Genomic DNA, 134,960 nt, shown 5'->3' with positions numbered 1-134,960 from the left:
TTCATCACATTTCAAGTCTCCGAGGATCCAGGCAGGCAGGTATTAGAACCTCCCCCTTCTTTCAGGAGCTGTTTTTCCAGCTCCAACCCCATGGTTCTGGTAGCCTGCCCCTAATAGCACCTCTTCTCTGGGGCCAGAAAGGCGGAGGGAGCCAGGCTTGGCCAATCACAGGCCCCTTTGTGAGGTTAAGAGTAAATGCAATAAAATGCAGACAGTGTTCAATGGGTTTCTTTTGACATTCACACTGAAATGGAGAACATTGCTGTGTCACAGAAGATTCCCTTGGGCCCCTTGCCAGGGTGCAGCTTTTCTTTTAATTGAAGTATAGTTGACTGACAATGTTGTGTTCGTTTCTGGTGTACAGGAAAATGATCCAGTTTATCTATCTATATACTCACATATATACACACATGTATTCTTTTCTAGATTCTTTTCCATTATAGGTTATTGTCGGTCAGTCGCTAAGTTGTGTCTGACTCTTTGTGACCCCATGGATTGTAGCCCACCAGGGTCCTCTGTCCATGGGGATTCTCCAGGCAAGAATACTGGAGTGGGCTGCCATTTCCTGCTTCCCGGGATCTTCCCAGACCAGGGATTGAACCCGTATCACTGCTTTGGCAGGTGGATGCTTTATCCCCGAGCCATAGTTCCCTGTGCTGGACAGTGGGTCTCCCAGGTGGTAAGAAGCTGCCTGTCAGTGTACGAGACTTAAGACAGCAGGGTTGAATCCCTGGGAAGACCCCTTGGAGGAGGAAATGGCAACCCACTCCAGTGTTCTTGCCCGGAGAATCCCAGGGACAGAGGAGCCCGGTGGGCTACAGTCCGTATGGGGTTGCTAAGAGTTGGACAGGACTGAAGCAATGTGGCACACCCGTAGCATACAGTGGAAAACTGTTGTTTATCTATTTTATATACAGTTGTGTGTTTTTGTTAATCCCAAACTCCTAATTTATTCCTGCCTCCGCCCCGCCCTTCCCATTTGGTAATCATTAAGTTTATTTTCTATGTCTACAGAGTACACTTAAAAAAATGCAAATCAAAAGAAAATGCAAATCAGATTCAGTTACTCTCATACTTAACCCCCAGAATCTTGACCCCCAGGATAAAACCCCAAGTCCCCTCTGCCTTGGCCCACAGCCTGGGCCAGCTCAGCCTCCAACCCCCCTTAGCACCTCCCCACACACACCTCCCCCATCACCCCTCTCCCAACTCCCCTCCACCCACCCTCCCCACAGTTGTGCAGCTCCGCAGCATTCACATCACATTCCTTCTGCCCTGGGCCATTGCACATGCTGTTCTCTGCTTGGAATGGGATGGCTTTTCTTAGTGTAGGAGCTTCCTAGGCAGGTGGAATCTTTCTGGACCAGGGATCGAACTTGTGACTCCTGCATTGGCAGATGGATTCTTTACCACTCAGCCGCCAGGAAAGCCATATTTTCAGCCATTTTAACCTTTTTAAAACTCGTTCCTTTTGGAGGAAAAAATCCATTTGCTCAGGCCTAGTCCACGAGCAGCTTATGTATTGATTTATTAAAGTGTCTCCCTGCCAAGTGGACTTAGCCCCATGTGAGCAATAGCCAGTCCTCTGTAATGGTTTGGGCAGGAGTGGAAAAAACAGAGTTAGGCCTGGGTTGGCCTAAATGTGCCTCTAGCAGTGTGCCTGGTACCTGGAGGGTGGGGAGGCGGATGGCAGAGGTGAATGCGAAAGAACTAAGTTAGATCTTAGTCTATTTCCAGCTTACTTGGGAAAACACAATACACATCTCAGAGATATCTTCTCAGTGTGTTCAGGCATGCAAACATTTATTGGTGATCTGGGGCGAGCCAGACACTGGAAAAAGGTCCAAATGCTTGGCACATGGCAAGGTGAGGTGCTGCTCTACATGGTGGTCTCAGCAGTGATTTAGTGCCTTTCCCTGCTGGTGGCTCCCGAATCCCTGTTCCTCCTCTTTTCCTCAGTAGATAGAACTCTGCTTTTTAGCTGGGCACATGGCTACCAGGAAAAAAGACTAATTTTCCTGCTTCCTTTGCAGTTAGTTGTGGCCATGTGAGAAAGGGATAGAAGTGGAAGTGGAGGGTGCAACTTCTGGGAAGTGTTCTTAGAGGCAGAAAGCATGAGCTGTTTCAGCTCTGTTTTCTGAGGGCAGGAATGCATACATAATGGCTGCAATTCAGGAGCCATATAGGACCATGAGGTGATCTAGGGAATGGAAGCCACCCTTGGCAGAGCAGAAGACGGATAGGACCTGGGTCCACGGCACCATGAAATGTCATTCCTGCATTGGACAGAACATTTCCATGTGTCTGGAAAATTGAAAGAGAAACAAGCTTCTGTCTGAATTGGGACACTGTTATTTTGTCTTTTTTCCTGTTACTCCCAGCTAAGCTAATTCTAATATAGTAAGCATATCTGCCTGTCTCAGGTGGGTAGCTGCTAGAGGAGTCCCAAGGATGAACAGAGAGCACACTGCAATAAGCAAACTGGCTTCCAGCCCTGGCCTGCTTCCTGCCCTTGACTTGCTCTGGGATGTTTGGGAAAGCCCTCCCCTCTCTGGGCCTCAGTTTCCTGTTCTTGAACAAAGAGGGCTGGACTCTAGGGTTGCTATGATATCTTCTAGCTCTGCCATCTTATCTTCTGGACATCTTGGTGAGTCATGGAGACCTGGAATGCTGAACTGAGAAATTTGTGCTTGATCTCAGAAGCACTAAAGTCACTAAAGACTTTTTTTGTGTGTGTGTGGAGAGCAAGGAAATGAATTGATGGGGGCAGTGTTTTAGGAAGATGAACTTGGCAGTTCCCAACAGGGACACGTGACTAAGTGGGACCGGGCACTGTGTGAGGATCAGAAGACCTGGGTGGGCACCCTGGCTTTGCTAATCATGGTGTCTATGACCTTGGGCATACTGCTTCCTCTCTCTGAACCTCAGTTTGCAGTCAGTTTCATGGGACAATCAACACCGCTCAGAGTGGCTGTGAGGCTGGAACTGGTCAGCCATGTGAAAGTGTCCTGTGGACAGTAAATGGAGACGCTTGCTCTTTCCCCATCCTGCTCAGGATGAATGCTCTCTGTCCCTCTGTATCTCCCCCACCCCATGGACTATACTACTCCCCATAGGACCAGGGAGACTCAAGAAGCAGCCTGGGGCTGAGAAGCAGGCAAAGGCATCCCAAGGCATATCTCTGCTCCCCACTCCCTTCCCGCTTTTCTTAGGTTTCTCCTCCTCACTTCTGTGTGTATTTTGCTTTGCAATTTTCAAAGTGGTTTCATTTGGTTTGGGTTTGGTTCACTCGCTCTTCCTCTCTGTGAGGAAGGTTCGAGTCTCACTTTATGTTTTTAAACTACAAATCCTAAATTTTTTAATGATAAAAATATCCATCATTACATGAAGTAATAACTCCAACTCACTATAATAGAACTGTATTGTGCAGGATGCGCCTTTTATTTAATACAGTTGTGAGTCTCTAAACTCAGTCTCCTTCTACGGTGACCCCTTTCATTCAGAAATATACTTGGAATATTGTCAAGTCTCATTTTATAGGTGAAGGACAAGACCTAAGATCAGGGAGGGGAAGACACTTGCTCAGGGTTGCCTGGCTGTTGGGGGGCAAAACTTGGATCAGAACAAGGACCTCAACCTGTTTTTCCCAGATTATTTTATTAATACTTGCCCAGACTCTTTTATCCTAGGGGGAAGTTGCAGGATTACAGGAAAGGACTGAGGAACGGACCACACTGGTGGATGCACCCAGGGTGAGGGGAGAGGTGGTGGTGGTGGTTTAGTCGCCAAGTCGTGTCCGACTCTTGCGACTGTAGCCTGCCAGGCTCCTCTGTCCATGTCCATGGGATTCTCCAGACAAGAATACTGGAGTGGGTTGCCATTTCCTTCTCATGAGGGGGGAGGAGGGCAGTACAACCTCAGGTTGGCGGGCTCCTTAGGTAACTTTACTCAGGCTTCTGGCGCCACCTGGAGAAAGATTTGGGAAGTGCAACCAGACTAGCCTTCCCCACTAGCCTTGCTCCTGGCTTCTGGATGTTTCCTCTAGACCCCCTTTTCCTTCTAGATGATGGTCTATTTTGGGGGCTTATTGGAACAGAGACTGTAGGTAACTTAGAGTTTTGTTTTTTCTTTGGTTTAGGGGGTCAAAATTCAAATGCTTACAGGGGTCAGACCACTAATGTGAAAGAGGAAAGTGGGTCTGGGGTAAGAAACTGGATAGACACCTGCTGTTTACACACAAAAAAACACTGGAATATCCTTCTGCTCACAAAGAATTGTGTTTTACATTATCTTTTTTTGAAACTTGCTGGCCTTTCATTCTCCCACCGGAGACTGAAAGACAGACTCAGGGATGGTTTAATTTCTTTTTATCTCTATTATAAGGTGCTCCAAGTGTAGAAAAGACACCTGCCATTTATTTGGATTCATTGTTGGGACAGTAAGAGGGAAGGGTGGACTTCCATGATGGTTCAGTGGTTCTGGGTCCTGCCAATGCAGAGGACACAGGTTCGATCCCTAGTATAGGAAGATTCCACATGCCACGGGGCAACTCAGTTCAAGTGACAAGTACTGAGCCTGCACTCCAGAACCCCACAATGAAGCTACTGAGCAGAAGTGCCTAGAGCCAGCGCACTGCAACAAGAGAAGCCTGCATGCAGCATCGAAGACCCAGCACAGACCAAAAAAAAAAAATAGGGAATAGCGAGGACTATGCCAACTACAATTACTGATAATCTCTGGGCCAGAGGCATCCCTACTATGGGGCTCTTGTTTTATCAGGCATTGCTCCGTTACCCTCTGGCCGTGACTCTCGACCCTTGGTGAGGAGTCCAAGGGACCAAGGAAGTGCCCACCCAGACAGAGCTGTCTTCCTGTTCCTATCCAGATGGCCTTGAGTGCACTTCCAGGAAGTGGGCATCTTCCTTGGGCTCTGTCTGCTGCTGAACCTCTGGTTCTGACAGTGGCTGTATAGTCCATGGGGTCACAAGAAGTTGGACACGATTGAGTGACTTTCACTTCACTTCACTTATATTTCTTTCTTTTTTTAAGCATTAAAAGATCTATCCATCATTATTCCTTTTTAGCTTTCCTTTATTTATTATTCCCTTTTATTGAAAAGTTTAATTAATGAATGTGAAACAAGGTATATCCCAATGTGAAATTATCATTATCAGACAATCAAATGTTGGCTTTTTTTCATCATTGAGTCAATCTTGAGCATTTGCAAAAAAAGGTCATAATTTTTAAAATGGGCAAAGGGGAGTCAAAGGTAAAAAGAACAAAAATACAGAATCATAAATTAAAAAATAATTTAAAGATGAAATCAAACTGTATTTTTCTTGACTGTCAAAAGCATCAAACTGAAGACAGAGCAAAGTGTGTCTGTGACCACGTAATAGCTTCTTCTGTTTTACGTCAGTGCTGCTTAGCTGGGTGGTTGAGAGGGTATTTTCCCTTGAGAGTGTATTTGGTTCCACGGTTGAAGACAATGTTGGTTGTTAGGTTTCACATTATATTTCTACTGGGCTGGCACAGAGGGCTTTTGGAAGAGTTTTTAGGGTGTTCACAGGTCTGTGCATGAGGGCCTTTCAAATGCAGGGTGAGATTCAGGGTGCAGCTGGGTTAGAAGAACAGGGGGTGGTGGGCCTCTCTCTGTGCCCTGTCCTAGCTCCCCCCAAAATTGGGCCAGGCCCAGGGCAGCCTCTTTCCTCAGCCTCTGCCTGATACAGACACTCAGGGATTCCAGAACTTTCAGTTTTGCAACAAAAATCGGAAATCTGGATTTTTACAGAAACTCTCTTGATTTAAAAATGTTAACAACTGGGATTTCCCTGGTCTTCCAGTGGTTAAGACTTAGTGTTTCCAATGCAGGGGAAGTCGATTCGATCCCTGGTCAGGGGTCTAAGATCCCACATGCTGCACGGGTTACCAAAATTTAAAAAAAAAAAAAAGTTAACAACTAATTCAAATTTTTAGAAAAAACACTGTCCGGGCCAAGACCACACAAGCCTCAGAAAACATATCTCTGGGCTCTGGTTCAAAAGAGGGAGACTGAGGTACTTTCTTGGTGGTCCAGTAGTTAAGATTCTGAGTTTCCAATGAAGCAGGTATGGTAGGATCTCTGGTCAGAAACTAAAATCCAAGGTATGGTTAAAAAAAAAAAATGAGAGGGAGAGAAAGAGAGACAGGCAAAGAAAAAAAAAGTAGGGAGACTGAGGTCAGAGAGACAAAACTTAACTTTGTTTCCAAAGCATAGGAGCCGGAACCAACACAGAAGGAGTGGGCCGGGGGGTGGCTCCCAGTAGCTCAATGGTAAAGAATCCACCTGCCAATGCAGGAGACGTGGGTTCAATCCCTGGGTCCGGAAGATCCCATATGCTGCAGAGCAACTAAGCCCGTGAGCCACAACTATCGAGTCTGTGCTCTAGAGCCTGGGAGACACAACTGCTGATCCCGTGCACACCTGAGCCCGTACTCTACAACAGGAGGGTAGCCTTCGCCTGCTGAACTGGAAAAAGCCCACGCAGCAACAAAGACCCAGCACAGCCAAAAATAGATAGGTAAATAAAATTATATACATATTTTAAAAGGACTGAGGGGAAGCAGATGAAAGGGGCTGTAAAATCTCCATCACCAGCTCCCACCTCAGTCCAGCATCTATTTTATGGGGAACTGAAGTGGTGGAGACCCAAGGGACCCAGAGAGCTCTAAATTTTCCTCTTTCCCTGCAGCCTGTTGCTCAGCCTGTCTGAACCTCCGAAGAATGGGAAGAAAGACTGGGCTGCGCTCAGAGGGAGGTTGTACTTGCGCAAAAAGGAGGTTCATCAGGTGTCCACAGAGGGGCAGCAGAGGAGCAGGGAAGTAGCAGCTCTATGTGCTAGAGCAGAGCTGGCCTGCCTGTGGCATCCTCCCCATTCCAGGAGCCAGAGCTGGGAGGTGGGTTGCAGGCCCCCACAAGCCCTCCTCCCAGGTCCAATCAAGCCCACCACCATGATTTGATTCATGCAGATCAAAGAAAGCTCTTGTCCTCTGGGGTCTTGCAGGGTCTTGCAGTCCCTGGTCAGACTCTTGCTTGCTAAGTGAATGGAGCTGGGGGTGGATTTTGGTCTGCATCCACCTATGTGCTTCCCTGGTGGCTCAGATGGTAAAGAACCTGCCTGCAATGCAAGAAACCTGGATTCGATCCCTGGGTCAGGAAGATCCCCTGGAGAAAGGAATGGCTACCCACTCTAGTATTCTTGCCTGGAGAATTCCATGGACAGAGAGAGGAGCCTGGTGGGCTACAGTCCTTGGGGCTGCAGAGTCACACATGACTGAGTGACTAACACACACACACACAGACCTATGTCCTACACGCCTGGCAACCCAGGGGCCATGGTTGCAGTGGTTGCGGTGTGGTTGTGGCGGTGGAGGAGCTGTGGGCTGAGGGCAGCCCTGTTCTGGTGGATGCGTGTCCTCTCTATTGCTCGAAAACTTTGAGTTCCAGGTGAGAGGTGGCGGGGGTTCCCCAAGAGGGCGCCACACTGCCAGGTGCCAGCTGCTGGCTCCTGCCTCTCCTGGCAGTTGGCAGGCTCCAGGCTCCAAGCTCCATAGGCAAAGCCAGGTGAAGCTGGGGCAGGAGGCTCTGCTGTGGAAGGATCGGGGGCTGGCAGGTGAAGCTGGGGAGGCAGATGAGGTCGGCAGGATCCAGGAGGAGCAGGTATTGGAGGCAGATGGGATTCCTGGCCCTGGAAAAGGGACGCCTGCCCCATCGAATGCAGCTGGTACCTGGCACCACAACCCCACCACCTCCCCCATGAAAAGCAGCCCCCCCCCACCAGCAGCTCAGCTCCTTGCAGGTTTCCAGAGTAAGCGCAGTCTCACACCCCTGCTCTTCGCGTGAGCTTTCCCCTGCGGCAGTGTGCCGACATGGGGCTCCCGTCTTAAGTACTCCTGAGGCTTCTGAATCCTGACTTGTCTGAGGCTGGGCTCCAGGCTCCCCTGCATTCCAACCCATGGCTCTTTTCTTTGCATGGAATTCTGCCCCCCAACCTCTACGCCCCAGCAGATGGTGAGCTTGGTGAGTCTGCCTGGAATGCCTCTCGTATCCCTGTTCCTGGCAGGAAAGCCTGACTACATCCCTTCTCCCTCCTCCCAGCAGCAGCCTCACCATCACAGAAGACCTGCAGGGAGCTGGTCATGTGTGTGCATATGTATGCATGTTTGTGTGTGTGTGCTCATATGTGTGTGTGGTAAGTGCACACACAGAGGGCCTCAGGCAGCAGAGGCCAGACTAATCCACATGGGAGGTACCATGTGCGCAGGCGCAGACAGGCACAGACAGGCCTTTCACATCAACCCAGAAAGACACAGCTCTGTATGCAGTGTATGCAGTGTGGGGTCTACTTTAAAAAAAAATTATTTCATTGACGTGCATTAAAACATACACACAAGAAGCACTCACATCAAAAGATCCCGTGTGCCACAACTGAGGCCTGGTACAGCCAAATAAATAAGATATAATTTTTAGAAATGTACAGCTTGACGGGTTTTCACAAGCTGAACACACTATGCTACCAGCAACAGATGAGGAAAGTTCAGCGCAAGCACTGGAGGCCACGTGGGGCCTTTTTAGAGGCCTGTGCCTTGACTCTGAAGCTGGGATGGGGTCTCCAGAGGGCCGGGGGAGGAGAGAATCTGGGGGGAGGTTCTGACTTTCGCCTGTCTCCCCAAGGGGCCAGACTTGGGAGGGCACAGCTGCTGGGGTGACATCCGCCCCAGACAGGCTTGTCATAGCTCCAGCGTACAGACAGAACAAGAATTAATGAAATCCATTGATTAATGAAATCAATGTCCTAGAACTGCAAACACAAGGAGGGTACAAAGACCTGCCCCCTAAAACCAGCACTTCCAGGATGGAACTGGCTTGATTGTGTCTGGGACAATTATAAATGCCCAGGGACGCTGTACAGGTCTGAGTGACTGGACATGCACAGGGACACCGTTGCCCACTGTGCATATTTTACGGAGACTGCACAGAACCCTGTGTGTGGTGGGGGTTTGCTGGTCTGGTGGTGTTGGGGTACTGGGTATGACAGGCTGGGAGTGGGTGGCTGGGTGGCTGTGCGTGCAGGGCTGTGTATGTGGGGCTGTGAGAAGGGCTGGTTGTGTCTGCATGCTTGGGAGCCTATGGGCACAGATGTCTGTGGGTGAGGGGACAGCGCCGGGAGAGCAGTAACTCTACCCAGAGGTCAATCTGGAGAAGAAGAAGGGACAGCGGGGGGTGGTGGTGGTGGGAGGCTGCCAATGGACTGTTCCATTTCCCGAGGGTCTTGCCAGTGGGCTCCTTCTCCTGGCTCCCAGCTCTAGGGGTCAGTCGCCCTGCCCACCGCCTGCAGTAACAAGCTAGGTGGAACCCAGGCTGTGGCCCAGATGCTGAGGTAGCAGGCAGGCCTGGGAGGAGGGGGTGGGGCCAGCGACATGCCAGAGCGGCAGCCTGCAGCATGGGGCACCCTGCCCTGTGCTGAGCTGGCAGCTGGCGCTGGGAGCAGGCGGGGCCCCACCCAAGCAGGCCAGGGCAGGCAGGGCAGGGTCTGTCTTGGGCCAGGGAGGGGATGGAGCTGATGGGGCAAGCCTGGGCCTTGTCTGGCCAAGAAGGAAGCTTGAGGGGCAGCTGAGAGAATTCCTTTTGTGCTGAGGGCAGGGTGTCCGTGCCTGCTTAGTCTTATGGGTGCCTGTGTGACTGATTTGCTTATGTATCTGTTTTTCTGTCTTTAAAAAAAAATACTTATTTTTAATTGAAGGATCATTGGTTTGCAATATTGCTTTGGCTTCTGCCATACATCAGCATGAATCAGCCATAGGTATACATATGCCCCTCCCTCTTGAACCCCCCTCCCAGCTCCCTTCCTTTCCCACTGCTCTAGGTTGTTACAGAGCCTCAGTTGGAGTTTCCTGATTCAGCAAATTTCTCTCTTGTATGCATGGATCCGCGGGCCTGTGTGAGGGTCACGGGTGGTTCTGTGTGTGTGTGACTGTGTGTGACTGGCATCCAGGCATGTTTGTGTGAGAGTCTTGCACAGATGTATTTATGGGAAGGCTGTGGCCCCTTTTGGAAAGATGCACGTGACTCCTGTAGGTCACGTCTGTGGCAGACAACTGCCTCTGTCAATGCAGGCTTTCTCCAAGGCTACATGTGTGTGCAGGTCTCTGTGTGTGTATGTGAGTAGTTCAGGTCTTGGGTCTGGAGAGCAGAGGGCCAGTGGTTGGTAGCGGCCTGTCCAGGGTAGGTGGTGTGGGGAGGGGAAGGGTCTGGGTTTCCTGAATTGGAGCTTGGCCAGGCTCTGGGATCAATCTGTTCCTGCAACAAATTCAGGTGTTCTTCCCACCCCCATTACTCCTGCTTTAAAGGTTCTGATAGTGTGTGTGTGTGTGTGTAATGACCCACAAACCAGTGCAACTCTGTGTAACCATTCCACTGACCCATTACAATGTGCTCGTGTTTATAACAATCCTAAAGACCATGTGTGCACCATGTGGAACATGCATGTGTAAGACGTCTACACTCCTACGTGTGTCTGTGTTTGTGTGTGTGACGACCTCTCAAGCCTCTGGCTATGTGCCTTGGTGTGTGTGGGTCCCACAGTCACCGTGCACGTGTGGTCTCTCAGCCCTGGGACTGGGCACATACCTCCTGTTGCCTCCTGAAAAGCCCACGTGTGCTGACACTCAGCTTCTTTCTGCTCCTCACCCCACCCCTTCTCAGCCCTTGGGGATCCTCCCTGGAGACGGGAACCCTGGGTGGTGAAGTTGAGAACCGGGCCTCCTGCAGAGTCAACTGTTTGCCTCCCAAGTCTGCTTTAGTGTCATGGGGGCAAACAGACGCCATACCAGCTAGGAGCTCAGGGGGTGGCCACAGCCAGGGCCGGTGGGAAGAGCACATGGTTAGAGCCAGGCAGAGCTGGGTTCAAATTCAGACTCACACCACACCTGTAGGACCTTGGACAAATCATGCTCTATGCCTCTGTTTCTCCTGTTTATTTTTGGAGTTGCTCTGACAAGCAACGGGTGAACAGGATGCTCCCGCAGTAGGTACACAGACACAGGAGTCTCTGGACAAAGGTGGATCCTCTTCAGTGTGAGGGATCACTTTGAGAACACTTGAAGATCACCCTGAGATCTCGCAGGAAAGAGCCACAGGGGTTGGAGAAGGTGTCTGGGGTCTGGTCTCAAGGTAGCATCTGAGATCTGACCGTCAGGGGCCCTGCAGCGTGGAGGTGAGCAAAGCCATGGCTGGAGAACTCTCCAAACATGCAGCCCCTGCCAGGACCCCCAGGGCCCCGCCTGTCTCAGAGAGCCTTGGGCCTTGCACCCCTCTCCGAGACTGGCATAGAGGGGGGCACCCAGAGTGTGTGTGGAGGGGGCTATAGAGATGATCTTGAAATGGTGGTCATGGAGTGATACCCACAAAAAGTCAACTTGCAGGCTCCAAAAGACCACTGTCCATTAGCTGAACCCACAAAGATCCAGGTGAGGAAGACACCCTTAAAAAGAGAGGACACAGCCTCCCATTTCAGAGGGACAGAAATCCCCAGCACCTCAACGACGACCCTTGAAGAACACACACCAGATAATCCTCCCCTCCAGAGGGCCCCCGATTCTTCCAGAAGGGTGGACACGCATTCCCCACCCCCTCACCCCTGGGGAGGACGCACAGAGGGCTGCAGGCAGGCCCCGCTCCCCCTGCTGAGTCAGCCTGTCCCAGCTTAGCCGGCGGGTGTTGGGTGGCAGCTGCTGGGCGCCAGTCCAGCTCCAGGGGTGGGGCAGAGGGTGAGTCACAGAGCGGCCTCCGGAGCCGCCCAGGCCTCCCCTCCCCGCCGCGGCGGCCGTGGGAGCGCGAAGGCCCAGCCAATCGGCGGCTGCCACCCGGCCTAGCGCTCTGGCCCCGCCCCCGCCGTGGGCCGCCGGCCTCTAGGTTCCCAGGGCCCCCTCTCAGATGGCCCGATGGACACCCCCCACGACCTGGCACCCGACCAGAAGGAGCCCGTGGTCGCTGCCTGGGGAACGAGGTGCAGAAGACGGAGCACGGGGCTCCCAGGGAACAGAGCTCCGAGCCAGGAAGTCTCAGTTCCTCCCCTGGGGTCCCCCTCTTTGCCATTTCCACCTGCTGGTTCGGGGCAGGAGTGACCTTGTCAGTGACAGAGATGGGGTGGGAGTTGTTTTTCAGTCGCTCAGTCGTGTTCTTTTTGAGACCCCATGGGGTGGGGATGGGGTGGTGAAATGGCCTCCTTCTGGCTGCCCTGTGAGCTTTCCCTAGATTGTCCCCTCCTCGAAGGGACTAAATTGGCTTTGTGTTCAGGGTCTGGGACTGTGCTGGCCCACATTGGCACAGTCTTGATGGCAAAAGTTCTCTGGCCAGAGTCAGCCACATCACAAGCTCTGTTTTCTGCTTCAGACATGACAGTCACTGTTCTTAGGTTGTCCTTCTTAAGACTCTGATCCCAGCTACTGAGCCCCTCCTGGCCAGGGCCCAGGCTTGATCCAGACACACAGGTATGCAGGTATGCACAGACTCCCCTGGGCAGCCAGAGGTTATGTGGACACACAGACAGACCTGTCCAGATCCTCACATACATGTAACACAGAGACGTTTTCAGTACAATAGGCAAGCATCACAGCTCTGTTCCTTACTACTTTCCTGACTTTGAGTCTGTCATCAGATTTCTCCAACCGTTTATCTGTAAAATGGGGATAGCTAAAATCCCTTCCTTACAGGGAGGATTCAAGGAAAAAAAAAAAAAAACCAACACCTAGAGAGTGCCTGTTGGAGAAGGAAATGGCAGCCCACTCCAGTATTCTTGCCAGGAGAATCCCAGGGACGGGGGAGCCTGGTGGACTACCGTCTATGGGGTCACACAGAGTCGGACACGACTGACGCTACTTAGCAGCAGAGAGTGCCTGATACATTGTAATAACTCAATAAACGTAGCTATAATGATCTCCCAGACCCACAAGAATATATCCTCACAAGCACACTCATAGACCCACACCAATACACACACACACACACACACACACAAACACACATTCCAGACTTCAGACATCAATACATATGCAAGCACCAGGTGTGTTTGCATATAGAAACACAAACAGCCACCCCCTCGCCCCCACTGCCGCCCCCAGAAAAACAGCAGCCTCCGCAACAACCATAAAAGCAAGTTTTACTGCCCAGGGTGTGATGGGAACAGCCAGCCCAGCTGGGCGGGGGGCGGAGGCCTCAGCGTCGGGCGGTGCCCGCCCTGCTCAGGCTCCCACTCAGCCCCAGGGAGAGGACGCTTTCATTCTTCCAACACGCCCCTCTCTGTGCCCTGAGAACAGTCACCCCATCCTCTCTCCACTGTCACCTGAAATCAGGCTCCACCTTCTGGCAACACTCTGAGCCCCAGGGTGGGGGACCCCGAGGATTTGTGGTCCGTGGGGTTGGTGGGTGGGCATGGTGGCCTGGCTCGCTGGGGAGGGGCTGGGGGCCGGCAGGGTGGTCCTGTCCCCACCACTTCTCTGGGCTGGTGGATCCTGGAGGGTAGTGGTTGTGAGCATTTGACTGCTGGGCCCTGGAAGCAGCCAGAAGGGGACCATCTGGAGCTGGGAATACCCCTCTGGGCTTAGATTCCCCTGGACTCTGGACAGCTCTCAGGAAGCTTCTCTCTACTATTTATTTTATTTTTGTTGCGATAAGAATGCTTAACATGAGATCTACCCTCTTACATTTTACCTGTACAACATAGTATTGCTACAGGCTCCATGTTGAAGCATCTAGAACTTACTCGTCTAGAAATTGGACCACCTTCTACTTCGTCTTGTGCTCCGCATCCCCAGCTCTTGCTGGATCCTCAGCTGTCCCCAGAGCTGGGGACATTTGTGAGTGGTTCTTCGGGTCTCCGGGAAAGCTAGAGGGAATGCTGCCTCCAGCTCTTTTCTGAGAAACCATGGCCACAACAAACTGGTCTTCTACTTTAAGCAGGTTCTCATTGCCCTCCAGTCCCCTCCCTCCATTAACACACAAGGATACCGAATACTCCTGGTAGCATAAGCTGTCAGAGCTGAAAGGGCACCCCAAGGTTACTGACACAAGACCCAAGACGGAGGGCCCCAGGTCTGAGGTCACGCTGTGAGTGTGTAGACGCAGCAGTGGGACTGACCCAGGGCTCCTGTCTCCTCGTGCAGAAAGGCCGAGTCTCAATGCTGGCGGTACCCCTCCTCCCCAGTCCCCCTTGTTTTACAGGGCTGTGCCCCTCCTGCAGCATCTGATCCCAGGAGCTGGGAAGGGGACTCAGGCTGTGTCCTCAGGGACTCCAGCCTGATGGGGAGGAGGGTGTCAGATCCAGGGAACAGAGAGGCTCATCCTATACATGGGACCTGAATACACCAGACCAGAAGGTCTCACAGTCTTGGGGAGGTTATCAGGCAGTTGCCTGGAGGAGGGTTTTGAGGGAGAAGAGGAACATGGGCAGGTCCAGCAGGGGTGGCCTCTGGACCGTGGGAGTGGGGGTCTTGAGGAAGGTTGGACAGGCTTGCTCTGTCCCTGCATGGAGTAAACCTCTGCTTCCCACTGTGGGGACTGGTTTGTGGGGGTTGCCATTAGATACCAGCTGACTCTGCTTTAATGTTGCAAATGACCAAAGGGAGGCCAGAAAGTCTTGCAAGGACCGGATGTAGTTGTAATGACCTGTAATGTAACCTCCAGGGTGGGGACACTGGTCACCTTCAGAGACTGGTCTCCCTTGGTGGTGGGGGGTGCTGGGTGGGGAGGGGATGATTTCAGTAATGTCTTGCCAACCTCCACTTGCCCACAGCCCAGCTCAAGCTTCATAGAGACCAGCTGGCCTTCGAGTGTGGCCATGTCCTGCCAATGGGTGCCCAGAGGACTAGGAAGACTTCTCAAATGTCCTGGCCTGCAACAGACCCTTTTCTTTCCTGCTTTCAGATTTCCTGCCCCCTTTTGCCCTCCAGGGCTGGGATGAGCCAGAAGGGTGGGGATCCCAGTTGCCAAGATCCAATTTTGCTGGCTGGGAGTTTTTCAGGTGCTAATTAAAAGGAGCCACCCAGAGAGAATGACTTCACTTGTTCACACACACACCCTGCACCCTGCCCTTTCTTCTGCCCCCATTCACACGCCCAGCCAAGGCCAGGGCGGCTGGCAAGGGAGCCCCACAGGGAAAGCAGGATTGTGAGCCTGTGTGGCTGTCAACAAGCAAACTGCAGGCTCAGAGCATTTTTGACATTTTTTTCCCCCTAGTCAAATGTTGCAGTCTCAGCATTTTCCCTGTTCCCTCCCCAGATGAACTGGATGGGGAGGGGCCCGTGAGGGCCCCACTGTGGGGAAACACTGAGGCCTAGTCTCAGTCCAGCTAGCTGCAGCCCTGGTGGGTGGGGGGCAAGGGGGCTCTTGGTGGGATCACCTTCAGCACAGGCAGGGAGGGCTTCTCCCCACTTCACAGTCCTCTCTGCTCTCTAAATTCTTCCAAAGATAAAACCACGATCCCTTCCATTCTGGGCTGCAGGATGGGAGCGTGATGCCCGAGGTGGGCATTGGCGCAGAAACAGCGGCATCTTAGGAGAGGTGTTGGAGTGTTGCCCAGAACTCCCAAAGGTTCCTGCGTTGGTGCTTGCTACAACCCCCATGGACCCCTTCGTCTCGGCTAGTTGGGAGGAGGCATGCGAGTTTCTGGATTCTGTCAGGATCGGGGTTATGGTGCGGGGGTCTGACCCCGGACTCCAGGTGCCGGGGCAGCGCGGCACATGGGAGGCCAAGGGGCTGGGCGGCCGCGCCCCGCGTGGAGCTGGGCGGAGCCGGCGCAGGCCCGCTCCCTCTCCTGTGTTCTGGGAACGTCCTGCAGGGGTCGCCCTAAGCCAGGCTCCTGGGCGCCGGGGGCGGTGCGGGCTCTCTCCCGAAGCCGGGTCCCAGGTCAGACCCCAGGTCCCAGACTCGGGCTCTCTTCTCCCTTCGGGGTCCTCCAGCCCTCAGGAGTCTGGGAAAAGCCACTTAGGGAGGGACAGAGACAACGTGGGGTCCAATGGCTCTGAAGCGACAGGAGTGACAAGTGTCATTGGCCCGACAGGGCTCATGCAAATGACATGCAAATGAGCCCAGGTAATCCGCCCTGGCCAGAGCCCGACACGTTTTGACTCGGCGGGGAGACCTTGTCTCCGGTTTTCTTCCTATGTCTATGAGCGTTAGGATCCCATCCTTACTCCCCCAAGTAACTGTGCCAGTGCTGTGCTAAATGCTCTGGCTACTTCACTTAGCTGTCAGGATAAGCCACTGGCAGGGACCATCATCCTCATTTATATATGGTTCCCATGGGTTTAGAGTAATGTTTCCCAGTTTTTCCTCTTTTCCCTCAGAAATCACCAGGTATCAAATGAGCTTGAACAGAATATAACAGGACCCATCACCCACTCCCAGCCTCTGGAAAACAGGGTCCTTCTTCGAGGTCCCTGAGAATGGAGATCGTGGTCTGTGATTTGGCACAAAAGGACTCCCTGAAGATTAGGTCAGGACTTTGAAGAAGTCATCTGGAGCATTCCCTGCCTCTGTGGGGCAGCCTTTCCCTGCAGGACCTGGGTCAAGGGGACCTTGAGCATTAGTGACCCACACTGCTCACGTCCTTTGTCCTTTCCTTAATGGTGTCAGAGGTCTGACTCCATCCCCCTCTCTGTAGCACTGGCCCATTCCTCTGGTGATGGGCCAGGCTTCCCAAGGGACTTTTAGAGGGGGTTTCGGTGCAGTTTCTGTACCCCTTTCTTACGAAAGGCCTTCATCGAGCTGGGGGCCTGTGGGTGACACTGATCACTTACCCAGAGTAGAGTCCCAGAGATAGCAGAACTGAAGCCTTCTTCCCCAGGAGGTAGGCACAGTTCTCCTTGGGACTTGGCTGGTCCTGGGGCTGGGGCCAGGGGAGGTGTGCCCCTCCTCTTCCTCCAAGTGCCTGACAGCATCCTGGTCTCAGGATAGAATCTCCCCTCTCTACACCCAATTCCTCCCTGACATCTTCATTTACCCTGCCCTGCTATCTCTCCCACCTCCCACTCCTCCGTGGCCCCCTGCCCATCTTCTCTCTCCTGGATCTTCCGCCAGGCGCCCCTTCTCTGTCGCTGACCATTTGGGAACCTTGGCTGCTCATCCTGGGGACCTCCTGGGTTTCTCTTTCCTGCAGGCCTGGGGCCTTGAGTGCTTCTCCCAGTTGCTGGGAATGAGGTGGTTCGAGGAATGAAGGTCTGGCACATTCCAGAGTTTGGAGGTGCTCAGATGCCCAGCACCTGGGCTGTTTGGAGTCTGAGACCCCTGGCCCTGCAGAAGCCATGAGGCAGATGGCCCAGGTCTCCTTGGGGTAGTGATGGCACAGGGGGACAGGTACTTTGGGGGGCTGAGAAACCAAGCCTCAATTTCTACTATTTCCATTCTCTACTCTGCCACACTGCATGCCACCATGTGCTGCCCTCCCCAGCTGGCTGTCACAGAGGTCTGGGTCCCCCTTCTTATCCCCTTACTCAACAGTCTCTCCCTCTTGCTTCCGGAGGCCCTCCATACTCCCCTCTTCTGCAAGATGCTGCCAACTGCCCCAGCCCACTATTCCTGGAGTTGTTCCATCTGGTCTGAGCAGGTTTCTATCTTTCTTTAGATTCCCCATCTCCTCAGGTAGAGGGGGAAGAACAGAGGTGCTGATTCAGGTTGAGAACAGGTAGATACAGGCACAGACCTGAGAAAGGGTTCAGGTTTTATAGACAGACCTGGTTCAAATATTGACTCCACCACCACTGGTTGTATGAGCTAAGACAAGTGATTTAACTTGACTGACCCTCAGTTCCCCCATTTATACAGTAGGGATAATTAGAAGCACAGTATGGAAAGCACCTGGCATGTAGTAGTTGTGCATTAAATGATAATTCTTCTTCTTTTGACCATGCTGTGTGGCTTGTAGGTCCCAGTTCCCCAAGCAGAGATTGAACCCTGGGCCATGGCAGTGAAAACCCAGAATCCTAACCACTACACCATTAGGAATCCTCTGATTATTCTTGATACATATAATAGTATTAAAAATTGAGACAACTTCCTGGAAGAGAGGTCTTCTCTGGAACCCCTAAATGTAAGGAAGGACCCTTCTTGATGTCGAATCCCTGCCCCCAAGTAGCCTTTCTCTCTGAGACACCCTTCTCATCCAGTTCTTTATTGGGATTTTGTCTTCTTAGGAGAGGCAGGGTGGGGTGGAGTGCCTGCCTCCTGGGAAGGGGTTTGGTTGTGGGCTTGAAGATGATCACTTGCTCTCCTCCAGCCCCAGTTCCCCTCTTCATGAAGTTGCCAGCTGCCCCTGGTTGGGCCTGCCTGGGCAGGTAGGCAGAGTGCTCTCAAAGCCAGCAGAGGGGTTTAAGCGATCTCATCAGTGCCTGGGAGCTGCCCCGGGCACCCTCAGAGGGGCTGGGGAGAGCAGGGAGAGGGTGCGGCCTGAGCAGCCAGTGGGAGGTGGGGGTGCAGGGTGGGGACGGCTAGTGCTGGTTTCCTTCCCGAGTTTCGATCAGTGGGGCGGGTTTAAGGCTGGGCTCTGATGAGCTAGCAGCTTTTCTCTAGGAAACCCGAGAGCTTTGAAGACAGAAAAACAAGTTTGTTCCACATCAAATCGGGGTGCTGGGGAACTTTTTTTTTCTGATGAAGCACCGTCTCCCAGAAATGTGTGCCTTGGGTGGAGCTGGGGACTGAGGACATTCACACACAACCCTCATACACACACATCATCACATACAACCTCACCACACAGTCACACTCCTCTCTCCCCTCTTTGCACACCTTTATACATTGATGTACACAAGTGTCTTCTACCATGTATATTCACAGAAGCTGTGTATTCACACTCTTACCTTATACACACTGCTAGCTTGCACATTCACACCCAAACTCTGCTTGCACAGCTCCCTACACTTTTACTTGTATGCACACACATGTGGCCTTGCATGATCATATCCCATCCCTTTTTACATTCATGCTCACTCCCTCACATTGTATCAGCTCCTGGTGATACACTCCCCACCTGTATTCACATGCTTGTCCTTACTTTCTTTTACTGTGGGAGGTCAGAAGGGCAGTTGTCCTTGGACAGCAGTGAGAGCAGGAGGAATCCCGGGAAAGTCAGTCTTTATTTAGTAGGCTAGGCCTGGTTGGTGAGTGGAGGCTCAGAAAATGATAATAAAAAAAAAAAAAACCTAATAGTTGATGGGTACCACCCTGTGCTAAGTACTGTTGTGAGCATTCCTCATATATCAGTTGTTTGACATAATGCAGCAATCCTAGGATTGGATTGATTGAAATAGGAATGATTATCCTCATATTAGAGTCGGGGATGCAGAGGCACAGAGAGGTTAAGTCGCTTGCCTGAGGTCACACAGCTAGTCAGTAGTGGAGATAGCATCTGAACCCAAGCAGTCTGGGCCAGTTGGGACTTCTTAAAAGTTCAGAAAAATGCCCAGAAATCACCAGGGCTTAGGTCCCCATTAGGGGGCCTGTTTGGGGCCTCTATTTCTTTGCATTGATCGTTGAGGAAGGCTTTCTTATCTCCTTGCTATTCTTTGGAACTCTGCATTCAAATGGGTACATCTTTCCTTTTTCCTTTGCCTTTAGCTTCTCCTTTTCTCAACTATTTGTAAGGCCTCGTCAGACAACCATTTTGCCTTTTTGCATTTCTTTTTCTTTGGGATGGTCTTGATCACTGCAAAGAAATAGAGAACAATAGAATGGGAAAGACTAGAGATCTCTTCAAGAAAATTAGAGATACCAAGGGAACATTTTCTGCAAAGATGAGGACATTAAAGGACAGAAATGGTATGGACCTAACAGAAGCAGAAGATATTAAGAAGAGGTGGCAAGAATACACAGAAGAAATGTACAAAAAAGATCTTCATGACCCAGATAATCATGATGGTGTGATCACTCACCTAGAGCCAGACATCCTGGAATGTGAAGTCAAGTAGGACTTAGGAAGCATCACTACAAACAAAGCTAGTGGAGGTGATGGAATTCAAGCTGAACTATTCCAAATCCTGAAAGATGATGCTGTGAAAGTGCTGCAGTCAATATGCCAGCAAATCTGGAAAACTCAGCAGTGGCCACAGGACTGAAAAAGGTCAGTTCTCATTCCAATCCCAAAGAAAGGCAATGCCAAAGAATGCTCAAACTACCGCACAATTACACTCATCTCACATGCTAGCAAAGTAATGCTCAAAATTCTCCAAGCCAGGCTTCAACAGTACGTGAACCGTGAACTTCCAGATGTTCAAGCTGGATTTAGAAAAGGCAGAGGAACCAGAGATCAAATTGCCAACATCTGCTGGATCATCGAAAAAGGAAGAGAGTTCCAGAATAACATCTACTTTTGCTTTGTTGACTACATCAAAGCCTTTGACTGTGTGGATCACAATAAACTGTGGAAAATTCTGAAAGAGATGGGAATACCAGACCACCTGACCTGCCTCCTGAGAAATCTGTATGCAGGTCAAGAAGCAACAGTTAGAACTGGACATGGAACAACAGACTGGTTCCAAATAGGAAAAGGAGTATGTCAAGGCTGTATATTGTCACCCTACTTATTTAACTTATGTGCAGAGTACATCATGTGAAATCCTGGGCTGGAAGAAGCACAAGCTGGAATCAAGATTGCTGGGAGAAATATCAATAACCTCAGATACGCAGATGACACAACAGTTATGGCAGAAAGTGAAGAACTAAATAGCCTCTTGATGAAAGTGAAAGAGGAGAGTGAAAAAGTTGGCTTAAAACTCAACATTCAGAAAACTAAGATCCTGGCACCTGGTCCCATCACTTCATGGCAAATAGATGGGGAAACAATGGAAACAGTGAGAGACTTTATTTTCTTGGGCTCCAAAATCACTGCAGATGGTGACTGCAGCCATGAAATTAAAAGATGCTTGCTCCTTGGAAGAAAAGTTATGACCAACCTAGACAGCATATTAAAAAGCAGAGACGTTACTTTACCAACAAAGGTCCATCTAGTCAAAGTTATAGTTTTTCCAGTAGTCATGTATGGATGTGAGTTGGACTGTAAAGAAAGCTGAGCACCAAAGAATTGATGCTTTTGAACTGTGGTGTTGGAGAAGACTCTTGAGAGTCCCTTGGACAGCAAGGAGATCAAACCAGGTAATCTTTAAGGAAATCAGTCCTGAATATTCTTTGGAAGGACTGATGGTGAAGCTGAGACTCCAATACTGTGGTCACCTAATGTGAAGAACCGACTCATTGGAAAAGACCCTGATGCTGGGCAAGATTGAAGCAGGAAGAGAAAGGGACAACAGAGGATGAGATGGTTTGATGGCATCACCGACGTGATGGACAGGAGGTTGAGTAAGCTCCGGGAATTGATGATGGACAGGGAAGCTTGGCATGCTGCACTCCATGGGGTTGCAAAGAATCGGACACGACTGAACTGAACTGAACTTGGGGCCTCTGGCCTTCCATCGCCACCAGGCACTAGGGAGGCAGTGGCAGAGAAGGGATTCAGGGAAGTCAGAATCAGCCTCCCCTTCTGTTCTTTCCACTGCTGCAGGACTGGTTCCTGCCTAACTCCCAGGCCTGGCTCCAGGTGTCTAGGTAGCCTGCAGGGGGAGTCAAGACTGGGAAAAGCCGGGCTCCAGCTCCTGCCTGAAAAGGAAAGCTGGGAATGAGTCTGTGCCCTGGAGAATCATGGAAACAGGTCTGGGATCAGGATGAGTTTAGACCTCACAGTCAGTTGAGGAGAGAGCTGTCTTCCACGTCTGCAGTGTGCAGGCGCAGGCTCCTGTATGTGTGTGTGTGTGTGTGCACATGTGTGTGTGTACGCGTGTGTGTGTGTATGCATGTGCGTGTGTAGACTGGGTTTCCAGAGCAAGGTTCAGGTTTCCTGTGGGAAAGAAATCAGATAGTGGACCTGGTGAAAAATCCTGAGACTTCTTGCAAGGGAATATTTCTGAGCCATTCATGATAATCTAAGTGTATATTTACTGACACAGATGGGGCGGGGGTGGGAACTGGCTAGAAATCTGTGTGTGTAATATGATCCCACTTCTGGGAAATACATATTTGCATGAATAAATGGTGCTTACAGTAGATAGAATACAACCCTATACTAGACATATAAATATACATATGAATACACACACATACACATATAATCATCATGAGATGCAAACTCCATAAGGGCTTGGATATTTAAAAAAATATTTATTTTTAATTTCTTTGGCTGCATTGGGTTTTTAGTTGAGGCATGTGAACTCTTAGTTGTAGCATGTGGGATCTAGTTCCCCGACCAGGGAAAGAACCTGGCCCCGTGGCATTGGGAGTGTGGAGTCTCAACCACTGGACCGCCAGGGAAGCTCCCAGGGCATGGGTTTTTATCTGTTTCATTTACTACTTTATCTTTAGCACTAGAAAAATATCTGGCACATAGAAAGTGTCCAATAAACATAGATTGAATGCATAATGAGAGATATCTACATATGGAAAAGTCTAGAAGATTATGCACCAAAATATTAATAGTGACTACTTCTAGGAGGTAGCATAAGAGTTTTATTTTTCCTAATTTTGTGACGTGCTGCTTTGAATTTTTCAACAATAAATTTGTAATGTTTGTATAAAGAAAAGGAAGTGCTACCAGCTCTGAACTCTTCTTCCTTCACATCTTTAAAACAGGAGCCTAGAGTTTAAGAAGCCAGGCAGTGGGTGGGATCTGCCTTTTCTTCCCCTTCCACCTGCCCACCCACCATCTTCCTGCCCTTCCTCTCCTCTTTCTGCCCCTTCTCCACCCACCAGCTTCTGCTGGCAGAGCTACCCAGGCTTTTCTGTCCTGCCTTAGCATAATAAGGTTTAGGTAAAGTCACTGGAACAATGGACAGGCTGACTCAGGAACCAGGAGAGGGCTCTGTGCAGCATCAGCCTTCTCCCTCCCTTCCAGGCCAGGCTAGCAAGCAGGTGCTTCTGGGGCCAAGAGGGACAGGCTGAAGTTGCAGCAGGAAGGAATGAGGTTAGACCCGAGACCTTCCTGACAGTAATAAGACTCTGGAGCAGGTCAGAGAGGTCTTAGAGCCTGTCTCCTTTCCTGGAGGGCAGGAGGGGCACTTCCTTTTTACCTGGAGGAGATTAGTTGGTGTATCTCCACACACCAAGCACAGTGCTTGGTGCTGAGAAGTGCCCAGGAAATCTTATGGGCTGATGATAGTGTGTGTGAGCTTGTTGGGATGGTGGGGCTCGGGGTCCTCTTCTGTGGTCTCTGTCCTAGTCGTATGACTCTCTGTAGTGCAGGATGAAATGAGTCCTGTCCTTGCTGTGTGCCCTGGGCAGGTTGCTTGCCCTCTCTGGACCTCAGTTTCTTGTGCTATGAAAGAAGGGTGTAGGATAAGATGACCTCTCAGATCTCTCTGCTCTGATGTCCTATAATGACAGGCAGGTGTTATGCACGTGTGGGGGGTTTTGCTGTCGGGTCATTCTCCAGTTGTGAGTATTCTGGTCTTAACAAGACTCCACAATCCTCGAGACCTGGTCTGTGTGGCTGCGGCACACACAGCTGGCCTGCCTTGCCTTGCTTTGTTGGCGCTCAGCACGCTGCTGTCTGCACTCCCCAGTTCTGCTAACCTTCCCTCCCCTGGACCCAACCAGAGGTTCCTGTCCTTGTCACTGTTGTGACTCAGAGGTTATGTGGAGCAGGGGGCTATGATTCTTCCTTTTGGAGAGTGGGTGGGCTGCAGCGCAGAGCAGGCATCAATGAGCTGAGGGATTAGATTCGGTTTTAGGAGAATTTCCAAACTTTCAGGATAGATTGAGAGAGGGGTCTTCACTCTCTGAGTCCCTGCTCCCAATCCTGCTTTCATTACTGTCATCCATCTATAAAAGCTTCCCAGACTAAACCTCTCTTTTCCCATCCCCCAGTCCTGACAACTAATGCCACTCCGGGTTCTGGTCTTATTTCTTGGGTTGTGTTTGTCTGCGGGTGGGACCACTTCCTCTATCAGAGGGTTATTCAGCTTTTTGGGACCATGATCCCTGGTAAGAAATGCATTTTATATCACAGTTCTGTATATATTTATACAGACATAATGCACACTGCGGAGAAGGCAATGGCAACCCACTCCAGCATGCTTGCCTGGAAAATCCCATGGACAGAGTTGCCTGGTAGGCTGTAGTCCATGGGGTCTCGAAGAGTCGGACACGACTGAGTGACTTCACTTTCACTCTTCACTTTCATGCATTGGAGAAGGAAATGGCAACCCACTCCAGTGTTCTTGCCTGGAGAATGCCAGGGGCGGTGGAGCCTGGTGGGCTGCCGTCTCTGGGGTCTCACAGAGTCCGACACGACTGAAGTGACTTAGCAGTAGCAATGCACACTGAACACAATTTTATGGTGATACACTCTGATATGCTGGTTGACATCCATTAAATTAATTTCACAACCTACTAGCGAACTGTAACTTGCAGTTGTTTTTTTTTTTTGGTTGCCCTAGGTCTTCATTGGAGTGTGTGGGTTTCTCTAGTTGCAGTTGGTGGGCTTCTCTTGTCATGGGACATGGGCTCCAGAGAGCATGGGCTCAGTAGTTGTGGTGCCCAGGCTTAGTTGCATGTGGGATCTTAGTTCCCTGTTCAGTTCAGTTCAGTTGCTCAGTCATGTCTGACTCTGAGACCCCATGCCCTGCAGCACACCAGGCTTCCCTGTCCATCACCAACTCCCGGATCTTGCTCAAACTCATGTCCATTGAGTGGGTGATGCCATCCAACCATATCATCCTGACCAGGGATTGAATCTGCATCCCCTGCATTGGAAGGTGGATTCTTAATCTCTGGACCACCAGGGAAGTCCTGTAACTTGCAGTTTTGAAAATACTATTCTCTCAGGCTGATGTCTGAAAGCAAGGAGACCAAACCAGTCCATCCTAAAGGAAATCAACCCTGAATATTGATTGGAAGGACTGAGGCTGAAGCTGAAGCTCCAATACTTTGGCCACCTGATGTGAAGAGCTGACCTGTTGGAAGAGGCCCTGATGCTTCGAAAGATTAAGAGCAGGAAGAGAAGGGGGCAACAAAGGATGAGATGGTTGGATGGTATCACCGACTCAATGGACAATGAGTTAGAGCAAATTCGGGGAGATAGTGAAGGCTTCAGTCCATGGGATTGCAAAGAGTTGGACACAACTTAGTGACTGAACAGAAACAGGCTGAAGTTCCTCGGGATGGAGGCAGAAGATTCAACCCCCTCCCTAGGGCTTATTGCTTCAGATGGCCATTAGAGGGATGCTGGTGAGAGGGGCTGAGGAGGGGCAGGGAGCTGGTCCAGGTAAATCCCCACCTTCATCTCCCAGTCTAGGAGTTCCTACTGGGCCCTGGACCTTGTTTTCCCAGGGTTGTAGGAATCCTGGGACCTTTCCCCTAGAAGTTGCCTCATGGGCCTTTCACCCTCGGGTGTTGGGAGGCTGTCCTTAGTAACATGCCTCATAAATATTTGCCAAATCAGGAGCAGTTGCTAGAAGCAGGACACCCAACTGGCTGAACCTGATTGGGTCTGAGTGGCAGGGACTGCGTGCTGGGCCCTGATGGGCAAGTCTGGACTCAACTCGTGTTTTCTGATCTGTACTCTTCCGCTTCCCTCTCTGCCCAGCCCTCTTTTCCTCTCCAGATACCGTCAGCTTGCTCCTAAAGGGGTGTTAGTGGCTCCCACAGTCTGGGACAAGTCGTGCTCCACAGAAGGGCTTCCACCTTCCTCACCCTTGGCCAGTGTCGTGCAGGAGCCAGTTTGTGCAAACTTGAGAGAGCTAATTGTGTTCACTTCTTCCCAGCTCTGCAGTCAGTGACATAACACTGGTAGTTTGAAATCAGCCATGGTGGTGGCGTTTATACCCTAGAAAATGATGGCAAACACTACAAAACAGAGATGTGTTCTCACAACCCTGCACACAGCCAGCTGTAATCCTGCAGCACCCGCTGTTCAGTGGAGCTCAGCCAGTCCCCTCCCCAGCTCCTCTCCCCGGCTCCTGGCAGAGGGGAGGTTCTCTGTTGACTAGGGAAACATGTGCACAGGCCTATTCTCAGTGGAGGCTGTGGCCTTCCTGAGAAGACTACAGGATCCTTAGAAGAGCTGGGTTCTTCTCCTGGCTGGACATATTCCTCTCTTTGGGATCTCTTGGGTAGTTGCTTTTGTTTCTGTGTCTGTGAATAAGAACAATACCCAGTTTTCAGACTGTGGTGAAGACTAGACAAGGTTAAGTTTCTACAGGGCCTGGTACAGCGATTGGCACTCAGAGGGTCTGCAATAAAATTTATTTTGTAATATAATTAATTTTTAAATTAAAGTATAGTTGATTTACAATGTTGTGCTAGTTTCAGATGTAAAACATGGTGATTCAGTTATGCACACACACGTATATATGTATATATATTTATTTTCCTTTATAGATATTACAAAATGTTAATATATTTCCCTGTGTTATACAGTAGGTCCTTGTTGATTATTTTATTTATTCTAATTAATTAATTATAGTTGGAAGATAATAACTTTACACTATCATGATGGTGTTTTGCCATACATCAACATGAATCAGCCACTCTATTTTATATCTAGTAGTGTGGAGAAGGAAATGGCAACCCACTCCAGCATTCTTGCCTAGAGAATCCCGTGGACAGAGGAGCCTCGTGGGCTGCTGTCCATAGGGTCGTAGAGAGTTGGACACGACTGAAGCGACTGAGCATGTGTGCATGCATTGGAGAAGGAAATGGCAACCCATTCCAGTATTCTTGCCTGGAGAATCCCAGGGACGGGGGAGCCTGGTGGGCTGCTGTCTATGGGGTCACACAGAGTCGGACACAACTGAAGCGACTTAGCAGCAGCAGCAGTGTATATCTGTTAATCTCAAACTCCTAATTTATCCCTTCCCCCCCATTCCCCTTTGGTAACCACTGGTTTGTTTTCTATGTCTGTGGGATTCTGTTTTGTAAATAAATTCATTTGTAACTTTTTTTAGAAAAAAGATTCCATGTGTAAGAGATATCTCATGGTATTTTCTTTCTCTGTTTGGCTTACTTCACTGAGTATGACAGTCTCTATGTCCACCCATGTTATTGCAAATTCTTTTTTATGGCTGAGTAATATTCCATTTTACATCTGTATCAGATTTTCTTCATCCATTGCTTTGTCGCTGGACCTTTAGTTTGCTTCCATGTCTTGGCCATTGTAAATAGTGCTGCAAGGAACACTTGGACGCCTCAATGGAATTTTAAAAACATGAGCATGTTATAGTTGGAAAATGGCGATCACTTCAAAGTCAGAGTTTGGTGTTGTCCCTCCTCACTCCCACCCTCAACCAGGAACTTGGAGACACACATTTAAATTCTGAGCTCCCGGGAAAGCTTAGAAAATTGCTCCTTTCCACATTCTTGGGAATGTGCTCCCTGTGGGTTTGGGGGCTCACTACCTGGGCACAGAGGGCCCACAGAGGCAGTAGCTTGGCTCACCTTGGGGGCACCCTTCCCTGTCACAGTAAGCCCACCGCTGGGTGGGCATCCCCTTCCTTCATCAGCAGTGCAGTGAGGAGGGCAGGGGCTACTCACCCCAGCCCAGCAGGCAGGAGGGTGCCAGGGCAGAGCAGGCTGGTGTGAGGGTGCTCTCTCTGGCCTAGGGGAGTGTGAAGGGCAGGCCTTTCATCTCCCTGCTCCCCTCCTGCCCCGACAGGCCAGGAGAGCTCTCAGCTGTCTTGCAGGTGAGATAGAAATCAGCCACTACTGTGGGTGCTGCTCCTCCCTCCCTCACTGGCTTTAGGAAACTTTGAATAGGGTTGAGGTTGACCTGTGTTCTGTGTAAACCACATCAGGCAGAAGAATGTTTTACATTGTAATAGTTAGGTCTTATGTGAATATGAATTAGCAAAAGATTAGAACTAGCACACAAAAGCTACATTTATGGATATTATGGTTTAGGGTCAGGATAAGAAAGAGGTGAATCCATTTAAATTCTATTTTAAGAATATATTAAGGACATACCAGTATGTCTGGCATTACACAATGGCATGATGTTGGAGGTTGAGTGTGAGTGCCTGATGTTTGGGAGACTTGGGAGATTCTGGTTTAGAATTTGGTATGTATTTCTCAGTTGCAAAGGCTGAGCTGAGGGAGGGGTCCATGGTGCCTAGATTGAGGAAGTCATGGGCTGTCTGTTGTCAGGAAAGGGAGACTGACTAAAGGCAGGCACAAGACGTTTGAACCTTTCTGGTCCAGCTCCGCTCAAACAGGATGGGACAGGAAACAACCCCTTTGTTGACTCTCGAAAGCCAGGAAGACCCGAATGGGTGTGGGTAGCCGTGCCTCACCTTGACCCCAGGCGATGACTTCTGTTTTTTGGGGATATGCCCAAAATAAGCACACCTGCTTTTTCAAGAAGATGCCAGAACCACAGAATTGTACCTGCATCTATAGTGGTATCTCCAGCACTTATTGCATTTTCAGTTCAGTTCAGTTCAGTCACTCAGTCGTGTCCGACTCTGTGACCCCATGGACTGCAGCATGCCAGGCCTCCCTGTCCATCACCAACTCCTGGAGTTTACCCAAACTCACGTCCATTGTGTCGGTGATGCCATCCAACCATCTCATCCTCTGTCGTCCCCTTCTCCTCCTGCCCCCAATCTTTCCAGAATCAGGGTCTTTTCAAATGAGTCAGCTCTTCGCACCAGGTGGCCAAAGTATTGGAGTTTCAGCTTCAAAATCAGTTCTTCCAGTGAACACCCAGGACTGATCTCCTTTAGGATGGACTGGTTGGATATCCTTGCAATGCAAGGGACTTTTACTGGTCCTCAAAATATATTCCCCACGTCTTCCCTACTCCCCTTCCAGACTGCAGACACCTTGAAGGCAAGAACTTTCATTAAATTTTGTTTACCTTGGCTGGCATAGTGTCTGGCACCAGCTAGTGTTTCATTAGTGTTGATCAGGGATGAATGTGGAGGACTGAGTTTCACTTTTGGATCTGCTGTGTGATCTTAGGCAAGTCATTCTACCTGTCTGGACTTTAGTTGGTTGAGGTGTCCTTCAACATGGACATTCCTAGGTCTCCTAGAGGAGTGCAGTGAGGTTGTTAATGGCAGATTCTGGAGTCCACCATGTGTGTGCGTGCTCAGTCACTTCGCTCATATCTGACTCTGCAACTATATGGACTGTAGCCCACCAGGTTCCTCTGTTCATGGGATTGTCCAGGCAAGAATACTGGAATGGGTTGCTGTTGCTTCGTCCAAGGGATCTTCCCGACCCAGGGATGGAATCGGAGTCTCCTGCATCTCCTGTATATTGCAGGCAGAGTCTTTACTGCTGAGCCACTGGGGAAGCCCCGGAGTCTGTCTACCTTTGTTCAAATTTTGGCTCCATTCCTACTAGCTGTGTGGCCTTGGGAAAATTATTTTTTCTCTCTGTGCCTCCCTTTATAAGGTGGTGATAATCCTAATACCTACTTCATAGGGTTGGGTTGTTAGGATCGCATGGCTGCTCTATGTAAATGGCTTAGATAAAGGACAGCTGGGTAGATTCCCAAACAGCTGAGCATAGAGCTACAGCTGACTTGTAGCTCTATGGGGATCTGTGAAGGAGCATGCTAGAAGGAGGGAACAGCAAGTGCAAAGGCTCTGAGGCAAGAGTGTTCCTGGCATGTTTCTGAAAAAATTAGGGGATAAACTAGGCTAGGTCTTTTTCATGCCCTGTACTTTCCCCAAAAGACATACACTGAGAGGATGTAAAATGGCAGAGGAAGGGTTTCTAGTGGCATGCCACAAGGCTCTGTCCTTGTTTTCCTTCAAGACAAAAGAAGAATCCCTCACTACCATAACAACACGTCTACTTGCACCCCAGGGCAGTCTCTTTCAGATTTTCCTCCCTCTTTTGCATTCATATGTGTATTCTCCATCGCATTGTATAACTGTACATTCTTTTCAGACGGGAATGGGGCCTTATCCATCTTATGTCTTCTGTATCATTTAGCTCAGTGCTCAGCCCACAGCAGGAGCTCAATAACACACACACACACACACACACACACACCACACTTGTGCAATACACACACTCACACACATGCACACACACGCACACACATGACTATGTTTGCTTGCTCCCAACCTTGTCAGGGAGTGAGGTGCTTTGGAGAACAGAATTGAGAGTTACAAGGATATCCAGAGGTTGAAAGATGAAGGAGATCCACAAGATGAAATTGAATGGGGAGCCATTTATTTAACAAGTGTTTACTGAGCACCTACTGTATTAGGCAGAGTTCTAAGTGCAGAGGATATAGAAGTCAGCAAAGAGACCAAATCCTCGTGTTCATGGAATGGTATTCTAGAGCAGGAAGACTGACAAACAAAATGAGTAAGTGAAATATATGGCATGTTAGAAAGTGCCAAGTGCTGAGCGGAAGCAGATAGAGCTGGGAAGCGGGTAAGAAGTGTCAGTGCATGTTTACAATAGCCAGGACATGGAAGCAACCTAGATGTCCATCAGCAGATGAATGGATAAGAAAGCTGTGGTACATATACACAATGGAGTATTACTCAGCCATTAAAAAGAATACATGTGAATCAGTTCTAATGAGGTGGATGAAACTGGAACCTATTATACAGAGTGAAGTAAGCCAGAAAGAAAAACACCAATACAGTATACTAATGCATATATATGGAATTTAGAAAGATGGTAATGATAACCCTGTATGTGAGACAGCAAAAGAGAGACAGATATATAGAACAGTCTTTTGGACTCTGTGGGAGAGGGAGAGGGGGATGATTTGGGAGAATGGCATTGAAACATGTATAATATCATATATGAAACGAATCGCCAGTCCAAGTTCGATGCAGGATACTGGATGCTTGGGGCTGGTGCACTGGGATGACCCAGAGGGATGGAACGGGGAGGGAGGAGGGAGGAGGGTTTGGGATGGGGAGCACGTGTACACCCATGGCGGATTCATGTTGACGTATGGCAAAACCAATACAATATTGTAAAGTAATTAGCCTCCAATTAAAATAAATAAATTTATATTAAAAAAAGAAAGTAGCAGTGAAAAATAATAAAGAAGAGGCAAACCTTCAAAGTAATATTTCCACCTTGCTTTGCATTTGATTGTCTTAATTGTCATAACTCAATCCTTGAAATGCTACATAAATGACACAATGCTTTTAGCCAAGACTTTTCCTCTTTTTTACAGAATCATTATTACCTTCACCTGAGATCAGGAGATTCTGAATTTCTATGGGATTCACTGTATTTTAAGTTGCCTAAATATAAAAGTAAACAGATTTCCCTCGTTGAATTTTAACTGCATCTTGTATGAACTAAAATGTTGAATTTGTTTGTTCTCTTTTTCTCTTTTTAACAACCTGAAGACAACTTTGTGAATGATAATGCTAGATACTGTTAGAACATCTGAATGAGAATCTCAAAATAACTTTTTTCTAATAAAGTTGTTGCTACTCAGAAAAAAAAAAAAAAAAGTGTCAGTGCAACTCGGTGTTTCAGTTTTGCAGCCAGAGACGGTGACTTGTAGCTCTACGGGGTTCTGTGAAGGAGCATTCTAGAAAGAGGGAACAGCAAGGGCAAAGGCTCTGAGGCAGGGGTGTTCCTGGCATGTTCGAGAAAAAATTAGGGGATAAACTAGGTTAGGACTCTTTCATGCCCTGTACTTTTCTCTTCTTATCATAATTGCAATTAAATACATGTTTAATTGCCTGTTCAATGTCTCTTTCTCTACTGGACTCTAAGTTTTCTTAGTGTGGGGGCCGGGCCTTGTTCTCTGCTAAATTCCTAACTCTCAGCATAGGTCCTGGCACACAGGAGGTGCTTAATCATAATTTGTCGAGTCAATAAGTAAATGTGGGGACTTCCTTGGTGGTCCAGTGGTTAAGAATGCAGGGGTTGCGGGTTCAATCCCTGGTCAGGGAGCAAAGATCCCCCAAGTCTCAGGGCAACTATGCCTGTGGGCCACAACTAGAGAAGCCCAAGCACTGCACTGAGAAGCCCTTGTGCTGCAACAAGGATTCAGCGCAGCCAAGATTAAAAAAATAAGTTCAATGTGAATAAATGGCTATTGGGTAAAAGCCTCCACTGCACAAGCAGAACAGGCTTGAGTGCAATTAAAGGGAAAGAGGTTGAGGAGTTGTAGCTGCAGCCAGAGGTGAACTCAGGGTGTAGCAGTAAGAAAAGGGGCCGCTGGGGAGTGGAGAATACAAGTAGCTGCCCTGGCTGGGTATCCTTGAAGGCAGGACTGGGGTAGGCAGGGATTGTAGAGCTTGAGGTGTGGTTGAGGCTGGTTGACTTGGAGCACGAGATTTAACCCAATGGGTAAAACCCCCTGGAACTGTCGCACGCTGGGTTTAAGGTGAAGTCCACGATTTGAGCCGTTTGCACTTTGCTGCCCTGGAAGTGGCCCTTTGTGTGCCTTTGTGTGTAACTCTTGGGCTTCCCAGGTGGTGCTAGTGGGAAAGAACCCACCTGCCAACGCAGGTTAGACAGAAGACTTGCAGGTTCAGTCCCTGCATCGGGAAGATGCCCTGGAGGAGGGCACGGCAACCCACTCCAGGATTCTTGCCTGCAGAATCCCCATGGACAGAGGAGTCTGGCAGGCTACAGTCCATGGGGTCGCAAAGAGTCGGACATGATTGAAGTGACTTGAGCACGTGTGTACCGCTTAGCCTCTGAGGGGCCTAGTATTCAAATCTCCAAATCATTTTGTCATTCTCTCCATCATGGCATGACTTTTTTTTTAATTGAGGAAAACGTGTTATAGTAGTGTTTGAGAATTTAAGGGGATTCAAGAAGGTCCCTAGGTATAACTGTCACGGGTAAGAAGTCATCTCTTAGGCAAGTGCTTTGAATGACTAGTGTAAGCCAGACCCTGAGCTGGATGGAGGGGTGGACAAGGCAGACACAGTGGAGTCATGATCAAAGGTCTGTTTATGGGCTGTTCCTGGGTCAGTGGTCTGAGCTGGGTGGGGGCTCAGGCTCCAACCTGATCAGCTGTGTGGGTGGCCTTGAGCAAGTTGCTCAAACCAGAGTGATGGGTCAAAGTAGGCTTAGGGGTCATCTGGTGCAATCTCTTAGATTACTCAAGGTTGCACAGTCTCTGCACCTACCCTAAACCCTATGGGGCCTCAGAGTCCTTAAGTGAAAAACAAGGGCATTGGACCAGAGGACCTTGAAGCTCTCTGGCTTTAATACTCTCTCACGTGCTCAGTCGCTTCAGGCATGTCTGACTCTTTGTGACCCCATGGACTATAGCAGGCCAGGCCCCTCTGTCCATGGATTTTCCAGGCAAGTATACAGGAGTCGGTTGCCATGCCCTCTTCCAGGGGATCTTCCCAATGAAGGATCGAACCCTCATCTCCTGAGGTTCCTGCATTGCAGGTGGATTCTGTAGTGCTGAGCCACTGGGGAAGCCCTTCTAATACTCTGAAACATTACAAATATGGGGAAGTTTCAAGTGTGACCTCTGCCCTTCACCCTCAGTACTGGTGGGGAGGGAGTGGTTGAATCCAGCCCGCAGAGATCTTTCTCCAGAATGTTTGTGGGAGGAATGTGCCTCTGTGGAGTGGTCCCAGGGGGCAGGGTTTGGAGGTGGGTCCTCAGTGGGATTCAGTCCATTCCCCAGATTCTCTTTCTAGACTCCGAGTCCAGCCGCACTGCCTGCTCTCTACTCAGTGTGCCTGAATGGCTTCTTGGATCGTTTTCCTTCCTTCTCTTTCTCACCTGAGTCCTCACTCCCTCGATTGCCTTTGTTTTCCCCAGAGGAGGCCCGGCCTCTTCCTCCCCTTGAGGTCATCTGTCATTCAGTTTCCTTCCGGGTTGTCTGCTGGATGGGGCTATAGGGGAAGTAGGAAGGGACTTTTAATCCTCTAGAGGGAGGGGAGACACGCTCACCGTTGTCTGGTACCAGGGGTGGAGCGTCTACGGGATTGTTTGCATTGCTAGGACTGACTTCCTCATAGCACATCTCTTGCCTGTTCGTTATTCTGAGTCTCTGCACTGGCTTTGAGTTGCATTATCAAAGACCCCAGTACCCCAGCTTCAGGGTGCATCAGGCTCTAAGAAATGGTGGGAGGAAGAGGGAGAAATAGTCCGCCCATCATGGAAAGTAGACATTTTGGAAATTTCTGAAAATCAGAGCAGCCAGCCCTCCCTGCCCGCAGTGGGAGGGCAACAGGGGAGGCAGCTGAATGCTGCCTGGTTCCTCCACCAGGTGGGAGAATCACTGAGTGATGAACCCTGGGGCTCCTCCAGTTAGCAGACTCACAGGGCAGGGATTGAATCTATCTGGCGGCTGCCCCAAAGCTCCTATGTTTGTTCCCAGGCCCCAGGGGAAGGCTGTTTCTAAATGTACATTTTATTTTAGAGCCTGGGAGCTCTGATGAGTAACGTGACAAATGCAGTGCGAGACCCAGGTTGCTGGGCCTGGTGCTGTGCGTTTGTGGAAGGGACACGGGCTGGGCTTAGGAATGCTTTATCTGCTGCCATCCCAGGTAGAGAGGCCTGGTTTGAGTAGGGTGGCGCCTTGTCGATGATTACTGGGTTGGGCAAGAGGAGGGACTTGGATACCCTGTTTTTCTGTTTCATTTCCAAATCTTGCAGTGTTTTTGAGCCAACGATGACAGTAACACCTCTATTAACCTCCTGGCTTCTCCTGTGCTGCAAAGAGCCTTCCTTCTCCTACTCTTGTACGTGAATCCTCCTTTGAGAAGCTGTGCTCCCCTGTCCAGCATCTGCAGGGCAGTCAAGTGCTCCATTTGAACCCCCTCCATCTTCTTCTCCCCTTGAACGTGCCTCCCTTCTTACCCGTCTCCTCCTCCAGGAAGCCTTCCTTGAATGACCCTCAGTGACTTTGCTCAGGGCCCTCTCTCCCCATCCTCCAGCACTGAAGTCCCAGTCTCTGGCTGCTTCCTGGTCTTCAGAATGTGCCCACACTTCCTGTAGCCTGGGAGCTCAGAGGGCAGGCTCTGGCTCTCTTCCTTGGGCTCTGCACGTACCAGGCATCTATTCCCAGGCGTGTCAGAAGAGGTCAGCTGGAGCCAGTGACAGACACAGTCAGGCCAAGAGCATCTTGCTCTCCAAGGCCCAGCCCAGGCACGGGAGGGGATAAAAGTCTCGTGCCGGGCCTCAGGGCAGGAACTTGCTCTTGACAATCTTTTGCAGCCCTGAGACCTTCAGTCACTGCCATGTCTCTCTCTCCCTGCCGGGCCCGGAGGGGCTTCAGCGCTCGCTCAGCCTGTTCTGCCCAATCGGTGGGCCGAGGCAGGGCTGGCTTCAGCAGCAGGAGCCTCAGTTCCTTTGGGGGTTGCCGAGGAGGCTCTCGTGGAAGGACCTGGGGTTCGTGGGGAAGGCTAGGGGTGCGGCTTGGGGAGGGGAGTGGTGGGCCTGGGCTTTCCCTGTGCCCTCCGGGAGGCATCCAGCAAGTAACCATCAACCAGAGTCTTCTGATCCCACCGAAGATTGAGATCGACCCCCAGTTCCAGGTGGTTCGGACTCAGGAGACCCAACAGATTAGAGTCCTCAACAACCAGTTTGCTTCTTTCATTGACAAGGTAAGGGTCCGCTCAGCTAAGCCCCTGTCTCTGTGCCTGCCTCCGAGGAACTGTTTTCGATGGACTTGGGAATGGGGCAGTCTAGCCTCCTACTCCTTTTCTGATCACTTCTACAGCAAGGAAGTCCCTCTTGTGGTCTAACTGGAGTCTCTCTGGTTATGCTGAGGCTATGTTTAATTGGTGTTTTGAAATTCCCTTTATAGAAATGTCATTATAATTCATTGAGTGTGTGGGCAAATATTTATCAAAGGCCTCAAAGGCTCCAGGCTGGCCAGAGGGTTGCTCAGGCTGGAGAGTTGTCCCGAGGCTGTGCCCAGGCAGGCAGCCTGGCAGGAGCCTCAGGAACTCTCTGCTTGTGCGGCAGGTGCGGTTCCTGGAGCAGCAGAACAAGGTCCTGGAGACCAAGTGGCACTTGCTGCAGCAGCAGGGGTTGAGTGACAGACCCCAGGGCCTGGAGTCTTTCTTCGAGGCCTATCTGGTCCGGCTCAGGACACAGCTGGAGCAGCTGCAGAGGGAACGAGGGTCTCTGGACGCCGAGCTGAAGTCCTGCCAGGGCCAGGAGGAGGAGTATAAAGCTAAGTATGTGAACCACAGCATCCCCATGGGGCCTGGTGGCAGCTGGGAGGGCTTGAATCAGGCTGTCTGCTGGAAGCTGTCCTTCCTCTGAGCTCCCGGAATCACAGGATAGGCCTCCCCTCTGGGCCCTCTGCATCCCTACTCTCTCTGATTCTCAGGGGGCCCCATCTGCTGCAGGTAAGAGGCCCCCCAGCCCCTGATATCCAGGACTGGAGAGCCTCGATTCTAGCAGGCCCTGACTATGAGGGCCACGTTTCTGGTCAAGGTGGGGAGGGGCTTATTTAAAGAATGTTCCTGTGGGTTTTTTTCTTGAGAAATTCCTGTTGAGCAGGCTGTGGGCTAAAGTGACTCAGATATCCTCTGGTCTCAGAGGGAGAAGGGAATGCACTTAGTGGGACCACCCCTGGGCCTGTGCATGATTCACGGCTGGCTGCAGTCTGGGTTCCCCACGAGGTCACCTGGTGGCACGGGGAGAGCCCTGAAGCCACAGAGGCTCAGGTTTGGTGACTGTGAGCAAGGAAAGCTGTGTGGCCTTGAGCAAAGAATCTCACCTTTCCCAGCTTCAGTTTCCATATCTGTAGATGGGGATAATGCCTTTCTTGTGTTCCAGAGCCACTGGGAGGTTGGCTCCAGGGCCCAGGGGGAGGGTCCTAGAAAGACTGGGGCCAGGAGACCTGGATTTTAGATCTGCATGGGCCACCTAATTATCTATAACCTGGGCACATCTTATAATCTCTCTGATAAAATCCAAAATGCCTGCTTCAGATGATGATTGTGAGTGGTAAGTGAGAAGTGTTTGAAAGTGCCTTCCAGACGTGAAGCTAAGTGACCCGATGTCATAGTGGACCTGGGCCGAGAGAGTGAAGAGGGACATAGGACGTGACAAACCTTCCTGATGGAAGACTAGAGGTGCAGCCTGGTGGAGGGTCCTGCTTTGGAGCATCTAAAGCAGAGTGACCTTCTCTTGGAGACTGTGCTTGGAGAGAGTCCTGGGCTCTGATGCCAGCACCCTGGGCAGCGTCTTTCTGTGCTTACTTGGCAGATATGAGCATGAGGCCAACAGGCGTGCCACGCTGGAGAATGACTTCGTGGTCCTCAAAAAGGTGAGTGGGTTCAACTGCTCTACCTGAATCCTTTTTTTTTTAAATTTATTTATTAAACTGGACTGGGTCTTAATTGCGGCATGGGGATATTTAGCTGTGGCAGGCAAACTCTTAGTTGCGGCATGTGGAATCTAGTTCCCTCATCAGGGATTGAACCCCAGCCCCCCGCTTTGGGAGCATGGAGTCTTAGCCACTGAACCACCAGGGAAGTCCCTCTACTTGAATCCTGAGCCATTCATTGTGCACAGAATCTGGGCTGCGAGAGCCGTGTGTGTGTGTGGGGGGGGGGCGGATTCTCACGCACGACATGCTGACACATGTCTACAGGGACCCTGTGGGGAAGTGGAACATACACACAGATACAGGGACCCTTGGAGAGATCTGATTGAGGGACTATGGGATGAGCTCTGGGAGTCACTGTGGGAGAGGGTGGGGAGGGAGTGGAAGAAGCCGAACTGGTTGGGATGAATTAGGGAAGGCTTCCTGAAGGCGATGTGGGTCAGTGTCAGACAAAAGAGAGAGCAGGGCAAGGCGAGGCTGAAAGAGGAAGGAATGGAAGCCAGAGAGGGCCATGGGGGTGTGTGTGCTGGGCAGTGTGTGAACAAAACTCCTGGGTCAGAGTGGGACCCCCAAAGAGGGAGTGGGGGTACATTGTTTTTGTCTTTCTGTCCCTAGGATGCAGACGGGGTTCTCCTGAGCAAAATGGAGATGGAAAGCAAGGTGGAGGATCTGAAAGAGTACATCTGCTTCCTGAAGCATCTCTATGAAGAAGTGAGGATTCTCCAGGGGCAGAAGTGATGGTCTGCCTAGGGCAGGCAGGATGAGGGAGGGGACAGCACAGGCAGGCTCCCTGTGGCCACAGCATAGTGGGAGTGGCCGGGAGGTGAAGCCTGCTTAGGGTGCCTTAAACACTGGTCATTCAGTCCTGTGACAATTACTGAGAATGTACCAGGTGAATTGCTAGGTATTGAGAATATACCTGTGAATGACAAGACAAAAATCACGAGGCTGGGAGATAATAAACACAATAAGCAGTAGGCCTGGTAAATAAGTAAATTACAAAGCATGTTAGAAAGTGATAAATGCTATGGAAAAAGGAAAACCAGAGCAGGGAGAGGAGGATTGGGAACGTGGAGGGGTAGGGCAGGTGGCAGTTCCAAATAGAGCGGTCAGATGGCCTTATTTAGAAGATGAAATTGGAGTAAAGATCTGACAGAGGTGAGGAAGTTAGCCACATGGTGAGGGTGGTGCGAGGGATTCCAGGCAGAGGGAGCCAGGAGCCTACTGGTCTTTAAGGAAATGCAAGGAGGAAGAGGGAGGGGATGTGATAGGAGGTCAGGGAGTGATGTGGGCCAGGTGATGTGGGGCCCTGAGGACATGTTCCTTTGACGTCCAGGAGTCCTCGGACTGCCCTCACTTCCAGATAAGGGGACAGGGCATGCTCAGTGGCAGCCGGCATGGATGAGGGCTGCCTCTGAAGGAGGGGGCAGGAAGTCAGGCACTCTGCCCACTTTCCCCAGGGCTCCAAGGGGAAGGGGAGCCGGGAAGCCATGGGACACTGAGTCAGTCCTGCCCGCAGGAGCTGGGCCAGCTGCAGACCCAGGCCAGTGACATGTCCGTGGTGTTGTCCATGGACAACAACCGCTGCCTGGACTTCAGAGACCTCATTGCCGAGGTCCGAGCCCGGTACGAGGAGATCACCCGGACCAGCAAAGCTGAAGCCGAGACGCTGTACCAGACCAAGGTGCCGGGACTGGGGGGCTAGCACTGAGCTGGGAAAGACTGGGTCTCCCTGCCTGCCCCCGTGGGGCAGTTGTCCACCTCAGTCTGGCTGAGGCAGTTCTGATAACCTGTCTGGAGCACCAGGGCTGGGTGGGTACCATGTTCCCCCTCTCCGGGAGGGAGGCAATGCAGGGAAACCATGGGAGATGAGCCTGGAGTTCCACAACCTCATCCCACCATGTCCTGGTCTCAGCGTTTCACCTGCATTCCGGATGAGGATGTGAGGAGGCAGAGAGCCGGGGCCATGGTCAAAGGTGAGGGTCAAAGGTCAAAGGTGGGGTGCTGTCCACTGACGGTGCCACCTCTGTACCCCTCCAGTACCGGGAACTTCAGGCATGTGCCCAGCTTCATGGGAACAGCATGAAGGAGACCAAAGTCCAGATCACTCAGCTGCAACAGACAATTAAGAAGCTGCAGAGTCAGATTGAGACCGTCAAGAGTCAGGTAAGGGTCCTGAGCCCCCAAGCCCTCTGTCTTACCACCTTTGTGCAGGCATCACTGTGGGGTTGGTGTGAAACTTTGATAACTTGTTGGAGCTTTGTATAATTTGGGGTTGAGAGCACTTTGAGCCCCATGTCAGAGGTGTTCGGCTCTCCTCCAGGGGATTCTAGATGCACGGGCTCCGCACTGCCAACCCCGGCATAGCCTTCTCACTGCATTCCATGCCCACATGCGCTTGGTGCTTTTGGCTCCTAGGGGAGAGGGTTAATTCATCTCTTTTCTAATCATTTCTTTTGGCACTTACTCCTCAAGTCCAGCAAGGACTCTAAGGCCGTGCACTGAATTTTCTGGTCCCCCTGTTGGGGAGGGAGAGAACCAGGATCTCAGGGAGCAGGGGACATGGGCAGGATGGTGAGGTGCTGAGGCCCCCTTAGGGTTGGGTGATGCTGCGGATGGGAGGAGTGGGGAGAGGTAGGAGGAAGGATGTCAAGGGCAGGGAGGTGGTTTCCTGCCCCTCTTGGAGACCTTACTTCCAGATGTGAGGATTACAGATTCTTAAGTTTTCAAGTGTCTTTGCTCTCACTTTCCCCAAGCCCAAAGAATCGCTCTTTTGGGATCAACAGAGGGTTGAGAGCTGAGACCAGTCAGAGGGTTTCCTCAAGCACTTCAGCCTGATTCCAAAGTCATGTGTGGCCCGTGCACGTGTGAGCAGGGCACAGATCTTGGAGAAAGTTCTTGGAGTACAGATCATTCAAAGGCCATACTCAGTCTCTAGACGTCCTGACCTGCTCTCCTTTGAAGTGCAAGGCAGGACCTGAGGTGAAGGTGACCAGGTCCTATTACTCAATTTGCTGCCCCTTTGTTTTGCCCATCATTTTGGACTTTTTGCTTTAGAAGCTTGGGGATTCTCTGGGGTGTCTGATAAGATACAGATTCCTGGGCCTCCCACTGGCAACAGGGAATCAGAGTCTCTAAGCGTGGAGCCCAGAAACCTGCTTTCTCAACAAAGCTCACCCAGGTAATGATGAAGCGCATGGAGTCTGAGCCCAGTGGCGAGCGCTTAGGAGAGTCACTATGTGCCCAAGTCTGGGAACCACAGTCCTCCCGTACAGAAAGGTGTCTTTCCTGGGAGAATCCCTCTTGGGGACCCACGCCCTATTACTCCTCCCTTTCATGCACAAGCCTGATGAACAGAGACTAAAGTAAGAGCAGTGGACTGGACCTCAGATGTCCTGGGTTAGGTTCCAGCTCCACCTCTCACCTCCTTTTCAGGGCTCAGTTTCTTCATCAGGAGAAGGGAGACATTGTCCCCATCCATGGGGTGCTTTGTGGAAAATGAATAATGAGAGCCTTTAGGGAATGCCTTCCTTCCTGACCCGAATGTGAGGGTAAATCAGCTAGATGGCTGATTAGACAGGGATGCAGTCTTTCCTCTAGGAGTTTTCTATCGGATTGGAGAGGTGAACACAGAGAAAGTGTTTTTCAAATTGAGGCCCATAGTTTGATAGACTCTGACAACATCGGGACAAAGTATTTGAAATGGGGCTGTTCTAAAAAACACATGTATAATGACCCATCCAGGACAGGAGGAGCTGTAAGTACTCTGGGAGAGAGAAACTATTTAAGGGATGGTGCTGAGGATTAAGGCTAGGGGAAGAAATACAGCAAATCACTGGGGAAAGTGGCAAAGGAGATGGATACATTTCCTGTGGCTGCTGTGACAAAGTATTACAAACTTGATAGTTTGAAAGAACAGAAAACTGTTCTGTCTGGTCCAGAGGCTGAAGTCTGAACTCGGGTGTCAGCAGCTGTGCCCTCTGAAGGAGCTGGGGGAATCCTTCTTGGTATCTGGTGGCTCCAGGAATTCCTTGTCTGGTGGCTGCCTCACTCTCATCTCTGCCTCCATCTATTTCAGTGTTTGTATCCCCTCATCTTTTTCTTGGACATTGGTCACTGGATTTAGGGCTCACCCTGAATACAGTATGATAGCATCTTGAGATCCTTAACTCATTACATCTGCAAAGACCGTATCTTTCCAAATAAGGTCATGTTCTGAAGTTCTTGGTGGACATGACATTTTTGAGGACACTACTTAACCCGCTCTAGGACTTAAAGAAGCAGAAGAAGGAACCCTTCCTTTTAGAACGAGAAGAGCTGGGAGTGGCCAAGAATAATTTTGGGCTCATGAAATTATGGTCCATCTCAGCTTTTAAGTTATAGTAGGTACTCTGGGGGCCTGTGCCATGCTGATAGTCACTTTCTCCCTTATCTCCACGCTTTGCTAGAATGCCAGCCTGCAGGTCGCCATTGCTGATGCTGAGCAGCGTGGGGAACTGGCCCTCAAGGATGCTCAGACCAAGCTGGCCGAGCTGGAGGCTGCCCTGAGAACCGCCAAGCAGGACATCGCGCGGCTGCTGCATGACTACCAGGAGCTGATGAGTGTAAAGCTGTCCCTGGATATAGAGATTGCCACCTACCGCCGGCTGCTGGAGGGCGAAGAGTGCAGGTGAGGGGCTGGTGAGGGTCCCGGGGATGTGTGATAGGTGGGGGTGGGGGATACCAGACCAACACAGGATACTGAGAGATTTCTCCACACTCTGAACTGCTGAGGGCCACCCGTTCTGCTGGGAGGGATTTAAAATTGGGGGATTTTATCTGCTCAGAGGGTGCTGCTCCAAGAGGCTGAAAAACACCCCGGGACACATTCTCTGCAGCCTTTCTTAGTGTTTCTTCCTCTTGTCTTTTCTCCCCTAGGATGTCTGGGGAATGCGCCAGCCAGGTCACTATCTGTGAGTATCAGGGGACTTTGGGAGAGGGGTTCCCATGGGGAATTGAGGACTCTGCTGTGACCCTGGCCCTTTTCTCAGCAGCTGTTGGGGGAGGCAGCACCGTCGTGTCTGGAGGAGCAGATGGTGGCCTGGCGGGCACTTGTGGACTTGGAGGTGTGAAAGGCAGCTTTGGGTCTAGGTGCTCCAGCGTCGTGAAGGGAGGCTCCAGCATCATGAAGGGAGGCTCCAGCGTTGTGATCGGTGGCTCCAGCATCATCCTGGGCTCTGAGCAGGGCCCCGCTGTGGGCTCTGGCTCTGTGTCCGGCTCTTCCTCCAGCTCCACCAGCCACACTATTCTGAAGAAGACGGTTGAGTCAAGTCTGAAAACGTCTGTCACATACTGAGAGGCCCAGAGGCCACCTACTCACCCCCGCTTTCCTGAGCCCTCTCAGGCCTTCTCATCCTCATCATTCCTGCTTCTGTGCTGCCGACTCTACGTCCACTGCACACAGCCTGAGCCAGCCACAGGGGACTCTGCAGAAGTCAGCAGGTCCTGCCTGCTTGCTGTTCTGAATGCTCGTCCGGGCTAGCCTTGCTCTGCGTACTAATTTGCATCTTACTTGTCTGCTGCCAGCCCCAACCAAGGAGCACAGTGCCCAGCCTCAGCCCACCAGCCAGCCTCGTCCTCCCCTCTCTCTGCAGCCTTCGACCGAGCTGGAAAAACTCCTGATTGGGCTTGGCCAGATTGCCTCTCCATCCCAAGGGAGAGGCTCGAGGCCCACTGACCAGAACCTGAGGGCTGGAACCACGGGCCACACCTTTGCCCTCTTCACCTGCCTCTGGGCCACCATTTCTGTATTTCTGTCCATTTATTTTCTGTGAAATAAAGCAGCACCCAGTTATCCCTGCAATGGGTCTTCCTTTCTTGCTCCCTCCTGCTTCCCCACTCCTTCTCTCCCATAAATTTTTTTGAGTGTCAGGGCTAGGGTTGCTCTGGTGAGTAAGATCAGCCCTGTCATGCTCTCCTAATGTGTCTCTCTTACCACTTCTGTCTCCAGTATAACCCCTCGCATTCATGAGAGCCAGACCTTCCTTCTTGGAGCCCTTGGTTTCCAGGGACAGAGCGAGGTTTGGTCCATAAGTCATGTTTGACTCTTGCAACCCCATGGACTGTAGCCTGCCAGGCTCCTCTGTCCATGGGATTTTCCAGGCAAGAATACTGGGGTGGGTTGCCATTTCCTTGTAACTGGCCTTTTACAGCTAATTCACATACCTGGGGTTGGGAGATCAGGATTTGTGCTGAGGTTCTTTTGTGTCCTCTTGCTTCTTCCAGCTTCCTCCCAGTGATGTGCTGGTTCTAGCTCTACCCAGAGGGATAAGCTTGGGTCTTGTTATCTCACTTCCATCTCTTACCTCAGAACTTTAACCTGCCACTTCTCCTGGGCAGGTTAATTCAGCACCGATGCTAAGCCACAGCCTTATACATGTGTTCCAAGGGCATTTAGAGGACAGGCTGCAAGGCAGAGACCAAAGTTCCTTTTGGCAATGTGCAGCTTCTCTGCCACTTCTTCCAGCAATTCTGCTCTGCCCCAGGCTTGCATAGCTCACCTCCCACACGCCCACCCCGCAAAACAAAAACTATGCAGGTACTCAGCTCACTCTCCTCAGAAGGCGATTTATGGAGTATCTACATTGTTTGAGTAAGTCCTGTGGGCATCTCACACTTAAGGGATTCCTTCCAAACCTCCACTATGCTCCCTGTATGCCCTGCATCTCCTCCATCCCCACTGATGTTTTAGTAGCTCTCATAGCTTGCTCCCTAGTTAATTGCCTACAGTAGGCTCTATTCCCAACCAAGGACAGCTCCATTCACCCCCGTTCTTCCTTCTTCCCAAGATTGTGCCCATTTTTCTCTCCCTTGGAAACCTTCCCTAATTCTCCATGTCAGAATGCACCAGACACTTCCTGGCACAGCCTGTTGTGATTCTTGACTCTGTTTCTATATGGTTCTGGTCTGGAACCCAGTTTCCATATTAGTCTGAGACCTCTGGGACCTCTGGGTGATCTGCACCCTGGGTGGGGATCAGCAGCTCAGCTTGTGTCTGGGGTTTGTTGGGGACTTGGGACTGAAACTATGCCCATTTCTCCTTCTTCTTGGTGTTCATCCTGTCTCTGGGCCTGTCTGAACATGACATTGGAAACTTCTCCCTCCCTCTTTTTCAGGGAGCTCTGCAGGAAACCGGGAGTGTGGGCATCAGAACCAGGTTCTAGGAGGGTGGGAGAGTCACCTTTTCATCCCCCATCTACCCATAGGCTCCTACACGTCTTCTTTCCTTTTCCTCCTCTCTACCCAGCCAGCTCCCAATTCCATGGCCTGAGCTGCAGGTTCAGTTCAGTTCAGTTCAGTCACTCAGTCATGTCCAGCTCTTTGCGACCCCATGGACTACAGCACACCAGGGCTCCCTGTCTATTACCAACTCTACTCAGTCATGTCCAGCTCTTTTCGACCCCATGGACTACAGCACACCAGGCCTCCCTGTCTATTACCAACTCTCAGAGTTTACCCAAACTCATGTCCATTGAGTCGGTGATGCCATCCAACCATCTCATCCTCTGTTGCCCCTTCTCCTCCTGCCTTCAGTCTTTCCCAGCATCAGGGTCTAGGTCATACCATTGTTCTCTGCTTTAAGGGGAGGTGAGCCCTTTTCTCAGACCCATAGGTTCTCTCCATCAAAAGTATCTAAGAAGGAGCTTTCCAGCCTTTGCCTTCTGTGAGAGAGACATTAGTGGGTGAGCACATAGTCCTAGAGCTAGACTTCTTGGGCTTGAATCCCGGCTCTGCCCTTTGCTGCTGATGTGACCAGTTCCTTGACCTCTCCTCTCCATGCTTTAGTTACCTCACCTGTGAAAAGACATTCGTGACACTAATACTCAGCTCAAAGGGCTACGGGGGCATGGGAACATTTAGGGTCCTAGAGGGAAATCAATGTACTCAAGATGGTTCAGCTAAATGAACTTTAATGAAAGGAATCCTCACAGAGGTGTGGGTGTGGCTAAGGACACAAACATGGGATGGAAAGTCCAGAGGTGGTTAATGGTGGGAAACCATTGCCACTCCCATCACTCCCCACTTGCCCTTCTGGCAGGAGTGGCCAAACTCTGATTTGTCCAGGGCACAGAGGTTTTCTGGGGTGTGGGATTTTCAGTGCTAAAGGAGGATGTTCAAGCATATTAGTTGCTCAGTCATGTTTGGTTCTTTGTGACACCATGGGCTATAGCCCTCCAGGCTTCTCTGTCCATGGAGATTCTCCAGGCAAGAATACTGGAGTGGGTTGCCATTCCCTTCTGCAGGGAAACTTCCCAACCCAGGGGTTGAACTGGGGTCTCCTGCATTGCAGGCAAATTCTTTACCATCTGAGCCACCAGGGAAGGGGCTAAAGTGGGATAGTCCCAGGAAAATCAGGAGGGGATGGTGGCTCTGTATAGAGCTGAAGAGATGAGAGAAAGAGTGGATGACTGACTGGGTGATAGAGATGTAGGAATAGGTGGAAGCTGTAAGCATGGAGGAAGGCAGCCACCCCTAGAGCAGGAAGGAAGTACCTCCCATGTCTCCCAGATCTCCTGCTAATGTCCCCCCTCCTTGGCTAACCCCCACCTCTGGAAGCCAGAGAGCCAGGGAGTGGCCTGCAGGGATCAGGGAGGTCGGGGAATCAATCAGAGCAGAAAGGATGCATATGGAGAATCCCCAGTGTGGGGACTGGATGTTTTTGTTTCGAAGGTGTTTTTGTATCGAAGGTATCTGCCCTGTAGTGAGTGCTTAGTAAATGCTGACTATAATAATTGTTCCTATTAGATGAGAAAACCCTGCCCTGGATGGGGCTCCTCAAGGGCAGTGACTGTTTTCTTCACCTCTGCATCTTTCCTATCGTTCAGCCCATGTTGGGTGCCAGGTTGATGCCATCGGCTGTCTTGCCTCATCCCTTTTATATCAGCAGCAGCATTCTGTCCCCTCTGCTCCTGTGTCCTGTGCAGGGATGGGCCCTGGACAGGAGAGGGTCTCTAAAGATGGAGGCCCTTGGTTCAAGCAGCAGAGGTGGGGAGGGAGCCACGCCTCCTCGGCTATGGATGAAAGGTCTGAATTTGGGTGTCCTGTATAAAGATGAGCGGAGAGCCAGACTGGAGAAGGCGGAGTGGCTCCCACGCTGTCTGGGCTGGGGCTGGTGAGACTGTCTCTGATAGTAACTGTGGGCTTCCTCCGTGGCTGTCACCAGCCCCCGGCACATGCCTTGGCACTGAGTGCCAGGTAAACACAGGAGGGTGTCAGTCCCTGGGGAGGTGGAGGGTGTGTTTGTGGCCAAGTCTGCTCCCACCACCCTGCTGTGCCTGACTCAGATGGCTGACATCACTCCTTTCCCCACTTGCCACTGCCTCCCCCTCCCATGCTCCCTGGGGAAGAGATAAGGGATCTGAAGAAGGGGTTACAGCCTCAGGGACAGGACACAAAGCTCAGCAGGGAGTGATGGTTCAGTCTTGGGATGGAGGGCCAGCGCTTTTGAGAAGACTTTCCTGGCGGGCCCTGGTCATAAGCAGAGGCAGGGGGGCCCAGAGAAGTTGAATGTTGTCTAAGGACACATTGGAGGTGAACCTCAGTGGGGGTTCACCTCCCAGCTCAGCTCCCCCAAATGCCTGGTGTCCTGACTCCAAGCAGGGAGGAAAAACCCCTTCCTGGCCACTGAGGGGCTAGTTCTGGGAGTATCTTCACCCTCATCTGGTGTGGGAAAGTGAAAGTGTGAGTTGCCCTGTCGTGTCTGACTCTTTGCAACCCCATGGAACCTGCCAGGCTCCTCTGTCCATGGAATTCACCAGACAAGAATACTGGAGTGGGTAGCCATTCCCTTCTCCAGGGGATCTTCCTGACCCAGGGTTGAACACGGGTCTTCTGCATTGCAGGCAGATTCTTTACCATCTGAGCCACCAGAGAAGCCCTGGGAGGCTGGATTCAACTCCTTCAGGCAACTGGGAGCCACTACAGCCTCCCAGCTGCCTAGAAACCATCCCACAGCCTCCTCTGGGCCAGGGGACCTGCTCTCTGCCTGTTTCCTGGGACAGTAGGGGTGGTCCCTTGTCCTCTCCCACCCCAACCCTGGCCCTGGCAGCTGTGTGGGGACCCCAGCAAGAGCTGTCCCTGCTCCTTTCTTCGGGCAAGTCTCCTTCTGGGACCACTTCCTTGCTGAGGGTTGAGATGGGCAATCAGTGGCACATCCTCACCACTCCCCTGTCCTAACACCTGGCTAACATTACGTCTCCAGGTCCTTCCTCAGGGATGTGTTTGGTCCCAGCAGCCCGAGGTGGTAGGCACAGACGAGACTCTGTGAAGTGATTTGAGGAGCCCTCCAGCCTTCTGGATCGAGATCCTGGGCTCTGTGGCTGGGAAGATGGGATGTTGGGGGTATCTATAGGCTTCTTGGGGCTTTTGTTGGAGACATCTTATTTTTTTTCAGCTGTATCTTGCAGCATGTAGGATTTTAGTTCCCTGACCAGGGATTGAACCTGTTTCCCCTGTAGTAGAAGCATGGAGTCTTAACTAAGGGCAACCAGGGAACTTCTGACGCTTTTTGAATCTGTACTATGTCCAGCCAGAGTGGGGTGTGTCCACCCACTTTCAGCTCCTTCCCAAATGGCTGGGCCCTTCTGGGGAATGCTGCCAAGGGGGACTCAGGTGGCTGTTGAAACCCCCAGTCTTTGCCTCCTTCATCTCCTGGCTTTGGCCCTTCTTCCTCATTATTTAGTGCCCAGGCCTCTGAGTCAGGCAGGGACCGTCTCTGTCCTGTGTCCCCTCTGCCCAGCATAGGCTCTCTACCGGGCAGACAGTCTGCCAGCGTACAACAAAAGAACTGGCTACCCCCAACCCAGACTGGCACCTGTGTCCCCAGTTTGGACCTGCCAGAAGGCGCTGAGGCTGTGGGCTGTGACAGCGGGACTGGAGCAGGCCTGGGCACCCTCTCCACAGCCCATTGCCCAATGCTTCCGCCCCTACCACCCGCACAGCCTGGGCCCTGGGGCCTTTGCTTACCACAGGGGCCTGGGACCAACCCCAGAACAGAGCCCCACTGACTCAGAGCGGCTACCAGGGCTGGGTGGGAGGAGACCAGTCTGCCACTGGGTGGGGGTGGCCCTGGGAGCCCGTATCATCCTGTTCCAAGTCAGGAGCACCCCAGCGGGGGAGAAGGAGGTGGCATCCGGCCCCAGACAGTCGGCTCAGCCCCAGCTCTGGAGCTCAGGTGATAACTCGGAGCAGCCCCTCCCTCCCGCAGTGGGAAAGGAACACCCCCGGTCCTCAGGGCCCCTCCCTCTCTTCCTGGGGCGATGGGGCAGGAGTGTCTGTGGAATCCAGGAGCCAGCCCAGTTGGGAAAAGATAAAAAGCCCATCAGTGGCCCAGCAGCTCACTGTGCTCCCTCCCAGCTCTCCTGTCTGCTCTGGCCCTGCTGCAGCGATGAGATCCTCCGTGTCTCGGCAGACATACTCCACCAAAGGGGCCTTCAGCTCCAGCTCAGCCAGTGGCGGGGGTGGTTCCCAGGCCCGCACCAGCTTCAGCTCGGTGACTGTGTCCCGGAACAGTGGCAGAGGCGGGGGGCCCCGCTGTGGCCCCAGCATGGGTGGCTTTGGGAGCCAGAGCCTCTATAACTTGGGGGGCAGCAAGAGCATCTCGGTCAGCGTGGCTGGAGGGGCCTCAGCGGGGCGGGTGCTGGGAGGCTTCGGCCTTGGCGGTGGGGCCTACATGGGCCTGGGGGCTTGCAGGCCGATGCTGGGGCCCGTCTGTCCTCCTGGCGGCATCCAGCAGGTCACCGTCAACCAAAGCCTGTTGACCCCCCTCCACGTGGAGATCGACCCGGAGATCCAGCGGGTGCGCACGGAGGAGCGGGAGCAGATCAAGACCCTTAATAACAAGTTCGCCTCCTTCATCGACAAGGTGGGCCCAGGTGGAAGGAGGCAGGAAGGGGTCAGGGAGTGCACCCTGAGAGAGGGTGGGCGGAGGCTGTTGCAACCCATGTGTACTGGGGCGGGGATGGATGGAGTGACTTTTGAAGCCCTTCTGGGATGCTTGGACCCGAGTGGCTGGATGGTCTTTCTTTGCAAGTGATGATGACTCTTGAGTTGCTCTCACGAGGCCTTTTGGCCCAGCCCAGCTTGATGGTGTTGCAGTCATCATTAACGGGGTTACACAGCAGCCTTATAGTACGATTAAATAGTGGATTGTCCTTGTTATTCCTCTTAGTGGGGTGGCCCTTCCTGCTTCCTGTCATTTTTTAACTGGGAAAACTGGCTTGAGTGTCAAGTCCCCAAGAACCCCATGTGTTGCCTGTTCTGTTGGTTTTGGAGGAGTTCTAAGGACAAAAATGTTATCAGGACACAGTGCAGCGGTGGGAGTTCTAGAGGAAGTCTCCTTTTGGCTTCTCCAATTCTTCCTTCCTGTTCCAGCCAAGAAGCTCAGTGTGGGGTGGACATGAGTTTAGTGGTCACAGGTCACCATGACTCAGGGATATGCAGTTTGATCTGCCTCAGATCAGGGGTGTTCTGACTCCTTCTCTGGCCCCCAGGCCAATGAGGCAAGCGTTTCCAGGTCCACTTTGCTGCGCTATCTACCACTACCCCAAGGCCCCCAGCCAGTAGGACCATGATGAGAAGAATCCTGGTGGATGACCATACCCTGGTTCAGTGATCTGTGGGTTTCCAAAGGAGCCTGATGCCCTCTTTCCCATATGATACCCACAGTGTTTCATGAGAAGTCAGTCCAGGTGACAGTGAGTCTATTTTTAAAAAGAGAAAATCGAGGTCTGGAGAGACGAAGTGATTTGCCCAGGATCACCTGGAGGCAGTGGTGGGCCCGGGACTCAAGTTCATGGCTTTAAGAGGTCACTGCTCCTGGCAGGTACACCTGCATGGTGCCTTGGGGCCATGGAACCATGGGCCTGGGGTGCTGTGGAGGTGGGATCCGGAGAGACCGGATGGCAAAGGATGAGGCAAGCTATTTCGCTCAACCCCTCACCGTCTCCCCGACGGACTTTTGGTTCTTCTGTGGGACTGTCCCAGAGGTCAAAGAAGCAAACCCCTCTCAGGCTCTCAGAATCACGGCCTGGGACCTGGGGGCCTGACAGTTTGTCCGTGTCTGGTGTCTTAGAAGCCTGGTTGGGCAGAGACTCCCCCTGGGGGCCCATTAAACTCACACCATGAGCACCCTTCTAAGTCTATAGAGATAGGGCTGGACATCCGTATTTTAAAAACTCAAAACATGTCAAGTTTTCAGAAAAGACTCAATAATAGTACAATATATTCCTATATTTCTTTTCACTCAGATTTACCAGTTTTTGGCATTTTGTCACTTTTGCTTTCTTTTTCCCTCTTTGTAGGTATATTTGTATATGTACATATATATACACACTTAAACTATAGATGTATCTGCATTTGAATTTTTTGATCTTAATGCAGAATTAGGGTTCAGAAACATTGATTTAGTCTGATTTACCCAGGATAATGAGAAGAGGAGATCCAGGGAGAAGTGACTTGACTGTCACCAACCAGTAAATGACCGAACTGGACCTTTTAAGAATCCTTGTCATTGGATCGAACTGTCTTTTTCAGCAAAGATGTTTCCCTCAGGAACTCCTCCCCAAAGCAAGGCATAGACCCTGCACTGCCCCGTGCTGTGTCCTGGTCAGGACGGATGGTGACGATGAGCCTGGTCCTGGTCCCTCCTGGGGCTGGGGGAGGCCCCAGCCCACCCTTCTTGTTCTGGCTCAGGTGCGGTTCCTGGAGCAGCAGAACAAGGTGCTGGAGACCAAGTGGGCGCTGCTGCAGGAGCAGGGTCAGAAATCGGGCGTCACCAGGAACAATCTGGAGCCCCTCTTCGAGCACTTCATCAACAACCTGCGGGGGAAGCTGGACAACCTCCAGAGTGAGCGGGGGAGGCTGGACTCGGAGTTGAGGAATGTGCAGGATCTTGCTGAGGACTTCAAGACCAAGTGAGGAGGGCTGGACCAGCTGTGGCCATATGTGGATGGGGAGGGGCAGCATGGGGAATCTCCCAAGAGAGGGACACCCCGTTCCTGGGTCCTAGGACCCAGTTGGGTGGGTGCTCAGACAGAGCTGTTTCCATGGGGGCTCAGGCTCTGGACCCATGGCCTCCTGGAGGGTTGTCACAGTGTGTAATAATTTTAAAAATTATTATAAGATAGGGAGAAAAGCTTAATGAACCTTTATGGTCTCATTACCCAGCTTTTATAATTACCAACTCACAGCCAGTCTTGTTTTGTCTTTACCCCTACTCACTTCCTTCCCCTCTTCCCTTATTGTCTTGAAGCAAATCTCATTCATCAAGTCATTTCACTCACAAGCATTTTTACTGGATGTATTCATAGAGTTCATTTGTGTAACTTCACTTAATAATATACAAACACAGTGCCATAAGAACACCTAAATCTTTTAAAACAGTAATCCTCAGTATCATCAACTATCTAATCAATGATTAAATTTGCCCTTGTTCCATAAGTGTCATAAATTTTAAAAATACAGTTTATTTGAATCAAGATGCAAGTAATGTACTACGCAAATTCACATATTATGATTGGTTCAGCTGTATATTTATGAGTTTAAGGTATAAACTTTTATAACTTTCCCCACTGCTTGACACTGGCAATTTTAAGATCTTAAAAGTCTCAGCAAAAGCAGCTGGACAGAAGTTGGCATTTTCAATGACATCCTGTTGTAGAAAGTGAATGCAAAGGTTAACCACTGTTGACACATCTTCGCCTGTTCCCATAAAGCCTCCCAAGGGCTCTGATTCAAAGACATGGCTGCTCTCTGTTGCCATATTATTGCACAAATACTGTGTTCACTTTCTCAAAGAGGGTGGGTGGATTATTTAAAGACTGTATCCCAGTTTCTCCATTGGTTGGCTGCAGTACAGAACTTCTCCCCAAAGGTGTTTTTGGCCATCCAAAATCCCTATTAGGGACTCCTTAGAGCCAACTAGGTTCAGTGTCTTAAAAGGTGAACTGGGCTGAGTCTTCCTTGTGTAACAGGTATGAGGATGAAATCAACAAGCGCACTGCCGCAGAGAACGAGTTTGTGGTCCTCAAGAAGGTGAGCAGGGTGGCAGGGAGTGGGGGCAGGTGGTCTTTATCTGCCAGGGTGCTGGGCTGACTTGGAGAGGGGCAAGAATCCTGGGGGCTGAGCCCACTGCCCTTCTCTCTCTCTCCCCCAGGATGTAGATGCCGCATATGTGGGCCGAATGGATCTGCATGGCATGGTGGACCACCTGATGGGGGAGATAGACTTCCTGAGGCATCTCTATGAAGAGGTGAGATAGCCAATGGACAGGGATACTTAGATTCACATACAGTTTTGGGGATTCCTCCTGGAAGTCTGATCAGAATTCAGTAGTGCGACCTCATTGATAGAATATAGCACCTGGACCCTTAATCAATACTAGCATCCATGTCTTATGTGCTTATGATGGGCCAGGAACTGGGCTAAGTTTTTTATATAATCCCCTCAACAACTCCGTAATATAGGTACTGTTATTGTCTCCATTTTATAGTCTTGGACCCTGAGGCTCTGAGTAAGTTGCCCATGCTCTCATAGCTAGCTAGAGGGAGTTATAGAACTAAAACTTCATCCTTGGACTGTTATACTGTTTTCCTTATTGCCCAGTTTATAACAGAGCAAAGGATGGAGGATTTGAGACGGGTAGAGAGTGTGGATTGAAATTTCAAGTTAGAGCAGGAGGTGAGGTGTGTGTAGCAGATAAATCACAGAATTTAGGAGGGATTCCAGGAAACAAAGGGGCTTTGGAGACTAAGGTAAAAGCATTTCCAAAGAGAAGGAAAAAAGATGTCTTCCAAAAAAAAAAAAAAAAGCAAAAGAGTCTTGGTCAAACAGCATTCATGGCATCCTTATTAGTTTGGTAATGCAGGCATAAAGGAGAATCTGTGTGGCTTGATTTTTCCTTAGGGCTGTCTTGTTGGGTCCATGCCTTTCACACACAGTTTAGAGTTCATTCTAGAGGCTCATGGGAGATTTATGTCAAGTTTAACTTGGAAAAGTCTAAATCTCTCCCCTTTGAAAATGAGGACGTTTCCATGTCTCAGGTTCTGGAATCTCTTCTACTGTCCATATTTCTCACGGATCTCAGGGGGTATTTGTTTCCTTAGCCATGGCCATGAGGTCCTAGTATTTGCTCCTCTGGCCTGGACCACTGATGTTGTCAACAAGGCCAAGGCCTTTCTCACTCTCAGTATCTGTCTTGGCTTCCATTTCCTCCCAAGCATCCTGTCCTTTTCAGTTTGATGACTGTTTCCCTTGATAGGAAAGAGCAAACGATGTAGGAGTAGAGTTGTTGGCTTTGCCTGGGTTGTCTGTAGGGTTAGCCCAATGTGCCTTCTTGTTCTTCTTGCCTAGAGCTTATCTAAAGGCTGCTATCCACTGACCTTTGCATTTCCCCAAGGATGAACTCTGCATGTTCATCCTTGGCTGTGCTGCTCTCCTTCAAACATCTCTGTGTGTCCTTCAGGATGAGCTTGTGGGGGAGTGTTCTATGTCATACTGCTGATTTCTTAGGTGTCTCCCTAGCTTTTTCTTTACTGGGATCACTGATGGTCATTCACCATCTGGGATTTACTCATTCTCTTCTCTTAGGATGGTCTCTCTTTTAGAACAGGTCAAGGGGGCCCAGGCCCTTTTCTCTCAATGGGAAGGAATTGGCTTTTCTAGTGTCTCAAAAAGCTTTCCTTTCCTTTGCTGTTTCCTGTCCATTTGCCGCATATTGTTAAGTACCTTCTGCAGAACCATGGAAGGACAGTTTGCCTTTGCAGGTTTCCGTATGATATGTTGAGAGCCATGTTGGGACAGGTGAGGTGCATGGGACAGGCTGCGGCTGACTCTCCCTGGGAGGGCTGGGAGAGTTTCAGAGGAGAAAGCATTTTGGATTTTGAAGGAAGGGTGGGACTTCTAAAGAAGGGGCAAGTAGAATCTGCTTGTGTTTGGGGAGCAGCAGGTGAACCAGGCATCAAGTATGTGGGAGAATGAGGTGAGGAGGTGAACAAGGAAGGTGAGCTGACCAAGTGACCAAGCCAGGGTCACTTCCGGTGCCTCCTTGGGAGGTAAGAGTGAAGACCAGAGCAGTCGTTCCCTTGCTTGCATACCAGCTGCGATGGCTAACACAGCACTCGGTAATCGATTTTATGGTCTGGTTTTGGTCAAGCCAGATCTTAAGGAAATTCAGAAGGCCAACCACCAATCCCTGGCATGTCATACAGGGCAGGAAAGTTAACTTGTGGCTTCCCTCTGGCCTGGGGGGTCCTTGTGGGATCCAGCCCTTGCTTCAATGCCATCACTTCATCTCTCTGGCTCCTTTCCCCATGCATAGATAAAAAGCTCACACCTTAACTCCACAGAGTTCTTCCCTCTCCACTTGCATTAGCTCTTTCTTTGGAAAGCCTGCCCTTTTTATCCTCTAGTCCTAGCAAGAACATCCTTATCCACTTTTGGTGGTGTTTGGTAGATAGTGTTTGCCTCTTGTCTGAAAAATTCCAAGTTAATTTTCCTCAGGACCACACTCTGGCATGGGGCTGTAGAGGGACCCTGAGCCGGGGAGCGTGATGAGTGATGCTGCAAGATGATGCTGGCAATGCACGATTGTGACAATGATTTTATCTGTGGCACATGATTCATGGGCATATGGACTGAACTTTGGAGAAGGCTGGGCAAATAATGCATTTTACTGAGCACCCACCATGGGTCATGTATGAATCTGAATCCTCAGATCAACTACATTTTGAAGGTATTATCATGGCCATTTTACAGAAGAAGAGACTGAGGCCTTGTAAGGCTTAGTGGGGACCTCAGTACCATGGCTTGTGAATGTCAGACTGGCATTCAAACTTAGCTTTGTCTGTCTTCAAAGCTTGTGTCTTTCTGCCTGGCACCCACCTCCAACCCATTCCACCTTTTAAAAGCCAGTCTAATTTGAACATCTAAATCTGTGTCTATACAGATACCAGTTTTGGCTTTGGTAGTCCTTTCTTTCTTATTTTTAAATTGAAATATAGTTGATTTACAATATTGTGTTGGTTTCAGTTATACAGCGAAGTGATTTGATTATACACACACATATATGTATATATATATGGGCTTCCAGGTGGTGCTAGTGGTAAAGAACCCACTGCTAATGCAGACACGCAGGGGATGTGGGTTTGATCCCTGGGTTGGGAAGATACCCTGGAGGAGGAAATGGAAACCCACTCCAGTATTCTTGCCTGGAGAATCCCATGGACAGAGAGGCATGGTGGGCTATAGTCCATGGGGTCGCAAAGAGTTGGACACGACTGAAGAGACTTAGCACAGCACAGCACAACCTTCTGTGGGCCAGCTGTGGCCCTGCCTGCCTCCCAGGGGTTCTGAGGATTAAAGGTGAGCCTGCTGGCTCAGGGCCTGGCAACAGCTAGAGTGTACTCCTTCCTTCTTTAGGCTCTTGGAAGCCTGAAAATCCATACCAAGAAAGAGGTCTATTCAACTGGGACCCCCGTTTCCAGCTGGAAAGACTGAAGCTCTGCTGGCAACCATAGATTCCTTTTAGGGTGGATCCTGGAGGGGCGGGAGCACAGCCTCCTGATGCCAAAATCACTCCCCTACCCCCTGCTCCTCTGGCCTGGTGCTGGAGACAGCTACATCTCTTTCTGCAGGAGCTGAGCCAAGTGCAGACTCACGTGTCTGACACCAGTGTCATCCTCTCCATGGACAACAACCGCAACCTTGACCTGGACAGCATCATCGCTGAGGTGAAGGCCCAATATGAGCAGATTGCCCAGAGGAGCAGGGCTGAGGCTGAGTCCTGGTACCAGACCAAGGTGAGAGAATGGCTGGCTCAGGGGTGTGGGTTGGGCCTGCACCCGGACCTTCCCCCTTGGTGAGAGGCCTGGGCCCCTGGGCTCCTCGGAGGCTGGGGCCAGACACATCCAGCCTACTCATCCAGCCGTGAGGGTGGGTCCAGGGGCCAGCAGTTACCCAGGTGGGCCTGGAACGATTTGACAGCTCACTGCCATTTCTTTGGTCTCCAGTATGAGGAACTGCAGGTGACCGCTGGGAAGCATGGGGACAACCTGAGGGACACCAAGAATGAGATCGCTGAGCTCACCCGCACTGTGCAGAGGCTGCAGGGGGAGGCAGATGCAATCAAGAAGCAGGTGAACCTCTGGTGGGGGGCCTGAGTGTTGGCAGAGGTGTGCTCAGGGGTAAGGCCTGTTCTTCTCCCCATGGATGGGATATGCTTAAATGCTGGACCAATAAGATCAAGAAGCTCCTCTTACAGGAGAGGAAACTGAGGCTCAGAGAGGGACAGGGACTTGCCCAAGATCACACAGCATATTAGTGGTAGAGTAGCCCCCTCGAAGAAGATTGATCCCATCTCCAGAAGGTCAGAGCAGGAGTCTGAGCATTCAAGAGTCCAGGTCACAGTTGCTGACTCCATCTAAGGCATGGGCTCCTCCTAAGAGCATAGTGAAGCATTTGGTTAATGGTGAGCTTGTATGATTTATTTTATCTCTTTTGTGCTGGGGTGAGTTGCAGCAGGAAGGTTTTTGTTTTTTTTTTAAGGATTTCTTTCTTTCTTTTGTTTTTTGACTGTGGTGGGTCTTTGTTGCTGCATTCGGGCTTTCTCTAGTTGTAGTGAGCAGGGACTACTCTTCATTGCGGTGCACAGGCTTCTCATTGCCGTGGCTTCTCTTGTCGTGGAGCATGGATTCTGGAGTGCTTGGACTCGGTAGTTGTGGCACATGGGCTTAGTTGTTGCTCAGCACATGTGATTTTCCTAGACCGGGGATCAAATCCATGTCCTCTGCATTGCAAGGCAGACTCTTAACCACTGAACCACCAGGAAAGCCCCCAGGAGGGTCTTAAGATTAGACTTCAGTAAGAACTTTCCCAGTGGGGCTATATGGTCTTGTTTGTATAGTATCACCTCCTCTCTCAGAGGAATATTTCTCTTTTCCTTCATTCTCAGTTGGTTGGGGCGGCAGTCAGGGGAGCTGGGGATGGTGATGTCTAGTTTAAGGGCAGAGAGATGGATGCAATGACCCTGGAGGGTGTGTCCAATACCTCTCACGCCCTGGGCAGTGCCAGCAGCTGCAGACTGCCATCGCAGATGCGGAACAGCGTGGGGAGCTGGCATTAAAAGATGCTCAGAAGAAACTTGGGGACCTGGATGCTGCCCTGAATCAGGCCAAGGAGGACCTGGCCCGGCTGCTGCGTGACTACCAGGCGCTCATGAACGTCAAGCTGGCCCTGGATGTGGAGATCGCCACCTACCGCAAGCTGCTGGAGAGTGAGGAGAGCAGGTGGGTGCCCCCCACCTTCCCTGTCCTGATTCTGAGGGCTCCCGGCCCTGCCCTGTGGGAGATCCCATGTAGTTGGTTCTTGTGTCAAGGGGAGGAGGGTGAGGGAGCAACCGTGGAACTGGGCTCGTAACTCATCACCTGAGACTCTCCTGCTTCTGTTCAGGGCCTCACTGTGTGTCTCCTTGGCTGGCACTACTGTCAGTAATCCTGACGGTGTCTGGCAGGCCAACAGGGGACAGGGTTTTCTTTTCCAACACCAGATTCTGACCCTGGCAGAAGCTTAGAAAAAAAAGAATTCATCATCTCTGTTCTTGTGGAAGACATGAGATGCAGAGAAAGTCACCTTAGCCAGAAAATGGGCAGCTCTGTTGTGGAGTGGGTTTTGTTTCCCATCCCATAGGAGCAGGGGCTGCTGCTTATGGCCCAAGTGTGGAGGGAGGAGAGGGCAGAAGAAGGATGGAGCTGCCTGGCCTACTGAATCTCTGCTTTCTCTGCTACACTGGCTTTAGGAGCTGGCGGAAGGGTGCCTGGCCCAGGGCAGCCCTGGGCCAAGTTTTGGTTCCTTAGTTTTGTCACGCGGCCCCCGCTCCTGAGAGTCTCAAGGCCCACTGAGTTGATTTATTGTAAAGACAATGAGAGGGAGAGAGAGGGTTTTTACCTGGGCTCCTGGGACCACTGATCCTTCACCTTGCCTGTCTGTTTCCCCCAGGATGTCTGGAGAATGTCCCAGTGCTGTCAGCATTTGTGAGTATTTTGCCGCCCTGGGCCCGGCCCCAGTCCTCTTCTTAGTCTGTTCAATCTGTCCTTGAGCCCTGGAGACAGGTTCAGGGGTCCCAGAGAATGAGCCCCCTGAGCCTGGTTTCCCAGGGCACCACTGTCTGAGTTCATTCCCATCACTCACTGATGTTGGGAAGCCCTGGATCCTCTCCTGACACGGCTGCCCTGCCTCACCCAGACCCTTTCTCTTGCAGCGGTGACGGGCAACTCCACCACTGTGTGCGGAGGCGGCGCGGCTGGCTTCGGGGGTGGCATCTCCCTGGGTGGGGGTGGGGGGGCCAGCAAGGGCAGATTCAGCACAAACGCAGGCTACAGCACTGTCAAGGGAGGGCCTGTCTCTGGGGGCACCTCCATCCTGCGGAAGACCACCACGGTCAAGACGTCCAGCCGGAGGTATTAGCTGCTGTCTTGCAAGCTGGGGCCCCTGCACTTCTCTCCCCACTCCCCATCCTTAGGAGCAGGAATAGCCCCAGGACCACTGACCCAGGGTACAGGCATGCCAGACCGCTCATGGGATCTGCATTTTGGGAAGGGCTCAAATCTACCCAGGTTTCTCCTTGGTTCTGCAACAGGATGGGAGGGGTGGTTAAGGCCACCAGTTTGCGGGATGTGTTTGGATGATTCGGGGATGATATTTTGACCACAGAGAGGAGGTTGGATTTCCCCAGGCCATCTTGGCTTCTCTCACCTCTTCTGCCCGTCTGCTGTGGGCTCAGGTCAGGCTGAGGGAGTATAAAGTCAGAAGTGGTCTCCCATCTCCCACCAGACCACCCCCTCCCTGAATCTACCTACGTCCCCCTCCCCTGTCTGTGCTGTGATGTGTCTCAATAAATGGAAATTGTAACTAGCTGTCTGGGGCTTGTATGTCCTGCCCAGAGAGCAGAAACTGTCAGCTGATTAACTCAGTGATGGTTAGGCAGCAACAACCACATGCTCACAATATCTCAATCTTGCTAAAAGCACATTAGTTTGTACCATCACCACTGTAGGCTTTGGTTCTTACTCTCCTCCTGGAGGAAGTTGGAGGGACTATGTAAGTAGCTCCCAGCAGGACCCAGCTCCCAGCAGCTGTCTGTTGCTCAGCCCCTCCCCTAATGCTACTGTGCCCCCTGCCAGCTCTGTGGGGGCAGGCAGCATGTGTTCAGTGGAGAGGTCTTGGAATTCACAATAGGTTTAAATCCTGACTGTCACTTACTAGCTGACCTTGGGCAAATTACTTAGCCTCTTTGGGCCTCACTTTCCTCCTTTGTAAGGGGACAACAGAGGGTGAGACAGAGGATGGTTGGAGGGCATCACCAACTCGATGGACATGAATTTGAGCAAGCTCTGGGAGTTGGTGATGGACAGGGAAGCCTGGTGTGTTGCAGTCCATGGGGTCTCAGAGTCGGACTGAGCAACTGAAATTCCTCCTTTGTTAAAACGGGTGTGATGGAAACATGTGTAAAGCATTTGGCTTAGAAGAGCCTTGGCAGGAACTACTTCCCTCACCTCTGGCTTCTGGTTCCCAGCTCATCATCTTGGCACTCCAAGATGATGAATTTCTCTTTCCGCCCTCACATCCAGTCATCCATAAAACCCCACATTTTCCTGCCAATAACAGAATATATATTGTTCTTAAGTGCATATGGAGCACTTTCTGGGATAAATCCTGTGTTAGGCCACAAAATAAATCTTGGAAGGCAGCTATGCTCACCACTATATCACCGATGCTGCACGTAAAACAAGTCTTAGCAAATTCAAGAAGAATGGCATTGAAACATGTATAATACCATGTATGAAACGAGTCGCCAGTCCAGATTCGATGCATAATACTGGATGCTTGGGGCTGGTGCACTGGGACGACCCAGAGGGAGGGTATGGGGAGGGAGGAGGGAGGAGGGTTCAGGATGGGGAACACAGGTATACCTGTGGTGGATTCATTTCGATACTTGGCAAAACTAATACAATATTGTAAAGTTTAAAAATAAAATAAAATAAAAAAAAAGAAGACTTAAATAACACAAAGCGTCTTTGCTGACCACAAGAGTATGAAACCAGAAACCAATAACAGAAGGAAAAGTGGAAAATTCATGAATACATGGAAATTAAACAGTACACTCCAAACAACTCCAATAACCAACAGATCAAAGAAGAAATTTAAAAATGGAAATACAAAAGTATCTGGAGACAAATGAAAATGTAACACAAGATACCAAAACTTACGAGATGCAGCAAGAGCAGTTCTAAGAGGGAAATTGATAGCTATAAACACACGTATTGAGAAACTAGAAAGAACCCAAATAAACATTTTAACTTTTACACCTCAGGGAACTAGAAAAAGAACAGAGTAAGTCCAAATTTAGAAGAAGGAAGGAAATAATAAAGATTAGCGCAGAAGTGGATTAAATAGGAAACAGGAAAATAGTGGAGAAGACAAAACCCCCTAAGAGTTGGATCTTTGAAAAGGTAAACAAAATGGAAAACCTTTAGCTAGACTAACCAAGGGAAAAAGAGATGGCCCGAATCAATGAAATTATTCAAGAAAGAGGAGACATTCAACTGATACCACAAAAACACACAGGATCAGACTTCCTGGTGGAGCAGTGTGTAAGAACCTGCCTGCCAATGCAGGGGACACGGGTTCATTCCCTGGTCTGGGTAGATCCCACATGCTGCAGGGCAACTAAGCCTGTGTGCCACAACTCCTGAGCCCACGTGCTGCAACTTTTGAAGCCCATGCGTCTAGAGCCTGTGCTCCACAACAAGAGAAGCCATTGCAATGAGAAGCTCACACACCACAATGACGAGTAGCCCCAGCTTGTCACAACTTGATAAATCCCGTGCAAAGCAGCTCAGTCAAAAATAAATAATTAAATTATAAAAAAATACATAGGATCATAAGAGGTTGTTATGGACAACTATATGCCAATAAACTGGACAACCTAGAAGAAAGGGATAAATTCTTGGATATGTATCACTTACCAAGACTGAATCAGGAACAAACTGGAAATCTGAACCGTTCAATTACCAGTAAGGATATTGAACCAGTAATCAAATGTCTCCCAACAAGGAAAATTCCAGGACCAGATGGCTTCATTGGTAAATTTTTTACTAAATATTAAAGAAGAATTAATGTCAACCCTTCTCAAACTTCTCCAAACCCCAAAGAGAATGGAAAACTCCCAAACTCATTTCATGGGATTAGCATCAAAGCCAGATAAGCACACTACAAGGAAAGAAAACTACAGACCAATATCCCTGATGACTATAGATATAAAAAAATTCCCCCCAAAATACTAGAAAACTAAATTCTGCAGCACATTGAAAGGATAATACACCATGATCAAGTGGGATTCATCCCTGGGATGCAAGGTTGGCTCAACATACACAAATCAATGTGTGGTACATTAACAGAATAAAAAATTAAAAAATCATATGATTATCTTAATGTGCGTGCTTCGTGCTAAGTCTCTTCAGTCATGCCTGACTCTTTGGGACACTATGGACTGTAGCCCACCAGGCTCCTTTGTCCATGGGATTCTCCAGGCAAGAATACTGGAGTGTGCTGCCATGCCCTCCTCCAGGGAATCTTTCTGACCCAGGGATCTGCATCGTCTGAATACATGAAGAAAAAGCATTTGAAGAAATTCAACACCCACTCATATAAGAATTATCAACAAACTAGGTATAGAAGGAACATACCTCAGCATAATAAGGTATAGAAGGAACATACCTCAACATTTATCACAGCCCACAGCTAACATCACACTTCAAGGTAAAAGGTCACAAGCTTTTCCTCCAAAATCAGGAACAAGGCAAGGGTGCTCACTCTCACAATTCCAATTCAGCTAACTGGAAGTGGTAATCAGATAATTTAAAAAAAAGAAGCATAGTTAATTTACAGTGCTGTGTCAGTTTCAAGTGTAAAGCAAAGTGATTCCGTTATACATATACACATATGTATATATCCTAACAGAGAAACAATTTTATTGAAATTATATTTCACTTCAAGTTTAGTTGCTCAGTCGTGTCCAACTCTTTGCGACCCCATGGACTGCAGCACGCCAGGCTTCCCTGTCCATCACCAACTCCCGGATCTTGCTCAAACTCATGTCCATCGAGTCGGTGATGCCATCAAGACATCTTACTCTCTGTTGTCCACTTCTCCTCCTGCCTTCAATCTTTCCCAGCATCAGGGTCTTTTCCAATGAGTCAGTTCTTTGCATCAGGTGACCAAAGTACTGGAGTTTCAGCCTCATTATCAGTCCTTCCAGTGAAAATTCAGGGCTGATTTCCTTTAGGATTGACAGCCTCTACCATCAGGAAGCTTCCATAATAAGCCTCTTATCCTTATCCATCAGAGGGCAGACAGAGTGAAAACCACAATCACAGAAAACTAATCAAACTGATCACATGGATCACAGCCTTGTCTAACTCAATGAAACTAGGAGCCATGCCGTGTAGGCTCGGGTGGGTCATGGTGGAGACTTCTAACAAAACATGGTCCACTGGAGAAGAGAATGGCAAACCACTTCAGTATTCTTGCCTTGAGAACCCCATGAACAATATGAAAAGGCAAAAAGATATGAAATTATAGTTAGGACTTAAGAAATAGAAACAGCTTCATCATATAACAAAACGCAAAGATTATACTATGGGCCAGGAAGATCCACTAAGGACAAATTGTTATGTTACTTAGAAATACTCATGTAAATCTGAGAATGGCCCGGACACAGGGGTTTCCAGGCTGAATTTCTGGAGACTCAGAACCCCAGGGGCTGCTCTCAAGGGGTCTGGGAGAGGCCAGCAGGCAAGAAGTTTCATATTTCCCTCCTCTGCACCAATCAGAGCATCTCCTCTTTTACTTGTTTTACAAATGGGGCTGTGCATTTGTTTTTGATGACAAGAATGGTTTTGCTGCCAGAACATGTTGGGTTACCCCTGCTGACACATGCCTAGGGGGTGGGGGAGACCAGAAATGCTCTCTGCCCCTGGGAAAGGGGGGATTGTGCACAGACCCCACTTCCCGATTCTAAGGGCTCTCCACCCTCTCTCTGCCCTCACTGTCCCCGTTCCGAAATGCTGACTGGTCCTTTCTGTAGAATTTCTGATCCCCAAGTTGGCTCTGGCTCCCCATGGAGTGACTCAGGGGTGGCTGAGGCTGGGTGACTGAACAGGGTGAGGGCACCAACCCAGTCAGGACAGGCGGGGGTGCTTTCCCACACCACACACCAGGTTTGGGGCTAAGAGTAAAAGACTTGGGATCCCCGTAATCCCAGGACTGAATGCCAGGGCTTGTCTCCCTCACCCACAAAGCCCTGGGCAAACACACCCTCCGCTCTCCTCCACACCCCTGTCAACTGCTTATTCCTCTTTGACAAGATGGGGAACGGCTGCCAGTTGAGGAAGGGTCACAAGGACAAGAGTGGAAGCTGTGGAGGTGGGGCAGGGAACCGGATTTTAGCTGCTGCTTCCAGGTAGAGTCACCTGGTCCAGTTTCCTGCCTCTGGCCCAGGGCTGCAGGAGGCAACCTTCCCCTTTTCACGGATGGAAACTCTTCTTTGCCTTTCTCCCTCGGGGGAAAGGGCTCTCTTGTACACTGAGGGCATGCTGCCTTGAGTTTTTCAGGCTACAGTCCAAGGATTTTGTGAACTTCTGGAAATTTTGACTTTATAATGAGCCACAGAATAGGGCTCTAGTCTAGAACTTTCTTTCTGTTTGGTGTGGGTTTATTGTAGGATTTGTCATTTAGCTAATTTGGACTTAGTTGGAGGACACAGAATTGGCCCCCCATGACAGGGTCCTATCTTATTGTTACTTGTAAGGACAGGGCTACATGATCTGATCAACATTCCTTGGCAAAAGCAGGGATAGAACATTTAGCGTGCTGGCGGAGGCCCTGCGGCTGCTCTGGTGGACCACAAGCTACGGGTCAAAATTCCTGTATAATTGTTTTTCCTGCAGATTCTGATATAAACCATTGGGGTGTAGAGATCAAAGTCACAAGCTTTGAAGTTAGATGGACAGGACTGGCCACCTACCTCCACCACTTCCTAGCTGTGTGATCTTAGTCAAATTATATAAGCTCTCTCAACCTTGGTTGTCTGTAGCTTTAAACAGCCTGGCGACCCCCTTTAGCTGGGTTGTTGTGAGGAAGGGAATTCTTATAAGAAAAGCACTCAGCGTCCAGCACATGATGGCAGTTCTGTGGGAGAGTAACTGTTACCTGGAAAGCCAGGCAGCCTTCCCCTCATCTTTCTGTCTGAGGGATGACCTCTGCCTCAACTTAGGGTTTGCATGATGAGAAGTACCTCCATTGAGGATCCATGGTTTTGGTGTCCCACAGGCACAAAATAAGATTGATTATATATTATAGATTATTTCCCTTAAAGTCCCTTCCACCTCTGTTGGCTTTCTGTTTTATACACACCTTAAGGACGCAGGATTCTCTTGTATTGGGGTGTCAGAGCTATAGACTATAAGACACAATGGACACATCACAAGACACCGTGGGGCTACATCTCTGGGGAGGAAAACCCTCCTCCTAGCCTACAAAGGTCCTCGTCAACCCCTAGAGGCAGCCAGGAGGATGGAGCCATGAGTGGGAGGTGAGGCAGGTGAGGGGTCTGAGCCCTGGGTTCTGCCCCTTACCACCCTCAGGGCAGAAAAGCAGACAATCAGACCTCAGCTCCCCTAGAGGGTGGCTCCAGCTGTTCCCTGCTCCTTCAGCTGCAGCCTCAGCCATGCCCACTAGGGTGGAAATCGGTAAACCCTTGCATACTCGCGCCCTCAGAGCTGGTTCAAGGTTTGCTCAGGTGCCCAAATCTGGATTGACCGCTGTACAAATTAGACAAACTGACTTTACATCAGGCAGGATGGTATGGGTGAGAGGCCAGGGAGGGCAGAGCCTTTGGGAATAGACTGATGTCAGTTGGGGTCCTAGCTCCATCACTGTGTGACCCTGGGGGCTACTTCACCGCCCCTGGGTCTTCCAAGTCATCATTTGTAAGCACCGTTGTGATGCTGACTACAGAGAGCTTCTAGGAAGATTCCATGATCACATGTATATAAAGCAGTCAGCACAGAGCCTGGCACAAAGCTGGCACTTCATAAATACTCATTGAGAGAAGGATGTCCAACCCTGACCTTCACAGGAGATGGTCTTGGCTCTAGAATGCTCCCCTACTACAGGTGGATGGACCATGGCTCGGGCTTTCTCCAGTGGACCTTTGACGGAACCCCGGTGGAGGGGGGTGTCTCCTGTCCCACTGCCATAGCCCTTCCAAGCACTCATTTACTTAGAGGCCATCTGGACAGGTGCATAGGGAGCCCAGCAAAGACAGAGGTAGATGGGGACAGAGGGTGAGGTGTGGATGAGAAGTAGAGGAAGAGGAGGGCAGGGAGAGGCAATGAGGGTGGGGGTGGGGAGAGAGGAGCTGGCTGGAGGAGAGAGCTCCCAGCCAGTCCAGTCTTCCTGCAGCCTGGTTCCCATGACCTGGATCCATGCAGCACCTTCTCATCCCACGGGCCTCCTCAGTCTCTGCATGGAAGGGGCTGCTCATCTTTTTTTTTTTTTTTGAATTATTTTTGGCTGTGCTGGGTCTGCGTTCCTGTGAGGGCTTTCTCTAGTTGCAGCAAGTGGGGACTACTCTTCGTTGCAATGTGAGGGTTTCTCATTGCTGTGGCTTCTCTTGTTGCGGAGCCTGGGCTCTAGAGCGCAGGCTCAGTAGCTGTGGCACATGGGCTTAGTTGCTCCGTGGCATGCGGGATTGTCTTGGACCAGGGATCGAACCCTTGTCCTCTGCACTGGCAGGCAGATTCTTAGCCTCTGGACCTCCAGGGAAGTCTAGGGCTGCTTGTTTTTGCAGTGGCCAGTTTTCAATTGGTCAGGATCAGCTTGGGCCTGTGGGAATCACGAACGCCCTCTTCACTGCCGTTCCCCAGATTCGGGATAGCAGTCTCATTAGAGATTGAGAAGAGAGATAAAGATTCATCTGATTTCTCCTCAAAAGTGGCAACACCAAAGCCTGGGCAGGATGTAAGAATGAATGTCTCCAGACCTAGTGTGTACCAGGCACTGTAGGTACATCATCTCATGATCTATGAGATCATCTAAGATCTATGGGTTCTGAGACATTAGGTGACCTGCCCAAGACTGCACAGCCAGTTAGTAGCAACAGGTGGGATTTGAATACAGATCCACTGCACTCAGGGGGAAAGACTTTAAGTTCAAGCTTAAAACTAGGGTATTGTATTTGAAAACATTGCTCTGAGAAGGGGCTCATAGGTTTCATTATTCTGCCAAAGGTGTCCCCATCACCCCATTGTTCCAGCTCCTGCCCCAAATGCTGAGACTGTTATGGGAAAACAGACATGGCCTGTCCTAGTGGGCCAAGCAAACGACTGGGCAGCAAATGGAGTAGCGTGGCACACAGTCAGGACCCAGGCTGGAGAGTGCTGACCTAGAATCTGGTAAATGCAGGCTGGAGTCCCAAGAAGGAATGGAAGTCCTGAGAGCCCGAGGCAGAGTCACCTGTATTTCGCCTCCAGCTCCATGCCTGGCAGATAGTAGGTTTTCAATAATTGTGTATCAAGCCAAGCTGAGTCTTTTAAAAAACTATTTATTTATTTTTGGCTGCCCTGGGTCTTTGTTGCTGTGCACGAGCTTTCACTAATTACAGAGAGCTGGGGCTACTCTTTGTTGGGGTGCATGGGCTTCTCATTGCAGCGGCTTCTCTTGTTGCAGAGCATGGGCTCTAGGGCATGTGGGCTTCAGTAGTTGCGGTGCATGAACTCTAGAGCTCGGGCTCAGTAATTGTGGCGCACAGGCTTGTAGTCTGTTGGCGTGTGGAATCTCCCTGGACCAGGGATCGAACCCATGTACCCTGCATTGGCAGGTGGATTCTTAACCACTGTACTACCAAGGAAGTCCCAAGCTGAGTCCTGATCTACAGGTTTGGAAGTCTAGCAGGCTGGACTATGGATTTCCCCTTTTGTATATATGTGTGTGTGCTTGTTAGTTGCTTAGTCGTGTCTGACTCTGTGTGACCCCATGGACTGTAGCCCACCAGGCTTCTCTATCCATGGGATTCTTCAAGCAAGAATACTGGATGGATTTCCAGGCCCTCCTCCAGGGGATCTTCCTGACCCAGGGGTTGAACCTGGGTTTCCTGCATTGCAGGCGGACTCTTTTCCATCTGAGACACTGGGGACACACTTTTCGGGGCCAAGTGCACACAGAGGAATAGAAATGCTGGTGACAAATATACGTGCAGTCTCTGACAGGTTACAGAGCCCTCGTTCCTTGTAATCTCAGGATCTTGACAGAAGGTGAAGGCAAATATTTGTATTATTTCCAATTTATGGGTGAAGCAACTGAGCACCAGAGAATGACTAGCTGCAGGTTTGCAAAGCGTGCATTTGAAGTCAGCCTCTCAGGTTCCAAATTCTGTGGAGTGAGCGACAGAGCAACGGTTGTCTTGTCTGGAGCAGGGAGGCCCCTGGAGGCTGGTGAGATTAGAGTGCAGTGTCGGGTGGGGGGGCGGTGGTGACCCAGGAGGCCCTGGGACACTGGTTCAGCTTCTCGGGGAAGAGAGTGTGCCCTCCGAATGACTTCTGTAGGTGTGTTTGTGACATGTTCAGCAGGTGCAAGAAGGATGGGCCAGTGCCAAAGGCCAAGCCCAGAGATGTTTCAGATTTTTCCCTTTATGCCCCTGCAACCAAGCCCTGCTTTCCAGCACATATAAGAGACCCAGACTGGTGCTGCTGCAGTCAGTGACCTGGCCCCTCTTGCTTCTCCCTGACAACTCTGAGCTTGCTCGTCTCTCTCCAGTCATGATCGCCAGACAGCAGTATGTGCGAGGCGGGCCCCGTGGCTTTAGCTGCGGCTCGGCCATCGTAGGTGGGGTCAAGAAGGCTGCTTTCAGCTCGGCCTCCATGTCCGGGGGTGCAGGCCGCTGCTCCTCTGGGGGCTTCGGCAGCAGAAGCCTCTACAACCTTGGGGGGAACAAGAGCATCTCCATCAGCATGGCCGGGTGCCGGCAGGGTGCCGGCTTCGGGGCTGCAGGTGGCTTTGGGGCTGCTGGAGGTTTTGGCTCTGGTTTCGGCGCTGGTGGCTTTGGCAGTGGATTCGGGGGCTCCTTCGGTGGACGAGGTGGTGCTGGCTTCCCGGTCTGCCCTGCTGGAGGGATTCAGGAAGTCACCATCAACCAGAGCCTGCTGACCCCACTCCACGTGGAGATTGACCCTGAGATCCAGAAGGTCCGGACTGAGGAGCGTGAGCAGATCAAGCTCCTTAACAACAAGTTTGCCTCCTTCATCGACAAGGTGAGCGGCCCCTTGGTCAGATAAGGTGGTAGAAGCCAGGGCTTCTGAGTCCCAGCATCTCATACCTAATCCTGCTGCAGACTTAGGAAACCTGTGGATTTCTCTGGGCCTCTGTTTCCTACCTGGTTAAGGAGAACCGTTACTCTTTCTCTTTTATCCTGTGGCTGGTGGGAAAACAGGCTGCTCAAAGCAGTTCAATGTTTGAATTTCCCTGAGGTTGCTATGTGCTTCTGGGCAAATCATTCAACTTTTCTGGGCCCAGTCACCCCAGCTATAAAACGGGTACATAGTTTCTCTGCTTTTTCTCTAGATTTTGGTTTCAGAAATAACATGTTTAATAATATAGTTCATTCATTCTAGCTAATACGATTGCTTAACTACTGGCACTTCCGATTTTGGGGCAGAAGAAAACCAGGCTGCTTTCTCAAATGAGAGAGGGACTGACTCCCGTGGCAGATTCCAGGGCCCATGAGGACCTCAGAAGGTCATCGTGTTCATCCTCCTGACTGGGCAAAATTGCTCATTTTGGGGTCTTTTTGAAGAGGGAGTGGGCTGAATCTCTCCTTTTTTTTTTTTTTGTAGTCTACTTTCCTTCTCCTTGCAAGGTCTAGAGGTTCAAGACTTTTGCGCTGTATGCCATGTTTATGTGTGATGGATAATAGTAGACAGATTAGTTCCACAGAGTCATTAATTCCAAGACGAATGACCGAATGGGTGGGTGAGCACATTTGGCCCAGGGTGCCCTGGTTCTCTGTGCAATGAAGTCTCAGTTCTCTTAGATGAATGGGGCAAGAATGAACGATCTTGGCGTAGATTGAATGGGAATATTTGTTCTTGCTAGCTTGAAGAAATCCCTAGTAGCTTAAAAGGGCTTCACTATGACTCTAGGACCTACAGGTGCAAAAGTAAGACTGACGGTTGGGTGCTTACTTGTCTTATCTCCCATCATCGGTTTAAGTTCAAATCATGATCAGTCACCCTTATCTGCTTTCTTTTCTATTCTGAGGCACATAAAGTGGAAATGTCATGCTACACCTTGGTTTATCTGGCTAGATCTCTTCCTAGAGGGAAAGTTCAGGGAAGTTCCCTTGCAGGACTGAGTCTATGAGACTCAGAATATGTCTAGTGCTGGATCTTAGACATTTTATATTCCATTCTGCACAGGTTCACAGGGACACACGAGGTCCATTTATAAGAAAGCTTGTTTAAAAACATCTTCAGTGAGTTTATGATTCCTTTGCCTTGGGTGAGGTCACACTGAGTGCAATAGCCCCTAGGCTCTGGTTGTATTTCCTGAATTTGTTTTATTATTTCATAGAAGTTCAATGTTCTTCTCAGCAATTCTTCCCAGGCCTTCTGGACCCCTGTGGTCCAGTTGTTCTTGCTGCACAGTCAGGCCCCGATGCGTGGGCTCTGCTCTGTTCTTCCCAACACATGTGGCCCACTTGCTTCCGTGGAGGGGGGTTGCCATACTGACTCCAGCAGATGGTGCCTGAAGTTGTAAGGTGGTGGCCTTACTCTGAAGGCTCTTGGGCTTCCAGGTTGGCTTGGGTTGACTGGGTTGGTGTGGTCCAGCCCTCCTGCCAGAGTTTCAGGCTCTCATCAGTTGGTTGGTGCCTTTGTTAAATACAGGTGCGGTTCTTAGAGCAGCAGAACAAGGTGCTAGAGACCAAGTGGAAACTCCTCCAGCAGCAGACGACTACCACATCTGTCAAAAACCTTGAGCCCTTCTTTGAGGCCTACATCAATGCCCTGAGGAAGCAGGTGGATTCCTTAGCCAACGACAAAGGACGCCTGCAGTCTGAGCTGAAGATCATGCAGGACAGCGTGGAGGACTATAAGACCAAGTATGTAGGGAGCGAATGCCGTCCAGCAAATCTGACTGTGCCCCGGCCAGGGGCTCCTCTTCAGTCATTTAGATTCCCAGGCTCAGAAGAGACCCTGAAGAGTCAGGGATGACCTCCAGTCTGTTCTGCATCTACATGGTCACTTTTTAAAATAGGATGTCATCAGCTCTAAGTTGCCCCAAACAGAAAATGAGTGATAGGTCCAGGGAGCTGGGCGTGGCATATACCAAACAGATGGAAAGTAACACAGCAGGCTGAGGAGAATACAGGCTGTAAGGAGAGATGGACCTGCTTGGCATACTGATTCTTCCACTTACGAAGCTGTGTGATCTTGGCCGGCTTGCTTAACCTCTCTGAATCTTAGTTTTCTTCATCTTTATTATTATTATTTATTGGCAGCACTGTGCAGACTGTGGGATCTTAGTTCCCTGACCTAGGATCAAACTCATGCCCCCCTGCAGAGGGAGTGCAGAGTCTTAACCAGTGGACCACCAAGGAAGTCCTTCTTCATCTTTAAAATGGGAATAATAGTTCCACCTTATAGGTTGAGGGAATTAAATGACATTAAATGAGATAGAGAAAGCAGGTAGCATAGTGCTGGGCGCACAATGATCATTGAATGCATAGTAGCTTTTAGTATGCTCATTATGGGATGAAACAGAAAAATACCAGCTCCCTCTCTCAATTCACTCTCATACCAAAGAAAAAGAACTGGAGCATTGGCAACTCTCCTAAGAATTTAGTCCACCTAATAGCCAAAGGACAGCTCTTCTACTGAAATAAAATCAACCAGATCATGCTTGTTCTCCTCCTCACATCTTATCTCTTGCAAACAGTCTTTTTAAATTTTGTTTTTCACTCCTCTGAATAAACTAGAATCTAGACTGTTATCTCAAACAAGGTCATTACTCAGCAAATGTAAATGAAATTAGTATCTGCATGAACGTGGGGAAATGTATTAGATGGATTTTTTTCCAATAGATGTTTGAAAACCAGCAGGAAAGAGTGAGAAACACTAGCTCCCTGTGGAGCTATTGTCTTTTCTTTCTCATCTTCCCACTCCCAGGTATGAAGATGAAATCAACAAACGCACAGCTGCTGAAAATGACTTCGTGGTCCTCAAGAAGGTGAGGGGTGAAGGAGGGTAGGGATGTGCTCCCAGTTCCCTCAGGAGTGGTCTTTGGCTTGAATCACGGGTTTGGTTCATCCTGACCTTCTCCCCCACCCCCCGCTCCACCCTTCCTTAGTACTATCCAGATCTCACTGAATTAGGAATTAAGGCTGTGAAAAAAGCCCATATGGATAATTAACTTCCATGTCTGCAGGTGGCTTTAGGGGCAGAACAGGCCAAATAAGGTGAGGCCCTTACCACCTCACCTGGTGCTACCTGTGTGTCACATAATGCCCCCTGCCCCTCATTGGAATGCTTGTACCTTATCTCTTATCCTCCCTTCTCCTCTGCAGGACGTGGATGCTGCCTACATGAACAAGGTGGAGCTGGAGGCCAAGGTGGATGCCCTGAACGATGAGATCAACTTCCTGAGGGTCCTCTATGCTGCGGTGAGGACTCCATCTTCAACCCCCTCCATTTAGGGAAGGCCTCCACCTGTGAGGCTGCTGGTTGGAATTGACAGTCCTTTGAAAGGACTCCAACTCCCTTACTTCAGGGCCATGAGCTCTCAGCAAGATCATGGATAGAAAGGATTGAAGTGACAGATTCAACTGAAACCGAGAGATTCTCTAAACCAGAGGTTGTCTTAGAGGATTAGATCTGAAGTTTGCACGGGATAGAAGTGATTGCTGTCTAGCATTTCTCCAGTGAGAAAGATCATTATCTTCCCTTCCATGCCAATATACTTGAGCCTCCTGACCTGGAGTGACTTGTGGTCCTCAGGGAGCAGGGAAGACTACAGGCATTGCTCTTCTGTCCTGAGATGTCACCAGCCACTTGATTTCTACATAGAAATTTACCCCTCCTCCTCTTCTGTATACTTTGGGAATGCCAAGTCAGCTCCCATCTGAGCCTGTGGCATGGCCATTTCCATGATGATGGTGGGTCTCTGGTGTCAGAGATTAGGGAAGACCCTCCAGTAGGCCTGATATGAGACATTTTCCCTGCAGGAGCTGTCCCAGATGCAGACCCAGGTCAGCGACACATCCGTGGTTCTCTCCATGGACAACAACCGCAATCTGGACCTGGACAGCATCATTGCTGAGGTCCGGGCCCAGTATGAGGAGATCGCCCAGAGGAGCAAGGCTGAGGCTGAGGCCCTGTACCAGATCAAGGTGAGTGCTGGGGGTCTTTCTGGAGTTGGTGGCTTCTGGGGCTCTGCTTTTGATGTCTGTGAGCAAGCCATCATCAGCTCGAGCCCAAGAGAAGTCAGAGGTAAACTGATTCTTCTGGGCGTCACTGATCCTGGTCTGCCTGGAGATTATGTGACATTTTGTATTACCCCTGCCACCTGTGGCTATTCTTGCTGAGTTCATTGGAGGATAGACCTCACCCAAACAACCCTGACCCTTGCTTCCCTGGGTCTCAGGTCCAGCAGCTTCAGACCTCAGTGGACCAACATGGAGACAGCCTGAGGAACACCAAGAATGAGATTTCAGAGCTTAACAGGTTGATCCAGAGGCTGCGGGCTGAGATCGAGAACGTCAAGAAGCAGGTAGGTGTCACCTCTATCTGAGAGCCTCACTACAGGGCCAGGGGCCCAAGATATGTCTCAGAGTAGACAAGCAGACAAGGCATGAGGCTGGAAGACTTTGAGCTGGTCTGCAGGGGATTTGTAGCTCTTTGCACAAGGAAATGGCAATCCACTCCAGTATTCTTGCCTGGGAAATCCCATGGACAGAGGAGCTGGTGGGCTATAGTCCATGGGGTGGCAAAGAGTTGGACACGACTTAGTTACTGAAAACGGACAAGTCATACCCAAATCTTTTCAGCAGTAACCTAGTTAACATAATATGACACCTCAGTAAATAAGGTTTCTTGGCTCTTTTTCATTGTTTGTTTTATTTTGTTGAATTGGTGGACTCTAGCAGGAGTGAATAAAATGCATGAGTCAGGGAAGGTGGGGAGGACAGACAGAATCCTAACATCCTAAGCCAAGTAAAGTGGCTACAGGAGAGGGGACAGATTTCGAGGTCTTGACAACAGGCCCTAATGATTGACTGCCTGTCCCTTGCCATTGTCTTCAGTGCCAGACTCTGCAGGGATCCGTGGCCGACGCAGAGCAGCGTGGGGAGGTGGCCCTAAAGGATGCCTACAGCAAGCGCACGGAGCTAGAGGCCGCCCTGCAGAAGGCCAAGGAGGAGCTGGCCCGGGTGCTGCGAGAGTACCAGGAGCTCATGAGCGTCAAGCTGGCCCTGGACATCGAGATTGCCACCTACCGCAAGCTGCTGGAGGGCGAGGAGTGCCGGTGAGTGGGGAAGGCAGGGTGGGAACAGGGGAAACGGACAGGGTCCAGAGCCATGACCAGTCCAGGGCGCCTCTTCTGCACCGCTTGCTTCAGTGCTGGTGTGTTATAAACCGGGATGTTACATGCAGGTTCACATTCAGGCCTCAATTCAGCTTAACAAGGGGGAGGGTGCTTGCCACCGGCTTGTTGAATGAAGCGTGGCTCCAGGCTTGCTGAGGTTCACTGCTCTTTCTCTCCCCTACAGAATGTCTGGAGAATGCCAGAGTGCTGTGAGCATCTGTAAGTACTGTCTGCTCCCTACTGTGGCTGTTTGTTCGCCCTGGTTTGGGGTGAGATTCCCAGTAACAGTGCTGATGGAGTTACCTTGTTCTTGCCTTTTTCCCGCAGCTGTGGTTGGTGGAGCTGCCAGCGCAGGAGGCCTCGGTGGAGCATTAGGAGGCAGCTCTGGATTTGGCCTGGGCTCTGGCTCCTGCGCAGTTGGCCTCGGTGGAGGGTTAGGAGGCAGCTCCGGATTTGGCCTGGGTTCTGGCTCTGGAAGTGGCTTTGGATTTGGTGGTGGCATCGGTGGCAGTTCCAGTGGCAAGATCATCTCTACCACCACCGTGTCCAAGAAATCCTTCCGATAAAGGAGACGGGGGCCCTGCAGCCCTCTGCGGCCAGCCTGCCCAGCCCTGGTGTCTCTGCTTCCTTCACCCCTACCTCCACTCTCCTTTCCTGGGGCTCATCTTACCAGTGTCACCTCAGTGCCAGGACATGGACTCTGCCCTCTTAGAGTTTGGTAGCTTCTTCCCATTTGGGCTTGTGATCCAGCTGGAATGGGAGAGGTGTCGGCTGACTCTTTACCTCCCATCGACAGAGGAGAATCCAACCAGGTGCCTCATCTCCAGGATTATCAGGGTCATGTGTCCCCTCCCAGCCCAACGCTGCCTCCTACCAGATCCTGCATCTCACTCTACATCAGGACCAAACTCCTCCATCACCGGGCAGCAACCGACCCTGCAAGGTCGGGACAAGAACCCCTGAATACCCTGTCCACTCTTCTCCTTCCCTTTATCCATCTTCGGGTGAATCTTCAATAAAACACCTTTGTCATTCATCTCTGAGCAGTTGTGTTGTTCCTTGGGAGAAGTCCCCAGAATTCTGGTAAAAGGGAAAGAGGCTGGGGCCCAAGGGATCTGTCAGTCCCTATTAAGGTCATCTGCCCAGATTATTGGGAGAGAAGTGCGGTGTGTGAAGCCTGAAGGCTGCCTTCAGAATAGGAGCACAGACTCAAAACAGCCAACAGTTGTACAGAGACCGCTCATTGCAGGCAAGCAGGGCAGTACCATTTCAGTGCTGAGACTCAGGCATCTGGAGGGAAGGGCTGCAAGTGTGGAGGCATGGGGCGTAGGGCAGGTATGGGGACAGGCAGTCAGGGGTCTCCACTGAATACAGAACAAGAGGTTATGGCGCTTATGGAGAGTTCATGCTTAGTGTCTAGCAAGGCCTCCTTGTCTTCATGGAACTCCAGGCACCGGCTCTCCCTCCAGGTCAGCAAGGCTTTCAGGAACTTGTTGGCACAATCAACAAGGTCACGGTTGTTGGATGGAGCAGTGAAAACACGTTGCTCTAATAGAGCTCTCATGCCGAGCTCATTTGCCCCTGTCCTCAGGTGACTCTGTCAGGGTTATCTGAATGGCCGTCCCTGTGTGGTGGGAGAGTGGAGGCAGTAGAGGATGCCTGACTGGGGCCAGCCCTGGAGGTTCTGTTTGGACAATCGGAGGTGGGGGTCGGGGTGTACAGCCTTTGTGGACCCTCTGTTCTGGACCGATGATACCTGGAGCATCACCATCTTCCCTTCTTCAGCAAAGTTCCAGTGTGCGGTCTGACCTGTATCCCTCTTGCTGTGTTTGCAGGTTGCACTCCCCTCCCCGCTCCGCTGTCAGTTGGTGCCTCCCACCCTCCATTGCCAGGGAGTGTCTGCAGACTCCAATCGTTCCACATGGTGCCTCCCACCTTACTGTGTGCAGACGAAGGGCACACGGTTTGCCCAGGCTGGTCTCTGCTCACAGGCAGGCTTAGGGCAGCAGGGCAGAGCAGTGAAGGGTGCACCTCAGGGGCTTGTGCTCCCTGGCGGGGGCCTCCTACCAGAAGCAGCCGCTCCCTGGGCTTGCTGGCTGCTCCTTCACAAGTTAATCTCCGCATTGTCCCGGGGCTCACTCCGTGGGCAGAGCAGGAAGTCTTGGACTTCTTCCCCTCACTGCACCCCTCCCCTGGGTTGGATGCTGAATAGGCCTTTTCCCTGAGCTTCTGGGGTGGAAGGAGGAGTCAAGGATTAAAAGCAGGGGAGGGGCTTCTCAAGTTCACCCCCCAGGAAGCTGCAGGTCACAGTGAGCCACACCAGAAGCTGAAACCCAGAAGCCTGGCAGATTAATGCGGGCGGGAGCACAGGAGTGTCACTGCGGGGCCTCCCAGGCCCTCCTCAGTTGAATTAAACAACTTGCAAAGTTAGATCGTAGAGGAGACATGTACGTGTGTATCTTTGCATAGACAGGTTTGTATTTGTAGGCAAGCGCTATGCAGATGTGTTTTTAAAATTTATTTAAGAAGACTCCTGTTTAACATAAAAGAGCCCCTTACGGAGGTGGCTGAGGGAGCTGTGACCCCCTTTGTGGCCCCTTCAGGATTCGGTGCTAGGGCAAAGGGAAGGGTGGGCCGAGAGAAAAAGGTGCCACTTTAGCACCTGCTCCATCTTTTGCTGTGTTGAAGATCGGGACTCAACGGTAGACTCTTTCTCCCATGTTGGTGAGGTGGTGGAAGGGGGCAGGTATGTGAACTGACAGAGGGTGGGACTCTAACCTTTTCTGAGAGGCACCCTTTCTTCTAGGAAGTCTCCTGGGAGCCGTTCCACCCTCTTGGCTCACCCTGCTGGGTCTCCCTTAGGCCTCCTGGGGCCTCCTTCTGATCACACTCCCTTCTCTGCATGCTGTTCCGAGGCCTGCAGACTTCCTCTCATCAGACCGGAAGCTTTCTGTCGGAAAATCCACAGTCTGAGGACTTCGGCTGGACAGGCTTCACTGCGGGGCTGTCTCCCTTGGGGAGGACATAGCTTCATGTGACTGTGGGTTCATGAGTATGGGGGTTGTTGGGGAGGCAGACACGCCAAGTTCAGACTTCCCATACTTTCAAGAGAGTGGCAAGAGCAATGATGTATGTGTTAATTGCTCAGTCGTGTCTGACTCTTTGCGACCCTATAGACTGTAGCCCGTCAGGCTCCTCTGTCCATGGAATTCTCCAGGCAGGAATATTGGAGTGGGTTGCCATTCCCTTCTCCAGGGGATCTTCCCGACCCAGGATTCGAACCTGGGTCTCCTGGATTGCAGGCAGATTCTTTACCATTTGAGCTACAGGGAAGCAAGAGCAGTGGTAAAAGTAAACAATGAGGCTCTGAAAGCACAGGGGAGAAGCATTCAGTTTTTAAAAAGAAATATTTTATTATTTGGCTGTTCCAGGTCTTAATTTTGGCATGACAACTCTTAGCTGTGGCACATGGACTCCCAGTTGCGGCATGTGTGATCTAGTTCCCCAACTAGGGATTGAACCCAGGCCCTTTGCATTGGGAGTGCAGAGTCTCGACCACTGGATCCCCAGGGAAGTCCCAGAAGCATTCACTTTTGCCAGGAGAATCAAAGGAGGCTTCCTGGAGGAGGTGATCCCTGAGATAAATCTTGAAGCCTGAGAAGGAGTCAATCAGGTGAAAGAGTTGTGGACCTGGAGTTGGGGCAAGGGGCTCAGGGAGGTAGGGTGCTCTAGGCGGTAAGAATACTGGAGTAGAGGCAGGGAATCGAGGTGCCATGTAGCGTGTATAAGAACCCACAGTAGCTTGGCATCATACCAGATTAGGAACAGGATGTGGTGGAAGGGAGGCTGGAGAGCAAGGCCCAGGCCAGGCATGGAGAGTGGCTTGGCCCATCATCTGATTTGTGTGGGGCTTTAGCTTTGTGTTCCAAGACTAGGCAAGCTCAGAAAGAGGCTTGTCTGAGACAGCAGGTCTGAAAGAGACAGAGGGAACTCTGGGGAACCTGCCTTCAGGGAGTGGCCTGTAGGCCCAGGACATGCTTTGGACTCCTGTCTGGGAATGGCCACTTCTGCATCTCACTGCCTTTCCACGTGGCTGTCAGGCTGAGTCTTGTGATTCTCTACCTCCTTTCCCAGTCTTGTTCACCAGGAGGAAATGTTCTTTGCTGTCATTCCCTTGTCTTCTATCTCCCCATAGTGATAGTCATTTCTTCAGTATTTTTTGAGCATCTGCTTTATGCCAGAGACTGTAAATCACTGTTCCTAAGTCTCCTTTGATAACTTACACGATATCTCATGGTCACCTTATTTCTTATCATGATCACAGCCTCTGCTCTATGTCCAGCTGGACTCCCTGAAATTCTGCAGTGAAGAGCACAAGAGCCACGCTTTTAAAAAAATCATTGTACTCAAAAATCAATTTAAATTTCCCCTTGACTTTCTCTACCCCAGGTTAAACGATTGCTTAACGTTTTTTCCTCCTCCTCTTTTTTCCTTTTGTTTCAATCAATTTATTTACTAACTTCCCATTTTTGTTTTGAATTTCCCAGCAAGGACAAGATGTGATTTCTGCTATTTACAACTTCTGGCTTGAGGATACACACCAGACTAACAAGATTCAGCACAAGTATGGTGGAGAGCTCCTATCACACAGAGGAATCTTTCATAAATAAAAGGCTCTTCAGGGCGAAACTCGTGTTCAGTTTTTTTTTTTAATTAATTTTTATTGGAGTATATTTGCTTTGCATCCAGTTTTACTGCCCTGTTGATTGTCTCGGGAATGTTCTGTCGCTGCTGGCCCTTCAGTTTCCTCTTCCACCAGGAGGTAGAAGTGAGCGACTTAAAAGCAGAAGGCGGGTTTCTGTCTTGAAAGGTAAGGAAAGTGGAGTAGGTCTCATCAGTTCCCCCTTGACCCCTAGAATCCGTCACCTTGTAGCTGACCTTTGCTGAAACCCTTCAACGGCTTCGCCTCTCAGAGTAAAAGCAAGTCTTATCGTGTCAAAGTCACATGTGTGATGGGATTCCACTCCCCGCCCTGCACCCCAGCCCCAGAACTCATCTCTGATGCCTGTCCTCCTCCCTCACTCTGCTTCAGCTCTGCTGGTCCCCCGCTGCTCCGCAACACACTCCTCCCCTGCCTGCCTCAGGGCCTTTGCACATGTGCTTTCCTCTGCCCAGCGCACACTTCACTCAGGTGTCTGCATGTCCTTGCCACCTCACCACACTCAGCTGTCTGCTCAGACCACTCTCAATGAAATAGCACCCTTCTCATGTCTGCTGCTGCTGCTAAGTCGCTTCAGTTGTGTCCGACTCTGTGCGACCCCAGAGATGGCAGCCCACCAGGCTCCCCCGTCCCTGGGATTCTCCAGGCAAGAACACTGGAGTGGGTTGCCATTTCCTTCTCCAATGCATGAAAGTGAAAAGTGAAAGGAAAGTCGCCCAGTCGTGTCCGACTCTTAGCGACCCCATGGACTGCAGCCCACCAGGCTCCTCCGTCCATGGGATTTTCCAGGCAGGAGTACTGGAGTGGGGTGCCGTTGCCTCCTCCGCTTCTCATGTCTACCCACTTTTTTTCTGGTGCCTTTATTTTATAGCACTTTTCACAGCCTGGTATAATGTGTACTTACTTCTTTTAGTAAGTACTTCTTTTAGTTGTACTTCTTCCAACATTAGAAAATACTGTTGAATTTCCAGAAACTGCCTCAGCTGTGTTGGGTCTTAGCTGTGGCCTGTGAGATCTTTGCTGAATCATGTGGGGTTTTTCTCTAGTTGTGGCACGCAGTCTCAGTAGTTTAGTTGGCTTAGTTGCTCTGTGGCATGTGGGATCTTAGTTCCCCTACCAGGGATTGAACCCGTGTCCCCTGCATGGCCAGGTGGGCTCTTAACCTCTGGGCCACCAGGGAAGTCCCTGTATTTACTTCTTTACTGTCTGTTTGTTGCTGGCATGTGAGCTCTAGCAGAGCAGGAACTTCATCACTGCATTCACGGTGCCTGAACACAGTGACCGGAAAGTCGCAAGTGTTCAATACAGATTCATAGCCCCAGGGCAGGCTGATTGGGGCTGATGCTCTGCATCTGAGAAAGAAGAACATGAAGTCGAAAACATGGAGAAAATGAAGTGCCTGGGTCATCACAGGAGCAGTCAATTTGCTGAATCGACCTGTGATTTGTCCAGAGCAACAGAAGAGACTGTATTATTGTATTAGGACAGAAGTACACCCCAAAGTGGCATAAAATGACAAATACAAAGTAACAGCCAGGGTCCCCCGAGTACTGGCAATGTCTAGGCTGCATTCATGTTTGCCATACCTTGTTTAATTCAATTCTCACAACAGCTATGGCAGATTAATCTGTTATTTCCATTTGACAGATGAGGAAACTTAGGTTCTAGAAGGTTTACTATGTGATCTTGCCTCAGATCCCACAGTAAGTGAGTAAGAGGCAGAGCCAGGCTTCAAACCCAGGATGGCCTGCCTTTCATGGTAAAGCCCATGTCTAACCCCTCCACCGGCTCAGGATTGATAGGAGCCGACTGCTAAAGAAGGGCAGAGACTCCTCCCCTGCACTGGAAGAAGCGGTGCCCACATCACAGCCACAAGTGTCCCCCTAAGAGTTTCAGTGCACGTTATACCAGCCCTGATTTTTAAAAATTGAAGTGTAGTTAGCTTACAATGTTGTGTTACTTTCAAGTGTAAAGAAAAATGATTCAGATTCTTTTCCATTATAGGTTGTTACCTTCCTCTGATTATTTTATCTTATTTAAACGCCATGATTTTAAGAGCAAAATGGAGTGAAGGGAAATCATGTGTCCTGAAGATCGGGAGAAGCAATTGGGGATATGTAACTGAGAGGACAGTATCTGGAAATTCAACAGTATTTTCTAATGTTGGAAGAAAATACAGAAACCAAGGAAGCTAGTTTGTGTTACTCTGAAAGGCCAGATGAGAGCAAATCCATTCCACTTCAGGCCACACTGAAGGCCTGCTAGGACCAGATGCTGATGGACGCAGAGGCAAGGAAGCCTGGCTGTGACAGCAGTGTGGAGGGTCACAGTCCAGCAGGGCATTTCAGCTGGGGACCATGAGCCTGTCTAAGGGACAGAGCTGTCCAGCAGAGGAAGAGTCTGGTTGGCAGGAGTTTGAGACAGAGGCTGACAGGCTTCAGTTAGGGTGGCTGCTGGGTTACTGTCAGGGTTCTGAGCATCCACATGTACACAAACATTTGTAGACTGAATAAACAGTATGTGCTAAGTTGCTTCAGTTGTGACTCTTTGGGACCCCATAGACTGTAGCCTCCCAGGCTCCTCTGTCCATGGGATTTTTTAGGCAAGAATACCAGAGTGGGTTGGCATTTCCTCCTCCAGGGGATCTTCCCGACCCAAACACTGAACCTGAATCTCTTATGTCTCCTGCATTGGCAGGCGGGTTCATTACCACCAGTGCCCCCTGGGAATAAACAGTATGTCTTCATATATATGTGTTACCATTTTCAAATGCATGTGATTATAAGATGCAGTTTTATTTAAAAGTATTGCTGAATTCATAGTAAAAAAATACATTCTCAAAAGATACTGAAAATATAAGTTTTGAAGGTCAGGATCATTTCTGATGTTAAAAGGGGCCTTCAGTTCCAGAGAGGGCTGGGTTCCAAATTCACTGATCCCATGAAGAGCAGTCCAGTTCCCACTGGATCAGAAGGCATTAAAGCTAGATCTAAGAAGATATTCCTCGGGTCAGGGTGGTGCCTGGCTGGCCTAGGCAAGCAAGAAGATTTGACGAATTGCCTTCCATGGGCATTCGGAATAGGATAGGCTGCTTGTGTGCGTGTGTATATGTGTGTTTGTGTATGCGGGACTGTCCTGAGGTAGAGGCACGGACTGGCTGGCCTCTTGGCTACAGAGCCCTATGAGACTTTGATTTTATACATTGCAACACAGTGACTCACTCTTTTCTCTAGGGAGAAGGTATTTAGGCTACTTACTTAAGCTTCATAATCCGGGTGCTGAAATGAGTGTAAGCCAACTCTGATTTCTCAAAATGTTTACTGGGTCCCTCAAGCCTGGAGGGCTGGGCCCAACCATCAAGAATTTCAACTCATGGATTGCTTCCTCCTCTTCTATCATTTGCATCCCTGGTGACTCTCCAATCAGAATCGCCACCCTTGTCCTGCTAATGGACTCCCGATCCCTATTTTGCTCCCCGTCCCCTAGTGGACAACGTCTTCTCTGCAATCCCGGGTGCAGAATAATATATTAAATGCGCTTTGCTGTAAAGCAGAAATTAACACAACCTTGTAAATCGACTATACTTCAATTAAAAAAAGAAAATAGATTAAACTTTTTTCCCATTTCTTCCACCACCTGTTGGAGAGTTTCTAGATCTGATGACAATGGTGGTTGTGACTTTCCTTCTCAAAGATCCCTCTCCAAGGCAATTCCCTTGAAGGAATGAAAAATGTGACTTAGGATCAGTGGGCTCTATCTGCCTCAGTGTGGGGCAGAAAGGTACCTTGCTTCACTTCAGGCCCCACACCTGGTCATGCAGCAGCCCCATTCTCTTTGGCACAAAAGGCAGGCCCTCCATCCTGTCTCAACCACATCCCCTATGTCTTCTACAATCCCTTTCTGCTCTAGCCAGGTCTGTCTCATCCCTGTATTGATCAGCACTCATACTTGCATATATGAGCATCCATTCTGCCTGGGATGTAAATAGAAAATAATTTATTAAAGCACATTGTTGCTCATGGCCTCTCTGGGTGTTCTACGGCCTGGAACCATGTCCAGCCACCCCTAGAGGCAGCTCTGGAGCAAACATTATGACCATTGCTGCTGTACCAATGATGCTCAGGGGCAGTAACAAAACTTCACCTCTGTCCGTGTGTGGATGTGTGCTCAGTCACTTCAGTTATGTCCAACTCTTTGTGACTCCATAGAGTGTAGCCTGCCAGACCCCTCTGTCCATGGGATTCTCCAGGTAAGTATACAAGATTGGGTTGCCATGCCCTCCTCCAGGGGATCTTCCCAACCCACGTATTGAACCTGTGCCTCTTGCATCTCCTGCACTGCAGACAGATTCTTCACCTCAGAGCCACTGGGGAAGCCCCCACCTCCATCCATCAGGACTCAGATGTCTCCATCAGAACCTAGGTGTCACGAGGGTGTCTCTCATTGAAAGGTTCCAGGCCACAGGCCTGGCTTCTAGCTGCAAAGGAGTCTGGGAATGTGTTTCCTGGATTTTACCCTAAGAAGGTAGGGATCTCACTGTGGGAAATGACCAAAATGAAGGGAAGACATTCAAAGATGTTGTGTAGCCACAGATGACAAAAGTCTACCCAGGTCACCAGGTCCTGAACCTAACCATGCTTGCTTTCGTGCTGAGCCTTGGCTCATGACCAACTGGGTTGGAATGTCTTTCCTTCTGTCTAGCAAATTCTGCCCTTTTTGAAAGTTCCAGCTCATGTCTCTTCCTGAAGCCTTACCATGCAATTCCCCTTTTTCATTGCGTTTCTGATTCTCCATGCTCTCAAAGCATCTCTAACTTGGGACTTAGTTTTGCACAGTCTTATAATGTTTGGCTTTTCTGCACTTCGAGTTCTTTGGAAACCATTCTTTTTACCGCATAGTGATCTGGAGAGTCCATGTCATGTCTCTTATTGGTTCATGGATTTCTCTTTGTTGGGCCAGACGCTGAGGCCTGCTTCCTTGCATCTCATCATGGAGTTGATGTGGGTCTAGCTATCTGGCCCCATGCTGTTCTCACACTCCCTGGGGAATCTCAATTGTTAATTAGCAAATGGAATCATTACTTCATTGGGTTGATTCTTTTGACAGGTATGAAAGCTGAAATTCTCCATGTGGTTTGTAAACAAAAATAGCTAAGAATATCAGTGGACGCTGAGCACTTACACTGTGCTAGGTACTTTCTGGATGTGATGATGACTATGAGAGAGGTATTTTTAGCAACTTAACTTTACAGATAAGGAAACCAAGGCACAGAGAGGTTAATGAATTTCCTCACAGACACACAGAGACAAAGCTGAGATTCAAAACAGAGAACAGACTTGTGATTGCCACAGGGGAGGGGGCAGGGGAGAGATGGATTGGGAAGTCGGGGTTAGCAGATGGAAACTATTAAATGTAGAATGGATAAACAGCAAAGTCCTACTGTACATCACAGGGAAATATATTCAATATCTTGTGATAAATCATAATGTAAAAAAGAATTTAAAAAGAATGTATATATATATATATATGTATAGGTGAATCACTTTGCTATACAGCAGAAATTAACACAACATTATAAATCAACTATACTTAAAAAAATGAAATCAAAGCCGGGTCTATTTGGCTCTAAAGTACATACACTTAAACACTGAGAGAGAAAAAAATATGACCTAATTTTTGCTATGCGTTTCATAAAACTCATTCATCTATTATCCTATAAGAACCAGAAGGGTAGAGACTACTGATCATCTTTATCGGTTAATAATGCTGATACACAGAGAATTTAAATAGCCTTGCTCATGGTTAGTCATGGGGAGAGGCTAGTCCAGCTCTGAGTTTGGTTCATTTTTTAAACTCTGGTTTCTCTGAGGGAGCAAAGCTGAGGAGGGTGTGTGTACAGCCACCCTCTGGGCCCTGAGCTAATTTCTCCTGCCAATAATCCTTTGGGTAGCAGTTGTGGAAGATGAGGGGTGTAAGTCAGACCTGTTGCAGAGGGAATCCCAGTACTGGGTGGGAGGCAGATTATGTGACTCAAAGGCCCAGTCAACTTCAACGTGATTCTGTGATGGATTCTTCAACTGATTCTTGATACTGTGATTCTATAGCCTTTTTAATTTTTTTTTACTGGAGAGGAGAGGAGATGCCACTCATTTGCACATATATTTTCTTAAATCTGAACACCAAATTCAAGAGGTCTGGATTCTTTATGTTGAGATCATCTCTGTTAGCTTGGACTGCCTTATGTAAAGAAAGAAAGTGAAAGTCACACAGTCGTGTCTGACTCCTTGTGATCCCATGGACTGTAGCCCGCCAGGCTCCTCTGTCCTTGGAATTTTCCAGGCAAGAGTGCTGGAATGGGTTGCCGGTTCCTTCTCCAGGACGTTATGTAATGGGATTTCAATTAAACTTTGACTAGTTTTATTTGGCTTTAATCCAACAAACAGGCTTAATTCATTCATCAATTGTTCCACTGAGTGACTGATCATTCATTCAACCAACCAACCTTTAGGAGCATCTATTATTGGCACAGTGCTGTGCTAAGAACCAGAGGGTCCAGTATTTTGACAAGACTGTAAGCTCCTGAAGTTTATGGCTTCATTCCGCGGGAGGGACCACGATGTTGCAGAGCCTGGAGGTAACGACGTAGGGAGAGGACAGATGGGAGAATCAGGCCACTGAAGAGAGTATCACTTCCTCGCACGTGGGCCATCCCCAGCCCAGCCCAGTGAGCGCTGAAGAATCCACTGTTCTTCTCTCCTTTCCCCCATTCTGAGGAGGCTCCTGCCAGGCCACACAGGCCACACCCGGAGCAGGGCCATCTGTGCAGCAGACAGAAGGAAAAAGTCTTGTGCTGGAGCAATCCATGGCTGACTTGGCAGGCTCCAAACCTGCGCAGAAAGGCTTTCCTCTTGAACAAGCCAAGCCCAGTCCCCAAGCCTCTGAAAAACTTTAGACTGGCAGATTCTCAGATTTTCGGAGTCAGACACGTATGACAGCGCTGGCGGCCCTGCTGGGCCTGGACTCCTGAGGCTGGGGGTGGGGGTGGGGGGTCGGTGTCTTGACACTGAGGCCACAGACCCCCCCAGGAGCACTTGTCCCCTTCCGACACAGAGAACGGTTCCTGTGTCTGTCTCCAGTGGCTCATCCAGTGCCTGAGACGAGTTAGGTCATCTGTCAATAGGTGTCACATTTGTGGTATAATTGATGTTTGAATTTCCAGCCGTCTGGGACTTGGACTGAAACCAGGGAGATGCCAAAAATGGGGGGAACAAGAAAGGAAGCTTTAGAGATGTTCTGAAGATAGGGAATAGTGTATGGCTTTCCTGGGAAGTTTTCAAAATGAACTGGCTTGTTGAATTTTGCTGACGGCTTATCAAAGCACAGAGTGTTAATTCCCTTCCCTTTTTCAAGAAGAGTTGTGAATCCAAATGCTACAGCCTCCTGGACCACAGCTTAGGAGACAGGGGGAACCCAAGAGGCAGCTTTGTGATGGTTCTGGGCTTTGTTTCCAGGAAGGGAAGAGGAGAGATCATCATTTCATCCTCAAATCCAGCACAGAGCTGGGCACACAGTGGGTGCTCCGTGGCCATGTGCAGTCTGAGGAATAGACTGTTATCACCCCTCCTGTTGAGATATTTCCCTGAGCCCTTGGGTAGGCTTCACCGTCTCCACCACCCAGACAACCAGAACCTCTCCAACCCACCTTCCACTCCATCCTTTCCAGAGCTGAGCCCAGCTGTGGCAGGACCCAGGACAGCTGGCCAGTAGACAGATTAGTGTGCCTCCTGGGTCCTGCCAGACAAAGCTAGGAGGTGGCCATGCCCAAGCACGGGGCCAAGTCAGGCACCTCCCCCTGCCAGGTAAGCCTGCCACCTTAGCACTTTCACCATTTCAGATTATTTTTAAGGTGTGTTTAGTAGCCCAAAACTAACATTGCCTGGAAGGCAAACCCAACCCATGACTACTTGAGATTAATTATCTCTCCTTCGTTTGAGCCCAGCAGCCTCCTAGATGTATATAAAGGGATTTATCCTGCACAGGTCTTCAGTTTGCTTCTCTCTTCCTCTGGCTCTGAGTGGCCCTGCTTAACTCTTGCACTTTCCCTTCACCGACTTTGCTCACCATGAACAGACAAGTCCGCAAGACATCTGGCGGCGGGAGCCAGGGCTTCTCAGGCCGCTCTGCCGTGGTCTCTGGCAGTAGCAGGATGAGCTGTGTGGCCCGCTCTGGGGGAGGCGGCGGAGGGGCCTTTGGGTTCCGGAGCGGAGCAGGTGGCTTTGGCAGTCGCAGCCTCTACAACCTGGGTGGCAATAAGAGCATCTCCATCAGCGTGGCCGGCTCCCGGGCTGGTGGCTTTGGAGGAGGGCGCAGCAGCTGTGTCAGTGGCTTTGGGAGTGGCTACGGAGGTGGTTATGGAGGTGGCTTTGGTGGTGGCAGAGGAATGGGAGGTGGTTTTGGAGGAGCTGGTGGCTTTGGTGGGGCTGGTGGCTTTGGAGGAGCTGGTGGCTTTGGTGGGGCTGGTGGCTTTGGTGGACTTGGTAGTTTTGGAGGACCCGGTGGCTTTGGCCCTGGTGGCTTTGGCCCAGGTGGCTTCCCTGGGGGAATCCAGGAAGTGACTGTCAACCAGAGCCTCCTGCAGCCCCTCAATGTGGAGATTGACCCCCAGATTGGGCAAGTAAAGACTCAAGAGCGGGAGCAGATCAAGACCCTCAACAACAAGTTTGCCTCTTTCATCGACAAGGTGAGGAAGCCCTGATGCGGCCCCCATTCCTAGGTTGGAGACTTTGAGTTTGATATTTACATACAGTGTTTAGGATCAATCTGGAGTGGTCCAGGCTTGAGGGGAAGGGTTAGGCAGCATTCTTGGCTCTTATGAGGATGTTCAGGGCTGATGAACCTGCCCATGTGGTCATGTGATTGGGAAAGATGATGGTCCCCTATTTGGATCCCCACATCCCCAAGTCTTGTTTGTCTGCCTCTTTGCTCAAGGCTCCCACCCCTTATCCAGCCTTGGCAGGTAGCGCTGGCAGGGCAGGGTGGGGGTCATGGCCTCTGACAGGCAAGGGTCTGACCCAGAACTGGGGGCTATTCAAACATGAGCTGCCCTCTGGGGCTTTCCAGGAGGCCTCTTTTCTCTATGGTGATGTGCCAGGCAAAGGAGGCAGGCACCTTAGTGAAGGAATTTAAGAGGCTCAAGGGGGAACCTGAGTCCCAAGGGGCTGCTGAGACCCTAGAAACTCAGTCTGCACCCCAATCAACCTCATCGGGAAGAAGAGGGTGCTCAGGGACCTCCAGAGCAGGGTAGCTCACACTGGCTGTCTCTCTCCTGTCACAACGATGACAGTAGCATTTCAACTGTGTCAGTTCCTAGCCATTCACATCCTTTGAAGTGAATATCAGTGGGGCATCAATGGTGTCTTAGATGTAAACAATGCTGTTGAGGTTTAAGCACCTTCTTGCAGTATGCTCTGTGTTTCTGAAATTGGGCTAGAATCATGAAGTCCCCAGGAATACTGAAGGGTCACGTCTCTCGCTTCCAGGCAGGGGTTACTTCCAGTTTCCCCTCCCATTTCTCCTGCTTCTGTAAGGAAGCTGTCTTGCATCATCAATGGCCTGACTGCTGTGATAGTCTGACCATACCCACTCCAGCCACAGCGGGAGCTTTCTAGGCCTTTGTGTGGGGAGATGGGGAGATGCAGACACCCAGTTCTGCCCAAGGCAAGGCCCTCTGCTCCAAGCGCTGCCTGAGTTTGCTTCTCTCAAATGCACTTCAGGTACGGTTCCTGGAGCAACAGAACAAGGTCCTGGAGACCAAGTGGAGCCTGCTCCAGCAGCAGGGCACACATCCCATCACAGGCACCAATAACCTCGAGCCCCTTTTTGAGAACTACATCAATTCCCTGCGGAGCTACCTGGATAGCATTCTGGGGGAGAGAGGCCGCCTGGACTCAGAGCTGAGGAACATGCAGGACCTGGTGGAAGACTTTAAGAAGAAGTGAGTGGCAGGCGCGTGTGGGAAGATGCTGGGGGGACCCTGTCTCGGAATCCCAGCTTTCACTGCGTTCCCCTTGCCTACTGAGAGGGCTGTCACTTATCCCACTTTCCTATATCTTCATAGCGGACAGTTTGGTTCACTGGGTTCCTCCTCACTTTCTTTCCTACAGGATAGTCCTTTACTAAGAAAATTAGAAGGCTAGAGCTGAAGAAGCACCTTATCATGAGCCAGGCTGGGGAAGATCCTGGCTGTAGGATCTGAAGGATGCTGGGACAACTCACAGGGTGGTGACCAAGCATCCAGTCTACTGGGGATGGAGGGGTTTCCCAGGACTTACTTTCCGTGTTAAACCCAGTCTGCCTGAATGAATGGGAATGGTTGGTCCTTCTAACTAACAGGGGGACAGTGAGAGGGTGTGTTTATTTAAGAGGGGCGGGAGGGGGACAGAGGACAGAAGAGAGGTACTTTCAGAGTTTCAGAGAACAGTGACGTTTATGACTACCTCATACTGCAAACAGTGATTTCCTTTTAACTCTTACAGATATGAGGATGAGATCAACAAGCGCACAGCTGCTGAGAATGAATTTGTGACCCTGAAGAAGGTAAGGGCTGTAGTGTGAGGTTTCTAGGGCTTGTAGGCACTGGTTTCCATCTGGGCTGTGGGGAATCCTTACTCCACTGCCACAGAGCTGCCAAGTTCAGGCAGTTGAACCAAAAATAAAAGCCAAGTGCATCTTAGTCTGGAGAGATGCCTCAAGGAGTCAGTTCACTCATTTTTCAGCTTTTGAGTAGGAGTGAACTTCCGCCACCCCCTTGATGTGAATCCTTTATGTGGAGACCAGCCTTGGACAAGTACTGGTCTTGCTGTGGCTGCAGCTTGCTGTGCATTCTTTGGAGTAATGAGGCCTTTAAGTGTTTATCTGTCTTTCTCAGGACGTGGACGCTGCCTACATGAACAAGGTGGAGCTTCAGGCCAAGGTGGATGCCTTAACAGATGAGATCAATTTCTTGACGACCCTTTATGATATGGTGAGGATGTTTCCTACTAAGAGGGGGCAAGAGAGAGGGTGAGATATTTTCAGATTTGATAGGTAAGGCCCAGGAAGACTGAGCCTTGAAATAAGGCCTCTTGTTGGGGCTCCCCAGGAGGAACTGTAAGCATGGGGTCTCTGAGAGGCTGGCAGGCAGGGCAGAGCCGATCCACCTTCCAAGCTGACTCAGCAGATGGGTCCGTTGATCAGGAGCCTCTCGGGCTTCTGTGTGCTGGCTGTAGAGGCCCCAACAGTGAACAGGCCCCTCTGCGTTGGCAGGAGCTGTCCCAGATGCAGAGCCATGTCAGTGACACATCCGTGGTCCTGTCCATGGACAACAACCGCAGCCTGGACCTGGACAGTATCATCGCCGAGGTCAAGGCCCAGTACGAGGAGATCGCCCAGAGGAGCAAGGCCGAGGCCGAGGCCCTGTATCAGACCAAGGTGAGATCCAGGCACCTCTCAGAGGATTCACTGAAGGTCCCAGGGAGGCTGTGGTCCATGGGATGGATGGCTGGGTGGTGGCCATTGGGTGGCCCCTCTCGATTCTCCTCTTTGGAGACATCCTGTCAAGGTTGTTCAGTTACAGAAAGTGCTGCCCCCTAGGGGGAAGTGGTTCCACTGTCCCTTGCCAGACCACATGTCCCTTGCTCAGGGATCGAGGGGTGGGAGAACAACAAACCAGATGTTCTCTTCCCTGCTGCCTCAGAGATGTCCCTGTAGAAACATAATTCAATGTCATTTAGACACAGTGCTTACTAAGTACCTCGAGTTTGGCTGGGTAACATTAGGGATGGAGAAACACGCAGGCAAAGCTGCATCAACACCTGACTGTCCCTTCTATTCTCCAGCTGGGTGAACTGCAGACCACGGCTGGCAGGCACGGGGATGACCTGAAGAGCACCAAGAGTGAGATCTCGGAGCTCAACCGGGTGATCCAGAGGCTGCGGGCTGAAATCGAGAATGTCAAGAAGCAGGTGGGACAGCCACGGAGGCTGGTGTCTAGGCTGATGGGTGAGGGGTGGGGGCGAGGATCGCAGAACTCCTAGGCCGGGGGAGGGGACTTCTGGGGTCATCTCAGGCAGCACTGGCCTTCAAGGAGTTCAAAGACAAAGCCAGTTTAGATGGCTGGTAAGCCACAGCCATCCATCTGTCTTCCGTGCATGAAGACAGACAGAGGTGCTATGGAAGGGGTGAGGTTGACTGACTTGCTCTGGGATAATCTGGTCTAACACTCAGAGAACCCTCCTACTGGGCTCATCGTTCCTCCTCCCTCCCCCTGCTCCAGATTGCTAAACTGCAATCAGCCATTGCTGAAGCTGAGCAGCGTGGGGAGCTGGCCCTCAAGGATGCTAACGCCAAGCTCCAAGAGCTACAGGCTGCCCTTCAGCAGGCCAAGGATGACCTGGCCCGGCTGCTGCGCGACTACCAGGAGCTGATGAATGTCAAGCTGGCCCTGGATGTGGAGATCGCCACCTACCGCAAGCTACTGGAGGGCGAGGAGTGCAGGTGGGCCTCTTACTGCCATCTCCCTGCTTCTCCTGCCCCAAGTCACATGCTGAGGGCCAGATAAGTGACCAAGGGAATGGGGAGCAGGCCTGTTATAGACAGAGGCCCCCACATGGCACAGGGCTTATAGGCAACCACTTGCCTTTGCCAGTTCACGCCCTCCATAGATGGCCAAGTGCATAGGTAACCAGTGCGCATAGGGGTTCTGTGTTGGCCCATGAACAGTAGATAGAGTACTGATGTGCCAGGCTGCTGAATTCTGTTCTGGTTGCTGTCACTTTCATTCATGGACATGTTGGAAATTTACTTTGCGACTGAGCTAGCCTTCTCTTGCTTTCTCATACAGGATGTCTGGAGAGTGCCCGAGTGCTGTTAGCATCTGTAAGTAGCCAAAGAAACCGTGACAGTGAGAATTGGTTCTGAAATATCTGTACTAATTCAAGGCGATAGTCCCTAATTTAAACAATATTTCCATGGTGGTTGGACACGTTTTCTGGGGGGCAGAAGGGGCAGCAGATATGCTTTGGTAAGGGTTCTGGGCTCAGAGCACTATTAACAGTACTATATGGAGTGTGGGGGGATATCTAATAGGGAGCTTATTAATAGGAGGAGAAATTCTGGATAATCTCCATGGGGGGTTCTTCAAGAGTTGATAGTATGTAGAAGGAACCATTGGAAAATTCAAACTGACTTAACACTGAGGGGGTGAACACCTCACCACATCAGAACGCAAAACAGTAATCTTCAGGTTCAAAGCCGCCTTGATCGCCTCTCAATCACCCTGGGCCCAGGGGATCGTTATGATATAGAGAGGTGGTGGCTGGGAGCTGATCGCTGTCTGTGGTCTCCCCTGCAGCCGTGGTCAGCAGCAGCAGCACCACCTCCGCCTCCGCGGGTGGTTTCGGAGGCGGATACGGCGGTGGCGTCGGCGTGGGAGGAGGCGCCCGTAGCGGCTTCGGCGGCGGCAGCGGCTTCGGCGGCGGTAGCGGAATTAGTGGCAGCAGCGGCTTTGGCGGCGGTAGCGGCAGCGGCTTCGGAGGCGGTAGCGGATTCAGTGGCAGCAGTGGATTCGGCGGCGGCAGCAGCGGATTCGGCTCTGGCTCCGGGGGTCGCTCTGGGGTCAGCGGTGGAGGCCTCAGCTCAGGCAGCAGCCGGGGCGGCAGCGTCAGGTTCTCCCAGTCCTCCCAGCGCACCTCCAGATAAAACACCGCGCAGGGCACCGCAGCCGCCCCAGCGCCGCCCGTCGTTCCCATCCGCTCCTCAGTTCTCACCTCTGCAGCCTCCTCAGTGCCCTCCCACCCACCTGCCTCTCCCCTCTCCAGTCCCCGCCAGCAGTCGCTTTTTGGGTCTAAAAGACCGGGGCATCTTGTCCTTCAAGCATCCAGATCCCCGAGCAAGAGCAGCCAGGACAATTTCAGACTCTCTCTCTGGCTCCCGCTGGAGCCTGTGATTGTCTAGGTGTGGCCTCAGCCACCATCTTCGCTGCCCTTGGGGCCTCCTCCCGGGGTGCAGTGGTCACCACAGTTCTGATGTATATAACACACAGGTCCCTCTGCCCATCCGTTCTGTCGCCAGTAAAATGCATTGTGTTTAAGTCTGGCCTCTGAGTCTCTCTGGACGTCTTTCTCCCCGCTGAACTGACTTCTTCCATCCTGTCCCGTATGGGCCGGCCCTTCTACAGGATGGGTACTACTGAGTACTACTCCTCTGAAACCCAGACAGTTACTGTCTGTTGTCCATCGTATGGATCTGAATGGGCGAGATCTGGTTGTTCCTTTATTCTCTGAGCACTGGGACAACTGAGCTACTGGGAGAGGTGGGAGTGGGGAGCCGGGAGGGGGAGGATGGGGCCACACTCCAGGAGGCTGGTGGGGAGTTCTTGGTGGTGTCCTAACTGTGCAGACATTCCTTCTCTAGTTTGGAGGAACCATGAACTGAACTGAACTGAACTGAAGAGGGCCTTGAGGTGCCTGGGGATAGCAGATTTCTTTCCTTGGTGCTGGTCCCCATTCCAGCTGACCCCCTGAAAGCTTTCCCCCTATCAAGGCGCGCCTGGGAAGGTGTGAGCTGAAAGAACCCCAGGGCTACTTCCCAAGGGCCACCTGTTTCAAAGTCTGACTCACAACCCGCTGCCCACTCCCCCTCCAACACACACACAAAGGGTTCCATGTTCATTGAATCTTTCGTCTTTGGAGCACATATTAGAGGTTCTGAGAAGTCTTGTAGGAAAGAGTCACCCGTTAGTTATCTGTAACCCAGAATTTTCCACATTCCCTTCCTGGTAAACAATTATTAACATCCCTCAGAAAAGGCCCTGTTCCTGAGCACGCAGGCATGCAGTCTGGGTCCCCAGGGTGTGTGTAGCAGCCGTGGAAGTTCCTGGTGGCTGCCCTACACTAGGAAGCCCTGATAATGTGGTCGTTGGCCTTGGGATGACTGTTCAGAAGGTCATGATTGGAAGGGATTCAGGCAGGAGGAGTGGCCTGCTTAGAGTCCAGGAGCATCCGAGGGGCTGAGCTGGGAGCGAGCGCACAGGATGATCCTGAATCTGGAACTCCTCCGCTTCCCCACACTTATCTCTGAGGCTGTGGCTGCTGCCCTCCAGGCAAGGCTGGCTGCCTGGGTACCCAGGGAAGACACAGATGATGGAGTGGGACGTTTAGCTAGGCCAGGCCAGGAAAGCAGTATTTCCATCTTAGGCCAAAGCTGAATTTATTTCAGAGAATGGAAATGACAGTTCAAGAAACAAATAAAACTGGCTACTGGGGTGCAAAGAGATTTATATAGAAATTCCACATCCAGGCTTGGCAGAGCAATGCAGTCAGTGGCAATTCTTTGATCTCCCAGGAGGCTCTCTGAAGGAGGTGGTATTCGGTCGTTGCTGCTCCATTCTGGGGCAGGATGGAACTTTTTCTTGTTGGTATCTTCTGTGGAAAAGGAGCAGGAAAGATAGGTGGGGAGATTCAACGCCTGCCCTGCCCAGACTTGATGCCAGGCCAGCTATGGGACAAGTACTTCACGCTGGATGAAGTCATCATTAATGGATGCTTGCCTTCCTTCCTTCAGCTCATATTCATTAAGTGTTTACTTTCTGGCCCTAGGCTAAATGTTGGACTTACATTGGTGAGTTAAATATCATTTCTCATTTTTGTAAGGGAGCCCCCAAACAACCACAAAGTAAACAAATAGCTTTAAGCTGTGATAAGAATATGAAGAGAAGAAGCTTGGGGGCTGCACTGGAGAATGAGAGGACTTCTTAATGAAGTGGGTGAGGCGGTGAAGGACAGGGAAGATTCATCGTGATGCCCAGCTGGAGCAACTGGGTGGCTGGGGTGATGACATGCATTGAGGTAGAGGGGTGTGTGTGGAGGTGGGATGGGTCTGAGGAGGGACTTCAGGAGCTCTGCTCTAGATAAGTTTGAGTTGCTTATGGGACAGCTGAGTGGAGGTCTCCTGACTGCACTTGTGGATTTAAAGGGAAGCCTGTCAGGGCTGGAGACTCCCATTTGGACAGCACTGCATCAGGCTGGTTAGAGTGGTTCCTAAGCCAAGGGAACTGAGGAGAGAGAGGAGGGAAGAGGACCCAGGTGAGCTCCAAGAAAGCCTGGCGTTTGGAATCAGGAAGAGGAGGAGAGAGCCAGGCTATAGAGCCTGGTCCAGGTTTTCCAAAATGCCTCCATCTAAGAGGTCAAGGGGTTTCTAAATGGGCTCTAAGGGAAGCCCAGACTGGGCCCAGGCTTCCTGGGGACACCGTCCACTGGTTTCAAGTCTCATATTCAGATGGGGGCTTCTTGCCTTTGCCACTTCTCTCTGGACTCTAAATTATATCATCCTGGGCGGGTGGTTTACAGGAGACCATGGGGGAAATCCATGTAGCTTCTTCTTTTCTTAAAAAAAAAAAAAAGAAGTTTATTTATTTTTGGCTGCACTGGGTCTTAGTTTTGGCACTCAGACTTCTTTCTAGTCGTGGCATACAGGCTTAGTTACCCTGAGGTATGTGGGAGTCTCAATTCCCCTACCAGGAATGGAACCCACATCCCCTGCATTGAAAGGTGGATTCTCAACCATTAGACCACCAGGGAAGGCCCCCTGCAGCTTCCTTTTTAAAAAAGAAATCCATTTATTGTATTTATCTTTTGGCTGTGCTGGGTCTTTGTTGCTATGTGCAGGCTTTCTCTAGTTGCGTAGAGCAGGGGCTGCGCTCTCATTGCGGTGTGTGGGCTTCTCACTGGGGTGGCTTCTCTTGTTGTGGCGCATGAGCATGCAGCGTGTGGACTTCAGTAGTTGCTGCAATGGGCTCAGTAGTTGTGGTGCCTGGGCCCAGTTGCCCCTTGGCATGTAGAATCTTCCTGGACCAGGAATCGAACCGGTGTCCCCTGCACTGCAAGGTGGATTCTTTACTGGTCGACCAGGGAAGCCCCCTCCCTCCGCCACTCCATGCAGCTTCTTAAAGGAGAGAATAACCAAGCGTTGCCTAGCTCAGAGGGGATGGCACCGTGGAAAGGGCTATCTCCCTGTTGTGTCATTCACTGTCCCAGAGGAATGGCCAGACAGGTGAGCTTGGTGCCGGGACCTGAGACAGAGGAGTTAATCCCATACTTGCCTGGATCTCAGCCCAGCCCTGACCATTTCTAATCCAGACTGACAGTACCTCTAGGGAACTTTGCCTGATTATTATCTCCTTTCTTTCGCCTCAGCATGCACATCATTTGTTTGTGAAGATCGATGTTGACTTTTCAAGTGCTCTTCAATCCCTGGCCTTGGGTCTGCTTGTACTTGACTCTCCATTCTTCGAGCTTGCAGCCATTTGGTGCTGTGTCGTTCGTTCCATTTCCTGTCTTCTAAGGCATGGTTTCTTGCCCACAGAGGAACCCACAGAGATTGCTGAATGATGCTGACTTGTGTGCTGGAGCCTAAACTGGGATTTGGGGTCATGGGTCAATGATCAAGTATTTATGGTTTTTTTTTTTTTTTTTCATTATTTAAAGGGACTTCTCTGTAGCTGAGATGGTAAAGAATCTGCCTGCGATGCAGGAGATCTGGGTTTGATCCCTGGGTCTGGAAGATCCCCTGGAGAAAGAAATGGCAACCCACTCCAATATTCTTGCCTGGAAGAGCCTAGCAGGCTAGAATCCATAGGGTTGCAAAAAGCTGGACACGACTAAGTGACTAACATACACACACACACTCATGGATCGATGATCAAGTATTTATTTTTTCATTATTAAAAAAATTTTTTTTAATTGAAGGATAATTGCTTTAAAGAATTTTGTTGGTTTCTGCCAAACATTAACATGAACCAGCCATAGGTATACATATGTTCCCTCTCTCTTGAACCTCCCTCCCACCTCCCTTACTCCTCTGTTTTGCTCCGTCTCCCTCTTCCTTGGGCGTGGAGTGGTACCACTTCCTGTGAGGACACAGAGGACCCTGGCTGTACCCTCCACCACATTCCCATCACCATCCATTCCTCTCTGCCTTGTCCCCTCATGCCTCAGTTGGAAAGAATGGTCAAGATAGTACCTTCCTTTTCTCAGAGCTTATTGACTTACCCCTTGATGTTAAGGAGACCAAGACATGTTTTTAGATTTCAGGTTATTCCCTTCTATCTCCTCCTGGGATGTGGGCTACGTGCCAGAGAAAGTATCAACAGCGATGGTGAAACAGCTATAGAAGGCTCTTTGGAGGAAATCAGGGGATTGCTTCCCATAAGAATCTGTCTGGGGATAATCCAGACTTGACTGCTGATGATCAAGTCTGAATATAAAATTTTGGGTACTTGGTAGGTCAATCTCTATATGACTCTCCCCTGTTTTGCCTTAGAGTTGGGTGGGGTTTTGTTAGCCAATCATCAGAGATCTCATCTTTTGGGATGTGGGTTGCCCCTTCCCTCTGCCTTCTCATCACCTTAATCCAGGTACATTCTGCCACCAAGACCAAAAATGTGGACCCTTTGTAAGTCTCAGGATGACTGAAAAAGACACACTTGAGTTCTGAAAACACTTTACATGTTTCATTTGTATTTTATCTACACCCCTCCTGTTAGGCAGGAATTTAGTCAAGAGCAATGAGAGGCGACCCCTCTGGCTGCACATCCAATGGGCCACCTAATACCACCAAGCTACTTACCAACCCCACCCCCAAATGACCCCGTCACCACCCAAAATAGTCAGGGGACAGGAAAAATCCCCCACTGGCTGACTGGAGGGACTTTCTCTCCTCTGGCACATAAACTCACACCTCACACTGTCATGTACTTAGATAATCTTTGGCAGCCATTTGGCTCATTAAGTAATCATAAATATTCTATGAATACATACATCTAATTATAACAGGCTGAATTATGGAGAAGTGCATGCACAGTAGAGCCTCTTGTTGTATAACCTGCAGCTGTCATTCAAGACTGTCAATCAGCAACTTCCTGGATTATGCACATAACCTTGCCTTAAACACTCTGCACCCCAGCCCTCCAGGGCCATTGTCTCCCTTGGCCCAGCCCATCTCCCTCTTGAGGTATTCTCTCTTTCCTTGTCTTCAATAAACTCTCTTGTAACGGGTAAGAACTCAGATTCTTCTTTGCGTCCTTACCAAAAACTGAGGCCCATGGGAGGCGGGGTCTCCAGACTCTCCTTCACTAACACTCCCAAGCCCTTCTGGCCTGCCAGCCCCACAGATGCACATCTCTGCTGTGGTTAAGATCAAGTTCATCACCATAGCCTTTCCAGCCCAGACCAAGTTGGAAGGCTAGCTGGTTCTCCTAGGAAACCACTGACAAAGGTATAGTGGGAGCAGTTCATACCTTGGAATCCATGGTGACATCACCAAATGGTGACAGCTTCATCAACCCTGAAAGAAGACAGGGGCTTGAAAGAATGGTTCTGGATGCAATAAAACAGAGATTCTCAGTGGAGGCAATTCCCACTCTCCCTCACCCCCCAAAACATATGACAATGTCTAGTAACATTTTTGGCTGTCATAGCTGGAGAAGTGTGTGTGTGCTAAGTCGGTTCAGTTGTGTCCAACTCTGTGTGACTCCATCGACTGCAGCCTGCCAGGCTCCTCTGTCCACGGGATTCTCCAGGCAAGAATATTGGAGTGGGTTGCCATTTCCTCCTCCAGGGAATCTTCATGACCCAGGAATTGAATCTGCATCTCTTATATCTAACCTGCGTTGGCAGGTGGGGTTTTTAATCACTAGTGCCACCTGGGAAGCTAGTAGTAAAGAATCTGGAGGAGAGTTGCTTCTGGTATCTAGAGGGTAGAGGCTAGGATGTTACTAAGTATCCTACAATGCACAGGACAGGCCCCATGGCAAAGAATCATCCAACCTGAGATGTCAACAGAGCTGCCATTGAGACAACTGCAGCCATGCAGAAGGCCACTTCACTGTCCCCTCTCCTTGGGAAAGGAGCCTTGGCTGAAGTCATAGTGTAGGCAGCTGAGCTGACACAGTCCATTCTGAATTTGAAGAAAGTATATATTTTTATTTTAAAATTGTTATTGGGGTATAGTTGATTTACAATGTTGTATTAGTTTCTGGGGCACAGCAAAGTCAATCTGTTATATATGAATATACACATTTTTAGAAGTTTGTTGGTTTTATATGGGAAATGCCCTTTTACCCTGGGCAAGGACATGGGAAACCAGCCAGGCAGACAGCATAGCCTTATGTAGGTACTTTCAAGACCTAAGCCGATGGCCTGTGCGATGCTTGCTGTTCTGCAACAAGCCTGGCTGTGTCAGGCCTCTGTGCCTCTGGTAATCTGTTCCCCTTGCCAGGAATGCTCACCCCGCCTTCAATTACTGGACCAACCCTTACTTCTCACCACAGATCACACCAGCACTGCCTCCTGAAAGCTTTCCTGGGTTGCAAACATGGCACTAAATGTCTGTTTGGGTTCCTGTCGGACTCTGTTAATCTCTGTTTATCACTTGTCCTGTTCTATTAAACTGACTCATTTCAGTGTCTGTTCTCCGCTAGAATGGAATTTCCTTGGAGGGCGGGATGTGCCACCTTCATCTCTGGGCCGCTCTTTGCCCAGCACATCCTAGGCGCTGAGAATTTCAGTGAGCTAATGGGGCACTTTAAAAGGAGAGGGCTGGACTCTAAAATGCAACGGCTGTCCTGACATCCTTAACAAAAACAATGCAATTTAAACTACTGACTTTCATTTGGTGCTTACTGGTGCGAGTCACACACCGGACACCTGTGCAAGTCATCTCACGTAATCCTCATCACTGCCGGAGGGGGCAGGCAGCAAATATCCTCACTTTCCAGATGAGGGAAGCAGGGCTCAGAGTGGCAGGGTAACATGCCCATGTTAGTGATGGAAATGGCAGATCCAGGCCCCGAATCCAAAGGCTACACCCATAACCCCTGTGCTATGCTGCTGGATGGGGCTAGCTGACTTCTCAGTCTCCTGGAGGCCCTCTCTTCCACCAGCTGTCACATGTGCTGCTAACAGCTTCATGGAGTCTTGAGGAGCAGAAACCAAACCTGAAGTTCTGATGTGAGCAGAAGAGGTTTTCTCAGGTGTCTGCTGTGGGCGGGCCCACCTTCAGCTCTGGAGAGTTCCAGTCTCCAGTAGAGGAGTCAGAGAGACTGACTGGGAGAAATACCTTGATAATGATGGGTGTCACTCCTTGATGCCAAAGAGGAATTTGTAAGATTTAAAGCTATTTTAAAGTGGCTATTACAAGTGGCTGCTTTGAGGCATATCTATCCATCATCTTCTATGATGGGCTCTTTAAATGTCAGAGTGGACTTTCCACTCTGGGATGGTGTCATTTGATTTGTTGAAGCCCACACAGATAAAAATGATCCATTGATTTATGACAGGCTTTGAAGTTGCATAGTCTGAGTAAAATCCCATCTCACTCAGCTGATTGTCTTGGGACAAGTTAACTAGTTTCATTAAGCTTATGCCCTTATTTGTAAAATATGAATGAAAATTTCAATCCTGCAGAGTTTTTAGGACAGCTAGAAATGATAATTGTAAATAATCTAACTCCGTGGCTGGCATATGGCTGGCAGTCAATGTTAGCCATTTTTATATACTTTCACAGACAGGTGAAAGGAGTAAAGATTTGAAAGAGGAAATTATTTTTACTAAATCACAGTCCTTCCAACTCTGAGAAGTATGCAGTACCTCAATTAACATTTGCTGATTGATGAACTGCTTTACTGATGAGCCCCTGTAGTGGGAAACTGGCTTGGCCAGGCATGGAAAAATGACTTGTAGGTGAATCACAAAGATTCTTTGCAATTTTATTCCAAAATCATCAGCCTTCAGTGCCACAAGGACTCTAAACTAGGCTACCCCTTAGAACTCCTTCCTCCTCTTCAGCCTCCACACTGACAACTCCCAGGAGGGCTCCGTATATGGACATTATCGTTGTCATCATCACAAAGGCTGCTGTATGGAGACCTGCCCTGTGTAAGGGCTTTCCATCACACTTTCTATGGTCCTCACTACAACCTCACAAAGAGGCTGTGCTCACCCCAATTTACAGAACAGAAAACTGAGGCCAGACTCCCTGGAGTCCATGTAAGTGGCAAGTGGCGAGGCTGGGATTTGAACACAGGTCTAACTTCAAGGCCTCCATGTTTTTCACTCCTCCAAACTGCAAGGAAAGAGAGGGAACAGTTGCCATTGTTTGAGTTTCAGAAAATCCAGCACAGGGAAAATCCAAGGGGATGAGGCCCCCTGCCCAGGGTGCTTCCCTAGGGAGGGCCCATGGCTTTCAGAAAGACCCAGCAAAATCTGTGGCTGGTGAGAAATAGAGGTTGACAGGAGCATTGGTTCTCCCAGACCTTCTCTATTTTCCAGCGTTAAAAAGTGCTTCTCCCTGCTTCTTCATCCCACAGGCCTTAGTCTGCCCACAGCCTTCTCTGTCACTGGGAGCACATGCTTTCTCTCCAGGGATGAGGCGAGTCTCCTTTACTTTAAGTCACTGTCCCTTGACTGTCCTCTCCATGCATTAAAAAAATTTTTTTTAATTAATTTATTTAATTGGAGGCTAATTATTTTACAATATTGTGGTTTTTGCCATACATTGACATGAATCAGCCATGGGTGTACATGTGTTCCCCATCCTGAACCTCCTTCCCACCTCCCTCCCCATCCCATCCCTCAGGGTCATCCCAGTAGACTGGCCCTGAGCACCCTGTCTCATGCACTGAACCTGGACTGGCGATCTATTTCACATATGGTAATATACATGTTGCAATGCTATTCTCTCAAATCATCCCACTCTCACCTTCTCCCACAGAGCCCAAAAGTCTGTTCTTTACATCTGTGTCTCTTTTGCTGTCTCGCATATAGGGTCATCTTTACCATCTTTCTAAATTCCATATACATGTGTTAATATACTGTATTCATGTTTTTCTTTCTGACTTACTTCATTGTGGAGTTTCATCCACCTCATTAGAACTGATTCAAATGCATTCTTTTTAATAGCTGAGTAATATTCCATTGTGTGTATATACCACAGCTCTCTCATCCATTCATCTGCCAATGGACATCTAGGTTGCTTCCATGTCCTGGACATTGTAAACAGTGCTGTGATGAACACTGGGGTACAAGTGTCTCTTTCAATTCTGGTTTCCTCGGTGTGTATGCCCAGCAGTGGGATTGTTGGGTCGTATGGCAGTTCTCAGAGAAGGCAATGGCAACCCACTCCAGTATTCTTGCCTGGCAAATCCCATGGATGGAGGAGCCTGGTAGTCTGAAGTCCATGGGGTCGCTAAGAGTTGGACACTACTGAGCGACTTCACTTTCACTTTTCACTTTCATGCATTGGAAATGGCAACCCACTCCTGTGTTCTTGCCTGGAGAATCCCAGGGACGGGGGAGCCTGGTGGGCTGCCGTCTCTGGGGTCGCACAGAGTTGGACACAAATGAAGCGACTTGGCAGCAGCAGCAGCAGCAGCATGGCAGTTCTATTTCCAGTTTTTTAAGGAATCTCCACACTGTTCTCCATAGTGGCTGTACTAGTTTGCATTCCCACCAACAGTGTAAGAGGGTTCCCTTTTCTCTGCACCCTCTCCAGCATTTATTGTTTGTAGGCTTTTTGATAGCAGCCATTCTGACTGGCATGAGATGGTACCTTATTGCAGTTTTGATTTGCATTTCTCTGATAATGAGTGATGTCGAGCATCTTTTCATGTGTTTGTTAGCCATCTGTATGTCTTCTTTGGAGAAATGTCTGTTTAGTTCTTTGCATTCTTATTCATTTTGTTTTAGTGTTTCTTTTGAGCATACTCTGGGAGATAGTGGAGGACAGAAGAGCCTGGGATGCTGCAGTCCATGGGGTTGCAAAGAGCTGGACACGACTTAGTGACTGAACAACAACAACAACAACAAAAGTATATTCAACAAGTTAATAGGGGTTAACATAGAAAGATTTTGTTGCTAGGTTTGTTTGGGGAGCTCCGATTTAGTAAAAGTAAATGATTCTTTGTACAAGAAAGAGGCTTTTAATAGGCAAATAAGCTTTAATAAAAACCCAAGAGAAAGCTAAACAATTTTCATTTCCCAAATTTATTTAACCACAAAACGTCTTAATCAAGGCTAACCTGGAGATAGATTTCTGCCCTAGATAAGCCCTGGGAGAGAATCTAGTACTAGATAAGGATTTAGGGATGAGTTGAAGAGTATTTTAATCCAGTCTGGAGAGGGAACCAGAATTTAGAAAAAATTGTGATTGCTAATAAGGTTTAGTAACAAAAGGATTTAGCTGTACTTAGGCATTCACTTCTTTATCAAGCTTAAGTGGTTGATGGGAGCTATAGAGTAATATATTTTTACTGTTAAGTAAAAAATTTACATTTTTACATTTACATTTGTTAATGTAAAAAAGTTTATATTTGTTAAGTAAAGTTATTTCAGCAGTGCCAAGTTTTTATTTTAACATGATAAAAAGGAGAAAATAATAATTCTTAGTCCAGGGGCAGCAGATCCAGAATGACTGCTTTTTTTTGAAGAACAAATTAATGATTATCTTGAAAATTGGATCTGAGAATCCATATGTAGAAAAGGGCATGTAAGAATCACCCCTTCATCCTTATCTCCTATATGGAGAAGGATGTCTGCTCACTTTGACCTAGAGGTAATGACTACTGTCTCATGATTCATTCTTCCTCTTACAATTACGTTTTAGGAAACTCAAGCATTCTCACTGCAGTTGAGTATCAGAGAACAATTTGGTTAGAGGGAACCACTCAGCTTCATGAAAACTGTCTTATTTTCTAGGTGAGGAAATAAGGATTCAGAGTGTTCTGCCACTTGGCAACCTTACACAGAAGGTTCCAGCAAGTGAGGGATTAGAACTCACACTGTTGGCAGCAGGTAGTTCATTGGAACTGCCCTAGAAGATCAGTGGGAAATATAGCCCAGGATGCTAACTCTGGATATTTTCAGCAGCTTTAGTCAACTGCTGAGAAAACAATCCCAACCGGCTAAAGAAGGCGGTGGTTGGCAGGCTCAGGGTATGTGGATTGGGGGAATCCAACCCAAAACTGTGCTTCAGTGACCTGCCCATCACCTCTCTCCATTCCTCTTCTTCAGTATCTACCAGGATGGCAGAAATCAGCCATACATAGGAGGCTGCCACCCGCTGTCTCAGCACTGGAGCCAAGGGAGGGGAAGGGAGTCAGAGACATTGATGTTTGTCCTTGTTTGCTTTGAGCTCTCACTCGGGGCTTCAGGTGAGCCTGGCTCAGCTTTGTTCCCAGGGAGGGCATTTTGTCTTCTGCTTTTCAAGGAGTTTCAAAGATTATGAACACAGACTTCACCAAGAGGACTGGCATTCAACTGATGGATGGAGTAAATGTCTCAAAGAAGAACCTGACACAGATCCCCTTCATGAATTGGCTATCGATGGGTAACGTTGACTTAAAAACCCAGTTTGTTGCTGGACACAATTTAAATCTCAAAACAATCCTGTGAGTGGGGCTCATTTTACATATAAGAGAGGCTAAAGAATTCTAGACTTCGCAACTAAACAGCAACGACAAAGAGGTCAAGTAGCTTGACTGAGGTCGTCACATGGTAAGAGGGAGACAAGAGGTTATTTGAACCCAGGTCTTCTGAAGTCCACGATGACAGGCTTTCTGTTAGACCCCAGTTACCTTGTTTTGTGTGGCATTTTGTAACTATCAAGGACTTTCAACTTACATTTCCTGTGAGGCTCATCACAAACCAATTAGGTTGGAAGGGATTTGACAGATTAGAACACAAACTTGTGTGTTGAGTCACTGCTCAAGGTCACCCAATCCAAACCAATTCTAGCAGAGGTCTTACTCTCTACTGTCCCAACTTGTTTATCTTACTCTCCACTCACACTCAGCTTTTTTCTCAGGGCTGAAGGTTTTCTTGAGGACAGTCAAGGCCAAACATAAGTTACTCCCTTCCCCATGTTCCCAAGTAGAATATTAGCCATCAGTGAACATAGAGTGCTTACCATGTGTTAAGCACCATAGTAAGCATTTCATATTCATTTAACTTGTTTAATGCTCGAGTACCTGCTATTATCATCCCCATCTTATAGTTGAGGAAACCAAGACACATAAAAATTAAGTAACTTGTTCAAGGTCAAAGAGCTACTGAGCTTCTAACCAAGTGGACTAACTTTAGACAAGAAGCAGAGCAGAGAATTGAGAATTAGCTGCAGAGCACTTAAAATTGCTAAACTTGAGGTTCTTGAGGGTTTTCCAGACCAGTCCTCTGCACCAGACTGCCTTGTCTGGAGACCATCCCAGAAAGAGAGTGCATGTTGCCGACTTGACCAGCATTCTGGAGATAGACTCACCACCTATTTCTCGGGGTGTGAGAATCACTTGCTCCTATTTCTGCCATAGCTTGTGAAGTCCCATATATAGGTAACAACATGAGAATTTGTTCTTGCCATGAGTGGTGTGGCTGGGTGTGGAGATGGGTTGGTCCAAGGATGGGAGACGATTGAGCTGTCAAAAGTCAGAGCAGTAACGCATCAGTGTACTCACTCTACTGCCAAGGGTCCTCCATTCCCCTCACTCCCTGAGCCCAGAAGGAACACCTATCTTCTAGATCAGGGCTTCCCAAACCTCCCTGATCATAAGGATTACCTAAAGGGCTTGTTAAGAATACAGACACCCAAACCCTTCCTCTGAAGATTTACATTCCATAAGACTGGGTCTAGACTATTTATACACTTAGATACTAGTCATCAGTTAACACACATTCTCAGTGTGCTTACCCTACGCACAGGCTGGAGATTCAGAATGAGTAGGATTCAACTCTTTCCCTTGACAAGCTCAGGACCCAGAGGGGTTCTGACAAATAAACAGTTCAGTTCAGTTCAGTTCAGTTGCTCAGTTGCGACCCCATGAATCGCAGCACGCCAGGCCTCGCTGTCCATCACCAACTCCTGGAATTCACTCAGACTCACGTCCATCAAGTCAGTGATGCCATCTAGCCATCTCATCCTCTGTCGTCCCCTTCTCCTCCTGCCCCCAATCCCTCCTAGAATCAGAGTCTTTTCCAATGAGTCAACTCTTCGCATGAGGTGGCCAAAGTATTGGAGTTTCAGCTTCAGCATCATTCCTTCCAAAGAAATCCCAGGGCTGATCTCCCTCAGAATGGACTGGTTGGATCTCCTTGCAGTCCAAGGGACTCTCAAGAGTCTTCTCCAACACCACAGTTCAAAAGCATCAATTCTTTGGCGCTCAGCTTTCTTCACAGTCCAACTCTCACATCCATACATGACCACTGGAAAAACCATAGCCTTGACTAGATGGACATTTGTTGGCAAAGTAATGTCTCTGCTTTTCAATATGCTATCTAGGTTGGTCATAACTTTTCTTCCAAGGAGTAAGTGTCTTTTAATTTCATGGCTGCAGTCACCATCTGCAGTGATTTTAGAGCCCCCCAAAATAAAGTCTGACACTGTTTCCACTGTTTCCCCATCTATTTCCCATGAAGTGATGGGACCAGATGCCATGATCTTCGTTTTCTGAATGTTGAGTTTTAAGCCAACTTTTTCACTCTCCTCTTTCACCTTCATCAAGAGGCTTTTTAGTTCCTCTCCACTTTCTGCCATAAGGGTGGTGTCATCTGCATATCTGAGGTGATTGATATTTCTCCCGGGAATCTTGATTCCAGCTTGTGTTTCTTCCAGTCCAGCGTTTCTCATGATGTACTCTGCATATAAGTTAAATAAGCAGGGTGACAATATACAGCCTTGATGTACTCCTTTTCCAATAAACAGATAAGGATACTCTGAATCAGGGCCCTGGTGGAAAAGCACAGGGTGTGGTGGAAAAAGAGGGAGGGGCATCTAACTCAGACCAGGTGGTGGAGGGGAGAGGGGGTCAAAGGCCACTAGATCTGATACAGCATGCACTCTCATTCTAAGATGATGAATGGGGTCTTTGAGCTGACTCCATCAGCCAACTGGTCCCACATTCTGCCCTCCCTTGCTTCTAGATCCAGAAATCACCTGCTGCTGGTCTAGGATGGTGGTAGAGGGGCTTGGTCTGAGACTCCTCTCCATATGCATCCCCTCTTCTTCAGCAAGCTTCACACTTGCTGCATATCTGACCTTCATTGCTCCCACAGGTCAGATATTTTATCTTCACATGTGTTTCCCATGACAGCAGCACCTCTCAGCTCAAGAGACAAGCTGGCTTAAGGGATGATTTGGCAGAGGTGGTGCCAGAGTGGATCCTTGTGGGGTCAGTGTACCTCTCAGCCCTCTATCCTCTCCAACCTAAGCCCTCCTCTGGATATTTCTTTGAAGTATCACAGACATGCCATGGAGTGGTGGCAGTCTGCATGCAGGGAGGGACTCAGGTCACCTGGAAAATGTTGTCTGGTCCTTAGCCTGGTGTCACAGAGCTCAGTAGCTCCTGACCCTCTGGTATCAAACCCCCATTCATCCTGCTGGATCAGGTGCTGTTTGAGTTCCCTGAGAGCCTTGAGGAAACCCATGGAGGGAGGAGAGCTCCAGTCCTTTGTCAACTGAGGCGTTTGGATGATTAAGCCAAGAAAGCAAAGTCACTTTGGTCCGGGGGATTATTTTTGAGGTGTGTTTGCAAAGTGCAAGTAACTTATTGCCTGGGAGGCAAACCAAACCCAAGATGACTCTCAGCTAATTGCTTGCCTCTCCTTCTTCCAAGCCAAACTCCTTGGTATATAAAGACCAGTCTCCTCTGTTGTCCCCATCCTCTGTCCTCATCCCTCTTGCAGCTCCTGCTAAGTGATTGCTAGCTTGCCTTTGAGCTCTCTCACCATGAACAGACAAGTCTGCAAGAAATCCATCAGTGGAGGGAGCCAGGGCTTCTCTGTCTGCTCTGCCATGGTCCCCTGCAGCAGCAGCAGGATGAGCTGTGTGGCCCGCTCTGGAGGAGCTGGCACAGGGGTCTGTGGGTCCCGGAGCAGAGCAGGCGGCTTTGGCAGTCGCAGTCTCTACAACCTGGGTGGCAATAAGAGCATCTCCATCAGCGTGGCTGGCTCCTGGGCTGGTGGCTTTGGGGGAGGGCGCAGCAGCTGCATCAGTGGCTATGGAGGTGATTATGGAGGTGGTTATGGGGGTAGCATTTGTGGAGTCAGAGGAATGGGCAGTGGTTATGGAGGGGTTGGTGGCTTTGGAGGGACTAGTAGCTTTGGTGGGCCTGGTAGCTATGGCTCTAGTGTCTGCCCTGGGGGAATCCAGGAAGTGACCATCAACCAGAGCCTCCTGCAGCCCCTCAGTGTGGAGATCGATCCCCAGATTGGGCAAGTAAAGGCCCAGGAGAGGGAGCAGATCAAGATCCTCAACAACAAGTTCGCCTCATTCATGGACAAAGTGAGGGCAAAGCCCAGAGGTGTCCTGGAGGGGTTGGGCTGCCCAGGGGGATGGTATAGGAAGAAGCCCATGGGACCTGCCAGGCTTAGAGGCAGGGGCTCCAGCTTCTTGTGCTGGTTCTACCTTGGCCCCCACAGGACAGTCAGTATGCCTCTCTTGCTCTGCAGGCCCTGTTTTCCCAGTTGTGAAATGGAGAAGGGTTTCATCTCCTGATTTTCTTCTTTGGATAGGGCCCAGGAAAGTGAAGTGAGAGTCCAGGAATGCTCTTAGCTCTTTTTAAGAAAGGGGCATTAACCACGAAATTATTATAGCTAACTTTCAGTGACTCTTGAGGAGCAATTGCTTGGTAATCCAAACTAGCTGACAACCAAACCTGTATTAGGAGGAATCTCAGGACTGCCTCTCGGTGATGAGTAGTGACAATTGACTTACCTTCTAGATGATGCTATGCTTCAGCCCACATTACACCAAGCTGTCCATACTCGGGCAGGGAAACGTATGCTTGATGTGAAGGAAAGAGCCTGGGATTTGAAGTTAAATGGAAGTTAGCTGGAAGCTGAGTAACTGAAAGGGGAAACAATTAAGGAGAATAAGAAAAATTTAGCAAAAGTTAAACCTTGTTGACTATTTTCCCTGCTTGAAGGGAGGTAAAAAGCTTTCCTTTAAAAGATGATGATAAACACCTTCGTCTGTGCAGGTCTCCTTTAGGCGTATGCTGAAGGATTCCAATAGACTTGATGAGGGCTGGGTTTGTCTCTTAGTTTTGTCACTTAGTAGTCACCTTACTTTGGGCAACTTATTTAAGCACATGGAGCCTCAGTTTCCTTATCTACAAAATGGGGACAACACCCTTTATAGGTAGTTGTATGGGAGGGTTAAATGAGATAGACTATGTGAAAACAGCATTCAGGAAGCACTCAATGTATCTCTTCCTCCTTTTCTAAACCCTCATCCTTCTAAAATTCCTGAAAAAACAGGCTCTTGAAGATTGGATGACCGGGTTGAGTTTCCACATATGGAACCCTTTGGGTTGGATGGCCCCACCTGCCCAACTCAAGAAGCTGACTATTTCTGTACCTCCCCTGCTACAGGTGAGGTTCCTGGAACAGCAGAACAAGGTCCTGAAACCAAATGGGACCTGCTCCAGCAGTGGACTGCGGGACTTGGGCTCCAGCTTGGGCTCCAGAGGCCTGGAGCCTTTATTTGAAAGCTACATCAACTGCCTGCGCAGGCAGCTGGATTCGGCTCTGGCAGAGAAGGGAAATCTGGAAGGAGAGCTAAGGAACATGCAGGACCTGGTGGAAGACTTAAGAAAGAAGTGAGGGCCCCAGCTGGGGAGTTTCCCCTCTTGGGATTAGCAGGGAGGTGTGGTCCCAACTGAGGATTTTTAACTGTTCCTGACTGTACCTTCAGTCAGGACTTGTGGATGGATTTATTGAGTATGTGAGAGGGTTGAGGACTGAGACTTCCAAGTGGCTGATGATGCCAGATTTGTCACTCTCCAGGCAGGGCCCTTCTACACCAGCCCAGATGGATGAGAGAGTCCTCCCAGAGTTCAAAGTCCTTCAGACTGGCAGGCCCTCCACACTTTACTGTACCAAGGCAGCACCCTGGAAACCCATCAAAAATGCAAATTCCCCTGCTCTGGTCCTAGATTCTGAACTGGTGGGTGGGGCAGGTCCCAGGTTCCAGGCAGACTGCTGTAAAGTGCTCTTCCAATGTGTCCAGCCCAGTCCCATTTCTGCAGCTTCAGTCAGCTCTCTCTTGCGTGTTTGTAATTATGGCTGACATCCTCTGAGGTCTGCAAGAGGTAAACAGGACCTCTCAAGATGGGAAGGGGGGTCCAGACATCCCTAGGGGTCAGGACCTGCAAGAAGGGGAAAGCCTGTTCTGGGGAGGCCCCATTCCACTCCATATGCACAAGCTTGTGGGCACCTGCTCAGATTAATGAAAAGAGAAACAGAGAAAACAGAGGTTGAAACAGCCAGCCTGAGCAAATACCTCTCTGGGCTTATCTGCCCACGTGCTTCGTGATGTCTCTAGAGCTGGGCTCCTCGAAGCCTTCCCCTCCCCTGCCTGGCACTCCTTGGCATGTCACTCAGACCTAGAAGGAGGTGGTCAAGGCAGTGGCCTGAGCTCCAAAAGGCCTCTAGGCAGGACTGGCTACATCAGTTTGGGGGTTCAGTGTGAAATGAAAACTCAGGGCCCTTGTCAAAAAATTATTAAGAATTTAAAGACTGGGTCAACAGAGCTTTAAACCAAACATAAGGACCTTCTGAACCCAGGGCTCTGTATAACTGCACGGGTTGCACACCCTTGAAGCTGGTCCCGTCCCTTGGTGAGGAGATTCTGCCTGAGTTCTTTTTTTTGTTTTTTCCAACTTCTGAAATATGAATGTCCAAACATGTGGCTCTTTCTGTCCCAGGTATGAAGATGAGATCAACAAGCCTACTGCTGCAGAGAATGAGTTTGTGGGGCTCAAGAAGGTGAGGAATCTGGGACAATGGGGACCTTGGCTCCCTTTCTGGGTGTGGACCCCCCAGGAGGGAGAGCAGAGCCAACTTCTCTGGGGCCCTGTGACCCTATGCTCTGTGGGCTGTTTACATCTTTTCTTGCATTTTTGGGGAATGAGGAGTTTGATGAAGGAAGCTGCTCTGAGTATGTTGCTGGTGGAGATGACATCTTATAATGTGACCGATGAGCTGATTGGTGATGTGAAATAATAATGCAGGCTTTATCTATAGCATTGAATCAAGGTTTTCAGCCTACAAGTGTACCCTGGATGTTATTAATAAAAACAATCAGCAAATACTGATAGCTTGTGTCAGCCAGTCATCATAAGGATGAAGTTGTGAGAAGAATGCCTTCCTTTCTCTTCAAGAGGCTGGGTTTTTGGTCCTACCTAACCAAAGTCACATATTGGATAAATGTGATTTTGCTACCCTTACTCCGTACCTGGCTGATGGGGTGTATGTTTTGTCAAAGCATTGGGATTTGATTGGCCAAGGCAATTAAAAGGAAGAAAACCACTTTTCCTTTTTTCAAAAAAGAGAAGTCATAATTAGAAAGAGGAATGGGGGCGGGGCAAAGAAGAACAATGAAGACTCAGAACAGCGCTGTGGGTGGAGGGGAACAGACGGTCACCTTCTTCTGGGTTTCTGACTGCCCTCCTCCCTTCCTTTTTTTCAGGACGTGGATGCAGCCTTCATGAACAAGGTGGAGCTTCAGGCCAAGGTGGACAGCCTGACAGATGAACTCAACTTCTGAGGACCCTCTATGAGATGGTGATTCCTTGGTCGTCCAAGCCCCAGAGCCTTCTCGCATCTTTCCAAGCATGCTTCCCAAGTGTGACATCAGGGGACAGTCACGTGGCAGGATGGGGCTTCCTAGGTGCCTCAGTGGTAAAGAATCTGCCTGCAATGCAGGAGATGCGGGTTTGATACCTGGGTAGGGAAGATGCCCTGGAGAAGGGCATGGCAACCCACTCTGGTATTCTTGCCTGGAGAATCCCATGGACAGAGGAGCCTGGAGGGCTACAGTCCATGCAGTCACCAAGAGTCAGATGCAACTGAGCGACTGGGCACATGCACGCACATGGCAGGACACTCACGAAACCAGCAGTAGGGTTCAGACCTCAGCTCTACTCCACCCAGGGAATGCCAACTTAACTCCTCATGGTTGCCTGGACCTGGCTTCACAGGACCAGGGTCCCTCTCTGTCCCCTACTTACCCTTTGTAGTTGCCTCTAACCCTCTGGCTCCTAACCCAGTACCACAGTGAGCTCTTCCAGAGGACCCCTCCTTACTGCAGTCCCTGGAAACCCACCCAGTAGGGTTCACTGACTGATACTTTCAGGCCAACAATCTTATTATATAGGTGTTGTTCCTTTTTTCTTTTGTTTTATTGTCTGATATCCTTTTGGCTGTAGCTGGGCCTGAAATGGAAGCTGGTATTTCTAACTCTCCCACTCCTGGCCCCCTTGTTGTGGGGGTAGAAGACTCGTGGACTTCTTTATTCTCAGCATCTCTTGAGGCCAGGAGAGGTGAAAGTGAGCTCCATGTTTCCCACAGGAACTGACCCAGATGCAGAATCACCTTAATGACATGTCCGTGGTCCTGTCCATGGACAACAACCACTGCCTGGACCTGGACAGCATCATCAGTGAGGTCAAGGCCCAGTACGAGGACATTGCCCAGAAGAGCAAGGCCGAGGCCGAGGCCCTGTACCAGACCAAGGTGGGAGCTCTCCTCTGTTCCCACACTCTAGCTGGAGGTCCGCTGACCTCCATCAAAAGCGCTCCAACAGTTTGCAAAGTTGTGATGATGGGTTTCTCTTCTGTCAGCTTGGAGAGCTGGAGAACAAGGCTGGAAGGCATGGGGATGACCTGAAGAACACCAAGAACGAGATCATGGAGCTCAACCGGATGATCCTGAGGCTGCGGGCTGAGATTGAGAATGTCAAGAAGCAGGTGGGTCTGGGCTGAGTGGAAAGTCCTGGAGGTCTTCTGGGCCCTGGGGAGGAGGAGGAGCAACAGCTGGACTTCTGCCACAGGCCTTCTCAGTTCTTTTGTGGTTGCCTGTGGGACAGCCTGGTCTCTGGGACACTCTGTTCTCCTCGATTCTCCTCCCCGAGGTTGGGCTTCTCAGAAGGCTCCCTAAGGAGAGACAGTTGTCCATTCTGGTTTGCCCAGCAGCAAATCTTCCAACTGTAAGGGTGGTCTTAAACACTCAGCTCTCAGTAGGATCTGCCCTCAATGAGCTATTTATCACGCACTTCATGTAACTTTGAAGACTAATATATATCACTAGAATGAAGTGATTATAACAATCTTAAAAAAAAAGAACCACTTACCAGACTACCTCCACCTTAACCAGCAAATCGGTGTTCCTTTTCTTGATGAGACATGAGTTAATTTAAAAGGGCCGAAGAAGACTGAACCAACTGTGAAACTGACTTCTGTTTTCTGAGTATGCGCCACTGAATTTCTAAGAAGGGGAGGAAGGGAAAGGGAGGAATTTCTTGGATGGGTAAGAGATGTTGGAAAGATCAGCTGTTTGCTTTCTGGTCACTAGGCTAAACAGTCTCTTAACTCCCTCTTTCCTAGAATGCCAACCTGCAGAACGCTATTGCTGATGCTGAGCAGCGTGGGGAGCTGGCCCTCAAGGATGCCAATGCCAAGATCCAAGAACTGCAGGACGCCCTTCAGCAGGCCAAGGATGACCTGGCCCGGCTGGTGCGTGACTACCAGGAGTTGATGAATATCAAACTGGCCTTGGATGTGGAGATCGCTACCAACCACAAGCTGCTGGAGAGTGAGGAGTGCAGGTGAGGGGCTGTGGGGTCATTATCCTCCAGAAGTGAGTTCAGAGTGGCCTTTGATAGTGGAGAAAGGGAACAAGGTTATAGGGAGAGGACAATAGGTAAGGAATCTCCTGAATGACAGAGTTGAGGATTCAGGCCCCACTCTCTCTCTCTATATATATATATACATATATGTATATACAGACAATCAAACTTATCTCACACTTTGATTTACCTTAGACATCAATATTGCATTACATATCTCTGTTGGGCGACAGGGGATGAGATAGTTGGATAGAATCACTGACTCAATGGACATGAGTTTGAGTAAACTCCAGGAGATAGCAAAGGACAGGGAAGCCTGGTGTGCTGCAGTCCATGGGGTCGCAAAGAGTCAGACACGACTGAGTGACTAAACACCTCTGTTGAGCCTCACTGTATGCAGGTGGAAGGGAAAGTCCTTTGGGCTTATAATAAAAGTTATAGTGCTGTCCACTGGACCTTTCTCGGATGAAGACAATGGCCTATATCTGTGCTATCTAATATAGTAGCCCTTGGCCACTTGAGCACACGAAACCTGGCGAGTGCAGCTGAGTTTTATATTTAATTTAATTAAATAAAATAGCTTCAGGTGGGGAGTGGTTACCATGCTGGACAGCTCAGTATAGACAGTCCTAGAACACCTGCATCCCTGAGGCTGAGTCTATATGGGAAGGTGGCTGATACATACATACTCTGGAAAAATAACACAATATCAAGTAGCAGATAAGGGCTCAGTGAGTGGATGTCAAATGCCAAAGGGGTGTCAAGAATTGAAAGATCCTTCTAATGACTAGCTGCTCCATGAATCCTGTGTTCAGAGCCTCTGTCTTCAGGCAGCTCCCAATCTGATGGAGGAAGCAGAACTCACACGTGAGAAGAAAACTTAAGGATTTCTTACGTCTCTAAGAAAAGGAGTGAGAGTGCAGATGGTGCTGCATGCATTGGGAAGTGTGGGATGAGCAAGGAGACAGCGACACCAGTGGGGGCCACAGTGGCAAGGCGTGTGGACACGTTCCGTGTTTGCTCAAACATGTGGTCATGCCTGTTCCGTGAACAAGAATGAGGCACAGGAAGATGGGGAGAGTGGGCAGGACATTTCCATCATGTGTTGAGTGTCAGCCCCTCTCACATATTATCCTTCTTGAATAACCATTACTGCCACCACCACCCCAGGAGGGCTCACTGGGGAAGGCTTCCCGGAAGAAGAGCTGTAGGAATAAGAAAGCCAGGCCTGGGTGAAGGAGGGGAAGGGCATAGCTAAGGTGGGAAGATGGTCTCAGCAGCGGAGGAGAGGTGAGGATGGGCTAATCAAGGGGGTGTTGAGTGATGAGTAGTGTGTCTGGAAGATAATCTTGGAAATTAGTGAAAGATGATGGGAAGATGGAGAGATGGTGATTGGTGGAGCTGCTGGAAGCCTTACTTCCCTGCAGCAGCCCCTTTTCCTGGGGAGATCTGTGTCTGGAAACAGACTCAGAATAGCCTTTCTTCTTTTGGGAGCTGGCCCCTACAAGGGCAAAAGGGAGGACATGGCTCCCAGGGTTATGAACCCTGAGCTCTTCATCTAAGGACTCATTGCAGAAATAATCCTCATCTCCTCTTGCTTTTTTAGAATGTCTGGAGAGTGTCAGAGCGCTGTGTGCATTTGTAAGTAGCCTTTCAAAACTTTCTCCCTGGGATGCAGAAAGGGCAACTAGAAACATCCTGACTGACATTTGGGTGGGAGAGCCTGACCCATGCAAGGCGGCCAGGCCACCAAAGTGTCCAGGGTCTCAGGCAATGGCCACACTACTCTGCTCCTAGTGGAACTTGACCAACTGGCAGGCCAGAGCTGAAGCCCCTGTGGTCCCAGGGAATTCCTTAGGTTGGAGAACCAGAAATTCCTATGGATACTTCTGGCTCTTATTCCTGGGGAAGGGAACCAGAGGGCCAGGGCTCACTCCTGCTGTTTACCCACTGAGGCCTCAGAGAAGTTGAGTAACTTTCTCTGAGTCACACAGCCAAGCAGGGTTGGGGTACAGGCCCAGGGCCTGAGCCTGAGTCCAGTGCTTGTTTTCCTTAGCGGTGGTCAGCAACGTCACCAGCACAGGCACCAGCCCTGGTGGAGGCCGTGGGGGATTTGGAGGGGTCACTGGTGGCAGTGGCAGTGGCTACAGAGGCGGCGGTGGCAGCTACAGAGGAGTCAGCGGCGGCAGCGGTGGGGGCAGATGCAGCGGCGGGGGCTCCCCGGCCTGCAGCAATGGGAGCAGCGGCTCTGTGAACCAGAGCTGCATCCAGAGCTCAGGAAGCACTGGCTACAGGTCTGGCGGTGGGGGCGGCACCACCCTCTGCTTCACTCAGACCACCAGCTCAAACCAGCTTTGCAAGTGATCCTTTGTTGGGGGGGGGCAATCTCCATGCCCACTGGTTTCCCCTCAGCTTGGGACAGTACTCCCCTCTCTGCTTGGCATGGACAAATGCCAGCCCCAACCTTGCTTTTCCTCAAGCTCCTGGGAGAAGCGGTTGAACTTCCTGGCTCCTCCATCCCCAAGACCTCTCCTAGGCCTGGGAGGTCCAGCTGCTAGTCTGGGATGATGATGCCCTAGATGCACTTTTGTAAAGGCCCCTGACTTTGGACAGCAACACCTCAGCCCAGACAAGTGTGGGTCTTCCCAGCCTGGCCTGTTCCCTCCCTGGGCCATCTCTCTTGGGAGTTGATGGTCTGAGGCTGGAATGTTTCAGCCCCTGCCTGAGGAGGGCAGTGCAGTGGGGCTGCTGCTAGAGGGTAAATGGTTAAGATCTCTGGACCGTTGGTTCTCAGGGTTCCCGCCCCACATCTGGACATCATATCCTGACTCACCTCTGGCACCTTAATTCCCTGAGCTGTGGATTCTCTGCTGATGGTTGTTGTACTTTCTTTTCCCAATAAATTGCACTGTATTTCATATTCTGGTATTTGGCTTTCAAGGAGTCACAGAATAAACCAAGGTCCAAGAATAGATGGAAATCAGGTATGGATGGTGATTTCTTAGGTTAGTAGTGGGTGTAAAGGACACTGCATAGTCTTGGCTTCTCCTCTATCCATTTGGTTGTGTTCTTGTGATAGGACTGGTCAAGAGTATGTTGCTTCAGTGGGGACTGCCCACTCCCAAGGAGGCCTTCCCACCCACCCTTTTGTCCCCACTGGGCCTCTGAGACCCAGTCTTGGTAAAGGAGTGTTTTGCAGTTCATCGATGTAGTAGACTCCAGTGGGATTTGGTTCCTTCCAGGTAAGAGGCAAGGGTTTCCCTGGTGGTTCAGATGGTAAAGAATCAGCCTGCAACGTGGGAGACCCAGGTTTGATCTCGGGGTCAGGAAGATCCCCTGGTGAAGGGAATGGCAACCCACTCCAGTATTCTTGCCTGGAGAATTCTATGAACAAAAGAACCTCATCCATGGGGTTGCAAAGAGTCAGACATAACTGAGACACTAACACTTTCACTTTCTTTCAGGTAAGAGGCAGGAGTGCTACACTAGTGAGGCTCACACCAGATAGATGTAAAATTATGAGTGGGAAAGGTGAGTGTTTACCCTTCCACCAACATTTCCCAGTCATTCTCAGAAAGCTGAATCGCAAACCCAGGAAGGATCAGGGTAATAAGAGAGCCACTGATGGAAACCAGAGAGACTGAGAGAGTCCGTGGAGATGGCAATTAGAGTCTCATTCCTTTCCCCACCTGCCAAACCAATCCCTTCTGCAGGTCTTTGAGTGTGATAAAACTCTGGTTTGTAAGTCACTGTAAGTCATGCATTACCACCCAGAAGTGAGATCAGAGCTGGACTAATAAGGCAATGGTACATTTGTCTGATGGTCCAAGATTACCAGGAGATTGCTCAAGATTCATGTTCTACAGCCTGATGTGATCTCCTGTGTTCACCCCAAGTATAGCAGCTCTGGAGAAGGAGATATTTCAAAGTTCCTACACTTGAGAGTTCAGTAAATCTATGCCCATCTTTTTAAGGTCTACAGGCAGGAGGTAGCTCTCTTTCCCATTTATCCCTGGCACAGCTCTGGGGATTTTGGGAGCAGGGCAGGCCATTCTGGATTACTGCCCTTACTGGCCCTTTAGAGACATTCCAAGAAACTTCACTAATCTTAGGAAAACACCCCAGATGCTCTGCTCCATGTGTTGCTTAGTTTACTGAAAAGAGTCCTGGATTAAACCAGCTTTTCACTACACTGGAGCAGCAGGGTTGAGGGTAGCCACTGCAGTCTCTCTTTTTAAACTTTTAATTTTGTATTGGGTTATAGCCAGTTAACAAAACACTGTGGTAGTTTCAGGTGAGCGGCAAAGGGACTCAGCCATACATATATGTGTATCCATTCCACCCCCACCAAACTCCCATCCCATCCAGGCTGCTGCATAACACTGAACAGAGTTCCATGAGTCTCTGTAGTCTCTTTATCCATCTGCTCCATGTGTGGAAATCTTGGTGTGGTGTGCTGTCTCAGGGCCCTGCACAGGGTGTGGGGCACTGAGTAAAAGTTTGGTGGTCAGTTGAAAGAATGAATTGAAATGAATAAGAACAGACTTCCCTCCTCCCAGGAAGATGGGATAGATCACACTGCAAGGCAGGATGGAGCTGAAAGTTACAGGGAGGACCTAGGATCCTCTTGTGAACTCTTTCGAGAAGAGTTGGCAGAGGGGGCTCTTGAGGGAGGTAGTGAAAGACTGGGAGAGGAAGCCTGGAGCTGGCCTGGGAGGAAGACAGAGTTTTTAAATAGAGTTTAAACTACTATTTTTTTTTCTATCTAGAGGTGTGATATACATGTTTTCTGGTCTGTAATATTCTACCAAACATTTTCCTAAACCAAACCTAGATGGAAGATCAAAAATCAAAGCTCCCTTCTTTCTCTGGCTGGGTTAGACCAGTGGAACTTGATTTTGATAGGAAGAAGAATAGGCTTGGGAGTGCAGAACTTGAAGAATCACATTTTTACCAAACCTATGCTCAACGCAGGACTTCCCAGGTGGTGATAGTGGTAAAGAATTTGCCTGCCAATGCAGGAGACATAAGAGATGCAGGTTCGATCCCTGGGTTGGGAAGATCCCCTGGAGGAGGGCAGGGCAACCCATTCCAGTATTCCTGCCTGAAGAACCCCATGGACAGAGGAGCCTGGCGGGCTACAGTCCACAGGGTTGCAAAGAGTTAGGCATGACTGAAGTGACTTACTACCACAACCGCCACCATTCCCAACCCAACCTGAAACTAACCAACTGATTTATACAGAAGGATTTTAAGTGAACTTGCACAAATACACTTAATATACTATAGAAAAGGATGTCTTTTAGTCTATTTACAGAGTATAGCATATATTCATTGGCATCAGGGAAAGTAGTAACACCAGGGAACAACATCATACTGGTAACACCACTAACACCATCATAGCACTAACACCTAAAAATGACAAGCACTTAATACTTAGATTTGAACTGGTTAATCACAGAAATTCTAAGATCAAATCTAATAGATGAATTAGAATATTCATCTACAATTTTTTCTCCAAAAACTATTCTAGAAAAAAAGAGGTTTCTCTTAAAACATGGAGTCTATATCAGAACTAGAAGACAGTGATAGAAGAACTGCAAACCCAAGACTAGGAAGTTGATTCTCACATGCAGCTTTTGGATAAAGGAAATCTTTTCCAGTCTATTTCCACAACCAAAACTAGTTCTAATTTCCCCATGATGGCAGGCAGAAAATAGAGTTTCAGAACTCTAAAGACAGGTGCAGATATTCTAACACCCTACGTAAGTACTGCCCAAATCATAAAAGATCCCACACAGGGGGCCACTGCATGAAAGGTTTACCCAAGTGAAGGAGCTATGAGTACCTCAAAGGTTCAGGCAAAGCCCGCCTGTGGTGTTTGGTATTGGGACATGGTATTATTCCACTTTGTTGACACAGGAATATATATGCTGGGGTAGGGGCCTTCCAGGTGGAATGCTTGACACAGCCTTGCTCCAGAGCAGCCAGACTCTCAAAAGCACAATGAGAAGTTATTCCCTTTAGCAGGGATTATTGAATGGAAAAGTGTTTCAGAAAAAGCAGAAGTCCTGGGAGAGTCAGGTAATTATCTTTTTGACCCATTAATATCTAAAATTAACAAAATGCTGCAGAACAGAGCTAGTCTCTTCAAGATGTACTCTCTTGTCATTGCGAACAGAAGCCTCTTCCAGATGATTTGGCTCATGGTATCAGAAGGCTTCCACTGCCTGGACGGAGGAGGTGGTGCTTCGTGTTGTTCTGGGAAGCTGATTTGCACAAGGAAGTCACCACCAAACCACTGCATAAATCCAGTCGTCGGCCTTCTTTTTCTGTTCTATACTCTAGAAACATCTCTTTAAATGCCGGAAAGTCTGTGCATGTGAGCATGTTGAATACGTCATGAACCATTTCATCATTATGGTGCTTTAACGTTCTGGTGAAAATTGCCATGTTGTATCCGGGTATCCGCTCCAGGAGCTGATTTTCAATATACTTTTCTATGAAAGAAAGGTTTTTGTTAAAAATTGCCGGGTAGGTGAGTTTATTCTCTTCCGTGTTTTTAAATTCCTGGTAGTATCTGTCCATGAAATTTCTCTTCAGTACTTGGAATTCAGCATCCATGATCATGTCCTCCCTAGAGCCAACCACAGCATCAAATTCAGCTTCAGCGGTGGAAGAAGTGGATACTGCGAGACTCTCTTCCTCCAAGACTTCCGTCACTTCCGCTATATCCATTCCATGCCCTTTCACCAGTCTGGGGCCCAGCCGAGTCTGGGTTGGCGCAGCGTACCCCGGAACTCTATGCCCCATCCACCACTCTGGACTTGGCTCCCATTACTGACCTCCGGAACCACGCCCTGCTTCCTGTAACCAAGGCTGACATCATTCTTAATGACTGAGCAATATTCCGTTATATGCTTGTAGCATAGCACTTTGATGCATATGTTATTTCTATTATTTTCCAGTGTAATAAACATTGCTGCAATGAACACATATCTCTGAGCACTCATCCGTTCATTCTTTAAGATACCTTCCTAGATGTGGAATTGCTAGGCCACTTTAAAATTTTGATTTATATTGTCAGACTTCTGTCTAGAAACATTGTGCCGATTGATACTTTTATAAGTAATATACGATTTCTTGTTTCTCCAGTCTTATGATCACTTTATGATATTTTTGAATTTTCCACTTTTTTTTTCAGGTTTTATTTTCATCTCTTTGATTAGTAATGAAGTTGAACATTATAAATCTGCTTATTCTTTAACTTTCACTTTCTGTGAATTTTTTCTTCTTTTGTTTAATCCATTTTCTCTTTGGGTGCATATTTTGTTTTTCTTATTAATCTGCTTGTCTGAGGCAAGGACTCCAACAGCACTTGAGCCACTCAGGAGTCCAGAATCCCAGAAACATTCATCATTGAGCCATAATTAGTTATCTGTGGGGATTCTGAGAATAGCTGGGGTGAGGTCAGGAAGATAGAACCTAGTTCCGGGAGAGGGAGGTCAGAGGAGGCTAACAGGATTGCAGGAAACTGGGACCAAGTTGGTGGAAGGGCCACCTCCAAAATCATGCCTGCAGTGGTAGATGAGGAGTGGGGTGAGGCTAAGAGAAAGATAAGCAGGAATCAGCTTTGAAGGGATTAGGGGTCTGTAGTAGATAGCTCCCTACGCCAATCCTGCTTCATTCCCTCCCTCACAACATTAATCCTAAGGGCACTCCCCATATGTTTTCTGCCCACAAATCCATCTCAGAGTTTGCTTCCCAGGAATCTGATGTGGGATGGGGCATTGGGTTTGCCTGGGATATGGATGGGGAGGGTGCTTATCTTCTAGTAAGAATTGGTTCTCCAGGAAGGGTGGAGAAGACTCTGAGATCCTTGAAGGGGTGAAGGACCAGGGACATATACCAAAGAATTCGTTAGAAAGTTCTGTAGGGATTCAGAGGGGAGTAGGTTTCCTTGGCTTGCTGCTATACAATTGACAGCAGAGGTTGATGTGCTAATTGAATCAGTTTCTCTATCCTTCCTCCTACCTTTCTTGTACATTCTGGACATTCTTTCTCCCACTGGCTGAGTTTCTGAGAACCCCACTCTGATGCCCAAGGTCACTGAAATAATGTCTGGCTAGCTGACAGAGAAAAATGCCTAACTGTTTTCTCTGTTTCCAGGCTGCTAGGGAGAGCAATTAGCAAATGTGTGCACTAGAGCTCCATAACCCCTCCCACCATTAACACTAGTCATTTGGTTGTTTCAAGTCAAGCATTCTGCCTTATTAAAGATGTGGTTTCTCACAGTCAAGGCCAGCACAGTTCATATTTAAATGTTCTTTAATTTATTTCATTCACTTTTTTGCTTGAGAAACTGATAATTAAGATGCAGGGTCTTAGCCAGCCAACAATAATCCTTTGTGATGGAAGTACAAATAAAATCTAGGACTTAAGGTATTTCTAATAGTTTGTTTCAGCTTTCCATAATTATTGCCCATCTCCAGGGATAAACACCTTTCCCTGGGCACATGCACACATACTTTGACTCAGCTGTCCTTTGGGCATAAACTTTCTCCTTCCTTGTAGATATGCAGATGAGTTTAACAAGTGCTGAGGCTAAGAATGACTTCATGGTTGTGAAGAAGGTGAGCAGGGTGGTGGGGTTATATAAGGAGGAGATGGGACAAGCAAAGGGAAAATGGCGGTCCTTTCTCAGAGACTGAGACTGGATGACACTTTCTCAGAAGGATTTCCAAGTGTTGCCCTGTAGTTGATGACCGGAACCCAGGACTATGGAGACCATCACCAGCAGTGACCAGCAGTCATGCATCAAATATTGAGACTGGGACTTGATAGATGATGCAGAAACTCTCCCTACCCTTAGCCACACCTCTCTGCAATAGTTTTTTTTTTTCTCCCAGGATTGATGACACTATGATCTCATCTGCCAGGAAGCTAAAGCCCAGATAGACATTGTCAAGCTAGGAGTTTGTCCCTGAGGCCACCCCCATCCGATTAGTTCCTTTAGTTCCCTTGCCCATGAACTCTGCCCTGCCTCCCCTCACCTCTCTGGTTTCTCATCTCCATTAAAATGCAATACATAATGATGCATTTAGCTCTATGAGCTTGATACAATAAAAGGGACCCATGATGTTTGCTAAATTAGAGGGCAGCACACAGGAAATGTGGCCTGCAGGAAGTTATATTAGCAGTTGTGTGTGGAGTGAGTGAGAGAGAGAAGGGGTGCTGAGGGAGTCTTTGGGGTTAAGTCAACTGTGTCAGACTTTGTAATATGTCCAACTGCCATGATGTGCGTCACTCTTTCTGGATCCATCTCACGGCAGGCCACACCCCCAGACTGGCACATCTTACATACTGGCTTCAGGGTTCAGTCATGGCCAAGAATTCCAAATGGCTCAGTAATAGCCAACTGGTTAACTTCAGTGCCCAGCCTGGCCACCTCCGGGGCAGCCTTTCCTTACCTCCCTCTTGGATCTTTGGGCCAGAGTGGTGGGAGAATGTGGTCAAAAGCAGCTGCTATATCCTCATTCCCTGTGGTTCAATGGCAGCCATCCCTCCTCCTGGCAAGACTTTGGCTACAACACTTGGACCTCCTTTTCCCCTCATATCCTGAGATTTCAAGTTTCTGGAAAAACAGTAAATGAAGTAAAATTTTATTTAGTAATTTTTACCTGCCCAGACATTGTTTTGAGAATTCCATGTGTAACTCACTGTCTTTTTTTTTAACTTTTAAATTTTGTATCAGGATACAGCCAATTAACAAACAATGCTGTGATAGTTCCAGGTGAACAGTGAAGGGACTCAGATATGCATATATATACATATGTATATGTGGGTGCATATATATACATGTATCCATTCAGGAGTTTAGAATGGACACATACACACTGCTATATCTCAAATTGATAGCCAACAAGGAACTACTGTATAGCACACGGAACTCTGCTCAATGTTATGTGGCAGCCTGGATTGGAGGGGAATTTGGGGGCTAACTCATTTAGTCTTCATAATGGTCCCATGAAGTAGGTGTGTTTATCCACATTTTACACTGAGGGAAAGGCGACACAGAGAGGTAAAGTTCACACTGTGGTAAAGGTCACAGTTAGCAGGTGGTAGAGCCAGGGTTTGAACAAGTGTTGTTGGACCCCAGAATCCCTACTTATAACCTCCGTGCTTTATTAATAACACATATGGAGTTTTACTTCTTCACAATAAGTTTGGGCAGTGGGGTGTCTCTGATTTTTGATGGCAGCGTGCATGCATGCATGTTGAGTCGTGTCCAACTGTTTGCGATCCCATGGACTATACCTGCCAGGCAAACACACATCTCTAGCGTCTCCTGCACTGGCAGGCAGACTCTTTACTACTGCACCACTTGGGAATCCTTTTGATGACAGTTGTTATTTAGTCTCTAAGTCATGTCTGACTCTTTTGTGACCCCACGGACTGTAGCCTGCCAGGCTCTGCAGAGGCCTACTTTTATTCAGAGCTCTGCTCTGTCCTTGGTTCTGAAATCTGGTCCAGCTGCCTAGGGGACTCTTCTGTTTTGGGAGGCTGATGCTCACCATTGCTCCCTTATAAACTTGACTTCTCCCAGCCCCTCCGTTAGCTCGGATCTGCTCACAGATTTTCTGCTTAAAATCAAATAAAGTCTGTTCCAAAGCTCAACTTTAAAATAGTCCCAGACTTTGTCCATTTTGTTATGTTTACTTTAAGACAAAAACAAAAACACCCAAAAGACTCTCTCTTACAGTTCTTATGGATAATAAAACTTAAATAATTCAGCACATTTTATTTTTTGTTTCATCTGCTAGGGAATATTTATCATGGGGTGATTAGAATCCTTTTTTAAAACTTAGATTATGATTTTTAATTGAATTCCTTTATTATTGGGATGAGAGGGTTTTAAAAATAAAAAGCTAATCTTCTCTTGTTTGAGGCTAGGATCACACTGAGCAACACTAGAAACAGGCAGACCAGAAGAAGAGAGCAATTAAAAATATTAGCTATTAGTTTTTATGTTGAGTGCATATTAAAAAGCAGAGACACCAAGTTGCTGACAAAAGTCCATATAGTCAAAGCTATGGTTTTTCCAGTAGTCACGTATGGATATGAGAGTTGGACCATAAAGAAGGCTGAGTGCTGAAGAATCGATGCTTTTGAACTGTGATGCTGGAGAAGACTCTTGAGAGTCCCTTGGACTGCAAGGAGATCAAACCAGTCAATCCTAAAGGAAATCAATCCTGAATATTCATTAGAAGGACTGGTGCTAAAGCTGAAGCTCCAATACTTTGGCCACCTGATGTAAAGTGATAACTCATTAGAAAAGATTCTGATGCTGGGAAAGACAGAAGGCAGGAGGAGAAGGGGACGACAGAGGATGAGACGGTTGGATGGCATCACTAACTCCATGGACATGAACAGGCTCTGGGAGATGGTGGTGGACAGGGAAGCCTGGTGTGCTGCAGTCCATGGGGTTGCGAAGAATTGGATACGACTGAGCGACTGAACAACAACAGCAACAATGTGGTAATAAAAATAAAATCTGTCTCTCAGGGATGTTTCAAGGAATACATGAAAAGCACTTTATAGAATGAGCGATATTCATACAGCTATTGTACTACAGATATGGAAATTTTGATTAGCAACTAGATTACAAACTCTTTAAAGAGAGGGACTATATCATATACTGTTCATATGTTGCTTAATACTGGATAGAAAATGTGCACTTCATAGCACTTGTTGATTGATGAACTGACTAAATAATTGAATGCATGCTAGAGTTGGCACAGCTCCCAGAACAAGGTAAGTACTCAATAAATCTATGATATTACCATCATTATTTTTAGAGTTACTGCTGTTCATTGATTTCTGAAGAATCAGACTCTTAAGGCTAGAAATGACTTCAGAGGCCATAAAGAGGAGCCCCATTTAGATACTGGAGTCCTCTCCAAAACCAGTTCTCTAACTGGTGATCCACCCTCCTGGGTGGGGTCCTTCTCTCTCTCACAGAAGATGCTAAGCTTTGTCCTACCTCGTAAATTCTACCCATTGGTTCAAGGTTTCTCCTCTGTGACCATGGGGAGCAAGTCTCCCTGTGCATGAGAATCTCCACATGTTTGGGGATGGTTGTCTCTTTATCATATTCCTTCTCCAAGCTGAACACTTCCATTTCCTCCTATGCTTTGGCATGCTCCCTCCCAGGCTGCATGTCACACTCTGGATATAGGGAATACAGCCCAACCCGCTAGATGAGGATTAACTAGCTCACGAAAAGCGTGAACATGGGGACTAATTTTTGTGCATCCTCCAACCTTGCAGGTGAGTCTAGCAGCCCTTTCCTGCTGCTGAGTCATCCTGAGCTGGCGCCACTTTATAAAAGCTATTGTGAATCTCCCCAGGCTGAACCATACAGCTTGTTTTGTTTTAATACATCTAAGGTTTTGATTTACATTAATCTCTGTTAAATCTTTCTTGTTAGATTTGGCTCGAGCCCCAAACTGTCAAATTATTTTTGGATTTTGATCTTACCACCCAACTTCTTATTACAGTGGCCAGGTTCAGGCAAATTACAAATTTGAGTTATACACAATAATGTCCTCATTTGGGTGTACTTGGAAGGGAAACTGCTACTTAAAGCAAAAATTGCTTGTGTATTATAGAGAAGAAAAGTGTTATATTTAGTCTTATGTGAAGTAGCTATTTAAAAATCTTTTTCTTATGGGAAATTTCAAACAAATTTCAAAATTCCTCTTATGAAAATGAGAGTAGTATAATCAGTGCTTCTGGACCCTTCACCCAGGTCAACAGTCAACTCATTATCTTGTTTTATCTTTGTTCTACCCACTGCTCTTACCCCTCCTGATTATGGTGAAGCAAATCCTGATGTCATATCATTTTATTCATAAAATTTTTTGTAAGTTTCTTTCAAAGATAAAGACCCTTTACATAATGTAACCATAGTAACATTATGAGATGGTTGAATGGCATCACTGACTCAATGGACATTGAGTCTGAGCAAGCTCTGGGAGTTGGTGATGGACAGGGAAGCCTGGCATGCTGCAGTCCATGGGGTTGCAAAGAGTCGGACATGGCTGGGTGACTGAACTGACTGAATAACACTATGACCCTTTGTGGGATGAACATTAACTCTTTAGTAATATGATCAACTATTCAGCCTCAGTTCACATTTCCGATAATGCTTCATCAATGTTTTCATTCAAAGAGCTTGTTTGAATCAGTCCTAAATAATGTTTATGCATTATCACTGGCTCACAGGTACAGATTTCCATCCCTCCTTTTCATTCCTTGTAATTTATCTAAAAATATTTATCTATTTATATTTTTGGCTGTGTTGAGTCTTAGTTGTAGCATGTATGTAGGATTCATTGTGGCATCTTGTGACTCCAGGATTTCAGCTAAGATATGTTCAAGATCTGAGGCACTGACCCATTTTGGCTAGAAAAATCAAGCACAGGAAATTATCCAATTAATGAACCAATTCACTGGAACTTGTAAAAATGCCCACCCCCTCCCTGTGTCAGAAGGCCCTTTCCTCCAAGACTTTCTGAAAACAACAAGCCAGTGGTCCAGCAGGCCATCCCAGGCCACCAAGGGCTCCAGTTGTCTCTCTGCTATTGCAGCGTCTGGCCAGAGCTGACGTCTCTACCATCCCAGTCAGTCTTTACAGCCTGTGTCATGAGAAGGGTGCCTCTGGCAGCAGAAGCCAGTATAGCCTTGGTGGGAGAGGGTGCTAGAAGGTCTTACTCAGTGTGGCTGGATGTGCTGTCCAGGCTGGGGGCTTGGCACAGAGGTGTTTGGGTGCCTTTGGAGGGAGCTGGAGTGGGGGACACGAGAGTGGCTTTGGAGGACCTTCTTTCAGAGTTGGAGGGAGACCCTGGGGACGTGCAAGATAAGAGTCTTCCAAGCACATCTCATTCACCTTGCCCTCTACCTTCAGGATCTCCCTTTGCCCACCAAACTGACTGTGCCCCCACTAAAGTCTCCAGGGACAAGCTCATAGTCCACACGGTGGCCTATTTTTAGTCATTTCCCTAAACCCTCTGAAGCTCTGACTCTGTCCCTTTTTACCCTTATTTTCTTGTGACCTCTTTTGCCCTGCCTTCTCAATCTCTGCTGTGGTTTTCTCTTCCTCAGTCTACTCATTAAATGCTGGAGTTCTGCAACATTAAAAAAAACTTCTTATTGGACTGTAACATACATACAGAAAAGAGGACAGACCTCAAGTGTTCAGCCTAATGACTTTTCACACATTGAACCCACTCATGTAACCAGCACAGAACATCCATTCCCATGACCCTAGAAGCCTGCATGCCCAGCTCCCTTCCAACCACTTCCCATCCCACCCCACCCCAGGAAAAAACTCATTTCTAACAGCAAAGGTTAGTTTTTTAAAAATGTATTATTTATTTTTGGCTGTGATGGATCTTTGTTGCTGTGTGTGGGCTTTCTCTGGTTGTGGTGAGCAGGGACTACTCTCTAGTTCTGGCGCACAGGCTTCTCACTGCAGTGGCTTCTCTTGTTGCAGAGCACACGTTCTAAGGTCATGGGCTTCAGCAGTTGTGGCTCATGGGCTTAGTTGCCCTGTGTAATGTGGAATCTTCCCAGACCAGGGATTGAACCCATCTCTGCTGCATTGGCAGGCAGATTCTTAACCACAAGATCACCAGGAAATTCCCATAGGTTAGGTTTTAATGTGTTTGTACTTTATATAAGCAGAAGCATATGGTTTGTGGCTGGACTCTTCTACTTAACACAATATATGAAGAATCATCCCAAACCAGTTGTGCAGTTGCAAGTCGTTCATTCTCATCAGCATGCTATCCCCAGTTTATTTGTGTTCTCTGTTGTGATGGGGCATTGGATTCATATTTTCAGCTGTTATGAACAACACATCAATGAATACTCCAGTCCATGTCTTTTGGTGAATACATGTGTGCTCTCGATGGCTTTGTGAATACCTACTGTTGAGATTGCCAAGTTCATAGGGCACTGATGTGCTAAGTTATGATAGATACTCCAAATAATTTCCCTAGGTAGCCATTCTAGTAGTATAGGAGAGTTCCAGTTGCTCCATATTTTTGCGAACATTTGGTAGTTTTTTTTTTGTATTTTGGGCTTCCCTTGGGGCTCAGCTGGTAAAGAATCTGCCTGCAATGTGGGAAGCCTGGGTCTATCCCTGGGTTGGGAAGATGCCCTGAAGAAGGGAAAGGCTACCCACTCCAGTATTCTGGCCTGGAGAATTCTATGGACTGTATAGTCCACGGGTGGCAAAGAGTCAGACATGGCTGAGTGACTTTCACTTTCACTTTTCTTTTGTATTTTAGCTGTTTGGAAGGAGGCATTATTGTATGTCTTGGTGATTTTAATTTGTATGTCCCATAGTGGTTAATGATGCTGGACTTCTTTTATATATTTATTGCCATTTGGATACCATCTTCTGTAACTGTCTTCTGCCCATTTTTCTATTGAGTAGGCTGTCTGTCTGTCTCTCTTGTTGATTTATAGGGGTTCTTTATATGTTCTGAATATTAGCCCTTTGCTCATGTATGGATACTGTTTCCTACTCTGTAGGTTACCTTTTCACTCTTTAGTGGAGCTTTTTGATAAAATAGTACTTTATTTCATAAGTTCATCATATTTTTCTTTTGTGGGGTGCTTTTCATGTCCTATACTCTTCTCTTTACTCTAAGGTCATGATGATATTCTCTGGTGTTTTCTAAAAGGTTTACTGTTGTAAATCTCATTCACATTCAGATCTGCAGTTGACTTTTGTGTACGCTTTTTTCCTCCACATGGTCATCAAACTGAGGATTATAGAACACTTTAAAAGAGAGATGTCTATCTGGTTAACCTTGATGGTGAACACATAGGTGTTTGCTATATTGTTTTCTGTATGATTGAAATATTTTATAGTTAAAAATAAAATGAAAAGTATTTAAGTACTGATGTTTTCTTGGGTGCCTTCTTTGATCTACTGTTCATGTTACATATTCTTCCTGGGTGAGTTATTTATCCATTTAGTTAAATTTCATTGAGTACCAATGTACCATGAAGTTGCCCTGCTATGGAGAAGCATAACATGGCTGTTGCCTTAAGGAACCATGGCCTGGTATATATAGGGACAAATCAATACAGTGAAGTTCCTTGGAATACCTATTCCAAAGAATAGCCCAGAGCTCATGTTATCTTTAACATGAGTATTCTGTCCTTCCTGTTGTCTCTTCCTATTTCCCTTTTAAAATCAACTTCTTTGAGGTACAATTTACATACAGTAGAGATGATGCTGTGAAAGTGCTGCACTCAATATGCCAGCAAATTTGGAAAACTCAGCAGTGGCCACAGGACTGGAAAAGGTCAGTTTTCATTCTAATCCCAAAGAAAGGCAATGCCAAAGAATGCTCAAACTACCGTACAATTGCACTCATCTCTCAGGCTAGTAAAGTAATGCTTAAAATTCTCCAAGCCAGGCTTCAGCAATATGTGAACCATGAACTTCCTGATGTTCAAGCTGGTTTTAGAAAGGGCAGAGGAACCAGAAATCAAATTGCCAACATCCGCTGGATCATGGAAAAAGCAAGAGAGTTCCAGAAAAACATCTATTTCTGCTTTATTGACTATGCCAAAGCTTTTGACTGTGTGGATCACAATAAACTGTGGAAAATTCTGAAAGAGATGGGAATACCAGAACACCTGATCTGCCTCTTGAGAAATCTGTATGCAGGTCAGGAAGCAACAGTTAGAACTGGACATGGAACAACAGACTGGTTCCAAATAGGAAAAGGAGTATGTCAACGCTATATATTGTCACCCTGTTTATTTAACTTATATGCAGAGTACATCATGAGAAACGCTGGACTGGAAGAAACACAAGCTGGAATCAAGATTGCCAGGAGAAATATCAGTCACCTCAGATATGCAGATGACACCACCCTTATGGCAGAAAGTGAAGAGGAACTAAAAAGCCTCTTGATGAAAGTGAAAGAGGAGAGTGAAAAAGTTGGCTTAAAACTCAACATTCAGAAAATGAAGATCATGGCATCTGGTCCCATCACTTCATGGGAAATAGATGGGGAAACAGTGGAAACAGTGGCTAACTTTATTTTTCAGGGCTCCAAAATCACTGCAGATGGTGATCTCAGCCATGAAATTAAAAGACGCTTACTCCTTGGAAGGAAAGTTATGACCAACCTAGATAGCATATTCAAAAGCAGAGACATTACTTTGCCAACAAATGTTCGTCTAGTCAAGGCTATGGTTTATCCTGTGGTCATGTATGGATGTGAGAGTTGGACTGTGAAGAAGGCTGAGCACCGAAGAATTGATGCTTTTGAACTGTAGTGTTGGAGAAGACCCTTGAGAGTCCCTTGGACTGCAAGGAGATCCAACCAGTCCATTCTGAAGGAGATCAGCCCTGGGATTTCTTTGGAAGGAATGATGCTAAAGCTGAAACTCCAGTACTTTGGCCACCTCACGCAAAGAGTTGACTCATTGGAAAAGACTCTGATGCTGGGAGGGATTGGGGGCAAGAAGAGAAGGGGACGACAGAGGATGAGATGGCTGGATGGCATCACTGACTCGAGGGACGTGAGTCTGAGTGAACTCCGGGAGTTGGTGATGGACAGGGAGGCCTGGCGTGCTGCGATTCATGGGGTCGCAAAGAGTCGGACACGACTGAGCGACTGATCTGATCTGATCTGATCTGAGCAATTCATTTCAATCAATTTTGATAAATGTATATACCAGGGTAACTACCGCCACAGTCAAAATCTGGGTCATCTTCCAAAATGTTCTCCTGCCCCTTTGCAGTCCTTCACCCGCCAGCCCTCAGGCCCAGGCTGGGCTTGCTTTCTGTCACAATAGGTTGGTTTTGTCTCTTTTAAAATTTCATACAAACGGAATCATATAGCAGATATTCTTTTTGTGTCTGACTTCCTCATTGCATCAGGATGTTTTTGAGATCCATCAGATGTATGTATCGTGCATATTTTGCCCGGGGCTCTGGTTTGCATTTTCTTGTTCTCAGCAACGTGTTTTCAAGCTCCCTGCCTCCTTTTAACAGCTCTGGCTGCCTTTAGTCATCAGCATTTGCAGCTGTATCTAAAGGCTGAGTGACTGGTCCAGCCTCTTGGACTGGATGAAACTCTGTGTCTGGTTTGAGGACAGAACAGGTGATTCTCTTATTGTTACCCAGGCCTTCATGAAAACATGGAAGTTTCCTCCTTTGATAAAGTTCCTTTTGTTGTAAAAATTAGTCCATCAAAATCAAAGCAAACTGGAGCTTTACGAAAATACAAGGTTCTGGGCCACATTCCCTAAGATTCTGACTCTGGAAGTCAGGACTAGAGTTTGAGGATCTGGATTTTAAAAAGCTGTCCATTTCTTTCAGGTTGCCCAGTTGCAGGGCAACAATGGAGACACAGACATCGAGAGCAGACTTAAGGACACGGTGGTAGGGGGAGGAAGGAGAAGTTGGGATGTTTGGACGGAGTAACATGGAAACATACATTACTATACCTAAAATAGATAGCCAACAGGAATTTGCTGTATGACTCAGGGAACTCAAACTGGGGCTCTGTAACAACCTAGAGGGGTGGGGTGGGGAGGGAGGTCAAGAAGGAGGGTACATAGGTATACCTATGGCTGGTTCATGGTGATGTTTGGCAGAAACCAACATAATACTGTAACGCGATTACCCTTCAATTAAAAAAAAAGAAAAAAAAAGCTATCTAATGGTCTGATTTGCAGTCAGCACTGAGGGCCACTGTTCACAGATTGAAGTCCCAAATTTGCAGCACAGAACAGAGATCATTACCATCAGTTTCAACCTACACATCCAGCTCTTTGTTATCACCTGTCCCCGTCCTCCATGTCTCCTGTTCTGCAAGCATGTGGGATCTCTCACAGACTCTCTCCCCTCACCAGCATTTGAAATGTTTTCCTCTCTACGTGGGGGTATATTTCTCCTATTGTCCACCCACTGGGCCCACTCCTCCTCATCCCTCAACACCCTACTCAAAATGACCTTCTCTCTGACATCTTCCATAGCCTTTATTCATTGTCTACTCATAACACTTTTTTGATCTGCTGTCAAAAATGCTGATCCCCAAAGTACTAATAAGGAGTTGTTTACACGACTGATCCTTTCCTTCAATACAACTGGAAGCTTTTCCAGATCTTGGACCCTGTCTTGCATATCATTGTGTTCCTTATTGGGTAGCCTGGGACCAGCCATATGTAGGCATTTAACAGTGATTGCTGAGAGAATGAATGGATGTTTGGAGGGATGACTGAATGGATAGTGGTCCATGTTGGATTCCTTGGAGAGAATGAAGTCTTAAGGAGACAGAGTTTGGACACTCTTTCTGGGTCCTCTGAACACTGTGCCTGACCTTCACTTCCTGTTCTAATCTTCATGCCTTTTAGCAGAAAGCAGAATCAGTGGGTAGGTTGGGACAGAATCTACCTCCTGACTGCATCGGTCTTCAAACTCAGTTCATGCTTAATGCTTTTGTCATTTCCATTTGGGGTCACAAGTTGTATGAAAGTGCTTTTTCTATGAGTCACAGGAGGGTGTGTATCTCTAGGTGGTGCTTTTGCCCATTCGTCTGTCGAGTCAGATAAGTGAAAGGGTTTTAAAAAGTTGAAGACACTCCACAAATGTCAGATACTGTTAAGTGTTGGCATGTATGCCTATAAGGCTGTGGCTTGGCTTTTACAGGGAACCAAGAACTTCCTGAGTTGTATGAAGCTGGCTGGGTGCTGGGGGACAGAGGACTGCCCCAGGTACGAGGCCTGCCCTCCAAGGGCTTTCACACTGGTTTAAGGGAGGGAAGATGCTCTCATGTGACTTATGGATGTGGTAGGGGCCACAGGCGTCCCAGGTGGTTTAGGACAGAAGAGGCCGAGGGGCCAGGCTGGTCATATGAGGCTTTGTGGTGGGGCTGGGCTGCTCCTAAATGATACATCAGGGTGTAAAGGGAAGGGGGAGGGGGCTTTAAGTCTGAGGACTCTTCATGATCCCTAGGACTGAGGGAGAGTGGGTAAGAGGAGGTCAGGACAGTGCCCGGCCAGAGAGGTGCTCAGGAAGTGGTGGCTGGGCGTGGGTGAGGGGGGCGGACTCACACTAGGGCCTCAGGCAGAGGATGAGGGAGGCAACGGTAGCAGCTCTGAGCTGCTTAGTGTCTCAGTGGTCCATGGCTCCAGGGTGGGGTCCACCAGTTTGCAAAATCTGGCCCATGGGCCTGACCAAGAAGGAGGGGGCTAGCTCAGCACAAACTGTCACCTCTGTGGGGGAAATAACGCAAAGCGCCCTTCTGGGGACCATCCCTGGACAAGTGTGTGGTGGTCTTTGTGACTCTTCTCCTCATTCCATGCTCTGGTTTTACCTGCCATTTCCAGAATGTGATCAAATCCCATCAACTGTTCAGAGTCAGGGCTTGCTCCATGCGCTGAGCTCTGGGCAGGAACAGACACAGAACACTCTGTGGGGCCACAGGCATGGCCTCCAGATTGGGACAGAACTGAGTCGGAGGCTTGGCTTTGCACTTGTGGTCTTGGACAAGTTACTTAATTTCCAGGCCCCAGTTTTCCTCATCTGTAAAATGGAGCTACAAATCTTCCCTATAGGATTGCAATGAGGGTCAAGTGGGGAGAAGTCTGTAGAGTGTTAATTATGGAGTCTGCCATCCGGCCAGCACCCTCATGACTTGCTTTTCTACTATTAGAATGCCCCGAGTCAACACAGGACTCCTGCTCTGGAGTTTATAAAGCCTTTTACTGTACTTAACTCACCTCCCATCCTCTCTGCTCAATCAGGAGAGCAGAGGTGTATCAGCTCTATTTCATGACTGGCTAACTGGAGGCCCAGAGGGGTCTGGAGCCTGGGGCTCAGGCCTCCTGCTTCTGGCCAGAGGGGCCCCCCGTGGCATCGCTCTGACAGATTCCTGGGTGGGAGAGTCTGGGCACCGTGAGGAAGCCATCCTGTCCCTCTTGGCCCTCTCCTTCAGGATGGAGCTAAGTTCAAGACTACATCTGCTGGGCTTTAGACTTTTTTTCCTGAGCTCCAGATGCCACAGGGCTGGCCCCTCCCTGGGGAGACTTGGCTCAAAGCTCAGTGTCGAGGAACAGTTCCTTGTGGAGCAGCGTGCCCTCCGAGTGCAGACTTTAGGGCCAACTCTACCCAGGAACCATCCACCCCGCCCTTCCTGCCAGGCCTCCCAGCCCAGGGTCCCCCATCTTGGTGCAGCCCCATCTCCTTCTCCCTCTTTGGCTCTTTCCCACCTGCTGTCCTTGGCCCAGCTGCTGTGCCCTGTGTTGCCAAGCCTGTCCTTAGCCCTGAGCACTTGCATCTGAGTGCACTGGTCCCCAGAGAAGCCGGGGCTGCCTGTGGGCAGGAGCAATCCCTCCTCCTCCTCCCTAGTTCTCCCAGAGAGGACCCA

General features: G+C 49.2%; 5 protein-coding genes and 1 pseudogene across 6 annotated transcripts; 5 read left to right on the top strand and 1 right to left on the bottom strand.

The window, feature by feature from the left end:
• Positions 1-35,210: 35,210 nt before the first annotated feature.
• Positions 35,211-43,167, top strand: KRT78 (keratin 78). Of its 2 annotated transcripts, none has more exons than XM_070369996.1 (9): positions 35,211-35,595; positions 35,960-36,174; positions 37,214-37,274; positions 37,950-38,045; positions 38,854-39,018; positions 39,375-39,500; positions 41,783-42,003; positions 42,252-42,286; positions 42,368-43,167. In XM_070369996.1, exons 1-9 carry the CDS (start codon positions 35,230-35,232, stop codon positions 42,667-42,669), a joined length of 1,587 nt encoding a protein of 528 aa, XP_070226097.1. In that variant the 5' UTR covers positions 35,211-35,229; the 3' UTR covers positions 42,670-43,167. The 2 variants fall into 2 exon arrangements, with proteins under 2 accessions (XP_070226097.1, XP_070226096.1); XM_070369995.1 differs by having other exon boundaries at positions 42,365-43,167.
• Positions 43,168-48,759: 5,592 nt separating this feature from the next.
• On the top strand, positions 48,760-59,112 carry KRT79 (keratin 79). Its single transcript, XM_005907004.3, has 9 exons — positions 48,760-49,236; positions 51,066-51,286; positions 52,346-52,406; positions 52,528-52,623; positions 56,006-56,170; positions 56,381-56,506; positions 57,435-57,655; positions 58,365-58,399; positions 58,627-59,112. Exons 1-9 carry the CDS (start codon positions 48,760-48,762, stop codon positions 58,830-58,832), a joined length of 1,608 nt encoding a protein of 535 aa, XP_005907066.2. The 3' UTR covers positions 58,833-59,112.
• A 9,111-nt stretch (positions 59,113-68,223) lies between these two features.
• Positions 68,224-75,046, top strand: KRT4 (keratin 4). Its single transcript, XM_005907003.3, has 9 exons — positions 68,224-68,737; positions 70,370-70,584; positions 71,651-71,711; positions 72,049-72,144; positions 72,706-72,870; positions 73,125-73,250; positions 73,783-74,003; positions 74,248-74,282; positions 74,391-75,046. Exons 1-9 carry the CDS (start codon positions 68,246-68,248, stop codon positions 74,627-74,629), a joined length of 1,650 nt encoding a protein of 549 aa, XP_005907065.1. The 5' UTR covers positions 68,224-68,245; the 3' UTR covers positions 74,630-75,046.
• Positions 75,047-86,905: 11,859 nt separating this feature from the next.
• On the top strand, positions 86,906-92,520 carry KRT3 (keratin 3). Its single transcript, XM_070369993.1, has 9 exons — positions 86,906-87,523; positions 88,557-88,777; positions 89,319-89,379; positions 89,711-89,806; positions 90,088-90,252; positions 90,660-90,785; positions 91,097-91,317; positions 91,664-91,698; positions 92,174-92,520. The coding sequence occupies exons 1-9, from the start codon at positions 86,906-86,908 to the stop codon at positions 92,518-92,520; spliced, it is 1,890 nt and encodes a 629-aa protein (XP_070226094.1).
• A 15,069-nt stretch (positions 92,521-107,589) lies between these two features.
• On the top strand, positions 107,590-115,854 carry LOC102274811 (keratin, type II cytoskeletal 2 oral). The gene is given in 10 exon segments (XM_005907015.2): positions 107,590-108,144; positions 109,236-109,462; positions 110,570-110,630; positions 111,334-111,406; positions 111,409-111,428; positions 112,215-112,379; positions 112,487-112,612; positions 113,249-113,469; positions 115,097-115,131; positions 115,547-115,854. Coding segments are annotated over 10 exon segments (1,791 nt in total).
• Positions 115,855-119,694: 3,840 nt separating this feature from the next.
• On the bottom strand, positions 119,695-120,228 carry LOC102274521 (ADP-ribosylation factor-like protein 2-binding protein pseudogene; annotated as a pseudogene).
• Between the last annotated feature and the right edge of the window lie 14,732 nt (positions 120,229-134,960).

Source organism: Bos mutus, chromosome 5 (assembly GCF_027580195.1).
Source record: "Bos mutus isolate GX-2022 chromosome 5, NWIPB_WYAK_1.1, whole genome shotgun sequence".
Lineage (NCBI taxonomy): Eukaryota > Metazoa > Chordata > Mammalia > Artiodactyla > Bovidae > Bos > Bos mutus.
Note: the sequence above shows the minus strand (reverse complement) of the source record. Positions and strands in the feature narration are given on the sequence as shown.

Bases quoted from the DNA above. Each gene is read 5' to 3' on its own strand.
- KRT3 (XM_070369993.1), top strand. From the start codon at position 86,906: ATGAACAGACAAGTCCGCAAGACATCTGGCGGCGGGAGCCAGGGCTTC. The intron at 90,786-91,096 runs GTGGGACAGCCA...CCCCTGCTCCAG, and splicing joins TCGAGAATGTCAAGAAGCAG to ATTGCTAAACTGCAATCAGC. The intron at 91,318-91,663 runs GTGGGCCTCTTA...TTTCTCATACAG, and splicing joins CTGGAGGGCGAGGAGTGCAG to GATGTCTGGAGAGTGCCCGA.
- KRT4 (XM_005907003.3), top strand. From the start codon at position 68,246: ATGATCGCCAGACAGCAGTATGTGCGAGGCGGGCCCCGTGGCTTTAGC. The intron at 68,738-70,369 runs GTGAGCGGCCCC...TGTTAAATACAG, and splicing joins TTGCCTCCTTCATCGACAAG to GTGCGGTTCTTAGAGCAGCA. The intron at 74,283-74,390 runs GTAAGTACTGTC...TTTTTCCCGCAG, and splicing joins CCAGAGTGCTGTGAGCATCT to CTGTGGTTGGTGGAGCTGCC.
- KRT78 (XM_070369995.1), top strand. From the start codon at position 35,230: ATGTCTCTCTCTCCCTGCCGGGCCCGGAGGGGCTTCAGCGCTCGCTCA. The intron at 36,175-37,213 runs GTATGTGAACCA...CTTACTTGGCAG, and splicing joins GAGGAGGAGTATAAAGCTAA to ATATGAGCATGAGGCCAACA. The intron at 42,004-42,251 runs GTGAGGGGCTGG...TTTCTCCCCTAG, and splicing joins CTGGAGGGCGAAGAGTGCAG to GATGTCTGGGGAATGCGCCA.
- KRT79 (XM_005907004.3), top strand. From the start codon at position 48,760: ATGAGATCCTCCGTGTCTCGGCAGACATACTCCACCAAAGGGGCCTTC. The intron at 52,624-56,005 runs GTGAGATAGCCA...CTCTTTCTGCAG, and splicing joins TGAGGCATCTCTATGAAGAG to GAGCTGAGCCAAGTGCAGAC. The intron at 58,400-58,626 runs GTGAGTATTTTG...TTTCTCTTGCAG, and splicing joins TCCCAGTGCTGTCAGCATTT to CGGTGACGGGCAACTCCACC.